Here is a 144179-nt window from a genome sequence, read left to right on the forward strand (position 1 = left end):
ACATTGTAATATGAGTCCATTCATCATCCTCTGTCCACTCACACCCATTGATCTCGTTCTTCTGCACTGATGGGTGTAATATAGGACCCTGCATCCTGTAGCACAGGAGTAACACTTCCGCACACCCTGTCCCTGACGAGGGGAACACTCCCAGCTGTGCAGTGACGTAATCAGTGACGTCACACTCTCAGGATTCTTCGGTCAAGCGCGTGCTGCGGTGTGTAGCTCTGGATGATCCCAAATGTGAAACTTGAGCCTCCCTCGCATTCCCGCTCACAAACTCTTTCTGTGTTGCACAGGAGAAGGCCGTCACAATTTTATCAATGAAAAATGCATGGCATATTGCAGAGCAGTCCGAAGCTGTCATAAGAAAATCGAAATGAATATTATATTATTTATGAGTGGAAAATAACTGCAGTTAATTCCTGATCTTGTGCACATTGAAGAATACGTGACAGAATCAGCAAAGAGTGCGGAATACACGGTGAAGGACGCAATTCAGAACTGTTGAGAGAAATGCCGCTCAAACATGAAACTCGCTGCCTCTGTGCGTTTTATTTTGATAAATTTATTAATTTAGTTGTCCTGTTATTTAATTAAATTAACTAACATATTTATTTTCCTTATTTTAATTCAACATTTCAGAGATTGTTTTGCCAAAGCATAGAAATTTACGAATCAGGTGCTGTTCGATTGGCTCTATTTGTTTTAGCAACGAACCTCATGCAGAATGATGCCGGGCCGAATGGTCTGTTTGGCATATGACTCTATTACACAGGATGTACTGCTCCGTACAACCGTCATCATTCATCGGTGCACTGTCACTGTCACAATTTTAACACAAACCAACTGCAGGAGACTCTTGTTCTAAAAATAGCTCAGGGAATACAGAATCTATTTTAGGAGTTTTTACTGAATTTGAGGAACAGCGGGAAAGAAGGAGGAAAATAGACCCGCTCACACTGAATCAGAGGCTCAAAGGTACAGGACCGAGACGACACACGTAATGCTCGAGCAGAAACTGACAGATACAGAATGAACTCCAAAATCTCACAGTGTAACAGAGATTGATAGATACAGACAGAAACCCACACTCTCACACTGTAGCAGAGACTGACATATAGAGAATGAAATACCTGCTCTCAGGCTGAACCAGAGAGTGACACATACAGAAGCCCACACTCTCAATCTGAACCAGGGACTGATGTCTACAACATGAACCCGGCACTCTCACATTGCACCAGAGACAGGTGGCTACAAACGGAACCGTCCTTCAACATTTTACCGGCGACAATCTATAGAAATTTAAACCAGCAGTCTCATATTATCCGACTGAATGTCTCCCGTTGGTTGATTGTCTCTACACTGCTGTCGTTCTCTCTCTGGTTCTTCATTTCATGTGAAATGCAAATAAACTCTCCCTTCATTTTCAGCTTGAAGCCTGCTGCGTAATAAATACTTTGTTCTCCTGCAGACTGAGCAATTACACTATATTCTCCCAACTCACGATTCATTTTCTTCCTCTAGTTTCTGCAACATGGTACTGCGGCTGTTTAAATATCTCTTCTGCTTCTTCTGTCACTTTATCGATGGTCCGATCAGTCGTAAACTACCCTGTTTAACGGGTTCAGTGAGGGAAGAGGAAGGAACGGTCAGGGAAATAATTTAATACATGCATTGGCATTTATTTGCCTGTGTGTGTGTGTGTGTGTGTGTGTGTGTGTGTGTGTGTGTGTGTGTGTGTTTGTGTGTGTGTGAGTGTGTGTGTGTGAGAGAGAGAGAGAGAGACTCTGTGTGTGCGCTCTATTTGTGGCGTCGTACCTCATTTACACTTGGGACAACCGTGATCATGAATTGTCAATGTGAAAGAACCCAGCTGACTGTGCCCATGACAGTTAAATACCAATTTCAAGAGAACTTCTACTTAGCAAAAAGTATTTCCAATCAGCAAGTTCACCTGCTTTCTTGTTGTGAAGAAAACTGTCCTCTCTATTGAAAATAGTATTTATTACGTTCAGCCTGCTGTGAACTCACTGCTAAACATTATGTAATTAATAGGTTGTGAATTGAATTGTTTTATCAAGAAAATGACAAGAATATTAACGGAATACTCAGTCTACTTGTATTTAGGCCACAAAGTGCATTTTTATTGACAAGTACTTTATCGGGAGAAGGCTGGAGAATGAAGCTGAGAAGGAAATGGATCTGCCATGATGAAATGCGCAATGGGCTGAAAGGCCTGATTCTCCTATGTCTTCAAAGTAGAAATATTCAAACGTTAATGCATGATGTTTGATCTTTAAAGCATCATTTGTCTGGCAGAATACTATTTTAACAGTGGAGTTAATGTGATCTCAGACTCGTTTGTGACTACTAGGTGAATGCGCCACTTATTGAAACTAAATTCCACAGTTTAGCAATCTGTCTCAAATGTTTGGGAATGGCCTTTTGTTCTCATTTAGAGGCAAATGTTGTCCATTATTGGCGACCATTTGATGTAAGGCTGTTTCGTCTAAGAATAAGTTAGAGCTGGTTAGGTCTTATTTCTTTGGAGCGTAGAAGGTTGAGGGGGGACTTGATAGAGGTGCTTAAAATTATGAGTGGTATAGATAGAGTTGACGTGGATAGGCTTTTTCCATTGAGAGTGGGGGAGATTCAAACAAGAGGACATGAGTTGAGAGTTAAAGGGCAAAAGTTTAGGGGTAACAGGAGGGGGAACTTCTTTACTCAGAGAGTGCTAGCTGTGTGGAACGAGCTTCCAGCAGAAGTGGTTGAGGCAGGTTCGATGCAGTCATTTAAATTAAAATTGGATAGCTATATGGACAGGAAAGGACTGGAGGGTTATGGGCCGAGTGCAGCTCGATGGTACTAGATGAGAGTAAGCGTTCGGCACGGACTAGAAGGGCCGAGATGGCCTTTTCCGTGCTGTAATTGTTATATTGTGTGTGTGTGTGTGTGTGTGTGTGTGTGTGTGTGTGTGTGTGTGTGTGTGTGTGTGTGTGTGTATGTGTGTGTGTGTGTGTGTGTGTGTGAGAGAGAGAGAGAGAGAGCTGCCTTTGGGAGACTTCGGCGTAGAGTCTTTCAGAACAGGAGCCTTCGTCCCTCCACAAAGGTCGCCATATACCAAGCGGTCTGTGTCACCACCCTCCTTTATAGCCGTGAAGCTTGGGTAACCTACAGCCGTCACATCAAGTCCTTGGAGCGCTTCCACATAAGCTGCCTCCAGCACATTCTGGGAATTACCTGGCGTGTGCGGGTACCTCACACTGAAATACTTGTAAAGACCAACTGCAGGAGAATCGAGGCCATGATCACCCAGCGTCAGCTGCAGTGGCTGGGGCACGTGATAAGGATGCCCCCATGTCGGCCACACCACAGAGTGTTACACGGCCAGCTACATCATGGTCGACTCTCAGCTGGAGGGCTGAAGAAGCACTGTAAGGATGAGATGAAGAATGCTTTAAGGAAGTGCAAGATCAGACCCGAGGACCTGGAGGATGTTGCTGCTGACCGTAACACGTGGCGACAGCTGTTATGGGACGGGGTTGGTATTCTAGAGATGGAAAGAGCAACCAGAAGACAGCAGAAGACAGCCAGGAGAAATACAACCATGGTTGCCACCCGTACCACATATACATATCCCACCTACAATAGAGCTTGTGGGTCCAGGATAGGACTGTATAGTCATCAAAGATCTCACCGTTAATGGAGTGAACGTTGTCATCGGATTTCGATAGACAACAGAAGAAGAAGTGTATGTGTCTGTGTGTGTCTATGTGATTATAATGGTTTCTAATATGACCTTAGTTGATGATGTGACCTCACTTGGCGGCCCTGCATTTATATCTACAAGGGCACCTCGTAGGGATGTCACGGGCTCGGGTATTGTTATGTTAAAGCAGCAGATGAAGACCTCAGTGTACCGAGTGGAATCTATACTTGGCAGAAAATATTCTGTTAAATCATGCCGGTATTTACACCAGAGAGAAACGTGTTGATAGTTGCGCTCGTAACCCACAGGGCACTGAATAGTCTTATCAGCCCATTATATTCCTACAGCTAATTGAACGCCACAGTATTTCAGCATCCAACTGTTCCGCTGGTAGATTCAACAGAGAAGACAGCTTAAGAGATGGGGGCGGTGGGCTGGGGGGTGGGGGGACCATGGAGAGCTCTGGACTTGAAAATATCGGAAATAAACATCATCATGGAAAAGCTGATCAAAATGACGTAAACCTCGTTGTCGTCCAGGTCTGATAGTGTCTGTGTCTGTGTCTGTGTACACAGCGGGTATGCTTCATATCTGAGAGCACATAGTGGGACAGGATGGGGTGGGTTTGGTGCCTGAGCGGCCAAAGTGGAGCTGCTGAGGAAAAATAAAATGAAAGTCTGCAGGAGGAGACTGGGAGGGGTTTTCATGTGTCCCCGGATCCAGAGCACCAGATCTATTTGTAGATGAAACAGGGGTGACAGTGAGAAGTGCAGAAAATGCTGGAAACATCGATTCCGGAATGCTTGTGGAACGAAGACCACAGTGGAAGTTTCAGGTGGGAAGATGGGAACAGTCGTGACCGCTACCAATACAACTGTGGGATGTTGTAAATAGAGATCCTCATTGCTCACTTACTGTTCCCATTGCACATTCTGGTCGAATTACACAGAGAGATCTGAATGTGGTAATGCCAATGATATTGAAGTGATCGTGTTACATCCCCACAGTATTTACACCTGAGACACTGCAGGTGATGTAAAGAGGTGGGACCTTGTCACTGGAGATTGATCCCCGGTATAAATCAGAGCCTGTTGCAGTAGGTCAGCCCAGAGTGTCTTGCCGAGCTGTGGAATTCAGAGCAACAGCGTTCACTGCCTCACTCAAATGGGATATCCAGTAATCTGGCGGATTGAAGACATTTACTATAACGGCAGAAACCTAGAGTCAATTCTGATTTCCTGAAGTGTTTCTCTCGCTACTTGTTTCCACAGACACCTGTCCAGACGCCGCATTTCAGTCATGGGCGGAAGGCGCTGACAATATTAATCCCATTGTTTTCGTAGCAGGCAGCGCTCCATATTGGAGCCGAGATGCTTCCTGTGACTGAAATCCTCTCCGCTGTCTCGATGTCATGGAATAATTGTAAATTGCACAGGAGGACACCGGGCTACACTGCATCCGCGGGAGCCGGCCGACCTTCTGTTCTGTCCGTCAGTGAATTGCGTGACTGGGTGATGGAACAACCCGAATGGTTTATTTATTTTAGAAATGTGATCAGAGGGAACTGCCGGTATGGATTTCATTTCATTCCTGTGCTGCTCAGAGCCAGTGATGCTGGTATTTAATGCCCATCCCTTACTGCGGCCGAGGGGGCATTTAGACAGCTGTCATCTCGGCGGTGTGGGACTTCACCCAGATGCAACCCATTTACAAAACTCGCAACAAGTTCTCTGTCAGCCCGATATTGCACATGTCAGTGGCTTCATATGTTCTTGGTCCGGTTTCCATCATTTGTAGCAGGAAAAAAAACACAATATCAAGTCTAATACTTTCATAATTTTGCTCTATTGCCCTGACAGGTCAGTAATTTCTCTGCTTCTTTCCCTCTCTCTTGCAGTTAACCTGGTGGCGATTGTGATCCTGTCCCGAGGAAAGTGCGGTCTCTCCAAATGTATCACTCGCTACCTTCTGGGAATGGCAACGGCCGATCTCCTGGTCGTTATCTCTGACCCTCTGCTGAACTGGACTGTTTACATATACTTTAGGTCTTCCTTCCTCTATTGGACTCCCGTTTGTAGGGTTGTTCGTTGTCTGCTTTTAGCAAGCACCGGGGTCTCTGTCTGGCTGACAGTCGCGTTCACCTGTGACAGATTTGTGGCCATTTGTTGTGAAAAGCTGAAAACAAAATATTGCACCGAAGGAACGGCGGCTGTGGTTATCGGGACAGTGAGTGTGCTGGGCTGTTCAGAAAGTATCCCTTTCTACTTTACATTTGAGCCTTCGATGATAATTAATGGAGTTTCCTATGGCTGTTTCACCAAAGCGAGCTTCTATACGTCCCCCTCGTGGGCCACACTTCAGATTATTCATCGCATTTTAATGCCTTGTCTCCCGTTTATTCTGATTTTATTGTTCAATGCTCTGACAGTTAGACGGATTGTTTCCGCCAGTAAAGTCCGGAGGGGGCTCCGGGGCCGCAGCAACGGAAAGAAAGACAAGGACCCGGAGATGGAGAACCGCAGGAAATCGGTCGTTTTACTATTCAGTATAACCAGTAGTTTTATATTCCTATGGTTAACACGGCTGGTTTTTGATATCTACGTACTGATTGCAAACATCCCTCGCTACTCGGCCGCGGATCCGATTTATATCGCAGAGTCCGCGGCGACGATGCTGCAGATCCTCAGCTCCTGCAGCAACACGTGTATTTACGCCGTGACTCAGAGCAAGTTCAGAGAGGAGCTGAAGAACGCGGTGAAATACCCACTGAAACTGTTAACTAAATTCCTAAAGTTATAGAGCGACTTGCTGGTTTCTGCAGGAGATTTAAGTCTAACACCATGTTTCCTCCATAAGTTGTCCACTTGCCGATATGTAGGACCATGGGTAACAACTGAGCGCTCTGAAATACGCCTGCATTTTGTGGTGATATATGTCACTCGCTGTTTACCCTGTACACGTGAAATGTGTCCTTCATCAGATATGAAATAAGTAAGGATCACCTCAGCTGTAATTCACCCCGATGGAAGGTCTATCGTCAGGTCCCGCCAGTTTTATTTTAATCATCTCCATTATATCTGACAGCGTCTATTTAGGAAGAATCCTCTCCCTTTTGTCCATTCTCTCCGTTGTTTCTGATTCATCCTGTTTAGTGATGTTGGCGGTGTTTTGCTCCCAATATCTCTCACGTTGTCATCGCTTACTCCTTCTCCAACGCCGGTGAGGGAAACGTTATCAGACTGCAACATAGCGGAGTCATGTGTGCGCGCGTGTGTGTGTGTGTGTTTCCTTTTCCGACTCCGTTTCCATCTCCGGACTGCTCCGCTTTGTCCTTTCATTTCTGCCACTTTATCTCCGTTCACATCCTAAACTCCCGTGAAAATTTCCTCTGTTCTCTGTTTCCCTCTGTCCACACGTCCGGTCACGCTCTGAACAAAATATAATCTTATTGCAGACTAGTGAGTTTCACCGTGAGGGAAACATGATCGCCCTGAAGCATAGCGTGTGTTTTTTTTTAATTCATTTTTCAATCCATCTCCATCCCGACCTGCTCCCATGTTGTCCCTGCAGGTCTCCGGCTCGATCTCTGTTCACATCCCGAAGCCCCCTCACAGTCTGTTTCTTTCCTTTTCCGTCCGTTCTCTGTTTCTCTCTGACCACGCCTTCTGTCCGGTACTGAACAAAATAAATCTCATTGCAGGAACATATATTTATATTGATAATAAACGTACACTGAAATTTAATGAACTTCGAGAGCAAAAGGAAAAAGTTATTTGTTTTTTTTTTCTCCCTCTCTCGAGCTAACTGGAAGGTTTATCGATGTTTGAAAAATAAAAGAGTGATACTGAAAATCCGAATTAAAATTGCTTTAAAAGATGTTGTACCGCTTTCTGACGGAACGTTACTCACTCTGTTGTATTTCCAGTTCCGTCTCGCTGATGTCTTCCCTGCCACCGATCAGCGTTATACAACACCGGTGATCCTCCTCGCCCGGGGCTGACGGAAGTAAGAGTTGACACGACCAATATCTTTTCGAGCGCACGATAGATCAATGCACTTCGCGTCAGTTATTACCAACTCAAAGCTTATCATAAATAATATTTCCAATGATACGTAAGGATTATGTCCCATCTCCGGCTTCATTCTAGCCTCGGCCAATTTAACTCCCAATCAGATTGAGTGGCTTAAAGACTACAACATAATTGCCTGGCCAGATTAAATGATAAAACGAGAGCATTCCGGAGCTGGTAATGAACTGGGGTCAGTTTTGTCTCTTGTCTGCAGCGCAGGTTCTTATGTTGTTGACCGTTGTCCGAGTCTAATCGCAAATATGAGAACATGTGCAGAAGCTGGAAAGCAAAATAATACCCACACAATCCTAAGGAGCTCAGCAAGCCAAGTAGAATTTATACGAAAGAGTAAACAGTCAATGTTTCGGGCCTGCACACTTCAGCAGGGAGATCCAATTTAATAGGATTGGACGTTTCTACCATGATTATATGTATAAGATGATGAGGGGAGTTGATCGTGTGGATAACCAGAGGCTTCTTTCCCGGGGATGAAATGGTTAATCCGTGAGGTGTACTTCAAATGTGCTTGGAAATAGGTACCGACGGAATGTCAGAGTTAAGTTTTCACACGGAGAGTGTTGGGTGCGTGGAATGCACTGCCGGCGGCGGTGATGGAAGCGAATACATTAGCCTCTCAGATAGGTACATGGAACTCGGAAAACTAAAGGTCTATGCGCCAGGGAAATACAAGGCAGTTTCTGGAGTAGGTCATATGGTGCGCACAACATTGTGGGCCGAAGGGCCTGTAATGTGCTGTAGTTTTCTATGTTGTATGTTATCTAATTGTCGTGTCGGTGACCGGTGTTAGACAGTCAATCATGTCTCTTACAGCTGCTGGTAATTGTGCAGAACACCATGCAGTGGGTTGTCTGCGGCCCCGAGTCGTTCTGTTAAATTGCCATTAGTAAACCCTTGACGTGCTATCTTGATAATCGCCCTTAAGTATTGCAAAAAACAGTCATTCATTATCATGACCTGGTGATATAAGAGAATTACAGGGACTACAGGTTGGTAGTAACACTTCCTGATCGAAAAGTGCTTTTATGACAGGTTTCATACTTTCCATTGCCTCGAGTCACAAATCATACTGAAGTATAGAGGGTAGAATAGCATAAATCTTTGAGTGGTGGGGCGGAATGTACAAGTTCCTCGTGATTTATGGGAATCGCCCACAAGGAGGGAGGTACCTGCGAAAGCAACACGTGTACGACATATTCAGTCAAAGCAGGGGGAACAAACGGGTCAAACTTTGTTTTAACGATGAAGAGGGAAATATTATACATCCAACCTGAGCGGAATGAAGTTGTAGAGAAGCATTAGTACTGAACAGATTTATGCGCTGTGTTCAATTTAACTCCTGTAAAGTCTGCAGCACGGGTTCCAGCGGTTCAGAAGTTGCAGGGGTTTTGATGGCTCTAGTGACATGAGGAATTGAGTTCAGCAATTTAAATCGCTCATTCTGTTCTGCATTCAAAAACACTTCTGCCACTACGCCCTCTGGGTCATTATAGATGCGTCCGGTTAAGGAAAGAGTTTCTGCTCTGTTACACACGGAAAGGGGCTTTTGGTGATTGCTCGGCTGAGATGTTTCAGTGTATCGGGCGGTGCGGTGTAAATGTATCAGGGGTTGGCATGTCAGGATAAGCTGCCGTTGATAATAAGCATCGTCAGGCAGTTTAAGAGGGTGCTTACATCTGTATGGTAGCGCTGCGCAGAGTTGTCCTGTAAGACTATTCCAGCAGAAGATTGCCATCTGTCAGGGAAACGGGAAATACATAGACACATCGAAAACCTACAGCACGATACAGGCCCTTCGGCCCATAATTCTGTGCCGAACATCTCCTTACTTTAGAAATTACCTAGCGTTACCCTTAGCCCTCTATTTGTGTGAGCTCGTGTACCTTTCCAGGAGTCTCTTAAGATACCCTATTGTATCTGCCTTCACCACCATCGCCGGCGGCCCATTCCACGCACTTACCTCTCTCTGCATAAAAAAAACTTACCCCTGACAACTCCTCTGTACCTACTTCCAAGCACCTTAAAACTGTGCCCTCTCGTGCTAGCAATGTTAGCCCTGGGAAAAAGCCTCTGACTATCCACACGAACAAGGCCTCTTATCATCTTATATACCTCTGTCAGGTCATCTCTCATCCTCCGTCGCTTCAAGGAGAAAAGGCCGGGTTCACTCAACCTATTCTCATAAGGCATGCTCCCTGATCCAGGCAATCCTAGCAAACTCCTCTGCATCCTTTCTATGGTTTCCACATCCTTCCTGTAGTGAGGCAACCAGAACTGAGCACAGTGCTCCAAGTGGGGTCAGACCAGGGTCCTCTATAGCTGCAACATTACCACCCGGCTTTTAAACTCAGTCCCACGATTGATGAAGGCCAATGCACTGTATGCTTTCTTAACCACAGAGTCATCCTGCACAGCAGCTTTGAGTGTCCCATGGACTCGGACCCCAGGATCCCTCTGATCCTCCACACTGCCAACAGTCTTATCATTAATACAGTCAGAAACGGGAAATACAGTCAGTTATGTTTCCTCTTAGTTTTTGCCTGCACCTGGTAACCTCGCGGAAATAACTATGCTGCCGTGATGCCGCACAATTGCAGCCTTACAGGGTCCCCTTTCACCCCGATCCATTGATAACGTTATCTCCGTCGTTATCGTTTTCCCCTTTACATATCCCTAAGAAGGTTTGGAGTGAGGGAGATCGTGGATGCGGGTTGGAAGGAGTGGGCTCAGTGGGAGGAGTCACCAAGACGGAAAGGTTTGGGTGATTTGGGAACACATTACAATGGAGGATCTGCAATCTGCGTGTTTGAAAGCCTCTAGCCCCTCACGGTACATTTTTTTTTCTGGATTTTGACTCTACTTCCCCACACACAATCATCACAGAATTTTTCCCGCGCCCACAGTTTCTCTCTTCCGTCTCTCTGCCAAACCCCGGTCTCTTTCTCATCGCAGTCTCTCTTTACACCCCCATCTCGCTCTCCCCAGACTCGTTCTCCCCCTTCCCGCCGTACACAGTGCCCTGTCTCTCCTCACTCTGTCTCTTTCCAGTCTCGCTCTCTCCCTGTCTCTACTCCTTCCAGTCTGTCTTCCCCACCCACCCGTCTCTCCCCAGCACTCTCTTAGCCCTCCCCCAACTCCGGCCTCTCTACACATCCGAAATCTCTCATCACCCCGTCCTCTCTCTCTCCACCCAAGATCCTTCTATCCCGATCACTCTGTCCCCGTTGCTCTCTCCTACCTCACTGGCCTCTCTCCCGTCTCGCTTCTCCACTCTCCCCTCTAGTCTCTATCTCTGAGATTCTTCCTCTACCCATTCTTTCTATCCCCAAATCTGCCTCTCGCTTTTACCCAGTCTCTCTCTTCCTCCCCCAGCCTCCCTTCCCGACCACTCTCTCACCTGTCTCTCGCTCTCTCCCTGGTTTCTTTCTCCCATAGTACGGCTCCATGGCATGCCTTTCCTCCTATCTTTCTCTCCCCTCCGTCTCTCTCTCTGTCTTCTCTCGCCCTCTCCCTTTCCCGTCATCTTCTCGCCTGTCTCGCTCCCTTCCCATCTCCTTTCCTGTCTCTTTCGTCCCTTATCATTATCCCTAGCCCAGTCTCTCTTAACACTGTCACGGACCCCGTGACGGGGATAAAGAACCAGCAGAGATGGAAAACACTTTGGAGTCTCGTATTGCTAAAAACTACTAATATTTATTAGTAACTACGCAATACAGTAATATCAATGTAGATAAATCAAACGGGTTAGCAATGATTATATATAAAAGTAAGTGTGGAATATTTGTGTATGAAAACCAAGCTTCTTTAAGTCTAGGGGTAAAAAGATACAGTCTTACGACGTTGGGTAAAGTTCAGTTCAGTTCGTGGTATTTAGTTGAGTAGTGATGGAGAGAGAGACAGAGAGAGAGAGAGTCAGAGAGAGAGAGAGTGACAGAGAGAGAGAGAGACAGAGAGAGAGAGAGAGAGAGAGAGACAGAGAGAAAGAGAGAGACAGAGAGAGAGAGAGACAGAGAGATAGACAGAGAGAGAGAGAGACAGGGAGAGAGAGAGAGAGAGTGAGTTGAGTCTTCAGGTGAGCTGATGCCGTCGATCTTCTCGTCGTCCTCCGAAATCCTTCACAAGTCACCGACTGTGACTTTAACAGGGGCACTGGTTTTCTGTGGTGGGGCTATCACCCAGGCGAGGGTGGCCACATAGACAACTCCCCACCAGTCAACCCCTTCTTCACCGATGGAATAGCAATTTGGATCGATCCGCTTGATCGATCCTCCAAAACCCACTTTCTCTGCGGCCAACAATGCTCACTCAGTGTCCAGATCATCTGTCCTGAGGTCTGTATTATCTGACCTCTCATTTATTTCACCAGGCTGAGCATCACCTGTCATTCAAAGAGTCCCTCCCGCCTTTGTAAAGGAGTGCAAGCAGGCAGCATGTCCTTGAAAGTAACATCAACAACCAGCCTTCGGTCACCATAGCAACCTTCGAGCTGCTCGGTGCTGTCTCCAACTCCAAACTCAGTAAAAATCCAAAGTTACTTCCAATGCCTTAAAGTGACAGTCCAACCGTTAATCTTCGTCTCTCTGTCTCTTTTCAAAAGCAACATATTGGTGGTGAATAACTCTGTCTCTCGCTCCTTTCCAAACAAACCATGAATGATAAATGTCTCTCTCCAAACAGTTAATAGGGCAGCCTTGGATCCCCTCCTGCTCCCCTTCCTCAAGGGAAAAAAATGTCGAAGACGATTTTTTTGTTTAAATGTCCATCACAGGGTTTTAAACAATACAGGGAAAAAAAAACATCAGATGACAAAGCAAAAATGTGTACAGTTTTCAACTTAACATCGGGATAAGCAATCAGCTATGATGTTATCAGTACCTTTTACATGTTTTATTACCAAATCAAATTCCTGCAATACTAGATTCCAATTTAACAACCTCCTATTTTATCTTTCATTTTATTTAAAAATATCAGCGGATTGTGATCTGTGTAAATCAAAAGAGGTCTTTTGGCAGGGCAAGTATAAACTTCAAAATGTTGTAAGGCCAGAATAAGTGCCAATAACTCCTTTTCAACAGTTGAATAATTTTTCTGGTGTACATTAAATTTCTTTGAGAAATAAGCTATTGGGTGTTCAATATCATCCGCACCCTTCTGTAACAGTACTGCCCCAGCAGCTTCGTCACTAACATCTGTGGCGATTGAGAATGGCTTCGAGAAATCCGGCGCTTTGAGCACAGGTTGATAACACAGGATGGTTTGCAAATGTTCAAACGCCTCCTGGCAAAGATCACTCCATGAAAACCTTTCACTCTTCCCTAAGAGCTTTGTTACGGGGAGAGCAATGCCAGCAAAGTTCTTACAGAATTTTCGATAATACCCAACCATCCCTAAAAACCTTCTCAAAGCTTTCCTGCTAGTTGGAACAGAAACTTCAGCAATGGGTTGAAGCTTGGCCTGTACGGGAGCCAGCTGGCCTTGGCCCACCGGATACCCCAGATATGTGACCATGGCATGGCCAAACTCACTTTTAGCCAGGCTCACCGTAAGATTGGCCTTGGAAAGTCTATCAAACAGTTGCTCTACTGCTGCATTATGTTCTTCCCATGTGTCACTCCAGACCACCAGGTCATCAATACCGGCCTCTGTGTTTTCTAACCCTTTAATCACCGAATTGGTCATTCTCCGAAATGTCCCTGGTGCATTTTTCATCTCGAAGGGCAAAACATTGTATTCATACAGCCCTGAGGGTGTAACAAACGCTGAGATCTCTCTGGCCCTGTCGGTCAATGGAACACACCAGTATCCCTTCAACAGATCAATCTTCGTGAGGTACTTAGCCTTTCCCACTTTATCAACACAGTCATCCACTCTGGGGATAGGATAAGCATCCGTCTTGGTTATGGCATTAATTTTCTGGTAGTCAGTACAGAATCTCATGGTACCGTCCGGCTTAGGTACAAGGACGCATGGTGACGCCCAGTCTGAGGTAGATGGCCTAATAATACCGATTGCTAGCATGTACCCGATCTCTTTTTCAACTTCTCTATTTTTTCCTGAAGTTCATTCTGTAAGGATGCTGTTTAATGGGCTGAGCTGAATTCAGAATGACATCATGCACTGCCCCGGTGGATCGTCTTGCTTTGTCAGGAAATAAATCTTTATGTTTCTTAATGAGCTCCTGCAATTGCTCTCTTTGTGCAGGCCCCAAATGTCCAACGAAGGGTCTCAGCCTGAAATATCAACTGTACCTCTTTCTAGAGATGCTGCCTGGCCTGCTGCGTTCTCCAGCAACTTTGATATGTGTTGCTTGAATTTCCAGCATCTGCAGAATTCCTGTAGGTTGTGTGTGACCAACCTTATCAGTAAGGTTTTTTTAAGATAAGGGAATTTGTAAGTCTCGTGGACACGATACTCAGTTTAGTGAAATGATTTTTCTCCTCTTTATCAAATTCCTCAGCCCCCCCTTGTTTTCGTGGTCATACCTACTGGTACCACCTCAGACTCATGATACGGTTTCAACATATTAACATGAACAAACTGCGTGGCCTTCCTCCTGTCAGGAATTTCAATATCGTAATTCAAAGAATCAATTTTCTTCACTATGCAGTATGGCCCATGGAATTTTGCTTGGAGGGGGTTGGTCACAAGAAGCAGTAGTACTTTGTTACTGACTCTTACTCACTCTTCCTTCAGTTAGTCCTGACGAAGGGTCTCGGCCTGAAACGTCGACTGCACCTCTGCCTAGAGATGCTGCCTGGCCCGCTGCATTCACCAGCAACTTTGATGTGTGTTGCCAGTACTTTGTTTCCCACTTCAAACACTTGCTCCCTCGCTCTCTTATCAAACCACTGATTCATTTTAATTTGGGAGTGCTGCAGATTCTTCCTGGCAAGGTCGCAGGCCTTGTTAAGCCTTTTTTCGGAATTTTAAAACATAGTCTAACACGCCGACACACACGTCTGGGTTAGACCATTGCTCTCTGAGCAGGGGCAAAGGTCCTTTGGGCCTATGGCCGAAAATGAGTTCAAACGGGCTGAACCCCAGGGACTCTTGAATAGTGTCCCTCACAGCAAAAAGTAGTAAGTGTATCCCCTCATCCCAGCCCTTCTCATTCTCATGGCAGTAGGTCTTAATCATAGTTTTTAAAGTGGAATGAAACCTCTCCAGAGCCCCTTGAGACTCCGGGTGATAGGCAGATGACACAATCTGTTGAGCTCCCAGCTCAGGCACTACTTGCTGGAACATTTTTGAATTGAAGTTGCTGCCCTGGTCGGATTGAATTTCTTTGGGTAAACCTACCAGTGCAAAAAACTTGCTGAGTGCTTTTACCACAGTCTTGACCAGGATGTTTCTGAGAGGCACAGCTTTCGGAAACCTAGATGCAGCACACATTATTGCTAACAAATACTGGTGACCAGCTGCAGTCTTTGGCAAAGGGCCTGCACAATCCACTATGACCCGGGAAAAGGTTCACCAAAAGCAGGGATTGGCCGAAGTGGGGCTTTTGAAATGGCCTGGTTAGGTTTTCCCACCACCTGACACGTATGACACCCTCTACAGTAATTGACAATATCCTTCCTCACGTTAGGCCAATAAAACTCCCTCATGATCCTGTGCACCGTCTTCTTTACTCCAAAATGTCTCCCTGAAGGCATCTTATGGGCCAGGTTTAAAAATTCAACCCTGCAAACCTTTGGAACCACCACCTGGTGCACAATAGCCCAATCCTCAATGGCAGGCACAGTGGCTGGTCTCCACGTCCTCATCAACACCCCATCCTTAAGATAATACCCCATTGTTTCTTTCTGAATTTCCTCCTCAGGGAGAGCTGTCTCTTTTAAATCCACAATTTCTAGATCTCTATTTTGCTCCTCTATGAACTCCTTCCTTGACAAGGACAGGTCTTTTCTCTCCTCCTTGCTTTCCTCAGCCTTACTACCCCTAAATCCTGTTGGTATAAGGACGGTAGGAAAGTCTCGGATAAATCAATATTAGCAGCAGCAGCCTTTCTGTGCCACTGCGCATGCGGGATACACATCAGCGTCTCTGGGCGGGTCCTCAGCAGCAGCAGGCTTACTTGTGAGCTGAACTGCTGGATAAATATCCCCACCTGCAAAGTCATTACCGAGTAAGATATCAACATGGTCTATCCGTAGTTCAGATTGGACCCCTTTTCTGACTGGTTTCGTTACCAAGTCACATTTCAAGATTATCTTATGCAAAGGCACGACCTCTGTTCCTTTTCCAAGGCCCTTAAAGATGTTTACTTTCCCAGTGTCTGTCTCAGCACCGAATTCCAAAACATTATTTTATATCAGTGACTGGAAAGCTCCAGTACCTCTCCATATTCTAACCGGGACTGGGTTTGACCCCTCCTTCACAGACACAAACCCTTCTTAAATAAATCTCTCGAGTCCCTCTTATATTTTAACCGTCTGAACGCCGGCAGTTGGGGTTTTCTCTTTCTCCTTTCCTTTTCCCCTTTTCGTAGCAAAACAATTTGACGCCACATGGCCAGGTTTTCCACAAGAGTAACACTTAAAACTGGGAAATTTTCTCCCCGACTGCTTCCCTTCCTCCTTAGTTTTATCACTAATCCCCGGTTTACTCTCTGGTTTAGCCTGTGGATTATCTCTACTCCCTTGTGGGTTAATCTCAGTGGGGAAAAACTTAACTTTATGAGTTAGAGCATATTCGGCTGCTAACTTAGCATTTTCTGACAGTGTCGCTGCCCCTTTTCCATCTAAGTGCGTTCTTATCTCCGCCGAGACGCAGTTTTTAAACTCTTCAATCAATATTAAATTCTTCAAGTTACCAGTATTCTCATTTTCCTCTTTTGAAGCACACCACCGATGAAAGTATACGCGTTTCTCATGGGCAAACTCCAGATACGTTTGGTTCCAGGATTTTCTCAAACCTCGAATCCTTTGGCTGTAGGCCTCCGGGGCTAACTCATAAGCCTTAAACACAGCATCCTTCACTTTATCATAATCTTTTGCGTCTTCAAGAGACAGGGCTGCATATGCTTGCTGGGCCTTTCCCTTTACCACACTGTGTAGTAACACCGCCCACTGCTCCCGCGGCCACTCCCGATTACGGGTCACCTTCTCGAAATGTAGGAAATACCTATCAATTTCTGCTTCATCAAATGGAGGCACTAACCTAACTTCCCGACTGACACTAAACTTCTCCTCACGGTTCACCACCTGAGCGTTCTGTTGCCATCCCTCCCTTTCAAACGCTCTCTGTTTCTCTGCCTCTCTCATCTACAATTTCAACCTCTCTAACTTTAACTGTTCCAGGTGTACCTCCACCTCCTCATTCACTACAGGAAACCTCCTTAACTTCCCCTCTTCAAGTGTCTGTACAGAGACATAATATTCAGCTATTTTCCTTTGAATTTCTGCTTTCATCATACCTCTCTTTACATTCACTTCTTTAGCAAGGTCCCGCAACTCATATTTTCTAGCCTTCTTCACGGACACGGGGTCTGGCGGTTCCAGAAATCCCGAAACTTCCATTTCTGCTGTTTTTCCACACAACCAAATCAAAATTCCAAATCAAAAGGGATTTTTCCCAATCAATTCAAACCAGCCTCCCGACCGATTTGTTCATATCGCGGACATAGGCCCCAATTTTGTCACGTACCCCATGACAGGAATAAAGTACCAGCAGAAATAGAAACCACTTTGGAGTCTAGTATTGCTAGAAACTAATAATATTTATTAATAACTACACAATACAGAAAACTAAGTGAACATAAATCAAACAGGGTAGCAATAAGTAGATGTAAGTAAGTGTGGAATATATATACGTGTGAAAAACCAAGCTTCTTTAGGTCTAGGGGTAAAAAGATACAGTCTTACGATATTGAGTAAAGTTCAGTTCAGTTCGTGGAATTTAGTTGAATGGCGATGGAGATGGCGATGGAGAGAGAGAGAGAGAGAGAGAGAGAGAGAGAGAGAGAGAGAGAGAGAGAGAGTTGAGTCTTGAGGTGAGCTGTTGCCGTCGATTTTCTTGCTGTCCTCCGAAATCCTTCACAAGTCACTGACTGTGAACTAACAACAAAGAGGACCGTACTTCGGTGTGGTTGAGCTGTCTACCCAGGCCAGGGTCGGATACATAGACAACTCCCCACCGGTCTTGCCTTTGAATCTTCACTGGCAGAGCACTTGGATCGATCTGCCTGATCGGTCCTCCAAAAACCCACTTTCTCTGTGGGCACCACAAAGCTCATTTAGTGTCCCGATCATGTGTCTGAGGTTTGTATTATCTGACCTCCTATTTATTTCCCTGTGCTAAGCATCACCTGTCATTCAAAGAGTCCCTCCTACCTTTGTCTGTGAGGACATGTAAGCAAGCAACAAGTCCTTGGAATTAACATCAATAATGTCCTGTCGAGCACCTTCGAGCTGTTCAGTATTATCTCCAAAGTTAGCTCCCGTGACAGTCCAACCATCACTCTTTGTCTCTCTCTCTCTCTCTCTTCAAAACAAACCATCAATGATAAATGACTCTCCTGTAACTCTTCAAACAGTTAATGTGGACACTCCTGGATCCCTTCACACCATAAACCTCCCTCACCTCCTACCATCTTCAGGAAGGTGTGCAGAAGTTCCTGAAGTCCGATAATATCCACCTCCTCCGCCAGGAGAAGGAACATAGTCCGTTTTGCAAAGTCGTCAACATCCACACGACCCTCGACTTTCCTTGTAACTAATAAACCCATCGGCGTCCATGTCAAATTCCGTAAACGCCGCCCTGAGTTCTGTCAAACACGGAATTCGGGCGTCCCCGCCAGTTTCCAGGTTCACAGACCCGTTGAAAATGAACTGGAAGGAGCCCCATTGGGAGGCAGATAGTGGGCGTGAATAGGAAGGGGTGGGTCCCATTGGGTGTGAACGGGAAGGGGTGGGTCCCATTGGGAGTGAACGGCAAGGACTGGGTCCATTGGGTGTGCGGAAGATGGGAAGGAATGAGAAGGGGTGGGGTCCATTTGGAGTTCAGGCGATGGGGATGAATAGGCAAGGGTGGAGTTTGATTGGGAGCGTGCCCCGTGTGAGCGGACTGGAAGGGACCGCGTCCTCCTAGGAGTGCGGATGGTGGGAGAGGACGGGAAGGGGTGGGGTCCCGGTTTTGCAAAATTTTCCTCATCTTCAATTTCATCCTCAGCTACTTCTGGACCCTAGAAATCAAATGTGATTGTTAACTGCAGGGGTTCTAATATCGACCTGTACTCCCCTGCCCGTGTGTGCCCCCTCACACCTTTGCCCACTCCGTGCACCCCTTCGTTACACTACTTCTCTTCCTGCCCCTCTGACCTTCTCTACAGAGATTCCTCTGGTGTGTGTGTGGGGGGGGGGGGGAGGGGGCCGTGGTCCCTGTGCTACGAGCTGAGAGTGTCCTCACTAATCCGTTTCAACTTGAGAATTTAGCTGATATATTTCACTCTACAGAGACCTTTTCTCCATGTCTGGGCAGGAGATGGCAAGATTGGACAGTGCAGAGGGAGCTTCACTCTGTGCCAGACCCCGGGAGTGTGTGATGGGACGTGAAGAGGGAGATTCACTCTGTGTCTGACCCCGGGAGTGTGTGATGGGACGGTGTGGAGGGAGATTCACTCTGTGTCTGACCCCGGGAGTGTGTGATGGGACGGTGTGGGGGGAGATTCACTCTGTGTCTGACCCCGGGAGTGTGTGATGGGACAGTGTGGGGGGAGATTCACTCTGTGTCTGACCCCGGGAGTGTGTGATGGGACGGTGGGGAGGGAGATTCACTCTGTGTCTGACCCCGGGAGTGTGTGATGGGACGGTGCGGAGGGAGATTCACTCTGTGTCTGACCCCGGGAGTGTGTGATGGGACGGTGGGGAGGGAGATTCACTCTGTGTCTGACCCCGGGAGTGTGTGACGGGACGGTGCGGGGGGAGATTCACTCTGTGTCTGACCCCGGGAGTGTGTGATGGGACGGTGGGGAGGGAGATTCACTCTGTGTCTGACCCCGGGAGTGTGTGACGGGACGGTGTGGAGGGAGCTTCACTCCCTGTCTGACCCCGAGAGTGTGTGATGGGACGGTGCGGAGGGAGATTCACTCTGTGTCTGACCCCGAGAGGGCGAGACTGGACGGTGTGGAGGAAGATTCACTCTGTGTCTGACCCCGGGGGTGTGTGATGGGACGGTGTGGAGGGAGCTTCACTCTGTGTCTGACCCCGGGAGTCTGTGATGGGACGGTGTGGAGGCAGATTCACTCTGTGTTTGACCCCGGGAGTGTGTGATGGGACGGTGTGGAGGCAGATTCACTCTGTGTTTGACCCCGGGAGTGTGTGATGGGACGGTGCGGAGGGAGATTCACTCTGTGTCTGACCCCGGGAGTTTGTGATGGGATGGAGTGGAGGGAGATTCATTTTGTGTCCGACCCCGGGAGTGTGTGATGGGACAGTCAGGGCCACAGACAGTCCTTGCAGGTGAGGCGACATTTCACCTGTGAGTCGACTGGGGTGATATACTGCGTCCGGTGCTCCCGATGCGGCCTTCTATATATCGGCGAGACCCGACGCAGCCTGGGAAACCGTTTCGCTGAACACCCACACTCTGTCGCCAGAGAAAGCAGGATCTCCCAGTGGCCACACATTTTAATTCCACGTCCCCTTCCCATTCTTGTATGTCTGTCCACGGCCTCCTCTCCTGTCAAGATGAAGCCATACTCAGGTTGGAAGAACATCTTATGTTCTGAGTGGGTAGCCTCCAAACTGATGGCATGAACATTGACTTCTCAAACCCGTTAATGCCCCACCACCCCTTTCTACACCATCCCTTGTTTATTTATTTATTTATAATCTTTTATGTTTTTTTCTTTTGTTTCCCCTCTCTTTTTTCTCCCTCTGTCCCTCTCACTATAACTCCTTGCCTCTCCTCTCCCCCTTTCTTTCTCGCTTGGCCTCCCATCCCACGATCCTCTCCCTTCTCCAGCCTTGTATCCATTTTGACAAACATCTTTCCGGCTCTCAGCTCCATCCCTCCCCCTCCTGTCTTCTCCAATCATTTTGAATCTCCCCCTCCCCCTCTCAAATCTCTTCATTCAGTTAGTCCTGACGAAGGGTCTCGGCCCGAAACGTCAACCGTACCTTTTCCTATAGGTGCTGCCGGACCTGCTGAGTTCCACCAGCATTTTGTGTGTGTGGCTTGAATTTCCAGCATCTGCAGATTTCCCCGTGTTTGCATTTTCTGATCTCCTTTGTCGTTTTTTTTTCTGCGAGAGCAAGGAGAGTGCGCAGGGAGGTGGAGGTCAGGGTAGTGTAAGTATCTGGGGAATGAGGAAGCAGTGGTCAGCCTGGATGGGGATGGGGAGTGAAGAGATCCTGGGGACCAGACACTATTTTACTGACATCCCTGAGCTTGGAGCTGAGAGGCTGCTGTACCAGTGTGAGGAGCTCAGACCCATTCTTGCAGTACACCGGGTGCGGGGGGCAGCAGGAACCCCAGGTCACTGTTTCTCCTCTAGTGAGACTCGAGTCCAACACCAAGACAGGCAGTTACAGCGGTTTATTGATTTCATCAGGACAAATGTAAATTAAACAATGTGTGAGCTGCTGACGTGCGAAAATAAATAAGCTGCTCCCGATTCACTCACAGTCACACACAGTTAACTGTCCGGTGACAATGAGAGACTGGTTGAATAATCAGTCCCGTTTCTCACCGTCACTCTGCATCGGGGAACCGATGATTACAAAATCACACTTTAGGGTCGTGTCCGAGATCGCTGCAGATCCAGGGTCACTGCCGAGGTATTTGTCAATTTAACATCATTATATCAGCCAGACAGCCGAATGCACCGTCCTCAGCAAAGGGAGCAAAAGGATTCTCTCCCGGGATAATCCCACCCCGGGACACCGGTGTCCCAGACTGAGCCCCGGCCACCGGTCTCTTCCTGTCTGTGTAATTCCCCGGGGTCTCACGTGGGGGAGTCTCGAACACGCACATCCGGCGGAAGCTGTGCCGTTGGACAACAGGCGGAAATACGTCACTGAGGGACCGCTTCCGAAGTCACAGAGCGCTGAACGGGAGTCAGCTCCGTCAGAAACGTTGGGAATTAAAGCCGGCGCGCGGCCATTAAAGGTAAGGGCAGGAGTTAAAGGGGAGGGCAGGAAATCGGCCAAAATGACCCCATCCCGCGGGCGGGGATGTTCACACATTCAGATGTTCCAACAGTCACGGTCAGTCCGGGTCTGGGTTCCTGCAGAGATCTCAGTTCCTTCTCCCCAGTCTCACTGAACTCATTGTTCCCCAGCCTGAAACAGCAGGGAAATAAAGACGAAATAAACAGATTATATAACAGTGTCGGTAACAGGGGACTGGGGTTAATGTTTCAACAGCACTCGCAGACAAATATCACCAGAAAACCCGCGGATTCGCTGATATTTTATCACATTGAACATTAACACAAATACTCACCAGATCCACTCCAGACTCGGGAGGGTCAGTATGAGGCGGCGGAGAGCGGGGACAGATCGGTCTGTCAGCGAATTTAATCCCAGCTCCAGCTCCGTCAGTGATGAGTTTGTACTGAGAGCGGAGACGAGATCCTCGGCACCAGAATCTGTGAGACCGACACTGTCCAGCCTGGAGATGAGAGAGAGTGAGGGTGAAGTACACAGAGAGACAGGAGACGGTACAAATCCCCAGTGTTTATCAGTAACTCAATTACTGATCACATTATGTTCAGTGTCAGACACCCAGTGACTGTAAACACAATCTCCCACAGTCTGGTACTTACCACAGTTTCTGTATTTTACACTCCGGGTTCCTCAGAGCCGCAGACACCAGTTTCACTCCTGAATCTCCCAGTTTATTAAAACCCAGGTCCAGTTCCGTCAGTGATGGGTTTGTACTGAGAGCGGAGACGAGATCCTCGGCACCAGAGTCTTTAAGGCAAACACCGCCCAGCCTGGAGATGAGAGAGAGTGAGGGTGAAGGACACAGAGAGACAGGAGACGGTACAAATCCCCAGTGTTTATCAGTAACACAATTACTGATCACATTAATGTTCAGTGTCAGACATCCAGTGACTGTAAACACAATCTCCCACAGTCTGGTACTTACCACAGTTTCTGTATTTTACACTCCGGGTTCCTTAGAGCCGCAGACACCAGTTTCACTCCTGAATCTCCAAGTTTATTAAAACCCAGGTTCAGCTCCGTCAGTGATGGGTTTGTACTGAGAGCGCAGGCGAGATCCTCGGCACCAGAATCTGTGAGACCGACTTTGTCCAGACTGTAGGTGAGAGAGAGTGAGGGTGAGGGACACAGAGAGACAGGAGATGGTACAAATCCCCAGTATTTATAAGTAACACATTTAATGATCACAATAATGTTCAGTGTCAGACACCCAGTGACTGTAAACACAATCTCCCACAGTCTGGTACTTACCCCAGTGTCTGTATTTTACAGTCCAGGTTCCTCAGAGCCGCAGACACCATTTTCACTCCTGAATCTCCCAGTTTATTCTCCCCAAGTCTAAGCACAAACAGACAAATTGATGAACAAAGTGATTCAAACGGCGGATATTTCCACAGATTGTACGGGAGGGGTGTGTCTGAACTGAGGCCCACAATCGGGAGTGGAGATGCGCCCATGGGTTCTGGGTATCTGGTAGTCAGCACAGTCACACAGGTGGACTGATGGTGATAGTCACACACGGGGAAGGGCAGGGGAGGACAATCTCACAATGGTATTTATTTCCTTCTCACTGGGACAGTCTGCTGACGGTCTCTTGTCCCTCACTGGGAAGGGGGTGTGAATCTCTGACCCACCTGCTGCAGTCAGTGTTGGTAACAGTGAGAAGGAACATTGTCAATGGACGTGTCACAGGCAGCGAGAAACACGGCCATTCCTGTGATTTACTACCATTAAACCAATGGCCGTTGTTCACTGATCTGATGAAGTCTCCAACATCCCTTCACAAGGAACCACAGAACCCTCCTGTCCTTGGGGAATTACTGACTGATCCCCGGGCATTTGTCACAATTCATCACAATCTGATTTTGCTAGTTTTAACCAAATCCCTTAACATTGAAGCAACACAATGGAACATTTTCACAGCTCACAGTGAAAGATAAATCAAGTTACCTCAACTCCTGGCACTTGTGCAGCCCGGGTCCCAGCCGCTGGATTCCTTCACACTGAATGTGGCAGTTCTCCAGGTCGAGCTGTTTTATTGTATCACAGAGTCCGATGGCATGAGACAGGACCGCGCAGTCAATCGGGGTCAGTGTCATTCCACTGAATGAAAGTGTTTCCACAGATCCCAGTGCGGCCTGAGCCAGTCCACGATTCTGAGACTCAAACAGGTAGTGCAATGTGTTCAGGAGGCTCCTTTTACCAGCTTCACTCCTTGTGTTTCCACTCTGGCGTTTAACCTCCTCCTTCACCCAGTCAATCACCCGGCAGGTTGTTTGATGAGGAAATGGACCCAGAAACTCCTCCAGGCCACGAGTTGTAATTGGAGAGGAGAGACCAGCAACAAAATGGAGAAATACCCCAAATCGCCCATCTGTCGTGTTGTGGGCTTCAGTGAGGAATTTCAGGATATCCCCGGGATGTGGATTCAGGAATTGTGCGACTGCAGCTACAAACTCTTGGATGGTGAGGTGTGGGAATGTGTACACCACGCTCTGGGCAGAATCCTCTCTCTCCAAAAGCTCCATCAGGAACCCGGACAGGAACTGGGAAGGCTGCAGATTGTAGTTGATTAAATCTCCATCTGTAAACACAATCTTCTTCGCGGACACTCCTCTGAAGGCCATCTGACCAACCCTGAGTAACACATCACGGGGGTTCCCAATCTCACGGCCGTGGTTTTTCAGGATGTTGTAAATATAGTAGGAGTACAGTTGGGTGATGGTCTTGGGAACTCGCTGCGGGTCCCTGACTCTTTGTGTGAAGAAGGGGCCCAGTGCCAGAGCGAGGATCCAGCAGTAGGAGGGGTTGTAGCTCATGGTGTACAGGATCTCGTTCTCCTTCACGTGTTTGAAAACAGCTTCTGCCACCGTCTGATCTTCAAAATGCCTGAAGAAATATTCCTTCCGTTCCTCACCAACAAATCCCAGGATTTCAGCCCGGACACCGATGTCTGCCTTTTCCAATAAATGTAACGCAGTGGGGCGAGTGGTCACCAGCACTGAACACCCTGGGAGCAGCTTGCCCTGGATTAAACTGTACACAATGTCAGACACCTCACACCACCACTCGGGATCTGGGCACTGGTGCTTGGGTTCTGTATCTCTCTGACCGTCAGCAAAGTCGACGTTGTGTTTGAATTCATCCAATCCATCGAATATAAACAGTAATCCCTCCCGGTTCTTCCAGACCTCTCTCAGGGAATTCCCAAAGTAAGGATACTGATCCAGAATCAGTTCCTTCAGGTTTATTCTGCAGTTAATGGAGTTTAAATCTCGGAATTTGAAACTGAAGACAAACTGGAATTGTTGGTATATTTTCCCCGTGGCCCAGTCATAAACAATCTTTTGTACCATTGTTGTTTTCCCGATTCCCGGGACTCCGGCCACTGCTGCGGACATGCCTGTTTTGTTTCCAAAGACAGATCTTTTAAATTTTTGCAGAAAACTCCTCGTAAATAATTGATCAGTGCGGATTTTTTCCAGCTGTCCGCGGAGATGTTTTTCTCTCCACTCCTCGTGGTCTCTGCCTCTTGCCAGCAGCTCATGTTCCACCAGTCTCCGATCTCGAACAGTAGAAATGACCGTGAGCTCAGCGTATCGATCAACCAGCTGGAAAACCTTCACCTTCTCCCTCATCAGGATCGTGTTCACTCTCAGTGTTTCAGTTTGTGCCCGCAGAGTCTCCTTGTGTTTCTGCTGAACATCTTTGGATGGACAGAAATAGGTTGTCAATGCCCAATCTGATGAACATGGAGCACACAACAGTTTTTCTTCAATAAAAATAAAAAAAACTTGTTAAAGGCATTGTTTGGGTAAAATTGGGAGGTCAGAGCTAAGAGTGTCTGAGAATGAACGATGGCCCAGAAACATTTCTGATCTGATTCAGTTTCACTGTGAAAGGCTCCCCTCTCCCCTCTGTTCGTAGTTTGCAGATTCCCCGGTGTTCCAGCGAGCACCAAGTGCACACATGATTCTGGAGAGGAGAGTGTTGTGTGGAGCGGCTGGTTTCACCGCTTTCACTGCTCAGCTTCTGCTGAACTGGGCAACACTGCAGACGGTAACAGTGGGGGGAGGGGGGCATCTACTTGCTCTACTGACCTTTACCTTTCTCACAATGGACCCCATGTTCTTGACAGTCCTTTAGGATTACGCTGTCAGTACTGAGCCACAGAAAAGGAACACTATTTCTGTTTCCTTCTCCAGGCTGTACCAGTCTCAATGTAACACACCCCGCACTAGTCTACTGTCTCTTATTCTCTGAGGAGCTGGTACATGACCTCAGGCAATTCCCCGATGATGTGCGGAAGAGCAGGAAGCTGAAGAGGATGGCAGCGATAATAGGGAACTCTATAGTCAGGGGGACAGGGAGGCGATTCTGTGGACAGAAAATGGAAACACCGATGGTCTTCGCCTCTCAGGTGCCTTTGTCCGAAATGTTTCTGGACGCGTCCACAATATCCTGAGAAAGGATGTTGAGCAGCCAGAGGTCGGGGCAAACGTTCATACCGACGACATAGGAAGAGAAAAGGGAGGAGGTCTGGAAAACAGAACATAGGGAGTTAGGTAAAAAGCTGAGAAGCAGGACCTCAAATGTAGTCATCTCAGGATTGCTGCCTGTGCCACCTGACAGTGGAAATAAGAGTAGAATGAGGTGGCAGAGAAATTGTGGTTGAAGATTTGGAGCAGGGGGCAGTGATTCAGATTTCTGGATAATTGGGACCACTTCTGGGGCAGGTAAGACCTGTAGAAAAGGGATGGGCTGCACGTGAATCCGATGAGGACCAATATTCTTACGGGCAGATTTACTGGAGCTGTTGGGAGTGTTTTAAGCTAAAATGTCAGGGGGATTGGAACTCGGACGATAGAGTTGTGGATGAACCAGCAGGTTTACAAGTAGACGATGGGTGTAACATGAATGTAAGGAAGGACAAGCCAATGACTGGGTTCAAATCTGGACAGAGCAAAGTGTTCAATTGGACCACATAGACTAAATTCAAAAGGACGCAGATGCAGGACTGAACGCATTGTATTTAAATGCGCACAGCGTTCGGAATAGGCTGGACGAACGCTTGGCGCAATTAGAGATTGGTCGGTATGATGTTGCGGGCATCACTGAGTCGTGGCTGAAAGGAGACCACAGTTGGGAGCTTAACGGTACAGGATGTACGTCTTGTCGAAAGGACAGGCAGGAAGGCATAGGCGGTGGTATTGTAGCTGTGTTGGTTCGAGATAGAATCACATCTTTAGAAAAGTGATGGCATAGGGTCAGAGAATGTTGAATCTTTGTGGGTGGACATAAGAATCCGCAACGGTTAAAAAAAAAAGATTTATGGGAATCCTTTATTGCCCTGCAAATAGTAGCGAAGGTGTGGGGTTGAGATTGCAAAGGGAGCTGGAAAAGGCATGTAATAAATGTGATGACGCAATTGTAATGGGGGACTTCAATATGCTCGCGGAATAAGAAAATCAAACAAACTTCAGGAGTTGGATCGCAAGAGAGGGACTTTACTGAATTCCGATGAGTTAGCGTTTTAGAGCAGTTTGTGCTTAGCAATACTCAGGGAAGGGCTATCTTTGATTGGGTGTTGTGCAATAACCCTGATCCTATGAGGGAGCTTAATGTAAAAGAACCCTTAAGAGGTAGTGATCATCATTTGAATGAATGAATGAATTGATTCTGCAGTTTGAGAGGGAGAAGCATAACTTACAGTATCAGTATCGCAATGGAATAAAGGGAATTACAGAGGCACGAGAGAGAAGCTTACCCAGGTAGATTGGAGAAGGATACCAGTGGAGATGACGGCAGAGCTGAGATGGCTGAAGCTTCCGGGAACAGGTCACAAGTTGCAGGATAGATATGGGCTACGGAGGCAGAAGTTCTCAAGTGGCACGTATAGGCCACCATAGTTGACAAAGGAATTTAAAGACTACATAAAAGCCAAGGAAAGGGCATACAAGACAACAAACGTGAGGGAAAGTTGGATGAATAGAAAACTTTTAAAATCCAACAAAAGGCAACTAAAAAAGCTATAAGAAGGGGAAAGATGAAATATGAGGGCAGAAAAGCCAATAATATAAAGCAGGATAATAAACACTAAACACTTTTTTCAGTTATATAAACAGTAAGAAGGAAGTGAGAGTTGATACTGGAACACTGGAAAATGATGTTGGTGACATAGTAATGGTGGACAAACAAATGGCAGAATAACTTAATGTGTACTTTACATATATCTTCACTGTGCAAGACGCTAGCAGCGTGAAGTGGTCTGCGAGTGACAGGCAGTAGGAGTGAGTGCCATTCTATTACAAATTAAAAAGTTCTCGCATACTGAAAGCTCTTAAGGTGCAAAGTCACCTGTGCCAGATGGACTACATCCTACAGTCATGAGAGAGGATGCTGAAGAGTTGACGGATGCATTGGTCATGAACTTTGAAGAATCACTTGATTCGGGCATGGTCCTGGAGGACTGGAAGATTGCAATTGTACCTCTACTCTTTAAGAAGGGAAGAGGGCAAAAGAAAGAAAATTATAGGCCAGTTAGCCAAACCTCGGTGATTGGGAAAGAGTTGGAGTCTCCTATTAAGGTTGAGATTTCAAGGTACTTGGAGACTAATGACAAAGTAAGTTAGCGTGGGTTTTGTTAGAATTCATTGAGGAAGTCAGAAGTAGGGTGGACAAAGGAGTCAGTGGATGGCATTTACTTGGATTTTCAGAAGGCATTTGATAGGGTGCCGCACATGAGTCTGCTTAACCGGATAAAAATCTATGGTGTCACAGGAAAGATACTGGCATGTGTCGCGGAATTACTGACAGGCAGCGAGTGGGAATAAAAGGGGCCTTTTCTGGTCGGCTGCCAGTGACTGGTGCTGTTCCGCAGGGATCAGTATTGGGACCACTGGCTTTCAGATTGTTTGTCAATGATGTAGACGATGGAATGAAAGTTTGAGGATGATACAGAGATAGGTGCAGGGGTAGGTAGTGCGATTGCAACAGGACTGAGACAAATTGGAAGAATGGGCAAAAAGTGGCAGATGGAATAGAGTGTTGTAAATGTTCGATGATGCATCTAATATAAATGCTGAGCCTTTACAAGACGGTATTCAGGCCGCAGTTGGAGTATTGTCAACAGTTTCGTGCCTCATACCTCTGAAAAGATGTGTTGTCATTAGAGAGGGTCCAGAGGAGATTCAAGAGGATGATTCTGGGAATGAAGGGGTTAACATATGAGGTGTGTTTTGGCAACTTTGGGCCTATACTCACTGGAATTTTGAGGAATACGAGGGAATGTGTTTGAAACCTACCAAATGTTGAAAGGACCAGACAGGGTGGATATCCAGAACTAGAGGGCACAGCCTCAAAATTGAGGGGCGATGCTTTAAAACAGGTAAGGAGGATTTCGTTTTAGCTAGAGAGTACTGAATCTGTGGAATGCTCTGTCACAGACTGCAGTGGAGGCCGAGTCCATGGGTATATTTAAGGCAGAAGTTCCTGATCGGTCAGGGCATCAAAGGATATGGCGAGAGGGCAGGTGTATGGGGCTGACTGGGATCTGGGATTAGCCATGATGGAATGGCGGAGCAGACTGATGGGCTGAATGGCCTAATTCTGCTGCTACGTCTTGTGGGCTTTGGAGGAATAACAACAACTCTCGGCTCCGCTTTGGATCGGAGGTATGAGATTTCCCTTGTTGAAGTTGGATGTTCCAATGGGAATGGTTTGCCTTCAGTTTTGTCAGATCCCAGGATACTCGGCCCTACAGAAAGGGGAACGCCGTGGTTTCATCTCTGACTGACTGGAATGTCTGTTTATCAAACTCGTAGAGGCCTCTGGGTGCACAGCCTGAGACCCGGAAGGTGTCGGGTGTTGTGACAAATGAAAATCGCTTTCTGTCCTTCAGCCACAGCAACAAAAACCTGTCTTCCCGACTCTGGCAGTCTCTAAACCGGCCTCTAAATACAGGTATTCAGACTGTCAGAGTGAAATAAAGACTTTGAGATTTCCGTTCCATCTCTTACCCTTCAGATGCACCGGCACTTCAGATACACCCCGCTCAGTGTCCATGTAGGCGAACTGGCTGTCACCTGTTCAACAGATTAACCTGCATGAAGTCTGTTCTGTGTAATACTGTAAATTCATCAGCATTTACATCTGTAACACACAGTGTATTGTTCACCATACCACGTTCCCGTATTTCATTCAATATTCTGCTCAGCTTCGGTAAATGGTGGTGTAGTTTCACAAAGGATTCCCACATCACCCTCCGGGCCCTTGAGCCCTTCTCCATCACCAGGTCCAGAAGGAGTTTGGAAGCGCCCGCTCGGTTTCCCTTCTCCGCCAACTCAGTCACGCTCTGTAATGAACAATGGGGAATATATTGAGGAGCGGAGGGATGGGTACAAATCTGCCCTGAACATGGACTGACCCAGCACATTCTGCTCGCCACAGATCAGTAACAGCCACTGAAGTGTTCATAGTGGGGGAAAGAATTTAAAAGAAGTGAGCGGGGTCAGTCATGTCCTTCTCAACGCCACAGATTGTCGGGAAACATCCGCTTGGCAAGTTTTAAGTGGAGTAGACACAGTGTGAGTGAGCCAGGGATAGAGTGGGGAGTTGAGGCTTTGTGTCAGAGAAGGTTCAGTGAGGCGAGGTGGAGGCTTTAGGTAGATTTTGGATAGTATTTTCCCTTCCTTTTCATGGTTAGAACAGTGAGAATACCAGGCAGGATAGTGGAATGCTCTTCATACTGCATGTAGCAAGGCAGGGAGACCGCCAGTGTCCCAGATAACTACACCTTCAGGAATTGCATCCAGCTGCAGCTTCTTACAGACTGTGATCAGGAATTGGAACTGGAGCTGGTTGAACCCAGGATCATTCAAGAGGATGAGAGGTTGACTGACAGGCTATACAGGGATGGAGCTATACCTAAGGCGCAGGACACAGGTAACTGAGAGGCAGCCACTGCAGGAAACTCCTCTGTAACAGGTATACAGGTTTCTGTTTCGGGGTATGACCTAGCAGAGGAAAGCCACGGTCATTAAGCCTCTGATACCGAGTTTGGTTTTGTGACTCAGAACGAGTGAGAAGCGTGAGCTGCACTAACAGGGGGAATTCCGCGGTTAGGAAAACAGATTGGAGATTCTGTTGACGAGAACAATATTCCTGGATGGTGTGTCAGGGATATCTCGGTTCGAGTCTGAAACTTTCTTAAGGGCAGTGTGAGCAGCCAGAGGTCATGGTCCACGTTGGTACCAATGACAAGAGTAGTAAGTGTGATGAGGTCCTGCAAAGTGAGTTCATGGAGTTAGATGCTAAACTGAAGTGCAGGAACTCCAGGGTTGTGTTCTTAAGATTGCTACCCGTGCCCCATGCTGGGGAGGACTGAAATAGGACGATAATATAGTTTAACGTCTGGCTGATGAGATGGTGCATGACCGAGGGCTTCAGATGTTTGGATGTTTGGGCTCTCTTCCAAGGAAGTTGTGGCCTGGACACCCGTGATCGTTTTACACCCGAACTGGAGGCAGACTGATACCCCTGTGGGAAGGGTTGTTAGCGCTGCATGGGGAGAGGGGAGGTGTCAAACTTGAGTTGCAGGGGGTGAGGAACCAGCATGGATGGTGGAGTGGTTGTGTGGGAAAGATGTTGTTAAGCCAACATACAAAGTCAGGAAACTAAAGGATGAGAATCATTTTTCCCAAAATACGTATTATTTCAATGCAAGGAGTACTGTATGAAAGACAGATCAGCCTAGCATGAGGATCAGCACATTGAATTACAGCATTGTAACCATTATTGTGATTTGGTTGGAGGAGGTGCAGGATTAACAGCTCAGCATTCCAGTGTTCCGTTGCATTAGACATGATTCGATAGAGTGGGAGGGATTACAGAGGGAGGGGTGGCATAACTAGTCAGAGAAAATGTCACTGCATTGCTCAGACAGGACAAACTGGATAGTTGGTCCAATGAGACTACATAGGTGAAACTACGGATTAAGAAAGGGATGACCATGTTAGTTGGATTATATTATAGAGCACCCAATAATCAATGGGATTTAGAAGAACAAACGTGCAGGGAGTTCACAGAAACAAGTAACATAAGATTCTGATGGTAGACAATTGACTTTCCATTTATTGACTGACTCACTGGGTTAAAGGGCTGGATGGGATAGTGTAGGTCAAATGTGTCCAGGGAAGTTTCTGTAATCGATATATTCAGGTCACAACTGGAGAGAGTGCATTCTGGAATCCCTATTAGGGAACAAAACAGGGCAAGCAACAGAGGAGTGTGCAGGAGAACACTTTGGATCTGGTGATCATAATAACATCAGTTTAACAATCATTATGGAAAAGGATGGGTCTGGTCTTTGGGTTAAGACTTTAAATTGGAGAAAAGCCAATTTTAATGGTACCAGAAAGGATCTGATGAAAGTGGATTGGGACTGGTTGATTTCTGGTACAGATGTGCTTGGTAAGTGTAGGGCCTCCAAAACCTATATTTTGAGAGTACCGAGTTCAAATACATAAATGACCACAAATGAAGAGTTTGAATGTTCCCGACAGAATAAAAGACAAGGGTACCTTCGTTTAGGGAATGTTGTTTTCTTCTTCTTCTTTTTTTTTTTTAAAAGAGATATCAAGGCCCTGAGCATATCACAAGTATAGGCTCAAAGGATCAAATGAGGCATTTGATGAGTACAGGAAATGCAAGAGTTACTACAGGAGGAAATCAAGAGGGCGAAAGTACAGCCTGAGTTTGCTACAGCAGACAAGGGAAAAGAGAACCCCAAATCCTTCATCAAATGTATTTAGAACAAAAATATTCCAACGGTCAGAGTGGTCCTCTTGAAGCTCAGAGTGGGCATTTGTGCTTGAAGCTCAGAGAGGGCATTTGTGCTTGAAGCTCAGAGTGGGCATTTGTGCTTGAAGCTCAGAGAGGGCATTTGTGCTTGAAGCTCAGAGAGGGCATTTGTGCTTGAAGCTCAGAGTGGGCATTTGTGCTTGAAGCTCAGAGAGGGCATTTGTGCTTGAAGCTCAGAGAGGGCATTTGTGCTTGAAGCTCAGAGAGGGCATTTGTGCTTGAAGCTCAGAGAGGGCATTTGTGCTTGAAGCTCAGAGTGGGCATTTGTGCTTGAAGCTCAGACTGGGCAATTGTGCTTGAAGCTCAGAGTGGGCATTTGTGCTTGAAGCTCAGAGTGGGCATTTGTGCTTGAAGCTCAGAGTGGGCATTTGTGCTTGAAGCTCAGACTGGACATTTGTGCTTGAAGCTCAGAGAGGGCATTTGTGCTTGAAGCTCAGAGTGGGCATTTGTGCTTGAAGCTCAGAGTGGGCATTTGTGCTTGAAGCTCAGAGTGGGCATTTGTGCTTGAAGCTCAGACTGGGCATTTGTGCTTGAAGCTCAGAGAGGGCATTTGTGCTTGAAGCTCAGAGAGGGCATTTGTGCTTGAAGCTCAGAGTGGGCATTTGTGCTTGAAGCTCAGAGAGGGCATTTGTGCTTGAAGCTCAGAGTGGGCATTTGTGCTTGAAGCTCAGAGAGGGCATTTGTGCTTGAAGCTCAGAGAGGGCATTTGTGCTTAAAGCTCAGAGTGGGCATTTGTGCTTCAAGCTCAGAGTGGGCATTTGTGCTTGAAGCCCAGAGTGGGCATTTGTGCTTCAAGCTCAGAGTGGGCATTTGTGCTTCAAGCTCAGAGTGGGCATTTGTGCTTGAAGCCCAGAGAGGGCATTTGTGCTTGAAGCCCAGAGTGGGCATTTGTGCTTGAAGCCCAGAGTGGGCATTTGTGCTTGAAGCTCAGAGTGGGCATTTGTGCTTGAAGCTCAGACTGGGCATTTGTGCTTGAAGCTCAGAGTGGGCATTTGTGCTTGAAGCTCAGACTGGGCATTTGTGCTTGAAGCTCAGACTGGGCATTTGTGCTTGAAGCTCAGACTGGGCATTTGTGCTTGAAGCTCAGAGAGGGCATTTGTGCTTGAAGCTCAGAGAGGGCATTTGTGCTTGAAGCTCAGAGTGGGCATTTGTGCTTGAAGCTCAGAGTGGGCATTTGTGCTTGAAGCTCAGAGAGGGCATTTGTGCTTGAAGCTCAGAGTGGGCATTTGTGCTTGAAGCTCAGAGAGGGCATTTGTGCTTGAAGCTCAGAGTGGGCATTTGTGCTTGAAGCTCAGAGTGGGCATTTGTGCTTGAAGCTCAGAGAGGGCATTTGTGCTTGAAGCTCAGAGAGGGCATTTGTGCTTGAAGCTCAGAGAGGGCATTTGTGCTTGAAGTTCAGAGTGGGCATTTGTGCTTGAAGCTCAGAGAGGGCATTTGTGCTTGAAGCTCAGAGTGGGCATTGGTGCTTGAAGCTCAGAGTGGGCATTTGTGCTTGAAGCTCAGAGAGGGCATTTGTGCTTGAAGCTCAGAGTGGGCATTTGTGCTTGAAGCTCAGAGAGGGCATTTGTGCTTGAAGCTCAGAGTGGGCATTTGTGCTTGAAGCTCAGAGAGGGCATTTGTGCTTGAAGCTCAGAGAGGGCATTTGTGCTTCAAGCTCAGAGTGGGCATTTGTGCTTCAAGCTCAGAGTGGGCATTTGTGCTTGAAGCCCAGAGTGGGCATTTGTGCTTCAAGCTCAGAGTGGGCATTTGTGCTTCAAGCTCAGAGTGGGCATTTGTGCTTGAAGCCCAGAGAGGGCATTTGTGCTTGAAGCCCAGAGTGGGCATTTGTGCTTGAAGCCCAGAGTGGGCATTTGTGCTTGAAGCTCAGAGTGGGCATTTGTGCTTGAAGCTCAGACTGGGCATTTGTGCTTGAAGCTCAGAGTGGGCATTTGTGCTTGAAGCTCAGACTGGGCATTTGTGCTTGAAGCTCAGACTGGGCATTTGTGCTTGAAGCTCAGACTGGGCATTTGTGCTTGAAGCTCAGAGAGGGCATTTGTGCTTGAAGCTCAGAGAGGGCATTTGTGCTTGAAGCTCAGAGTGGGCATTTGTGCTTGAAGCTCAGAGTGGGCATTTGTGCTTGAAGCTCAGAGAGGGCATTTGTGCTTGAAGCTCAGAGTGGGCATTTGTGCTTGAAGCTCAGAGAGGGCATTTGTGCTTGAAGCTCAGAGTGGGCATTTGTGCTTGAAGCTCAGAGTGGGCATTTGTGCTTGAAGCTCAGAGAGGGCATTTGTGCTTGAAGCTCAGAGAGGGCATTTGTGCTTGAAGCTCAGAGAGGGCATTTGTGCTTGAAGTTCAGAGTGGGCATTTGTGCTTGAAGCTCAGAGAGGGCATTTGTGCTTGAAGCTCAGAGTGGGCATTGGTGCTTGAAGCTCAGAGTGGGCATTTGTGCTTGAAGCTCAGAGAGGGCATTTGTGCTTGAAGCTCAGACTGGGCATTTGTGCTTGAAGCTCAGACTGGGCATTTGTGCTTGAAGCTCAGACTGGGCATTTGTGCTTGAAGCTCAGAGAGGGCATTTGTGCTTGAAGCTCAGAGAGGGCATTTGTGCTTGAAGCTCAGAGTGGGCATTTGTGCTTGAAGCTCAGAGTGGGCATTTGTGCTTGAAGCTCAGAGAGGGCATTTGTGCTTGAAGCTCAGAGAGGGCATTTGTGCTTGAAGCTCAGAGTGGGCATTTGTGCTTGAAGCTCAGAGAGGGCATTTGTGCTTGAAGCTCAGAGAGGGTATTTGTGCTTGATGCTCAGAGTGGGCATTTATGCTTGAAGCTCAGAGTGGGCATTTATGCTTGAAGCTCAGAGAGGGCATTTATGCTTGCTGAAGTAGGTGGGGGAGACTTAAAATGGATTTTTTACAGTTATATTTACTCAGGAGACATATAGCATCTTTAGAGTGAGGCGAAACTGCAGTGAGATCATGGACTCTATACAGAGGAGGAGGTGGTTGCTGTCTTGAGGCAGATTAGGGAGGGTAAATCCCCAGGGTTTTCCTTCGTAATTTGTCTGAGGCGAGTGCAGAGATTGCAGGTGCTCCAGTAAAGATATTTGAAATGTCAGATGTGGAAGTATTGGAGGGTAGATAATGTTGTTCTGCTGTTTGAAAAGGCTGTGAGGAAAAGCCAGGGAATTACAGGTTGGTGAGCCTGACACCAGTGATGGTAAAGTTATTGGTAGGTATTCTGAGGGACTGGATATGAGTATTTGGATGGACAAGGATTGATTAGGTACCAGGTACAAACACTGATATGTACCTGGTATATCCTGTATAACTAACCTTATGGTTTCTCGAGGATGTTACCAAGCGAGTAATGAAGGCAAGTGAGTGGATGTTGTCTACGTGGACTTCAGCAAGGCCTTTGACAAGGTAAATCATAGGAGCCTGGTCAATAAGATTAAGTCGCTTGGCATATATGACATGGTAGTGAGTTAGTTTAGATATCGGATTTGCGAGAGAAGCTAAGAGGTAGTAGAGATTTGTTTCTCTGACTGGAAGTCTATGACTAGTGGTGTGCTTTAGGGATCTGTACTGGGTCTGGTGTTTGTTGTATGTCATATATATATATATATATATATATATATATATATATATATATATATATATATATATATATATATAAAAACATATAAATGCTCTGGATGACAATGTGGTAAACAGGGTCAGTAAATCTGTGGATGACATCAAGGTAGTAATGGTGAGAAATTTTATCAGAGCTTGCAGCGGGACCTGGAACAGCTGGAAAAAGGTGAAATGGAGATCGGCAGATAGGATTCAATGAAGACAAGTGTGAGGTGTTACACTATTTGAAGACAAACCACGATAGCATTAAGATATTCACTGGTTGGGCATTGAGCGGTGTGGTAACAAGGTATCAGGGATTACAGATTAGATTATGAGAACACTCAGTCCTCTTTTATTGTCATTTAGAAATGCATACATGCATTAAGAAATGATACAATGTTTCTCCAGAGTGATATCACAGAAAACAGGACAGACCAAAGACTAACACTGACAGAACCACATTACTATAACATATAGTTACAGCAGTGCAAAGCAATACCATAATTTGATAAAGAACAGACCATGGGCACAGTAAAAAATAGTCTCAAAGTCCCGAGTTGATCGACTCCCGAATCCCCGATAGCAGGCGGCAAAAGGCAGAAACTCCCTGCCATAAACCTCCAGGCACTATCAACTTGCCAATACCTTACAGATCCAAAATTGCTTAAAAGTGTTGTCAAAGGTAGATGTCCTGCTAAAACTTTTAGGATATTGGCCTTCATAAATTAAAGTATTGAATACAGAAGTTGGGATATTATGTCGAAATTGATGTTGCAGAGGCTAATTGGGAGAATGTGTGCATCTACCTCTTGGAAGTATATCAGTAAGATTGAACGAGCAGAGAAAAAATTACAGGGTGTTGTCAGGACTTGAGGGCCTGAGATATAGAGAAAGTTTGAATAGGTTAGGACTGCCATAGAGTGTAGGACGACTAGGAGAGTTGTGATAGCGGTATAAAAGTTTATAAAAGGTATAGAGAAGGTAGATGCAAACAGGCATCTATTACTCAGTTTGGGTGAGACTGGGACTAGAGGTCATGGATTAAGGATGAAAGATGAAAGAAAATTTAAGGGAGAACTTCACTCAGAGGCTGGTGAGAGTATGGAACGAGCTGCCATCGGAAGTGATGTATGTGCATTTGATTTGAACATTTGAAAACAATTTGGATAAGTACATGAATGAGAATGGTATGGATGTTTCTAGTTGGTGTGCAGATCAATGCAACTAAGTATGTAATAGGTCAGTGTGACCTTGATGGGCCGAAGAGCCTGTTGCTGTACTGTAGAGTTCGATGACTGTGACTAAGTCAAACTATGACAGGGTCACTGGGGTAAACTCTGGTGACCGCAGCAGGTTCACAATTAGCTGCCAGGCTCCATGATGGGTCCACTGTCAGCCTACAGCTGGGAACTGGCAGTGAGGAGCAGACAGCAATTGCAGGACTTTTGTGCATGTTAGAGACACCAAAGTCAAATGGTAGTAATGCAGAGAAGGAAGTTCGGATTGAAATTGTCAGCTGTTCCGTGTGGAACGTTAGGGTGAGCGATAATGTGTGGCTCTTCACTAAAATTCAGTCTGATGAGCAATAGATGAATGTGTCCCAGTAACAAGAGGACTATTAGAAAGGCATTTCTTGGTAATCCTGTGTTAGCTGCAGATGCTTGACCTATTTTCAATTGTATGATTTTGCAGTTCCCAGTGTTAACAGTATATGCTGTGGTAATTACAGGCTCCAAATGGAACTGTCACAAGGAATAGAAGGTAACTGAACCATGAGGCATGTTGGGATATTTGATCAAATGCAAGAGGGTCAGTAGTTGAAAAGAGAGACAATATTCAGTACTGCCTGTTCAATTGATGATGGGGTCGAATCTAGACTCGAGAAATGAGCTGAGAATTAAGTCACTATCAAGAGAGACTGGTGAATGCCCATTAAGGTCGAGCATTGGGAACATGATGTGATGTCAGACTGAGCGCTGTGAAGTTGTCCTCTGTCTACTTGCAATGTCTGTCAAGTGCCACGCCACTAAATTCACCCATCAATCATTGTCTGTATCCTAGCCTGTCTAAATGTGAATGTATTCTGAAAAATGGTCAGAGGCTTCTACTGGTGAATAAACGTTCAGGGTTTCTGCAAACAAAAACACTTTTCTTGATGTTAACCAGAAGCATTGTAGGATTTTCATAGCCCAGAGGTGCTGTTACACCGGTTCTGTCGATCTGTGATAGATTCAGTAGAATCTACAATCAGTCTATGTTCCTACCACTTACGTGATACTCTTGCCCAGTGAAGTGATCCTCGCCCATTAACATGAAGCCGACTCCCTCCACTCCCTCCTCAATCGCCTGCTCCAGTCGCTCCATGTAGAATCTCGTCAACTGGAACAGTTGGTGATCCTCACAATTTGACAGGAAGACGGAGATTGCAGAGTTCAGATCTGTAGTCAATCATAGAACATAAAACAGTAGACTGTACCATGCGTATGCGGACACGATGCCAATTTAAACCAATCCCATCTTCAGGAACATGGTCAATATCCCTCCGTTCCCGGCCTACTCATGAGTTCAAATGCCTCTCAGATGCTCCTGAGTATCTGTTTCCAGTCCCTCCCTTGGCAGCTCATTCCAGACACTGATATCTCTCTGTGCAAAAACCTGCATCCTAAATCCCCCTTAAACTGTACCCTCTAACCTTAAAGCTATTCACTGCCATGCTTGATGTTCGCACCGAGTCACAGACTATCGAACTCTACTGTGCTTCTCGTAAATTTATGAATTCCCTGAGATAAGGCCTCAGTCTCCGACATTCCAAGGAAAGAAATCCAAGCTTGATTGACCTCTCCTGGCAGCCAATATTCTGTAATCTGGGTACAGTAACTGATTATATTCTGTAATCATGGTGAAACTCATCTGCACCCTCTCCAGAACTTCCAAATCATTCTCATGATGTGGCTACCAGATTTGTGCACAATACTGAAATTGTCTCTTAACCAACGTTCATCCAGTTACAGCACAACTTTAAAAAATACTGACTCACACATCAACCCGTCATTAGCATGCTACCAATTGTGTTGCCATTTTCAGGGAGCTATGCACATCCATCACAAGACCAGTCCGTACATCAGCCTTCCTAAATGTCCCAGCATTCACTGCATAAATCGCTCACGCACTTGACCTCCCAAATTGCAACTCCTCACATTTGCCCGAATTAACTCTACCTGGTGTCTCTCTGTTCATATTTCTAATTGGATGATGAACACTTTGACAACAGTCCCAAATTTACTCAACTCTGCAAACTCTGTAACTCGATGGATCAGTCCACCTATGTGCTTTTACAAAGTATATATACGGATTCATGCGGGCACTACTGGTCACAGACCTTCACCCAGAAGAATGCTCCTCCAGTCCTGACTCTACTTTGTGTGACCAGGACAAATTTGAAATCAATGTACAAAGTCCCAGCTTAACATTCCTCAAACCAAAATGTCGATTGTTAATTTCCCTCTATAGATGCTGCCTGACCTGCTGTTCCTCCAGCATTGTGTGCATTGCCCTCTCTACTAACTCTCTTGTTTTACTTTAATCTTATTCACCAAGGACATTCATTGCCTCAGTAGCCCACTCAGATTCCCTGTTTAAAATTTCTCCTGTTCATTGTCTCCCGCACCCAGCCCATTCTCCCACAATAAAATGTTCCTTAACTCAGCCACAGAAAACAGACACCGGGAACTCCCTTCACCTCCATTGAGCAACAACCTGATAATCCGGGGGGAATTCACCACTTGCCTTCCAAAAGAGAAAACAACATCTGTTTCTCTCAATGGCTGTTGGAGGCGTTTCCCACATCAGGATGTACCAAATACTGACAGAAATTCTATTTGTTCCCTGGACAGATACATTGCCCGCTGTCTGAGTGTCACCCATACCCACCTTATTCAGGAGCTCCTTCCCCTTTCACTCAGGTGAAGATTTGCACGGTGAGCAGAGTGATTCGACCATTCCCGTTGTTAGGTCCCTGCGCTGGACCTGGTGAATTGTTCCAGTGCTGAAGGTCGCTTTACCAGTAGGATCAATAATGGCAGTTTTGCTGTGCCCCTTTAGCGCCCAGGTTTATTCCTCTGAACTATTGATGAGCTGACTACACGTGTACCACAGGACAGAGTTTTAATGAGAAAGAGCCCAGTGAACATACCTGTGTCCATTCTGACTCTGACTGACGTTGGTTGATTGTCGGCTGCTTGTGTGCTGTCTGGGTGGAAGAAAGCACCTCCTGCTGGCGATAATCTTAATTACACAAATAAAAAAAATTGAGTCAGTTACTCTGCCCTTCATAATTTAAAACACTTTTGTCAGGTTGCTGCTCAGTCTCCTACATTCCAGGGAGCAAAGATATAGAGTCGCCATCCTCTCCCCAGCACTGAGGCCTTCTCGCCCTGACAACACATTCGCAAGTCTTCTCTGCACTCTTTCAACTTTAACCAAGCCTTTTCAAACATATAGAGGGTAGAACTATACTTTGTACTGCAAACACAGTCTCACCAACGACTTACACAATGGCACCATAGTGGTTAACACAACTCTTTACAGTTCGAATGACCCGGCTGCAATTTCCACCGATGACTGTCAGAGTTTGCAGGTTCTCACTGTGATCACACGGGTTTCCTCCAGCTGCTCCGGTTTCACCCCACAGTCTGAAGAGGTACTGCTGGGAAGGTTAATTCTTCATAGTAAATTGTCCTTTGACAAGACTAGGATCAAATCGGGGGAATTAACGGGCAGCGCGGCTCACTGTATTTCAATTAAAAAAAACATTATGTCCCAACTCCTGCTCTCAATACTCTGACTGTTGAAGTATGGTGTGGTAAACACCTCTTCACCACCGTGTTGCCGTATTGAGTGAACTATGGACTTAAACTCTTCGGTCCCTCTGTTCTATGACAATCTCAGACCATGAGCAATATTCAGAATGAAACTGAAGAACGCCAGGAAAAGCAACGTACCAGAAGTTTGATGTTGATAGTATCCCTCAAGAATATGCCGTGGAGGTGAAGAACAGATTCATGGATTAAAGCTGGTAGAGAAAAAGCCAAAAGAACTGTGGAAAGAAGTCAGGAGCATTATACAAGAGGTGCCAAAAAATATTGCAAACACAAAGAAAACCAGGAAAGCAAACTGGCTTTCTGCGTAGGCTGAGCAGTGAAGAGAAGTGAAGAAGAGAAGGCCAATGGAGATCGGAACAAATACCTCCAACTGAACACAAAGTCCAAGAAGATAGCAAGGAAAGATACGGAAACTTACTTAAAGGAGCGAAGCAAAGAAGCTGAAGAAGCCAAAAGAATTGGATAAAAACAAGAAATCTATTCAAGAAGATTAGAGAAATCAAAGGAACATTTCATGCAAAAATGAGTACAGGAAAAGATAAAAAAGGGAAGCACCATACAGAAGCAGAAGACATCAAAAAGAGATGGCAGGAATGCACAGAAGAATTGTGCAGGAAATATCCCAACAGCAAAGACACCTGCAGTGACTCCCTCGTTGATCTAGAGCTGGACATTCTGGAAAGTGAAGTTGGATGGGCGATAGTGAGGCTGCAGGATGTGACAGCAGTCCAGTTCAATCGTTTAAAACTTTAAAAGGTGACGCTGTAAAAGTGTTGCATGCAATTTGACAGCAGATCTGGTAAACCTAACAATGGCCTGTAGTCTGGGGAAAAAAAACAGTTTATATCCCAATTCCCAAGAAGGGAAATGTAAAGGAATTTTCAAATTACCGAACAGTTTCACTAATCTCACATGCCAGCAAGGTAATGCTAAAGATCATGCAAGCAAGACTCCAGCAATCTACGTAATGAGAACTGCCAGATGTACAAGCTGGTTTTAGAAGAGGCAGAGGCACCAGAGACAAAATTGCTAACTTACACTAGATAATAGAGAAATCGAGAGAATTCCAGAAAAGTATTTATCTGTGTTTTATTGACTACTCTAAAGCCTTCGACAGTGTGGACCATAATAAACTGTGGCAAATCCTTAAAGAAATAGGGATACCTGGACATCTGATCTGCCTTATGAGAAACCTGTACGAAGATCAAGAAGCAACAGTTTGAACTGGACGCGGAACAACAAACTGGTTCAACATTGGGAAAGGAGAGCGACAAGGCTACATGCTGTCACCCTACTTATTTAATCTATGAGCTGAACACATCATGAGGAATGCTGGTCTCGAGGACTGTAAGTGTTGGAATAAAAATTGCCGGATCAACAACCTCAGATATGCTGGTGATACTACTCTAATGGCTGAAAGTGAGGAGGATTAATGAAAGTGAAGGAAGTAAGTGGAAAAGTTCACTGGTTGTTCAATATCAAAACTATTGGCCAACCCTATCAACTGAATGGTAATAAGTGGAAAGGAAGTGGAATCAGTACAAATTTTGTCAGTTCCAAGTTTTCGATAGATGATAAAAGCAGCCACGAAATTAAATAGTTCTTACTTCTGGGACGGGAAGCAATGGAAATTTCTGAAGATCGGAGATATAACATTCAGTATAAAATACTGAAGATCGGAGATATAACATTGTCTCCGAAGTCCATATAGTCAAGGAAGTTATTTCCAGTTGTGATGTGTGGCTGTGAGAGCTGGACTATTAGTGAGGCTGAACACAAAAGAATCGACGCCTTTGAACTTGGATGCTGGAGGAAAGTGCTATGAGTTCATTTGACAGCAAGAAGATCCAACAAGTCAACACTTGAAGAAGTACAGCCCGACTGCTGATAAGGAGGCTTGAACAGCTCAAGTACTTTGGCCACATGTAGTGGGACGGTGGGAGGTGCGTGCGGTAGATGAGGAGACCATAGAGTCAGGAACAGGGAACGGGGAGCACGTTCTGCTGTCCCGTACCATACTGGCCAGCTGACCGAATAAGTCAAAAGTTCGACACCCTAACGCAGCTGGGGCACACATTTAACGCACAAAGTTAAATGCAAATCATTAAATCAAGCAAACTGCTTGTGTTCAGTTCAACTATATAAATAAAATCATATCTCCCTTCACATACTAGTAAGCTTACATTAATTAAATTGTCAGAGTTTTTCCAGTCAACACAACAAAACACATAACTGGACCGGCCACTCAAAACTGTTGCTGCAGATAATGAGATCAGAACTGATCTGATCTAAAATTTCATTCCGTATTCCCCCATGTGCATCCCTGTAACACTTCGAACCCGTTGTTTATCAAAAATCTTGGCCTTCAACAGAATCAGTCTTTGCTTCAACTGGCCATTGAGGAGTGGAGTTCAAAACACCCACAATCGACGCAGGAACAACAGATGCATTCGTCTGAAATAGGAAATTCTGGAAACGGAATAGGTGTTCGCTGCACAGATCTCACACTCTTGCTTTGAAACTGGTGGCCATTGTTCTTAATCTTTACCTAACCTGTGGAAAATGTCAGTCGTGCAAACAGGAAACAGTAGGAACACAAAAAGCATCACAGCCAGAAGTGGCTTAAAAACCCAACAATCTCCTTGTCCGCTGATCCAATGCACAGATAACTGGTTGTTTGGAAATAAAGATCCAAAATAAATATCAGAAGCTGAATTATTCTCACCTTAACTCCCCAAGAATGTTCTGAGACTGTGGATACGGTGTATCGTTTTTTCATAAATAGCCCCACCTGCTGCCCCACACGGATCTTTCGTAACCATGGCAACACACACAGTGCTGGAGGAACTCAGCAGGTCAGGCAGCTCTATGGATGGGTGTAAACAGTCTGCGTTGCGGACCGAGTCCCCTCATCAGGACTGGAATGGAAAGGGGAAGCGGGCAGATGATTGACTGATTTCGAAGGTGCAGCTTGTTGTTGTTCTGTGAGACTCGGTGCTCAAGGTCTGTGTGCAGGCAGCTGCCTGTCCTGCCCGGCACATTCCTCAGAACAGGAAGCGGCCGTTCCGCTGAAATCAAATCCAAACCAGTTCGGCAAAACACTGTCATTCAAGCGTGAAGAAAGTTTAACCCTTTCCGCTACAGGGAACAGCGATAGAACCACTGACGCAATGTAAAGAACATTACCTCTAGCCTCCAAGCTGACTGTTCTTTTTTCCATAGATGCTGCCCGGCCTGTAGACTTCCTCCAGCATTTTGTTTGTGTTGCTCGGATTTCCAGCATCTGCTGATTTTCTCTTGTTTGAGAGAGATCAGTGACGGATCACTGCTCCATGGGACATTTCATGTCACTACCGGAATGAAAGACGCCTTCTGCTCGCACTCAGTAGAAACCACCCTGGAGAGTATTTCTGGTTGACGGGAATGACGTTGTTTCTCTTAATCCATTTGGACAGTAATTGACTTGTTAACATGATCACCTCAGGACTCCCTTCTGCCACTAAATTCACTCCCGATCCCGACCAAAGCTGACCCTCGCTGTAAACGCTAAATAGTTGTGCAGAATCATACAAAACACCTAACTCTGATGTTGTAACCGGACGGCGTTCAGTGTTGTCCCAGGAAATCAGTCTGACATCCCGGGTGACCGACAATGTTCCTGCACCGGTGTTCTCGCCCTGTACGGAGAGTTGAGTCTGATCTGCTGCTCCCGAGGCCACTCGGCTGTGATGTGTCCGTCGCTCATTACAGATGGACAGGGCCGGGTGAGCCGGGGTAGAAAGGGACTGCCGCAGTCCGGGTCACACTAACTCTCACCGGCCCAGGACGGGTCTGACAGCGGGAGGAGGCCAGAGTGGGATCAATGTAACAACCCTAAAGAGGAAAACAAACAGGCTGCGTTAACCTTTCTGTCCGCATTTCCGTGTCGATCTCTCATTTTTCTTTCATCGCAACCAGTGGGGCGGAGTTTCTCTGTTTGGCTCAGTGAGTCCCAGGCTGCGAATTTGATCCAGTCTGGGTTCTGGGAGGGTCTGATCTCCGTCCCATGTGTAAACAGGACTGTCTGGGGTAGGTAGAGTTTCAGCTCGAACGTCAGGTACAGGAACCCGCCTCTTTTTGCTGAAATTAAACCAAACACGTTCGGCTAGATATATATACACTGAACTGGAATGCATCTAGTCAGAGATTTCTCAGCACTTCTCGATTCAGGGGAATTTACTAACATTCATGTACTAAATCTATCATTAATAGATTATTGTATTTCTATCCGGACGACTGTTGTCACAAGAATCCCCCTCGCCCACAGTTAACAGTAGGTATCATTTCACAAGCAGTGGATGTTGATCCACACCCCGTCGGAAATACTTGTTCAATTTGTTTCTCTTAAAAGTCATCTGTTCCAAATGGCCAGAAGATCTACTGGGGGGGGGGGTGGAGTGCTGGGCTGATTGAAAATGGGTGTTACTCAGGGACTGATGCAAGAAATTAAGTAAGAACTGTTGTCAGAATGGCCGCCTGGGAGGGAGTGACATACTGATCAAAAATGAGCCAGGGAGGGAATTGTGTGCTGATTAAAAATAGGAGACTCACTCCCCACTATCCCCTGACCTAACCCTCATTCTCCCCAACACTCTACTCCATCTATACTCGTCATGGTATACTTGTAATCCAAATCTGCGTTCCAAGGAACAAAGTCATAATCTATTCAAGCTTCCCTTATAACTCAGGTCCACCAATAACGGCAACATCCATATAAATTTTCGCTGTACTCTGTCAACCTCACTTACATCTTTACTGTAGATAGGTGACATAAACTGCATACAGTACTCCAAATTAGGCCTCACAAACATCTTACACACCTTCTACATAGCATGCAATCTCCTCTACTGAATACTTTAATTTATTAACACCAATGTGCCAAAGATTTCCTTACTACCTTATCTAGGTGTGCAGCCACTTTCAATGACTTATGAACCTGCGTTCCCAGACGCCTTTGTTCTACCGCACTCCTCAGTGCCCTACCGTGCACTTTGTAAGATCTACCTTGCCTGATCCTACCGAAGTGCAACAGCTCGCAGGCCTGCAACAAATTCCTTCTGCCATTTTTAGCTCATTTTTCCACCTGATGCAGATCCTACTGCAAGCTCTGATAGTATTCTTTGCTGTCAAATACACCCCAAATCTTGGTGTAGTCAGCAAATTTGACAAACAACGGATATCAGCACCGATCCCTGCGATATTCCACCAGTCACAGGCTTTCAATCAGAGAGGCAACCATCTGTTGTGACTGTCTGCCTTCCCCCACAACATCAATGTCTACTACAATGTACTACGTCACCTTGAATGCCAGGCGAATGAACTTTATTAACCAATATCCCAAAAGGGACCCTGTCAGCTGCCTTGCTAAAGTCGATGTAAATAACATCTAGTTCCTTGCCTTTATTCACTTTCCTGGTAACATTCATAGAAACATAGAAAACCAACAGCACAATACCGGACCTTCGGCCCACAAAGTTGTGCCAAACATGTCCCTACTGTAGAAATTACTAGGTTTACCTATAGCCCTCTAATTTTCTAAGCCCCATATACTTATCCAAAAGTCTCATAAAAGACCCTATCGTATCCGCCTCCACCACCATTGCCGGCAGCCCATTCCACGCACTCAGCACTCTCTGAGTAAAAAACTTACCCCTGACATCTCCTCTGTACCTACTCCCCAGCACCTTAAACCTGTGTCCTCTTGTGGCAACCATTTCAGCCCTGGGAAAGAGCCTCTGACTATTGAGTGAGGTCCTCAATGAATACTTCTCTTTGGTATTCACCAATGAGAGGGAATTTGATGACAGTGAGGTTGATGTTCTGGAGCATGTTGATATTAAGGGAGAGGAGGTATTGCAGTTGTTATTACATTAGGACAGATAGGTCCCCGGGGCCTGATGGAATATTCCCCAGGCTGCTCCACAAGGCGAGGGAAGAGATTGCCGAGCCTCTGGCTAGGATCTTTAAGTCCTCGTTGTCAACAGGAATGGTACCGGAGGATTGGAGGGAGGCGAATGTTGTCCCCTTGTTCAAAAAAGGTAGTAAGGATAGTCTGAGTAATTATAGACCAGTGAGCCTTACGTCTGTGGTGGGAAAGCTGTTGGAAAATATTCTTAGAGATAGGATCTCTGGGCATTTAGAGAATCATGGTCTGATCAGGGACAGTCAGCATGGCTTTGTGAAGGGCAGATCGTGTCTAACAAGCCTGATAGAGTTCTTTGAGGAGGTGACCAGGCACATAGATGAGGGTAGTGCTGTGGATGTGATCTACATGGATTTTATTAAGGCATTTGACAAGGTTCCACACAGTAGGCTTATTCAGAAAGTCTGAAGGCATGGGATCCAGGGAAGTTTGGCCAAGTGGATTCAGAATTGGCTTGCCTGCAGAAGGCAGAGGGTCGTAGTGGAGGGAGTACATTCAGATTGGTGGGTTGTGACTAGTGGTGTCCCACAAGGATCGGTTCTGGGACCTCTACTTCTTGTGATTTTTATTAACGACCTGGATGTGGGGGTAGAAGGGTGGGTTGGTAAGTTTGCAGATGACACAAAGGTTGGTGGTGTTGTAGATAGTGTAGAGGATTGTCAAAGATTGCAGAGAGACATTGATAAGATGCAGAAATGGGCTGAGAACTGGCAGATGGAGTTCAACCCGGAGAAGTGTGAGGTGGTACACTTTGGAAGGACAAACTCCAAGGCAGAGTACAAAGTAAATGGCAGGATACTTGGTAGTGTGGAGGAGCAGAGGGATCTGGGGGTACATATCCACAGATCCCTGAAAGTTGCCTCACAGGTAGATAGGGTAGTTAAGAAAGCTTATGGGGTGTTAGCTTTCATAAATCAAGGAATTGAGTTTAAGAGTCACGATGTAATGATGCAGCTCTATAATACTCTGGTTAGGCCACACTTGGAGTATTGTGTCCAGTTATGATCGCCTCACTATAGGAAGGATGTGGAAGCATTGGAAAGGGTACGGAGGAGATTTACCAGGATGCTGCCTGGTTTAGAGAGTATGGATTATGATCATAGATTAAGGGAGCTAGGGCTTTACTCTTTGGAGAGAAGGAGGATGAGAGGAGACATGATAGAGGTGTACAAGATAATAAGAGGAACAGATAGAGCGGATAGCCAGTGCCTCTTCCCCAGGGCACCACTGCTCAATACAAGAGGACATGGCTTTAAGGTAAGGGGTGGGAAGTTCAAGGAGGATATTAGAGGAAGGTTTTTTACTCAGAGAGTTGTTGGTGCATGGAGTGCTGGAGGCAGATACACTAGTGAAATTTAAGAGACTAATAGACAGGTATATGGAGGAATTTCAGTTGCGGGGGGTTTATATGGGATGCAGGGTTTGAGGGTCGGCACAGCACTGTGGGCCGAAGGGCCTGTATAGTGCTGTACTATTCTATGTTCTATCCACACGATCAATGCCTCTCATCATCTGAAATACGTCTATCGGGTCACCTCTCATCCTCTGTCACTCCAAGGAGAAAAGGACGAGTTCACTCAACTTATTCTCATAAGGCACACTCCTCAATCCAGGCAACATCCTTATAAATCTCCTCTGCACCCTTTCGATGGCTTCCACATCCTTCCTGTAGTGTGACGACCAGAACTGAGCACAGTACTCCAAGTGGAGTCTGACCAGGGACTTATATAGCTGCAACATTACCTCTCAGCTCCTAAATACAATTCCACGATTGATAAAGGCCAATGTACCGTACGTCTTTCTTAAGCACAGAGTCAACCTGCACAGCTGCTTTAGGCGTCCTATGGACTCGAACCCCAAGATCCCTCTGATCCTCCACACTGCCAAGAGTCTTACCGTTAATTCTATATTTTGCCACCATATTTAACCTATCAAAATGAACCACTTCACATGTAACTGGTTTGAACTCCATCTGCCACTTCTCAGAACAGTTTTGCATTCTATCAATATCCAGCTGTAACCTCTAACTGCCCACCACACTATTGACAACACCCCCAACCTTTGTGTCATCAGCATCAGAAGATACATCGAATCTTCTTTGAAAAAACTCTATAAGATTACTTACAGAAAGATAAAATTTTCTTAGGACACACAATTCATGTGGAATAGCCCTAGTATCCCAAGTCAGCCCTGTTTATGCAAATATTCATTATCCCGGTCCTTCCATGACTTTGCACTATTTTGTCAGCGCACCGGTCTGTAATTTCCTGGTTTAATTTTAGAGCCTTTCGTAAACAGCAGAACAAAATTAGCAATCCCCCAATCCTATGGTAGCTCTCCTATTGCGAAGTATAATTTGAAAATATTGGTTTCATCCCTGCAATTCCTGCACTTGCCTCCCTCGGTATCTGAGGCGCTGGTCAGGCGCTGGGGCTTTATCCACTCTAATTTGCCTAAAGTCAGCAAACACCTCCATGTCCGTAAACTGTATAATATCCATGGTCTCACTTCTACAGCTTACATGCCCCTTTTTCCCGAGTGAACACAGATGCAAAAATCCACATTAGAACTCCTCTATCGCTTTTGGCTCCACACAAAGATTACCAATCTGATAATCCAGAGGATCAATTGTGTCCCCTGCAATCCTTCTGCTTTTAAAATATCCGTAAAATGCCTTAGGATTCTTCTTCACCTTGTCTGCTAGGACAACCTACTGCCACCCTATAATGTTCCTGGTTTATTTCATAAGTGTTATCCTGCATTTCCCTGACTCCATAAGTATGTCATTTTTCCGACTTCCCTACACCTGCTATACATCTCGTATAGATGCTGCCTGGCCTGCTGCGTTCACCAGCAACTTTGATGTGTGTTGCTTGAATTTCCAGCATCTGCAGAATTCCTGTTGTTTTTATACACCTCGTATGTTATTTTGCTTTACCAGAGTCTCAATACCTCTTTAAAATCAAAGTTCCCCAAAACTTGTATATGTACCTTTTATTCCGACAGGCACATAAATACTTAGAACTCTACAAATTTTATCTTTCTAGGTCTCCCACTTACCAAATATACATTTGCCAGAATATAGCCTATCCCAATCCACACTTGTGAGATCCTTTCTGATACCGTCAAAATTGGATTTTCTGCAATTTAAAATCTCAACCCATGGAGCAGAGCTGTCGTTTTCCACACTTCCTTTGAATCTAATGGTATTGTGATCACCAGATGCAAAGGGTTCCCTCACACAGACTTCTGTCAGATGTGTCCTGTCTCATTCCCTCATGGGAGATTAAGCACACTACCTCTTTTGGGACATCAACGTACTGATGAAGGAACACATTTCTCAAATAGATCAGTACATCTACTCACTTTACAGTATGGGAGCTCCTGTACTTATGTGGAATAGTTAAAATCAAATTATAACAAATTATATTTCTTGCAATAGCCGTCACCTCTACTAATTTGCTCCTCTTAATCCCGCGGACTCTTGGATGGTCTATAATAGACCTATTAACATGTTCAAACACAGAACATAGAAATTTAATGCACATTTGTGGCCCTTCGGCCCACAATGTTGTGCTGACCATGTAACCTACTCTAGACACCGCGTAGAATTTCCCCTGCGCATAGCTCTCTATCTTTCTAAGGTCCATGTACATATCTAAGAGGCTCTTAAAAAACGCTATTGTATCTGCTTCCACCACAGCTGCAGGCAGTGTATTCCACGAACCCACCACTCTCTGTGTGGAAAAGCTAACCCCTGATATCCCCTCATTACCTATTTCCAAGCACCTTAAACCATACGCCTTCATGTTAGTCATTTCAGCCCTGGGAAAAAACCACTGGCTATCCACACGATCAATGCACTTCTATCAGGTCACCTCTCATCCTTCATCGCCCCATGGAGAAAAGGGCAAGTACACTCAACCTATTCTCATAAAGTACGCCCACCAATCCAAGTAACCTCCTTGTAAACCCCCTCTGCACTCTCTCTCGAGTAAAAACAATCTTCCTGTTGTGAGGTGATCAGAATTGAAAACAGGAGTCCAAGTGGCATCTGACCAATGTCTTATATAGCTGTAATATTACCTTATGCCTCTTGAACTCAATTCCCCTGGTTGATGAATGGCAACATATCATACACCTTCGTAACAAAACTGTCAACCTGTGCAGTAACTTTGTGTGTCCTATCGACACCGACCCAAGATATCTCAGATCCTCCACAATGCCAAGCGTCTTACCATTTATATTATAGTCTGTCTTTGGATTTTGAACTGCCAAAATGAACCACTTCACATTTTTTTGGGTTGAGGTTCATCTGCCACTTCTCAGAACTGGGCACAGTATTCCAAGTGGGGTCTGATCAGGGTCCTATATAGCTGCAACATTACCTCTCAGCTCCTAAATTAAATTCCAAGATTGATGAAGGCCAATATGATGTATGCCTTCTTAACCACAGACTCAACCTACGCAGCTGCTTTGAGACTCCTGTGGACTCGGACCCCAAGATCCCTCTGATCCTCCACACTGTCTTACCGTTAATACTATATTCTGCCATCATATTTGACCAACCAAAATGAACCACTTCACACTTATCTAGGTAGAACTCCATCTGCCCAGTTTTGGCATCTTATCAATGTCCTGTTGTAAACTCTGACAGCCCTCCACACTATCCACAACACCCCCAACCTTTGTGTCATCAACAAACTTACTAACACACCATTCTTCTTCTTCAGGTATGGTTACTTCAAGTGCCAGGTTTTAGATGTTTCAGAAAAGACAGGGAGGGAGGCAAAAGAGGTGAGGGCGTGGCACCGTTGATCAGAGATATTGCCACTGCTGCAGAAAAGGTGGACATCATGGAAGGATTGTCTACGGAGACTCTGTGGGTGGAAGTTAGGAACAAGAAGGGGTCAGTAATTTTACTAGGTGCTTTTTATAGGCTGCTGAGTAGAAAAACAGGGATATCAAGGAGCAGATAGGGTAACAGATCCTGGAAATTTGTAATAATAACAGAGTTGTCGTGATGGGAGATTTTAATTTCCCAAATATTGATTGGCATCTCCCTAGAGCAAGGGGTTTAGATGGGGTGGTGTTTGTTAGGTGTGTTCAGGAAGGTTTCTTGACACAATATGTAGATAAGCCTACAAGAGGAGAGACTGTACTTGACTTGGTATTGGGAAATGAACCTGGTCAGGTGTCAGATCTCTCAGTGGGAGAGCATTTTGGAGACAGTGATCATAACTCTATCTCCTTTACAATTGGAGAGAGATAGGAACAGACAAGTTAGAAAGCGCTTAATTGGAATAAGGGGAATTATGAGGCTATCAGGCAGGAAATTGGAGGCTTAAATTGGAAACAAATGTTCTCAGGGAAAAGTATGGAAGATGTGGCAAATGTTCAGAGGATATTTGTGTGGAGTTCTGCATAGGTACGTTCCAATGAGACAGGGAAGTCATGGTAGGGTACAGAAATCGTGGTGTACAAAGGCTGTAATAAATCAAGTCAAGACGAAAAAAAAGCTTACAAAAGGTTCAGAGAGCTAGGTATTGTTAGAGATCTAGAAGATTATAAGGCTAACAGGAAGGAGCTTAAGAATGAAATTAAGAGAGCCAGAAAGGGCCATGAGAAGGCCTAGGTGGGCAGGATTAAGGAAAACCCCAAGTTATTCCACAAGTAAGTGAAGAGCAAGAGGATAAAACATGAAAGAATAGGACCTATCAAATCTGACAGTGGGAAAGTGTGTATGGAACCGGAGGAAATAGCAAAGGTACTTAATGAATACTTTACTTCAGTATTCACTATGGAAAAGGGTCTTGGCAATTGTAGTGATGACTTGAAGCAGACTGGAAAGCTTGAGCATGTAGATATTAAGAAAGAGGATGTGCTTAAGCTTTCGGAAAGCATCAAGTTGGATAAGTCGCCAGGACGGGATGAGATGTACCCCAGGCTACTGTGGGAGGTGAGAGAGGAGATTGCTGAGCCTCTGGCAATGATCTTTGAATCATCAATGGGGATGGGAAAGGTTCCGGAGGATTGGGTGGTTGCGGATGTTGTTCCTTTATTCAAGAAAGGGAGTAGAGATAGCTCAGGAAATTATAGACCAATGAGTCTTACTTCAGTGGTTGGTAAGTTGGTGGAGAAGATCCTCAGAGTCAGGATTTATGAACATTTGGAGAGGTATAATATCATTAGGAATAGTCAGCATGGCTTTGTCAAGGGAAGATCGTGCCTTATGAGCCAGATCGAATTTTTTGAGGATCTGACTAAACACATTGATGAAGGAAGAGCAGTAGATGTAGTGTATATGGATTTCAGCAAGGCATTTGATAATGTACCCCATGCAAGGCTTATTGAAAAAGTAAGGAGGCATGGGATCCAAGGGGACATTGCTTTGTGGATCCAGAAATGGCTTGCCCACAGAAGGCAAAGAGTGGTTGTAGACGGGTTATATTCTGCATGGAGGTTGGTGATCAGTGGTATGCCTCAGGGATCTGTTCTGGGACCCTTACTCTTCATAAGTTTTAAAAATAACCTAGATGAGGAAGTGGAGGGATGGGTTTGTAAGTTTGCTGATGATACAAAGGTTGAAGGTGTTGTGGATAGTGTGGAGGACTGTCAGAGGTTACAGCGAGACATTGATAAGATGCAAAACTGGGCTGAGAAGTGTCAGATGGAGTTCTATGTAGATAAGTGTGAAGAGGTTCATTTTGGGAGGTCATATATGATGGCAGAATTTATTATTAATGGTAAGACTCTTGGCAGTGTGGAGGATCAGAGGGATCTTGGGGTCTGAGTCCATAGGACACTCAAAGCGGCTGTGCAGGTTGACTCTGTGGTTAAGAATGCATATGGTTTATTGGCCTTCAATTGTGGAATTGAATTTAGGTGCTGAGAGGTAATGTTGCAGCTATATAGGACCCTGGTCAGACACCACTTGGTGTACTGTGCTCAGTTCTGGTCGCCTCACTACAGGAAGGATGTGGAAGACATAGAAAGCGTACAGAGGAGATTTACAAGGATGTTGCCTGGATTGGGGAGCATGCCTTATGAAAACAGGTTAAATGAACTCGGCCTTTTCTCCTTGGAGCGGCGGAGGATGAGAGTTGACCTGATAGAGGTGTATAAAATGATGAGAGGCATTGATCATGTGGATAGTCAGTGGCTTTTTCCCAGGGTTGAAATGGTTGCCAGAAGAGGACACAGGTTTAAGGTGCTGGGGAGTAGGTACAGAGGAGATGTCAGGGTTAAGTTTGTTTGTTTGTTTGTTTGTTTTTTTTTTAAACGCAGAGAGTGGTGAGTGCGTGGAATGGGTTGCCGGCAATGGTGGTGGAGGCAGATACGATAGGGTCATTTAAGAGACTTTTGGATAGTTACATGGAGCTTAGAAAAACAGAGGGCTATGGGTAAGCCTAATAATTTCTAAGGTAGGGACTAAGGTTTGGCAAAGCTTTGTGGGTCGAAGGGCCTTTATTTTGCTATAGGTTTTCTATGTTTCTATGTTTCATCTTGGTCATTTATCACAATCAGAAAGGTGAGGGTTCCTAGAACAGATCCCTCCGGAGCACCACCGGCCCAGAACTCCATGCAGAATACGAGACATCTACAACCCCCCGCCTCCCCCCCCCCCCCAACCACCCCGGTGCCTTCTGTGGGCAAGCCAATTTTGGATCCAAACAGCAAGCTCTCCTTGGATCCTATGCCTCCTTATTTTCTGGAGGAGTCCTGCATGGGGAAACTCATTATATGCCTTACTGAAATCCATATAGACAACATCCACTGCTTTACCTTCAGCAATGTGTTTTGTTATTTCCTCAAAGAATTCAATCAGGCTCGTAAGGCACGAGCTGTCCTTGACAAAGCCATGCTAGCTGTCCCTACTCAGATTATGTCTCTCCAAATGCTCTTAAATCCTGCCTCTCAGGATCTTCTCCAACAACTTGCCTACCACTGAAGTCAGACTCATGGGTCTATAATTTCCTGGGTTATCTCGACACCATTTCTTGAACAAGGGAACAACAATTTACTAACCTCCAATTCCCCAGTACTTCTTCGATCCCCATTGATGATAAAAAGATCATCGCTAGCGGCTCACAGTAGCCTGGGCTATATCGCATCAGGTCCCGGTGACTTATCTAACTTAATGTTTTCCAGAATCTCCAGCACAGCCTCTTTCTTAATCTCTATATGCCCATGCGCTTCAGTCCACTGTAAGTCATCCCCACAATTGCCTTGGTCTTTCTCCCTGGTGAATTCAGAAGCAAAGTATTCATTAAGTACCTCTGCTATCTCTCCCACTCCATGCACACATTTCCACTTTCGCACCTGATTGGTCGTATTCTCCCATGGTTCCATACCATAGGGTAATGTTATTCATATTAAAGAATGTCGCATTTTGGAATGGCACGGACTGATTTATTTAAAGGAGTCATGAACAAAAAAAAAACAATAAAACAACTGCAGGTGATGAGAGCTGAGGTAAAAAACAAAATATTATAAACTCACAGCAAACCGGGCAGCAAATGTAACTCATAATGTTACGGGTTTGAGACCGGAGGCATGTTCTTTATATCACATTAAAGGTTCTATCGCTCCATCCTGCAGCAGAATTGTTAATTGCAATATTAAAGTTACTTTGTTCACACCCGAATGAGAGTAATTTGTCAAAGTGGTTTCATTTCATTTCAGCAGAAATGCTGCTCACGGTTGTGAGGAAAATAAGCATGGCCGTTTGAAATGACGTCAAAATGCTGTTGTGCTATTCTTGGGGAATTGCTGTGTGGATAATACAAATTTTGATATTTTTCAAAAGTTCCTGTTAAGCAAAAGAACAGGGATTGAAAGACTAGAAAATGTTAGGTGGCCAGGGAGGTGATAAATTTGGTCAGAAGGAAAAGGAAATGTATGTAAAGCTTCAGAAGTTAGGATAAAAAAAACACATGAGGAGTATGAAGATGCCAGAAAAGAACTGAGAAAAGGAACTATGAAAGCCAAGAGGCTCATGAAAAATTCTTGGAAAGCTGGATTAAGGGGAATCCTAAGGCATTCTTTACATTCATCAAGAGCAGGAGGATAACTAGGAAGAGAACCGTAATGTGTTCTCTTCAGTAATCAGCTCAAATCACATCAGGCAGGCACCAACCCCAACATTCACAAAACCTCATGTTTTCTTATGTCAAAGAACACCTCACAAATAACTTCTTTGGAAAGGAACTCTAGTTTACTAGGTGACCTGAAACATCATTGCACCTATTTTAAAACACAGAAAGCAAAGCAACTTCATCTCAGAAAATGGAGGAAATAAAACAGTTTCACAAAATGGCAACTTACATCTCCAAGTACATGGCAGGAGCAAAGCCAACTAATCTGTCTGCCTCCACTGTGCTTTACCCATTCAAGCTCAACATTTTCTTCCAGATTTTAAATCCACCAAAGGGACAAAAATGAGTTGAATTGTTCAACTTAAAAGTTCAATGGTTAAAATGATACGTCCCAAGTATCATCGACAATCTGAACACAGTACCTAGAAAGCTACAGCACATCACAGGTACTTTGGCCTACAATGTTGTGCTGACTATGTAGACTACCCCAGAAACAGCCTAGAATTTCCCCAGCATATAGCCCTCTATTTTTGTAAGCTCCATGTACCTACCTAAGAGGCCAAGGTCTGGCAGATGGAATACAACGTTGGTAAATGCAAGGTCATCCACTTTGGAAGGAATAATAGAAGAGCAGATTATTATTTAAATGGTGAAAGATTGCAGCATGCTGTTGTGCAGAGGGACTTGGGAGTGCTTGTTCATGAATCATAAAAAATTGGCTTGCACGTACAACAAGTTATTAAGAAGACAAACAAAATGTTGGCCTTCATTGCTAGAGGGATTGAATTCAAGAGCAGGGAGGTCATGCTGCACTGGTCCCTATACTTGAGGAAGGATATACTGGCTTTGGAAGCAGTGCAGAAGAGGTTCACCAGGTTAATTCCAGAGATTAAGGGGTTAACCTATGAGGAGAGATTGAGTCGCCCGGGACTATACTCTCTGGAAATTAGAAGAATGAGATGGGATCCTATAGAAATATACAAGATTTTGAAAGGGATAGATAAGATAAAAGTTGTTTCCATTGGTCGGTGAGACTAGAACAAGGGGACATTGCCTCAAGATTCAGGGGAGAAGATTTAGGGTGCAGATGAGGAGAAACTGTTTTTTTCCCCAGAGAGTGGTGAATCTGTGGAATTCACTGCCCAGGGAAGCAGTTTACGCTTCTTCACTAAATATATTTAACACACAGTTAGATAGGTTTTTGCATAGTAAGGGATATGAGGAAAAGGCAGGTGGATGGAGCTGAGCTTATGGACAGATCAGCCATGATCTTATTGAATGGCGGGGCAGGCTCAATGGGCCGGATGGCCTACTCCTGCTGGTGTCCCAATCTGATGGATTTACTAGTGTCCCTTACTGAGACTAATCCTGGGGCACTATTGAGATAGTGGGAAAACGTATGTGTTTCCATCGATTTCAGGAGACTGAGAGAGCCCTGGGTGCTGTCGTCACACAGTGGTGCAGGGGATTTAATTTGCCCCTGAGTAACAGGAGTCGTGTTCTATGACTGTTTTAGATTAGATTAGATTATGAGAACACTCAGTTCTCTTTTATTGTCATTTAGAAATGCATACATGCATTAGGAAATGATATAATGTTTCTCCGGAGTGATATCACAGAAAACAGGACAAACCAAAGACTAACACTGACAGAACCACATAATTATAACATATAGTTACAGCAGTGCAAAGCAACACCATAATTTGATAAAGAACAGACCATTGGCACAGTAAGAAAAAAGTCTTAAAGTCCCAAGTCGATCGACGCCCGACTCCCCGATAGCAGGCGGCAAAAGGGAGAAACTCCCTGCCATAAACCTCCAGGCGCCGTCAACTTGCCAATACCTTGAAAGCAGCCGACCACAGCCGACCCAGTCCATCCGTCCGAAAATTCCGAGCTTCCGAACAGCCTCCCGAGCGCCTTAGACCTTGCCCCAGCCACTGAAACAAGCAAAGCCGAGGATTCCGGTTACCATGCAGTAGCAGCGGCAGCGAAGTGGCATTTCAGGAGTTTTCCAGATGCTCCACTGTGCTCTCACGTTTGGCTCCATCAAATCAGAATTGTGCACGGTCCCCTACTTGATAGATAACAGACATCAACACCGAAGTGGCTGCGCACGTTGCCATCGCACCGCCATCTTCTCCCCCCTTTGTTTCAGAGTCGTTTTAACGCGTGTCCAGTGTAAATTTCCTGAGCCAGTATGTATTTGCTCCCACCATATCAAGGTGGTGTCTGACCTGGTGTTGGTGATGTCTCAGGGCAGACATATGAAGTCTCAGTGAACACACACAAAAATTGAGAGGAGGCCGTGGATAGACATATCAGAATGGGAATGGGATGTGGAAGTAAAACGTGTGGCCACTGGGAGATCCTGCTTTCTCTGGCGGACAGAGCGTAGGTGTTCAGCGAAATGGTCTCCCAGCCTGTGTCGGGTTTCACCAATATATAGAAGGCCGCATTGGGAGCGCCGGACGCAGTATATCACCCCAGCCGATTCACAGGTGAAGTGCCTCCTCTACTGTCAAGATGAAGCCACACTCAGGTTGGAGGAACAACACCTTATATTCCGTCTGGGCAGCCTCCAACCTGATGGCATGAACATTGACTTCTCTAACTTCTGTTAATGCCCCACCTCCCCCTCGTACCCCGTCCGTTATTTATTTATTATATATTTTCTCTCTCTCCTTTTTCTCCCTCTATCCCTCTCACTGTACTCCTTGCCCATCCCCCCTCCCCCTTCCTTTCTCCTTAGGTCTCTTGTCCCATGATCCCCTCATATCCTTTTTGCCAATCAACTTTCCAGCTTGAGGCTTCATCCCTCCCCCTCCTGTCTTCTCCTATCATTTCGGATCTCCTCCTCCCCCTCCAACTTTCAAATCTCTTACTATCTCTTCTTTCAGTTAGTCCTGATGAAGGGTCTCGGCCCAAAACGTCGACTGTACCTCTTCCTACAGATGCTGCCTGGCCTGCTGCATTCACCAGCAATTTTTGTGCGTGTTGCTTGAAATTCCAGCATCTGCAGATTTCCTCCTGTTTGATGTCTCAGTGGACAGCTTTTTGATGCAGTGGTGATAACGCCAAGTTTCAATTGAGTTGTGGAATTGATTCAGGATTTAAGTAATTAACAGCCTCAATTGCAAAGAGGGTGATTGCAACTCTCTTATAAACTGGGCTAATGTGGAACAACATTCACGCAGGTGTTTACCCAACAGGTGGGAAGCATTCAAACGTTACACAATGAGTTCAGGCCTAGTATGTTCCCATATTACTGAAGAGGATATCAAACGTTTGTTCATGAAACTAGAAGCCCGCATGGAGCAGGTTCACAGAGTGGAAAGCAGAGGAGACCCTGCTGGAGTGCAGAAAGGTACAGTAGTTACAAGGGCAGACTGGGAAACAGAATGTTTTATTTCTGAAAAGTTTTTGGAAAAATCATTAAGCATATTAACAGCAAGAAGTGTTCCTTGCATCTGACAGTGTACAGATGGTCAGTGTGCTTGATGTAAGGTGAAGCTTTTCAGTCCCTTAAGTTTTTCAAGCTGATGGCGGATAGGACGGTGCACGGTGTGTTGGCCTTGTTAGTTGGGGATTTGGTTCATGAGCCGCCAGGTAATTTTGCATCTCTAATGTCCATTGGGATATTGCATTGAGTTCTGCTCGCTTCAGTATAGGAAGGATGTAGAAGCTTTAGAAAGAGTGCAGAGGAGATTTATCAGGATGCTACACGGTGTCGAGAAAATATGTTAGGAGGAAAGTTTGAGCGAGCTACAACTTTTGCCTTTGGATCGAATGAAGACAAGAGGAGACATGATAGAAGTGCAGAAAATAACAAGAAGGTTAGATAGGGTGGATAGCGAGTTTCTTTTTTCTGAGAGAGCTATTATGCTATTATGAGAGAGCATGCATTTAAATTGATTGGGAGGAAGAATACGGACAATATCAGGGGTAGGTTTTCCCCACAAAGTGGCATAACTGCATAGAAAGTAGATACATCAAACACATTTACGAAACTCCTAAATAGACACACGGATGAAGGATAATTGGAGGGCCATGTGGGACAGATGAGTTAGATTGACACTAGAGAATGAGTTCGGCACAATACCATGGGTCAACGGGCCTGTACTCTGCTACGTTCCATGCAGAGGTAGTTGGAACAAACCTCAGCCTCAAAATGTAGCTGAAAGTCAGAAAAGACATAGGGGAGAAAACAACGAAATCTGAATTGAAACCGTGTTTGAGGGGTAGGACACACGCCAATTTTCAATGAAACATTAAAGAGTACGAATATAATCTAAAATAATGGACCTTACTGGATCCAGTGAATTGTAACACACAGGGGAGGTGGAGTTTCCACTCATCACATATAGAGGTGTCTGAGGAACACTCTCGGGAGTGAAGGGATAACCCGAGACCTAAGAAACACATATTAACTGAGCTGATATGGTTGAAATGCGCATTCAGGCAGATCTGGGTTTCCACCATGCGTGCTTATCAGTTACAGATTACAGATCAACAACCTTTACAGAATGTGTTAGCACAAGGCACTACAAAGAAACAAAGGATAGGGTGAGGCTTATCATGTAGGGAAAGAATAATAGACTCACTTCACAGATTTCTGGTATATCTTTGCCGTTCTTCTGTTCACAAGCTGAGTTTCTCTCAAGTGTTGATAATTCAGATCCGCAGTTCATATTGAATTTGCAGTTTGCCACTCAATGGTTAAATCTCTGTATCGAGCGGGTCAATTATCCGCACTTGCTTTCCTCAGTCCCAGACAAAAAGAATTCTTCCAGAGATAACTGCCCCATGTTTTATAATAATAAGTTTCACCAGGCTTTCTCATCTTATTTTTCATTGGGGAAAGTTGTACTTGGAAGCAGCAGAAAATAAGCCTGATCTTCAATGGCCACAAAGTCAAAATTATCCTATCGATCAAGTGCACATCCTTATGAAAAGAGCAAAGAGCCTGATGGGAAGTTTGATAACAAATTTTTGAAGGAATTACAATTATCACTAAATGTGATATAAATATAACTGCAGTTAAAAAGAGACCATGATTCCTTCTCTTGAAATCACCAATACTAAAAAGTGATTAAGGACAAGGGACCAATTAATTAAGCAAAAGCAGTCTCCTATTGCTTCAAGTAGGAAATCAGTCGAAAGAGTGATGGTGTGGGAGGGTGGAAGGGAACAACACTGTGGGTGGGGAGAGCGGACAGTGTGGGAGTGGGAGGAGTTGCATTGTTGCCTCACATGGAAGGACTGTTTGCGGCCTAGAGTGGAGGTGAGGGGGCGGTGAATGGGCAGCTGTAGCACTTAGGGTGCCAGCAGAAATAAATGCCGGGAGGGAGATTAGTCTGGAGGGAAAGAATGGACAAGGGGATCACAGAGGCGTGTATGATAAATAAACTCATCTCGGGCCTCAAGCGGGTACAGCTTCGATTATAACTGACGTTTCGATGACAAGAAGACAGCAGAGTTTGTCATGTAAACATCCATTGTAATTGATGTCTGTACCTGGCTTGAAGTCCGAGAAGAGTTTATTCACAATAGAAGTAGTTGAACAAGGGAACCAGAGGTTGATGGGATCGGAGCGAACCACTTCCTCGATGGCGGTTAAGAATATTTTTACATATCAAGGTCCCTGTAACTAGAAGTATTACAATAAGTGGTTTTCAGAAAACAATCAAAATATTTTTCCCCGTTCAGAGGTCGAGGGTCATTTTGATCCTAGAAACATTTAAGATGACTTCTTGCATCTCCTGGCAATAACAGGGAGGAGCTGACAGACCAATGTTGATATCAATTTCTTAGATTACGATTCATTAGGATAAGAATTTTGTTCCGAGTTCAGAGGACAAGGATCCTTTTGTTCTGTGAAAGGTTTTACAGTGTAATTTCTTCTTCGCTTTACGACATTCCGACTTACAAACCGTTTCATAGGAACGCTCTACCTTCTGACGGCGGGGGAAGCCTGTATCGGATTTCATTCTATCAACAAGCAGTATCGGGGCGGAGCTCACAAAGTAGTGCTGAGATCAAATTCACAGCTAGAAATTTGTTAAACAAAGAACATCTTTCCATGGGTCATAATAGGATATCACGGAAGTAACTTGCAAAATCTGCAAAGGCATAGAGCCGCGAAATGCCTTCAACCAGACAAAACGAGGTTGAGACAGCCTCTGCCATTCCTTTCAGTATTTCCCCCACGTCCCCCACTCTGCACATGCCCACTCGCTGACTAGTTCCAGGCTTGATTCAGGTCTGTCTGTCTGTATCTTGTTTTACGGCGGTTGGCATCCAGCTTAATGGTGCATTACCGCCGCCCACTGCTCCAGAATATGCACTAGACATACATTCTAAATCCCTTCACCCAATCACACACACACATATTTTATATATATATATACACACACACACAAACCTACACTTCACCCTCCCATCTTTGACCATCCTAGTATCCTATTCCTGTTTATTCGTCATATTCTATAAAAAAAACCCTGTACCCCTTAAAAACGCTAAAAATACCCGGACTTGTGCTCTCTCACCCATGCCCAGCAACCCTTTTAATGTGAATTCCTGCATCCCCAACTCCCTTAATTTACTTCTCATCATCTCTCTCTGTATCCCATACTTCCTGCAACTCAGAACTACATGTTCTACTGACTCCTCTTCCTGACATTCCTCACACAATCCTGTCTGGTGTTTCCCTATCATTTTCAATGTTTTGTTTCATGCACAATGCCCCAGCCTTAACCTAGTCCACACAATTTCCTCTCTTCTGTTTCTATTACCTACCCTAGTAACTGCAACACTCTTTTGTATTTGATATAAATGCCTCCTTTTCCCCTCCCTGTCCCATTTTTCTTGCCACATTCTGTTGACTTTTTCCCAGATTACACACTTAACCTCTGCTTTACTGATACTAATGTGCATTACCACATTTTCTTTCTTTAACGCCCTCTTTGCCAACTCATCCACCCTCTCATTCCCCTTCACCCCTACATGTGCTGGAACCCATAGAAATTTTACCTGACCTCCCTGATTTGCAATTCTTGTAACTAACTGAAGGACTTCATAAAGTACATCTTGCCGACTGTTTGTGTGAAAAGACCTTAAAACTTGCTAGAACTGAGGATGAATCTGAACATATCAATGCTTTGGCTTGTCTGGCTTTCTGCACCCATTGCAACGCAGCCAACACTGCCAGCATCTCCACTGTAAACACCCTTGATTCAGGTATTTCTTGTGTGTGGCTTGATACCAGTCACGGCGTACAAATCATGACCCAGAATTAGGATTATTTCACGTAGCCTAGTTCAGAAGTGGGACACTGTCCAGTTACAGCATCAGAACACTGGGTAAGAGAAAAGCACACAGCGATGGTCAGCTTTAATTTGCCTTGAAATGAAAGCATAATGGGCCATCAACATATTCCTGTCGCTGAAGCAGATCCTCAACTACATTTTCCCCTTCACTTGAATAAGAAGCGCACTTCAGCGATGTTTATTCAGCTTCATGCTGAAAATCTCCATCAAATCTGACAGGACACTCTGCTACATTTTAAGATAAATGAAATCTGGAGTGATCGTCCCATCAGCAAAATTAATGCTTTAATGAAGATCATTAAAAGCGAACAGAAAGACAGCGGGGTTTGAAACTAACAACCTCGCCGTTCCTAATGCTGCTGGTTATTTTGACCGCTGTTTGACATGAAATGGAGGGTGACTAATATCTTAACGGGATGGTTTGCTATTGTTGCACGGTGTGGTTTAAACTAGAGTTGCAGAGTATTGTGAACCGTGCACAAGAACAAGTACTGGAGCAGCTGTGGAGAAAGATGTTGTAAAGCCTGCAGACAAAATCAGCCATCAAGCAGCTGAGCATGGTGTGATTACTGTTCGGGGCTGCCCATATTTCAATGCAGGGAGTATTGTAGGAAGGGTGGATGAGCCTACGACCTGAATCAGTACTGGAAATCATGACAATGTAAAAATTAGTGAGCCTTGTTTGCAGGACGGGCAGGACTGGAAGCTCAAGGTTCCGGTCTTCCGTAGTTTTTGAGGTGATAGAGCAGAAGTGATTGGGGGCACAGGGGGTAGCGTTACTAGTTAGGGAAATGTCACGCAGTGCTCAGTCAGGACAGACTGGAGAGTTTGTTTAGTGAGGCTTCATGAGTAGAAATGAGGAATAGGAAAATATGGGAATATATTATATACCACCAAACAGTCCACAGGATTTAGAGGGACTGTTACAAGAATCATAAGTTTGTGGTAGCAGGTAATTTTAACTTACCACAAATTCACTGGGACCTGTATATCATTACAGGGATGGATGAGGAAAAACATGTCAAAAGCAAAGGGAAAACCTGAAAATACTGGAAATACAAATCAACACGGTCAAAATGTAGGAGGAGCTCAGCAGGCCAGGCAGCACCTGTGGAAAAGAGTAAACAATCAACTCGTCAGTTTCGATGAAAGGTCTTGGCCCGAATCATCAGCTGTCTACTCTTTTCCATAGATGCAGCCTCGCCTACTGAGTTCCTCCGGCACTTTGTGTGCGTTGCTAAAAATTTGTCATATGGGTTTAGGAAAGTTTCCTTCATCAGCACACAGAATCCCATCTAGTGAGTGTGAGAAACATAGAAAATAGGTGCAGGAGTAGGCCATTCGGCCCTTCGAGCTTGCACCGCCATTCAGTATGATCATGGTTGATCATCCAATTCAGAACCCTGTACCCGCCTTCTCTCCATACCCCCCTGATCCCTTTGGCCACAAGGGCCACATCTAACTCCCTCTTAAATCTAGCCAATGAACTGGACTCAATAGAGAGTCCATAGAGCGACTATACCTGCCATTATAGAATGATCCTGGGCAAGTGCAGAAGTTTGGGTTTCAAAACTTTGCATCTTGTGATTGTGGTGCCATTTATTTCAAGGTAATTAAGGAAAAGGATAGGTCTGGTCTTCCGGTTGAGAAACTAAATTGGAAAATGTCTAATTTTGATAGGACCTGGTTATTTTCATGCAAACGTAAATTTGGTAAGTGGGAGTCCTACAAAAGTGAAAGCTTGAGAATACAGAATTTACAGTGGCATGCAAAAGTTTGGGCACCCCTGGTCAAAATTTCTGATACTGTGAATAGCTACGCGAGTAAACGATGACCTGACTTCCAAAGAGCATGAAGTTAAAGATGACACATTCCTTTAATATTTTAAGCAAGAAAACTTTTTAAAATTTCCTTCTTTTACAGTTTCAAAATAACGAAAAAGGAAAAGAGGCCGAAGCAAAAGTTTGGGCACCCTGCATAGTCAGTGCTTAGTAAAACCTTCTTTGGCAAATATCACAGCTTGTAAACACTTTATGTAGCCAGCTAAGAGTCGTTCAATTCTTGTTTGGGGGATTTTTGCCCATTCTTCCTTGCAAAAGGTTTCTAGCTCTGTGACATTCTTGGGCCGTCTTGCATGCACTGCTCTTTTGAGGTCTATCCATAGACTTTCGATGATGTTTAGGTCGGGGGACTGTGAGGGCCATGGCAAAACCTTCAGCTTGCGCCTCCTGAGGTAGTCCATTGTGGGTTTTGAGGTGTGTTTAGGATCATCATCCTGTTGTAGAAGCCATCTTCAACTTTATTACAAACGGTGTGATGTTTGCTTCCAGAATTTGCTGGTATTTAATTGAGTTCATTCTTCCCTCTACCAGTGAAATGTTCTCCATGCTACTGGCTGCAGCACAAGCCCAAAGCATGACCAATACACACCCATGCTTAACAGTTGGAGAGATGTTCTTTTCATGCAATTCTGCACCCTTTTTTCTCCAAACATGCCTTTGCTCATTGCGGCCAGAAAGTTCTATTTTAACTTCATCAGTCCACAGGACTTGTTTCCAAAATGCATCAGGCTTGTTTAGATATTCCTTCACAAACTTCTGATGCTGAATTTTGTGGTGATGACTCTTCCATGAAGGTTATATTTGTGCAGGTGTTGCTGCACAGTAGAACAGTGCACCACCACTCCAGAGTCTGCTAAATCTTCCTGAAAGTCTTTTGCAGTTAAACTGGGGTTTTGATTTCCCTTTCTAGCAATCCTACGAGCAGTTCTCTTGGAAGGTTTTCTTGGTCTTCCAGACCTCAACTTGACCTCCACCATTCCTGTTAACTGCCATTTCTTAATTACATTATGAACTGAGGAAACGGCTACCTGAAAATGCTTTGCTATCTTTTTATAGCGTTCTCCTGCCTTGTGGGCATCTTTTGTTTGAATTTTCAGAGTGCTAGGCAGCTACTGCTTAGAAGAGCCCATAGCTGCTGATTGTTTGGACAAGGCTTCATGTGCCAAGTTACTTATAAAGCTTTGAAATTTGCATCACCTGGCCAAATGTCTGTGAACTAGCCATAGCCCTAACAAGCTAATTAAGGTCTGAGACCATGGTAAAAGTTATGACAGCTAACATCTCTTGGGGTGCCCAGACATTTGCATGGTGCTCCTTTCCTTTTTCCCCCCACTATAAAATTGTACAAAACAAAAATAATACACTAATCTTGCTTTAAATGGTGAAAAGAATGTTTCATTTTTAACTTTATGACTTTTGGAGATCAGTTCATCTCCTACTCACTTAACTATTCACAGCAACAGAAATTTTGACCAGAGTGCCCAAACTTTTGGATGCCACTGTATCATTGAAGTTGTGGGATACAGACTGGACAGAAGTTGAATAAGATGGTTGATATATATCATTGAGGTGGTGGGATGGAAACTGGACAGAGGTTGAACAAGATGGTTGATATATATCATTGAGGTGGTGGGATACAGGCTGGTCAGAGATTGAACAAGATGGTTGATGTATATCATTGAGGTAGTGGGATGGAGACTGTACAGAGGTTGAACAAGACGGCTGATATTTATCATTGAGGTGGTGAGGTACAGGCTAGACAAAGGTTGAACAAGATGGGCAGGGGAATGAGGAGATGGAACTAGGTGGGAGTAGGGATCAAGACCATCACTGTTGGTCCTCCAGCAATACACAGGTACTGAATTAATAGCAGATACTACTGTATAAAAGATCAAGATAGAACAACATGAAATTTGGCATATACACTTCTCCCCTAACCAAATGTTATAAACGCACCATGGAAAGTATCCCATCCAGATACTTCACACCTTCGTCTGGCTACTGCTCTGCCCATGACTGAGCACATCATAGAGACCAACCTCCCCTCCATGAACTCAATCTACACTTCCCACTGACTCAGTTAATCAAGCTGTGTACTCAAAGATCCCCACAACCTGGGACATTCTCACTTCTCACCCATTCCTCATCAGGGAGAAGCTCTAAAAAACCTGAAGCCATGTACCACCAGGCTCAACAACGGTTTCCATTCACTGTTATAAGCAAACTGAATGTCCCTGGTGTGATAAGATGGACACCTGACTTCACCATGTAACTCGAGGTGACCTTACACTTTCTCTGGAACCATAATGCTTTGTAACACTGTTATTGTTTTACCTTCTATCGCCTCAAAGTACCATTTAATGAATTGATGTATGTGGATGGCACACAAGACAAAATTTTCACTGAACCTCTATACATGACAATAACTAACAGATTCCCCATTTTAATGGTGTGGAAATTATTAGACAGCCTGGGTTGCCGGGTTGGATCTTCTGCAGGGAGAGTTAAGTGAAGAGTAGAAATTCTTTTCAGAACCCAGATACATGGAAACGATTATCGAACCCAGGTATCAATCCAGGTGAAGTTTGGATCCGCTACCGGGCCAGGTGATGGAGATAAAGTTCCCAGGATACATCTCAATGGATGGGTTCAGTCCCGGCCTCACCACCTCATCCTGCTCCTAGGACCACAGCACCAGGAGCTGAGCGGCATTCAGGTTCAACAACGCGGACTCACCCGGCAGGTTCCGTCCAGGAATTGTGGGGGTGGAAGCGAAGGCCAACTGTTCAGGGAAATAATGGGAATCACTGCCGGACATCGCTCGGGACTGAACTTGATTCTCACCAATGGGACCTCATTGGTCTCACCCCGCAGAGAATGATCTCTCTCCCGGCTCCCCGCCCCAGGGGGGCGATGTCGCTCTCCTGATCCCAACCCCACAAACGATCCGCTGCATCCATCCACACAAAAAAATCACTGCCCATCCAGGGACTGAGCATGTGCAATGTGATTGTACGTCATAGAGCGGGGTCAGGGCCTCAGAAACAATCCTGCGGATGCTGCTGATCTGTAGTAAAAATGGAGCGGGGAACAGGGTCATGTGATGGGTGCAGGGTTTCTCATTTAAACCAGTGACTCTGCTCCTCGCTCCTCACACGCTGCCCGATCCACCCGCCACAATTTCCACATTTCAAATTTACACCAGCTACATTTGTAATTTTTCTCTCTGCATCTACCCTGTCCCATCCCTGCACCTCCTGGGTCACAGAGATAGGGTTTCGATTCCCATTACTGGGCAACAGACAATTCAGACCCAAAAAGGAACTGTGCATTCAAACCACTTCTATCTTTACAAACACTAATATCTATTCACATTCCCCCGGGCTCACTGGACAGGAACACTGAAACATCAAGTGAGAAACAGCAGGAGGTGGCCATTCAGCCCCTCCAACCATTAACAAGATGACTGCTGCTCCATGTTCCGTCCCAATCTTCATTTCTTCGATCCCTTAGGTCTGCAAACATCTGTTGACCTCTGCCACTATTTCCACCTTCCCGCCTCCCCCTCACCTGGATCCACCTCTCACTCCCCAGTTCTTGCCCCATCCCCACCCCTCACCTCTTTTCTCTGACTATTTCCCGTCCACTCTCAGTCCAGAGGGAGGGTCTCGGCCCGAAATGTTGACGGTCCATTTCCCTCCACAGATGCTGCCCGACCCACTGAGTTCCTCCGGCAGTTTGTTCTTTGGTCTGTGTGACCCGTGTTCGTGTGGGGGCGGGGGGGGGGAGAGCAGGATTTTACTCCATATTCCAGGTGCAATCTCAACAAAGCTCAGATCATTGTTAAAGTCATTTTCAACCTTATACCAATGAGTACTTCTGACTTCCTTCCCCACCCACCCACTGTACCTCAGTCTCTCACCATTTTTACACCCTCGGTGTTTCTGTTTCTCCTGCAGAAGTGGGTGATCTCACTATTCCCACATCGGGCTCCAGCTGACATGTTGTTCCCACTCACTCCTTTTGCCTCCATCACGCTGAAACCTCTCGACAAGAGACATAGAACATCAACCAGTACAGCACAGGAACAGGCCTTTGGCCCTCAATGTTGTGCTCAACCAATTAAATTTGCTATCAAAATGTTAAAGAATCAAATCCCCTTCTGCTTACAAAATGTCCATATTCTTCGATTTTCCTCACGTTCATGTGCCTATCAAAATGTCTGTAGAAAGTCCCCAATGTGTCTGCCTCTACCACCACCCCACGCAGCACATTCCAGCGACCCAGCACTCTGTGTTAGAAACACCTGACCAACACATCTCTTTTAAAATTTCCCCTCTCACCTTAAACGCATGGCCTCTGGTGTTAAACATTTCTACCATTGTAAAAAAAATTCTCTGTCGACTCTATCTATGACCCTCATAATCTTTATAATCTCACACCAGCCTGCGCCGCTCTGGAGAAAACAACTCAAGTTTGTCCAACCTCTCATCACAGCTCATGCCCTCTAACCCAGGTAAACCTCTTCTGCACCCTCTCCAAAGCCCCGTCATCCTTCCTCGAATGGAGCGACCAGAACTGTATGAAATATGCCAGATGTGGTCTAACTAGTTTAATAAAGCTGCAACACAACTTCCCGACTTTTGAACTCAATCCCTTGAATAATAAAGTTAAGCACGCCGTTTGCCTTCTTAACCACCCAATCAATCTGTGCAGTCGCTTTCAGAAAGCGATGAACTTGGACTCTAAGATCCCTCCGATCATCAACACTGCTAAGGGTCTTGCATTTACATTCGACCTACCGAGGTGCCAAGATGATCATTACTACTGAAATCTCACTGAGTTGTCTCAGGTCCTGTTGAATTTATTGCCAAGTGCACAAGTACGGGAAGGTACAGGGACAGAGAAACACTGACTTGTAGCAGCATCACAGGCAAGTACATTCAGATAACACACAGAACATAAATTACACAATTCTGTGTCAGTAACAATAAAAATATCGGTTTTACGTCATTAACAACATATAAATATACACTTTGTGCTGATAACAGACTTGGAAATGTTGAATTTCCTCTCTCAGCCAAATTGTCGACAGTTTAGGAACAACTGGGCTCCAAGCACCGGTCCCTACAATACCCACTGGGAAATCCTGAAGGCCCACAAAGGGTTTTGTTATTCATTCCTTTTAAACACATAGACAACAGGAACAGCAGCAGGCCACTTGGCCCTTCTTGTCAGCCCTGTTATTCAGTAAGACCTTGGGCTGGTCCATCCTTGCTCCCCAACACCAATCCGTTTTCCACTTTCCCCAGGCAATTGGCCCCACTTGCAAATCAACAATCTGCCGGTGTTTGCCCCCCAATGTGGTGAATCCCTCTGCTCGCCACCACCGTGGGCTCAGACATTTCCACAGATGAGTCCCTCCTGTCCCCACCGGGACAAAATCCTGTCCGCCCCCTCTCTCACCATCTTCATCCTTTCAATAAAATCCCCCTCTCCCTCCCCGGGGAACCGGCATCAAACCGACGGGCCGAGCGGTCTCCTCCTACCTCTCAGCGATACATCAGACTCCGGCCGCAGGAGATGCTTCACAAACGCCCCAACTTCCCTCGGAGGGAATTGGAAATACAGGTTTCCCCCACCATCCGAAGGTAGAGCGTTCCTATGAAACGGTTCGTAAGCCGGAATGTCGTAAAGCGAAGAAGCAATTACCATTTATTTATATGGGAAAAATTTGTGAGCGTTCGTAGACCCAAAAATAACCTACCAAATCATGCCAAATAACACATAAAACCTAAAATAACAGTAACATATAGTAAGAGCAGGAATGATACAATAAATACACAGCCTATATAAAGTAGAAATACTTTTCCACAATCATTGCCGGCACTGTTCTCCGTAGTGAAAATCTGATGCAAGCGCTATTGGCAAAAACACTCTCTCCAGTAACCTTTAAACTAGGAAGCTGCCAAATCATACCAAATAACACGTAAAAATATACAGCCTATATAAAGTAGAAATAATGTATGTACAGTGTAGTATCACTTACGGGAATCAGGAAGACAGCGCAGAGCACACTGATGATGGTGTGTTAGACTGAGTCGTCAGAGTTTGGGTGGTGCAGTTGCCCCCACCCTCCGGGCTGCCAACCGATACCGATCCGTGAAGAATGCAGCGGTCCAGCGGTGGCCGGGAGGCACACAGCACATCTTTAAGAAAAAAGGCGAAAAAAACAAGCTAATTAATTACGTGCCGGGCCGCACCTAATTAATTTGCTTGTTTATTTCAGCTTTTTTCTTACAGATGTGCTGTGTGCCTCCCGGCTACCGCTGCATTCTCCGTGAATCGGTATCTGTCCACGGCCTGGGGGTTGGGGTGGTGGGACACTGGGGTGTCATCTCATCGTCGTCTGTTTCCATTAGGGCAGGCAGCTCATCTTCTCCGATGACTGCCCGCCTCGATGTCGAAGGTCGAGGTTCATCATCTGCTGTGGAAGGCTTGCTTGACTGCTGAGCCTCGCGCATTTTTCTATCATACAGTTCTTTGTAAGCACTCAAACCATCTTGCAAATACTGTATGCCCTAAACCGACGTACCCTTTCAAAATTAAAGTTGTACTTTATCATTGCAGCGAAAATCTCACGCAGTTGCTTCACATTCAGTTCCTGGACGACTTCACTTTCGCTACTGAATTTGGTTTCGATTGTTATCCTTTCCTCTTCCAATTGCATCAGCTCTTCATCTATCAGTTCTTGGTCATGGGATGCGAAAACCTCTTCAACATCATCTTCATCAGCTTCCACAAGCCAAACTCACTTTGTCCTCACTTCATTCACCACGATTGAAACACTTAATTATGTCTAGTTTTACGCTAAGTGTAACACCCTTATGAGCTCTTTTAGGCTTTTGCGATACCTTAGAACTCATCTTGCAAACTGCTGCTCACAGGCACATGTTTAAGCAATGCTGGCGAGAATGCAGTTCCGAATCCGGGGGGAGAGCAGCTGCTCGGGGCATGCACTGCCTTTTTATTGCACGCTGCCTTTCTTTGTAACAGTGAAAACACCTTCTGTTAGCGAAATCAGGTAACTAATGTAGATCTTCCATAATAGTGAGGTTTCATAAAGCGAACGTTCAAAAAGCGGGGGACACCTGTGAATCAAAAAGCGGGACATTTACTTTGAGGTTTTTTCTGCTTTGACCAGCAGATCGGGGAGGGGTTAACACCCCCTCGGCTGGTCCGCCTCCGCTATTGGGTGTCATCAGTGATTCACATCTCTTCCCATCAATAGGAATAACACAGCTTGTAAGTACTCTGTTGAGAGTGCCAGTGGGTGTAGGGTGACGCGATTAGTACTTCAGTTGTTAACCTGTCTCAGCGTGAGCTGGGCAGCGTGTGTACGACGTAAGGTACCGCACACGTGACATCAGGTCCTGGTGTAGGGGGACACTAAATGGACATTTATTTTGATTTCAGAGGGACAACAAAATTAATCATGGGATTCGCCTGGTTGTGCCATGTTACTGGTTGAGTAGGTAGTGTGCTGTTTGTCTCGAGTTGGGTCACAAAAACCTAAGTTTTTTGTGGAGAATTTTCTAGGCTGATCTGGTTTCACTAGTTTAATCAGTGCAGGTGTCTCACTATTCAGTATTTTGGAAGAAGAACAACTGTTTTATTAATGTAACCTAGAATTTCCAGCCGGGTCTACACATGGTGTATTAGACAACAGAAGACCTCTCGTCCCTGCAGTCTCTGTATCCTGGTAAACTCAACACCCTGACAATGTGGATCATAGATACCCCTTCCTCGCAGAGTCAGGGGATCACTCAGACAGCTGATCACTGAGTGGATTTATATTTGTTGATTGTTAAAGTTTGTCAGAGTCGGATGGATGGAGTTGATGTAGAGGTCGGGAGTGTCACAGAATGCCCACGCCTTGCCCCTCCGGCTTCCAGCCACTGGGGGCTCCGCGGGGCTCTCTTCTTAATTCTCCAGAAATATTCTGACAGTGTGGAAATGATTTCAATATTCATGGCTGTATGAACATCCAGCAAATCGTTCCTTTCAACTAACTCCGCCCACACGCGGGCTCTCGCTGATTTTTCGTAGTGATGGCAATGCATAAATTGCAAGAAGAACTCAGCAGTCCTGGCAGCATCCGTGGAGGGAAATAAACAGTCGACGTAAAACGCAAACACGAGGAAATCTGCAGATGCTGGATATTCAAGCAACACACATCAAAGTTGCTGGTGAACGCAGCAGGCCAGGCAGCATCTCTAGGAAGAGGTACAGTCGACGTTTCGGGCCGAGACCCTTCGTCAGGACTAACTGAAAGAAGAGCTAGTAAGAGATTTGAAACTTCAACATTTCTGGAAAGGAAGGGCGAAGGAGCCAGATGACTGATTGATTAGAAAGGTGCGGACTGTTATCCTGTGAGACTCAGTGGGTGTCCGTGTGTCAGCAGCTGCCTGTCCGCGCACATTCCTCACACGGGAGTGGCCTTTCTTCTGAAATTAAATCCAATTTATCTGACAATTCACTATCATTAGAGAATGAGCAAAGTCACTTTAACCGTTTTTCCTGCAGGGAAACCGATAAAACCTATACCCTGCTACAGGAGACACCACTTGCATCTGATGCTGTAACCGGATGGCGTTCGGTGCGGTGCCGGGTAATCACAGTCTGACTTCCCGAGTGAGCAGCAATGGAAGTGGACTAGTGTGCTTAACCTGCGCGGCTAGATCAGCCTGAGATGCCGTATTAATTGACATTTTTGGGCACCAATGGAGCTAAGTAACTCGCACGTCAGTTGTCTGACAGATGACGGGCGCATAAAGTTTCCCAAATGGTCTCATCGTGAGTCCGGAACCGCGAGGGTAACGAGCTCCGCGAGAGCGCGCCTGTCGGGCAGCGGGCGGGGCGGGGCCAGAAACTGGAGCACGAGAGCCCCAGGGAGTCTGCACCGGGATTAACAGGGAACGGGGAGCGTGTCTGATACCCACCGCACGTCCAGCTCAGCGAGTTAGTCATAAATTCGATCCCTTAACAGAGCTGGGGTGCATAAATAACGCACAAAGCTGGACGTAAATAATTAATGCTTGCTTTCAGTTCAACTGCATAAATAAAATCCTATCTCCCTTCGTGTGGTAAACCATGTATATATGTTGTAACTCGGTTACCTGTCTGGACACACTCCTCTGCTGACTGTCCCTGTGGCTCCTCCCACAGAGTCCTGTATAAAGGTGTTCACCTTGCCCCTCCCCCTCAGTCCGGGGGCAGACACTCACTGTGGAGGTCGTATTGTACAGCGAATAAAAGCCTTTCAGTATTTTACCAAACCTCAGTCTTTTGGAGTAATTGAAGGTGCTTCACTTCGCATGCAGTCATTATACTAAATTACACTAATTAAATTGTCAGAGCTTTTCTATTCAACATAGCAACACGCATAACTGGACCACACCGCCCCTCGAAACTGCTGCTGCAGATCATGAAATCATGTCTGATCAGATCTAAAATTTCATTGCGTATTTCCCCATGTCTATTCCGGTAATACATCAAACCCGACGTTTATCAAGAATCTCGGCCTTCGACAGAATCAAAGACTTTGCTTCCACTGGCAATTGACGAGAAGAGTTCAGATTGATCACAATCGACACAGGAACAATAAATGTATTCGTCTGAAATAAGAAACTCTGAAAACGGAACAGGTGTTTGCTGTACAGCTCTCGCACCCTTGCTTTGAAACAGGAGGCGATTGTTCTGGAGCTGATGTTAATCTTTACTTAACCTGTGGAAAATGTAAATCATGCAAGCAGGAAACAATTGGAACACAAAAGGCACCACAGCCAGAAGTGGCTTAAAGAGAACAAAAGTCTCCTTGATCGTTGATCCAATGCACAGACAACTGGTTGTTTGGAAATAAAGATCGGAAATAAATATCAGAAGCTGAATTATTCTCACCTTAATTCCCGAAGAATACGCCGACAGTGTGGATACTGTGTATCTTTTCTTACAAATAGCCCCGCCCACCGCCCCACACGGATCTCTCGTAACCATGGTAACACACACAACACTGGAGGAACTCAGCAGGTCAGGCAGCTCTATGGATGGGTGTAAACAGTCGACGTTGCGGACCGAGTCCCTTCATCAGAACTGGAATGGAAAGGGGAAGAGGGCAGATGATTGACTGATTTGGAAGGTGAGGCTTGTTGTTCTGTGAGACTCGGTGCTCAGGGTCTGCGTGCAGGCAGCTGCCTGTCCGTGTACTTTCCTCAGAACAGGGAGCGGCCGTTCTGCTGAAATCAAATCCAAACCGGTTCGACAAAACACTGTCATTCAAGCGTGAAGAAAGTTTAATATTGTATTTAACCCTTCCTGCTACAGGAAAAAGCCATATAACCAGTGACTCGATGTAAAGGACATTACCTAGGATCTCGAAGGTCGACTGAGGTGCTCCCGGTGCGGCCTCCTCTACATCAGTGAAACCCGACGCAGCTTTGCCGAGCACCTCCGCTCCATCCACCACAACAGACAGGATCTCCCAGTAGCCACCCACTTCACCTCTGCTTCCCACCCCATTCAGATATGTCCACACATGGCCTCCTCTACTAAACTCAGGTTGGAGGAGCAACACATCATATACCGTCTAGGTAGTCTCTAGCCCCTTGGTATGAACATAGAATTCTCCAACTTCCAGTAATTCCCTCCCCCTCCCTTCCTCTATCCCAGTTTCACTCTGCCCCCTCCCCCAGCTGCCTATCACCTCCCTCTTGGTTCCCCCTCCTTCTACTACCCATTGTCTTCTCCCCTATTCCTGCCTGTCACCTCCCTGCCTCCCCTCTGCCACCCCTTTATCTTTCCCCTTACTGGTTTTTCACCTGGAACCTACTAACCTTCTCCTTCCCACCCTCCCCGCACAATGCTTCAAATTAGGCCTCATAACCCTCTTAAATCATGCAATCTCCTGTACTGAATACTTTAATTTATGACCAATGTGCCAAAGATTTCTTTACTACCTTATCTAGGTGTGCAGCCACTTTCAATGAATTGTGGACCTGTGTTCCTGGACGTTTTTGTTCTATCCCAATCCTCAGGTCCCTACTGTCACTGTGTGAGACCCATCCTGGTTGATCTCAACCGAAGTGCAACAGCTCGCAGGCCTGCATTCAATCCCATCTGCCATTATCAGCCCATTTCCCACCTGATGCAGATTCCTCTGCAAGCTCTGATAGTCTTTCTCGCACCCAAACCTTGGTGTCATCTGCAAATTTGCTGATCCGGTTAATCTAATTATCATCGAGGTCATTGATATAGATGACAAACAACGGATATCAGCACCGATCCCTGCGGAATTCCACCAGTCACAGGTCTCCAGTCAGAGCGGCAACCATCTGCTACCACTATTTGCCTTCCTCCTCCATGCCAACGTCTACTCCCATTTACTACCTCACCCTGAACACCAAGAGAATGAAATTTATTGGTCAACACCCTATGCAGGACCTTGTCAAATGCCCATTTAGAAAATATCCAGTGCCTTTCCTTCATCAACTTTCCTGGTAACGTTCCTCGTGCCTTCTTCAAAAAACTCAGTAAGATTGTCTAGAACCGAAAAAGTCATGTTGGATACAGTATCCCTAATCAGTCCTGTTTATTTAAATATTCCTATATCCCATCCTTCCAATGCCTTCACACGGCTGATATCAGGCGCACCAGCCTATCATTTCCTGGTTTAATTTTGGAGCCTTTTTTAAACAGCGGATCAAAATTAGTTATCCTCCAATCCTCTGGTACCTCTCCTGTCTTTGAGCATAACATAAACATATCGGCTATGTCCCTGCAATTTCTGCATTCGCCTCCATCGGGATCCGACGGCTGAACTTCTCAGTCACTGGGGATATATCCACTCGAATTTGCCCAATATGCCAAACACTTACTCATCCATAATCCGGATAATATCCATGGTCTCAGTTCTCCTTTGCCTCACTTCTATAGATTCCTTTCCCGAGTGAACACAGAAGCAAAAATCCACTTAAGAACTGCTCTGTCTTTTTTGGCTCCATGCATACATTACCATTCTGATAATCCAAATGATCAATTGCGTCCCCTGCAATCCTTTTGCTTTTAAAAGATCGGTATAATCCCTCACCTTGTCTGCTAGGACAACCTGATGCCACCCGATAGCCATTCTTTCCTCAGTATTATCCTGCATTTCCTCGACTCCATAAGTGCCTCAATTTTTTCTTACCTGCCTACACCTGTTATGCGCCTATTTTTTTTTTCTATACCAAGGCCTCAATTTCTCTTCAAAAACTTTTATATTTACCTTTTATTTGGACATGCACATTGAAGTCTACAAATTTTATCTTTCAAGGTCTCCCACTTACCAAGTACCCATTTGTCAGAATATAGCCAATTCACACTAGTCAGAATCTTTCTGATAACATCAGAATTGTTCTTTCTCCAATTTAGAATCTCAACCCCTGGAGCAGAGCTATCATTGTCCACAATTCCTTTGAATCTGATGACATTATGATCACCGATACAAAGAATTTCCCTACACAGACTTCTGTTACATGTGTCCTGTCTCAGTCCCTAATGGGAGATCAAGTATCACACTTGTGTCTTTTGGACTTCAATGTACTGACTAACGTAATTTTCCTGAAGACATTTGTCAAATACATGAGTACATCTACTCAATATACAGCATGAGAGTTCCCGTCTATATTTGGAAGGTTAAATTCAAATTATAACAAATTATGTTTCTTGCAATTTTCTGCAATGTCTACTAATTTGTTCCTCTAAATCCCACAGACTCTTGGGTGGTCTATAAGACAGACCCATTAACATGTTTAAACAATTTTACTTTCTCCAATCTATCCATAAAACCTCACTGGATGAGTTCTCCGATCTGTCCTTACTGCACACTGCCGTGACATTTTCCCTGAGTAGTGAAGCCACCCTGCCCCTTTAATCCCTCATGCTCTGTCATGTCTAAAACAACATAACCCCAGAAAATCAAGCTGCCAGTGCTCGGCAAGCTATTGTCAGTAATGGTGACAATATCATAATTCCACGTGTTTATCCATGACCTAAGCTCATCCGTCTTTCCTTCAATACTTGCTGCATTGAAATATACACAGCTCAGAACATGAGTCACAACATGGTTAACCTTCGATTCCTGACTCTGTCTGAGGTCTTAACAAAATCTATTTGAGAAACTTAGATAGGTACAAGGATGGGAGGGAATGGAGGGCAGGTCAATGGAACTCGACAGATTAACAGTTCGACAGGGAGACTGGGAACTGTGCACAGTAGAAATCCCGGTGTGGGAAAGGGAGAGTAGGAATCATTCGCCGTAAAGCAGCCACTGTGGGATATGGAGACCAAGAATGATGCGTGATAATATCCAAAGACTGAGAATTGTTTGTGGAAAAATCCCCATGTGGGATTGGAGACCGGGAAATGCGCGTGGTAAAAAACGCCACTGTGGAATACCAAGACCGGGAACCACAATCTCAGGGTGGATTTGTTCAGTGACTTGTGATCAGCCATGACGAACATCCTTGCAGTTGTGGATGAATAAATATTTAATCCAATAATTCTGGCCTCCCTCACTCGTCTCTGCCTCCTCACCACCGCTCTTCACCCTGCTCTCTTCTCCATGCCTCTGCCTCACCCTCCACACTCGCCCCACTCTACTCACCACCCAACAACCTCGCCGTCCTTTCTCATTATCCCCTGGTGCTCACCCTCATACCCCTCCGCACGCCACACTTTAACTCCTTCTACCTCAATCCAGTCTCCCTGACTGCTCAGTCATTGATGTCATTCTCACTCGCCCGTCTTTCCTCGTCGCCCAACTCGGTCACACATCCTCCACAATGCACAGCCCACCGCCCCTCCCTACTCACTACTGATATCACTCACCCCTCCCTCCTTGCCAGCCTAGTCACACCCCTCCTTACTTGCTGCCCCTCTCGCTTACCCATTCCTCCTTCGATTTTGCACTCACTCACCCTCCCTTGGACACCACTTATTCCACCTTCCTCTCCTACACTTCCTAACCCTATCTCCTACTATGTCACTCCCTCACTCTCCCCACTATTTACTCCTTCCGCACTCTAACTCCTCTCTCTGTCTGCTTCTTTCCTTCATCCTCTCTCCTATTCCACTCCCCTCTCTCTACGCCTCCCATTACCTTCTCACCATCTATCCATCCCTCTCACTCTCTATCTCTCAGTCACTCTCCCCACACTTCCCCCCCTCTTTGTTCCTCCCTCTCTCTGGCCCTTCTTTTCCTCTCTGTCCCTCTCTCCAATCTCTATCCCCCTTTTTCCTCCTTCTAGACCTCTCTGACCCTGCTTCCCTTCTCCCAACCTCTCTCCCCCATTCTCTGTCTCCCACTTCTTTCCCCCCTACGTCTCACTCTCTCACTCCCCCCTCTCCGTCCCTCCTGTTCCCTCCCCTCTCTCTCGCCCTCTACCCTCACTGCCCATCTCTCACTCCCCCTCTCTCTCCACTCACTCTCTACAGCCCCCGCACAAATTTATCTTCCCTCTGTTCACCTTCCACACACTCATCCTACCCTTCCCCTTACCCTCACAGTCTCCCCCTTGCACTCACCCTTACATCAACAGCACTTAAATGTTTAGTGGGAACTGTGACTGCAAAGGCTGCAGGTTCCATACACATGGTAACGTCCCTTAATTTAAACAATGTCTCAGTTCGGAATGGCACGGACTGGTTTATTGCTCCATTTCTCTGTCCTTTCTTTCCCTCTCCGACCCTCTCCCCTCTCTGTCCCTCTCTCCCCTCTTTCTAGACCTCTCACCCTGCTTTCCTTCTCCCCACCGCACTCCCCGTCTTTGCACCTCTCCCCTTCGTTCCCTCCCCACGTCTCACTCTGTTACCCCACCTCTCTCTTGCCCTCTCCCTTCATTCCCCATCTCTCACTCCTACTCTCTCTACTTAGAAAACATAGAAACATAGAAAATAGGTGCAGGAGTAGGCCATTCGGCTCTTCCAGCCTGCACTGCCATTTATTATGATAATGGCTGATCATCCAACTCAGAACCCTGCACCAGCCTTCCCTCCATACCCCCTGATCCCCGTAGCCACAAGGGCCATATCTAACTCCCTCTTAAATATAGCCAATGAACTGGCCTCAACTGTTTCCTGTGGCAGAGAATTCCACAGATTCACCACTCTCTGTGTGAAGAAGTTTTTCCTAGTCTCAGTCCTAAAAGGCTTCCCCTTTATCCTCAAACTGTGACCCCTCGTTCTGGACTTCCCCAACATCGGGAACAATCTTCCTGCATCTAGCTTGTCCAATCCCTTTAGGATTTTATACGTTTCAATCAGATCCCCCCTCAAGCTTCTAAATTCCAACAAGTACAAGCCTAGTTCATTCAGTCTTTCTTCATATGAAAGTCCTGCCATCCCAGGAATCAATATGGTGAACCTTCTTTGTACTCCCTGTATGGCAAGCCTGTCTTTCCTCAGATTAGGGGACCAAAACTGCACACAATACTCCAGGTGTGGTCTCACCAAGGCCTTGTACAACTGCAGTAGTACCTCCCTGCTCCTGTATTCAAATCCTCTCGCTGTAAACGCCAGCATACCATTCGCCTTTTTCACCGCCTGCTGTACCTGCATGCCCACTTTCAATGACTGGTGTATAATGACACCCAGGTCTCGTTGCACCTCCCTTTTTCCTAATCGGCCACCATTCAGATAATAATCTGTTTTCCTATTTTTTGCCACCAAAGTGAATAACCTCACATGTATCCACATTAAATTGCATCTGCCATGAATTTGCCCACTCACCCAACCCATCCAAGTCACCCTGCACCCTCTTAGCATCCTCCTCACAGCTAACACTGCCGCCCAGCTTCGTGTCATCCGCAAACTTGGAGATGCTGCATTTAATTCCCTCATCCAAGTCATTAATATATATTGTAAACAACTGGGGTCCCAGCACTGAGCCTTGCGGTACCCCACTAGTCACTGCCTGCCATTCTGAAAAGGTCCTGTTTATTCCCACTCTTTGCTTCCTGTCTGCTAACCAATTCTCCATCCACATCAATACCTTACCCCCAATACCGTGTGCTTTAAGTTTGCACACTAATCTCCTGTGTGGGACCTTGGCAAAAGCCTTTTGAAAATCCAAATATACCACATCCACTTGTTCTCCCTATCCACTTTACTAGTTACATCCTCAAAAAATTCTATGAGATTCGTCAGACATGATTTTCCTTTCACAAATCCATGCTGACTTTGTCTGATGATTTCACTGCTTTCCAAATGTGCTGTTATCACATCTTTGATAACCGACTCCAGCAGTTTCCCCACCACCGACGTTAGGCTAACCGGTCTATAACTCCCCGGTTTATCTCTCCCTCCTTTTTTTAAAAAGCGGGGTTACATCAGCCACCCTCCAATCCTCAGGAACTTGTCCAGAATCTAATGAGTTTTGAAAAGTTATCGCTAATGCATCCACTATTTCTTGGGTTACTTCCTTAAGCACTCTGGGATGCAGACCATCTGGCCCTGGGGATTCATCTGCCTTCAATCCCTTCAATTTACCTAACACCACTTCCCTACTAACATGTATTTCGCTCAGTTCCTCCATCTCACTGGACTCTCTGTCCCCTACTATTTCTGGAAGATTATTTATGTCCTCCTTAGTGAAGACAGAACCAAAGTAATTATTCAATTGGTCTGCCATGTTCTTGCTCCCCATAATCAATTCACCTGTTTCTGTCTGTAGGGGACCTACATTTGTCTTTACCAGTCTTTTCCTTTTTACATATCTATAAAAGCTTTTACAGTCAGTTTTTATGTTCCCTGCCAGTTTTCTCTCATAATCTTTTTCCCCTTCCTAATTAAGCCCTTTGTCCTCCTCTGCTGAATTCTGAATTTCTCCCAGTCCTCAGGTGAGCCACTTTTTATGGCTAATTTGTATGCTTCTTCTTTGGAATTGATACTATTCCTAATTTCTCTTGTCAGCCACGGGTGCACTACCTTCCTTGATGTATTCTTCCCCCACATAATTTTCGCTTCCCCCTCTCCAGCTTCCAACTTGCACACACTCACCCTGCCCTTCCTCTTCTTGTAAAATTTGTAAAATTTTGTAAACTCACAGAAAACAGGGCAGCAAATTTAACTGGTAACGTTACAGGTTCGAGACCCTAGTTCATGTTCTTTATATCACATTAAAGGCTCTAACATTCTACACTTCAGCAGAAATGGTTACATACAATATTAAAGTGACTTTGTTCACACCCCAGTGAGAGTGATTTGTCGAACAGGTTACATTTGATTTCAGCAGTTGTGAGGAAAGTGTGTGTGGCAGTTTGCAATGACGTCAAAACGCTGTTGCACTATTCTTGGGGAATTATTCAACTTTTGACATTTATCAAAAGTTCCTGTTAAAAGAAAGGACGGGGATGAAAAGACAGGAGGACATTAGATGGCCAGGGATGTGATACATTTGGTCAAGAAGGAAAATGAAACGTATATAAAGCTTCAGTTAGGATCAAACAAAACAGACGAGGAGTATAAAGACACCAGAACATAACTGAAAAAGGGAATTACGAAAGACAGGAGGGGTCACGAAAAATTCTTGGTAAGTTCGATTAAGGTGAATCCTAAGGCATTCTATACATTCATCAAGATCAGGAGGATAACTAGGGATAGAACCCTAATGCATTCTCTTCAGCAGCCAGCTCTAATCACGTCAGGCAGGGACCAACCGCATCATTCACAAAGCTACATGTTATATTATATCAAAGAACACCTCACAAATAACTTCTTTGGAAAGGATCTCCAGTTTAGCAGATGACCTGAAGCATCGTTGTGTCGATTTTAAAACACAGAGCGAAGCAACTTTATCTCACAAAATGGAGGATGTAAAACAGTTCCAGAAAATGGCAGCTTCCATCTCCAAGCACGTGGCAGGAGCAAAGACAATTCACCTGTCTGCTTCCACTGTCCTTGACCCATTCGAGTTCGACATTTTCTTCCAGATTTTAAATCCGCCATGGCCAACAAATTGACAAGAATGAGTTGAATTGTTCAACTTCCAGGTTAAATGGTTAAAATAGTATGGTCCAATTATCACCGTCATTCTGCATTTATTAAAAAAATTACAGCACAGCAACGTGTGCCAACATCTCTTCAGACCCAGAGTCAACTGTTGAGATATTAGTCAAATTAACTTTATACAGACAGACTGTAATAGGGGCAGCAGTAGATAGTCCAGATACACATAACTCATGACCTGGCCAAACGGTTCTCGCCCCAGATAACCACGCTCTTGCGATACTGAATCCGATCACTGTTGCCCCATTCTACGCCCCATCCTGGGACACTGATGGCATTACTAATGTCTCAGACCGAGCCCCACCCTGTTCTCTGATTGCCATTACTGGTGTTCCATTCTACATCCCAACCTGGGACAGTGATGGCATTACTAGTGTCTCAGACCGAGCCCCACCCGGTTCTCTGATTGCCATTACTGGTGTTCCATTCTACACCCCATCCTGCGACACTGATGGCATTACAAGTGTCCAAGACCGAGCCCCACCTGGTTCTCTGATTGCCATTACTGGTGTTCCATTCTACATCCCAACCTGGGACAGTGATGGCATTACTAGTGTACCTTACTGAGACTAATCCTGGGGCACGAATGACATCGTGGGGAAATGTTTTTTTTTCCATCGATTTTGGGAGAGAGAGGATGTGGTGGGTGCAGTCGTCGCATGGAGTTAAAAGGGATTTCAGCCACCCCAGAACAACAGGAGTTGTGTTCTATGACTTTTTCGGAGATGCAGTCATTTTTGCTGCAGTTGGAAGATTGCACATCCCTTAAAAGGGGGACAATCATACCAGTGCCCAAGAAGAGCAGCATGAGCTGTATTAAGGACTATCATCCATTGTACTCACACTACTCTGAGAGGTTTGCGATGGCTACAATTAGCTCTTCCCTTAGCAAGGACCTTGGCCCACTGTCATTTACCTGTATCCACAATAGGCCACAATGCAATTTCATCGGCTCATCATGCGGCTTTGTATTACTTTGACAATACGAATACTTATATCAGAATGCTGTTTCTCGACCAGAGGTCAGCCTGTAATGCAATTATTCCTAAGATCTGATCAAAAGGCTCAAACCGCTGGGCCTTTCTACCTCCCTCTGCAACTGGATCCTTGACTTCCTCACCGGGCAACCACAATGTGTGCCGATCTCCACCTCGCTGTCAATCGATACATAGGGAGTTGTGTACAGGCCACCTAACGGTAGTAGTGAGGTTGGGGATGGCATCAAACAGGAAATTAGAAATGCGTGCAATAAAGGAGCAGCTGTTATAATGGGTCACTTCAGTCTACAGATAGATTGGGTGAACCACATTGGTAAGGGTACCGAGGAAGAGGATTTCTTGGAATGTATGCGGGATAGTGTCGAGGAACCAACTAGAGAGCAGGCTATTCTGGACTGGATATTGGGCAATGAGGAAGGGTTAGTTAGCAATCTTGTCGTGCGATGCCCTTTGGGTAAGAGTGACTATAATATGGTGGAATTCTTCATTGAGATGGAGAGTGGCATAGTTAATTCAGAAACAAAGGTTCTGAACTTAAAGAAGGGTAACTTTGAAGGTATGAGACGTGAATTAGCTAAGACAGACTGGCAAATGATACTTAAAGGGTTGACGGTGGATATGCAATGGCAAACATTTAAAGATCGCATGGATGAACTGCAACAATTGTTCAGCCCAGTCTAGAAAAAGAATAAATCAAGGAAGGTAGTGCACCCGTGGCTGACAAGGGAAATTAAGGTTAGTATCAATTCCAAAGAAGAAACATACAAATTAGCCAGAAAAAGCGGCACACCTGAGGACTGGGAGAAAATCAGAGTCCAGCAGAGGAGGACAAAGGGCTTAATTAGGAAAGGGAAAAAAAGATTATGAGAGAAAGCTGGCAGGGAACATAAAAACTGACTGTAAAAGCTTTTATAGATATGTGAAACGAAAAAGATTGGTTTTAAGACAAATGTAGGTCCCTTACAGTCAGAAACAGGTGAATTGATCATGGGGAATAAAGACATGGCAGACAAATTAAGTTTAGCACACGTGGGAGTGGGGTGGGACTGCACCCGGTCATGATATGAGGCGTTCTGATCCCACTCAGGAGCGCAAGGCACACAGAGAGGGACTGAATTTTCGCGGTGCTGACTCCCCGGCAGGAGTAGCGGCTTGGGAAAGCAACGTGACAGGAGGAGCGGGGCTAAGGTGTTACTGGGAGAGAGATACAGTGAATACAGATGGACGAACAGAAGGTTAGAAAAATCCTTGAGCCAAGTCACACATTTCCCATTCTTCCAGGTCACGGGATTAATCATCTAATCCCGCACTAGTCTAGTATTAAAGCCCATGTCGCGATTGTCGGAAAAGTCGGACCACAGCATCACCACAAATCCTACTTACAAATGTACTGTGTTTCCAATGTTACCTAATGTCATGACCGGGCTACAGATAACCGGAGGCCCATTGACTCAGCCCCATTTAGCGGAGCCTGATCCCGCGTCCAACAGCATGGAGCCACTCACAATGTTTCTTATGAATCCGTATTTGTTGCACAAAAGGAGCGAACCCAAAATAATCTTTTCCCGCATAGGTTTATAGCATACACTCTAAAACAACATTGTGACAGATTGCGACAGCCTTGGCAATTGACTTGCCTGTCAATATGCAGCTGCAAATCTTCAAAAGCTACTTACCTTCACCCAACCGACAGATCTTATTTTGGGGTCTATGACAACTACAAAATGCTGGATGAAATCATAGGTCAGGCAGCATCTAGGGAGAGGAATAGACAGACAACGTTTCGGGTCGAGGAATTTCTCTCCATAGATGTTGCCAGGCCTGGGGACTTCCTCCAGCATTTCAATAGACAATAGACAATAGGTGCAGGAGCAGGCCATTCGGCCTTTCGAGCCAGCACCGCTATTCACTCTGATCATGGCTGATCATCCACAAGCAGTACCCTGTTCCTGCTTTCTCGCCATATCCATTGACTCCGCTATCTTTAAGACCTCTATCTAACACTTTCTTGAAAGAATCCAGAGAATTGGCCTCCACTGCCTTCTGAGGCAGAGCATTCGACACATCCACAACCCTCTGTGTAAAGAAGTGCTTCCTCAGCTCCGTTCTAAATGGTCTACCGCTTATTTTTAAACTGTGGCCTCTGGTTCTGGACTCCCCCAACATCGGGAACATGTGTCCTGCCTCTAGCGTGTCCAATCCCTTAATAATCTTATATGTTTCAATCAGATCCCCTCTCATCCTTCTAAATTCCAGTGTATACAAGTCCAGTCCCTCCAATCTTTCAATATATGACATTCCCGCCGTCCCTGGAATTAACCCAGCGAATCTACGCCGCACTGCCTCCATAGCAAGAATGTCCTTCCTCAAATTTGGAGACTAAAACTGCATATTATACTCCAGGTGGGGTCTCACCAGGGCCCTGTACAACTGCAGAAGGACCTCTTTGCTCCTATACTCAACTCCCCTTGTTATGAAGGCCAATATGCCATTAGCTTTCTTCACTGCCTGCTGTACCTGTATGCTTACTTTTCGGGTGCGAATCTCTTTTTTTCCGCATCCGCAGAATCTCTGGTGTTTACTCTCCCCGCAGCCTCTTTTTCCCTGCTATTAAGTATTTAAAATCACACTTATTCTGCATTACTACTACCTCTATATCTCGATTAAAGAACATTCGGAATCCTTAGTTAACACCTACACCGAGTTTTCCCCTTTGAGCTGCTGTCCTTTCACAGCACCGTGTAATAACGAGCATCTAGACCCGGTCATCTTACAGTCACATCTCCTAGCGCTACTAGGCCGGCCTCAGATGTGATGCTTTCGGAGTAGTAAAGAAAACAATATTATGGGTTTCTTAGGGATGCCAGAAGGGCTTAGACAATGGATATCACTTACCTGAATTTTCAGAAGGCGTTTGATAAGGTGCCACACCTGAGGCAGGTTAACAAGATAACATCTGATGGCGTTACAGACATGATACTGGCATGGAGACTGGAATGCCTGACAGGCAAGAGACAACATGAGGGAATAAAAGGGGCCTTTTCTGGTTGGCTGCCGGTGATTAGTGGTGGTTCTCAGGGGTCAGTATTGGGACAGCTACTTTTCACATTGTTTGTCAATGATTTAAATAATAGAATTGATGGCTTTGTGGCAAAGTTCGTGGATGATACGAATATAGCTGGAGGGGGTATGTGGGGCTGAGGAAGCAATGCGATTGCAACAGGATTTAGGCAAATTGGAAGAATGGGCAAAAAATTGGCAGATGGATTAATTGTTGGGAAATGTATGGTAATGCTTTTTGGTAAAAAGAGCAATAGTGCAGACTATTATCTAAATGGGGAGAAGTTTCAAACATCGGAGATGCAGAGGGACTTAGAAGTCCTCGTGCAAGACTCCCAGAAGGTTAATTTACGGGTTGCGTCTTTGGGAAAAGGCAAATGTAATGTTGGCATTTATTTGAAGTGGAATAGAGTATAAAAGCAAGGAGATTATGCTGAACCTTTATAAGACACTGGTTAGGCCGCGCTCGGAGTATAGCTAACAGTTTTGGACTCCATTTTTCAGAATGGATGTGTTGTCATTGGAAAGTCCAGAGGAAGTTCACGAGCAAGATTCCGGGAATGAAGGGGTTAACATATGAGAAGCGTATGGCAGCTTTGAGCCTGTACTCAGTGGAATTTAGAAGAATGTGTGTGGATCTGATTTAAACCTACTGAATGTTGAAAGGACTAGACAAGATGGACGTAGAGGGGATGTTACCGATGGTGACGGTATCCTGAACTAGAGGGCAGAGCCTCAAAACTGAGGGGCGGCCATTTAGAACAGAGGTAAGGAAGATTGTTTGTTTGTCCAGAGAGGAATGAATCTGTGGAATACTCTGCCACGGACTGCGGTGGAGGCCAAGCCCAGGTGTATATTTAAGGTGGAAGTTGATAGTTTCCTGATCGGTCAGGGCATTAAAGGATATGGCGAGAGGGCAGGTGTATGGGGTTGAGTGGGATCCGGGATTAACCATGATAGAACGGTGGAGCAGACTCGATGGGCTGAATGGCCTAATGCTGCTCCTCTGTCTTATGGTCTGAGGTTCAGGGACTTGGAAATTCTGGATGTGGTGATAAATTGGCTTCGCCATCGGCTGTGCGGGAGAAACCAGCAAATTCTGAAAGATGGTTTAACCCTCTGACTGGTGACCAGTGGCTGCTGGGATATCCCAGGGATCGGCGCTGGGCCCATTGTTGTTTATCACCTATGTCAGCGGCCTGGATGATGTAATTTTAGATTAGATTCTTTTTAGATTTTCCTGTTCTCTTCCCTTCCAAACATCACGGCAATGTTTGGCTTTGGTTCAGCGACAGGTAATTTACATGTGCTATGCTCCGTTCGCATTAAATTGATTTACGGTAACTGTCGTCAGAGCTTCTCTTGTGAACATGCCACGCAGAATTGACCATCCAGCCCATCGAGCTTTCTGTCCCACACCGTGAAATCATGATTTTCGCTTTGCAATACCACGTGCTGCTTTCTGAAACTGTTTCCCCATCCCCACCCCCACCTGTTTGCAATGTATCGAAGCCTTAAGCAAAATCAAGGTCTTTGCTGCTACATGACGTTGAGGAGATCAGCTCGAAACACCCACAATAAACACAGTCAGAAAGAGGAAAGCACATGCATTCATCTGAAATGACAAGTTTGGATACGGAACCCGTGTTGGCTAAACAGCTTTTCGCACACTGGCTTTGAAATCGTAACCCCTGGTTCGAGAAATGTTTTTATCTTTGACATAAATTGTGGAAGCTCTCACACGTGTAGACGGAAAACTACAGGATCACTGACACCACCACCGCCCGAGGAGGATTACAATAGAAATGATGACTTCTTGATCACTGATCCAAAACACAGGTAACGTGCTGATTGGAAATAAAGATCCGAAATAAATAACAGAATTTGAATTAGTCTCACCTCAATTGACCAAGAATGTTCTGTCTCCGTGTCGATATATTTTCGAGTGGTTTTCTGCTAACTTCATTCCAACCAGTCCAGCGACAGATATTTATTATCTACGGGGGAGGGCCCGGTATTGCTGTTCTGTGAGACTCACAGCGCGATTTTCTGTGTGTAAGCGGCTGCCTGTCCACAGGGCGGATTCCAAACAAACCAGTTCAACTCCACTGCAGCTGTGCACAAAGCAAGCTTAATATTGTATTTAATTATTTCTGCTACAGAAAAATAACAATAGACAGCCGTTGATATAGAAAAGAAAGATCCCCAGTGTCTGCAGTCTGAATGATTACTTGTTCCGATTGCGACCAGACTTTGTGAGATTCCAGCATTTAATTTTACCACAAACTGCCATTATTTGTAGTTCTGATATCATACTTTGCGATTTAATTAAACAAATTGCTCTGTGGCATTCTCCACCGTCACGTCCCGAACAGTAAAACAGTAAAATCTTACGGTCGCCCTGTTTTTCTGGGTAGTTAGTTTTAACTGTGTGTGCGTGTCTCTGTGTCTCTGTGTGTGACTGTGTGAGAGAGAGAGAAATCGGAGAAGGGACCCGGCCCTGCCCCGCGGGACATTTTGGATATTATTATCGTGAACAAGCTTCATCTGTACTGACTCAGTAGAAACCGCCCTAAAAAAATGTGTATGACTGAAGGTAACAATGTCGTTTCTTTTCATTCATTTGGTAAATAATTACTTCGTTGAACGTGTTAGAGCTGCCTTCGCCCCTTGTATTCCCTCCCGATCCCGACAAAAGACCAGCCCCGCTGTAAACGCTCACTGATTTGCTGAATCGGAGACAACATTTACCTCTGATGTTGATACCGGACGGTGTGCAGTGCGGTCCCGGATAACAAATGTGCCGACCGTGCACCGAGAATTCAGTCTGTGCTGCCGCTCCCGACCCTATTCGGTTATGAAGTGTTAGTCGCTGATTACAGAGAGACAGGTCCGGATGAGCCGGAGTTAATGGGGCAGTCGGCGGTTCTGGTCCCACACCTCCTCACCAGCCTGGTACAGGTCGGTCAGCGGGAGGTGAGGGGACTAGGGCAAATCCAGCAAACACAGACAGAATTACAGAAGCTGTGTGAACCTTCCCCCGTGTTCGCAGATAGTTTCTGTCTGGATTTCCGGGTCGATCTCTCTTTTCCACCTTATTCCTCTGACGCAATCAGTGGGGCGGAGCTTATCCGTTTTATTCAGCCAGTTCCAGCTGTGAATTTGATCCAGCCGGGTTGAGGCTCCACCCACGTGTGAACGGGGCTGTCCGGCGCAGGGCGAGTTTCAGCACAAACACTCCACGCCCGTCACGGCTATTTCGGGGAACTGTTCTTTAAGGCGCTTCAGAGCGGGGAGGATTAATGAAGAAGGGGTGGCGTTACTAGTCAGAGAAAATGTCACGGCAGTGCTCCGTCAGGACAAATTGTAGAGCCCGACTAGTGAAGCGTTTTGTGTGGATATGAGAAATAAGTAAGGTATGGCCACGTTAATGGGGCTATATTAAAGACAACCCAACAGTCCTCGGGATTTAGAGGAACACATTTGTAAGATCCCAGATTATTGCAAGCACCTTGTAGTTGTTAGAGTGGGTTATTTTAATTTTCCACATAATGGCTGGGAATCCCATATTGTAAATGAACTAGTTGGGATAGAGATTGTCAAGCGTTTTCGTCATCGGTAAGCAGAAATCCCAACGAGCGAGAGTGAAATACTGAATCTGCAATTAAGCAATGGGGCAGGGCAGGGGGCAGAAGTTTGTGTATGAGGACACTTTTCATCCACTGACCAAGATGCCATAATGTCCACGTAAACATGTAAAATGTTAGATCTGACCTGTCGGTTGAGATTCTATATTGGAGAAAGCACCATTTTGATGTTATCAGAAAGGATTTGGAAAGTGTGGATTGGGACAGGCTGCCTTCTGGCAAAAGTGTACTTGGATGGTGTGAGGCCTTTAAAAAATAAATGTTGGGACGACAAAGCCTGCAAGTGGCTGTCAGATGAAAGGGAAGAATAACACGTGTAGGAATATTGATAGCCAGGAGATATTGAGGCGCCGGTTAAAAGAGGAGAGGAGATGCACAGCAGAGAATGGCAAGTAGGATCACATGAGGTCCGTATGGAGTATAACAAGTGCAGGAGAACGCTCAAGAAAGAAACCCGGGAGGCTCAAAGAAGGCATGATGTTCCTCTAGCAGACAAGGTGAAGGAAAATCTTTGGGAATTCCACAAACATGTTCAGAGCAAAAAGATTGCAAGGGTTAAATTGGACCTTTGGAAGACCAGACTGATAATCGGATATAATCCGATGTTGCAGTATTTATGTGGAGTCAGGAAAATTACATTGGAATGAGAGAGTAGCCGGTCAAAGTAAATTGGATGGAGCTGCAGGCAGGAATGTCAGCAGAGCAGCAATGCAGTGCATTTCTGGGGGGGGGGGGGGAAGAGGAATCTGCAGGACATGTGTATTCCAAAAATGAAGAAATACTCAAATTGCAAAATAGTACAACTGTGGCTGACAAGGAAAGTCAAAGCCATTGCAAAAGCAAAAGAAAGGGCACACAACAAAGCAAAAATTAGTCGGAAGATAGAGGACTAGGAAGTTTGTTTTAAAAAACCTACAGGTAGCAACTAAAAATCACTAGAAGGAATCGAATGAAATATGAAAGTAAGCTAGAAAATAATATCAAAGTAGATAGTAAAAGTTTTTCAAGTATGTTAAAAATAAAAGAGAAATGATAGTGTAGTTGGTGACACAGGACAAGATAATCTTGCCTGACGGACCCGTTGGAATTCTTTGAGGAAATAACAAGTAGGATAGATAAAGGGGATGCTGCGGATGTTGTATATCTGGACTTTCAGAAGCCTTTAACAAGGTGCCACACATGAGGCTGCTTACCAAGTTAAGAGCCTATGGTATTGCAGGAAAGTTAATAAGGTGGTTGGAGCCTTGGCTGATTGGTAGGAGGCAGCAAGTGGGAATAAAAGGGTCATTTTTCTAGTTGGCAGCCAGTGACTAGTGGTGTTCCGCAGTGGTAGGTGTTGGAAGCATTTCTTTTCCCGGTGTATATTAAAAATTTAGATGGCAGAACAGATGGGTTTGTCGCCGAGTTTGCAGATGATACGAAGGTTGGTAGAGAGGCAAGTAGAGTTCAGGAAACAGGTAAGATGCAGAAGGACTTAGACAGATTAGGAGAATGGGCAAGAAAGTGGCAAATGTTCGAACATGCATGGTCATGTACTTTGGTAGTAGAAATAAATGTGCGGACTATTTTTATAACGGGGAGAAAATCCAGGAATCTGAAATGCAGATGGACTTGGGAGTCCTTGTGCAGAACACCCAGAAGTTTAACTTGCAGGTTGAGTCGGTGGTGAAAAGGCAAATGTCATGTTAGCATTCATGTCAAGAGTTCTAGAGTACAAGAGCAACGATGAGACATAACAAGGCCCGGGTGAGGCCTAACCTTGAGTATTGTGAACGGTTTCGGTCCCTCGGCTTAGAAAGGATGTGCTGGAATTGGAGAAGCTTCACAAGGACGATTCCAGGAATGAAAGGGTTATCACACGAGGAACGTTTGATGACTCTGGGTCAGCACGCGCTGGAATCCAGAAGGATGGAGGGGGGCGGGCGGTGGGGGGAATCTCATTGAATCCTTTCTAATGTTGAAAGGCCGAGACAGAGTAGACGTGAAAAGGGCGTGGGGGAGTCCAGGACAAGAGGACGCAGCCTCAGGATAGACAGCTGCAGGGATCGGTGCTTTGTCGTTTGTTGTTTCCCATCTCTATCAATGATCTGGAGGATAATGTGAGCAGATTTGCGGATAGCAGCAAGTATGGGACTGTAGTGGACAGTGAGGACGGCATCACGGTTTGCAGAAGGATCTGCATCAGCTGTAAAGATGGGCTGAAAAATGGCTGATGTAAATTAATACAGAAAACAGCAAGGTTTCGCACCTCTGTCGGACCAGCCAGGCTAGGTCTTACACAGTGAACGGTGGGGCACTGAGGACTGTGATTAAAGAAAGGGATCTGCAGACATAGATCCATAATCCATTAAAAGTTGTGCCACAGGTAGATAGGGTGGTAAAGAAAGCTTTTGGCACGTTGCCATTCCTACGTCAGTGTATTGAGTACAGGAGATAAAAAGTTATGTTGAAGTTGTATAATACGGTGGTGAAGTCTAACTTGGAGAATAGTGTGCAGTTTTGGTCACCTACCTGCAGGAAAGGTGTAAGCAAGTTTGAAGGAGTACAGAAAAAATACAAAAATGTTGCAGTGTCTGGGGGATTTCAGTTATAAGGAAATGTTGAGCAGGGTAAGACTGGATTCCTTAGAAAGTGGAAGGGGGATTTGATAGAGGTGTGCACAATTACAAGGGGCATAGATGTGGTAAATGCAAGCAGGCTTTGTCTGTTTAGGTTGGGTTGGGCTACAATCAGGGTGAAATGTGAGAAGTTTATGGGGAACGTGAGAGGAAACAGAAACATAGATAACCTATAGCACAATACAGGCCCTTCGGCCCACAAAGCTGTACCTAACATGTACTTACTTTAGCAATTACCCAGGGTTACCTCCAGGTAATTGTTCTTCACTGAGAGGGTGGTGACAGGATGGAATGAACCTGCAGCACAAGTGGTGCAGGCGAGCTTGATTTCAACGTTCAGGCGAAGTTTGTATCGATACATGGATAGTGGGGATATGGAGGGTTATGATCCCGATGTAGGTCGGTGCGGGTAGGCAGTTTAACTGGTTTCGGTATTGACTAGATGGGCTGAAGGGCCTGTTTCTGTGCTGTCGTTTTATATGACTCTATGTTCCGGGACACGTAATTTCATCCTTTCTTCTAGAAACAAACCAAACCCGTTCGCCCGTGTACGAGTCAGGAATGTTTATGTCTATTCATTTATTGATATCAGTATTAACTGATTATTGTATTTCAATCAGGGCAATTCTTGTCAAAAGAAACACCTTCGCCCTCGGTTAACCAGTGAGTTGTTGATTCACACTGCGCCAGAAAGATTTGAGAAATTTATCTTTCTTGAAAGACGCCCATTCCAAATGGTCAGAAACTGGACCCATGTAGGGAGTGACAGGTTGTTTGGGAATGAGCGCTGTTGAAGGTGCGATGGTAGTTGGATGTGGATTTGATTTCCAATAAGGAGACACATCTATTCTGTGAAAAAACCGCCTATTCGCATCGACCTGCCCCGACCCACAGCCGTCCATGTCCCTAACATCCATGTACCTATCCAACCTTCTCTGAAATGTTGTAAACGAGCATGCATGCAGCAACTGCGGTAGCAGCTCGTTCCACATTCTCACGATCCAGTGAGTGAAAAAAAATCCCCTCATTTTCCTCTTCAGCTTTTCAACTTTCGTCCTTCTGCCATGACCACAGACTGTAGTCTCGCCCAACCTCAGTGGAAAAAGAAACACGATAAAATCTGCAGATGCTGGAAGTCAAAGCCACACGCACACAATGCCACTGGAGCTCAACAGACCAGGCCGCATCTATCGAAAAGAGTAAACATTTCAGGCTCAGTCCTGATGAAGGGTCTCGGCCCGAAACATCGACAGTTTACACTTGTCTACAGATGCTGCCTGGCCTGCTGAGTTCCTCCAGCATTGTGTGTGTGCGTTGCTCAGTGGTAAAATCCTGCTTGCATTTACCCTATATGCTCCCTTTAGTATTTATTATGCCTCTGTCAAATCCCCCTCTATCTTCTGCACTTCAAGAAATAAAGTGCGAACCTGTCCAATCTTTCCTTATAACTCAGGTCCTCCAGATCCGACAAGATCCTTGTAAATTTCCTCTGAACCGCTTCAAGCTGATTTATAGCTTTCTTGTTAGTAGATGACCAAACCTGCGCACAATACTCCCAGTCAGGCCTCAATGGCGTCTCATACAACTTCAACATTACATCCTGTCTCCTGTAATCAGCACTTTGATTTATGAAAGGCAGCGGGCCAAAAGCTTTCATTTCGACCCCTATATACCTCTACAGCCACATAAATGAATTATGGACCAGTACTGCCAGATCCTCTTGTTCCACCGCACACCCCAGTGCACCGTTCACTGGGTAAATCTCACCCTGGATGGTCCGACTGAAGTGCAGCACCTCACACTTGTCAGCATTAAAATCCATCCACCGGTTGTCCAGCTGGTCCAGATCCCGCTGGAATCCAATAGTCTTCCTTGTTGTCCACTGCACCCCCAATACTGGAGTCATCCGCAAATGTGCGGATCCAGTTAGCTGCATTATCATCTGGATCAATGATATAGATGTCAAACAACAGCGGAACCGGTATCCATCCCTTTGGCACTCCACAGGCCTCCAGTCAGAGAGGCAATCACAATCTCACTTCTCCCGCAAAGCCAATACTTCATACAATTTACTACCTCTCATTGAATGCCAAGCAACTGAATTTCATTGACCAGCATCCCATGCGGAACCTTGTCAAATATCTTGATAAAGTCCATGCACATAACATCCACTTCCTTGCCTTCATCAACATTCCTAGTAAATTCCCCTTAAAACGCTACCATGTTCATTAGACACGACTTGCAGGGCACTAAACTGTGCTAACTATCCCTAATCAGTCCCTGTCCGCCCAAATGGTCATAGACCCGACCCCTTAGAATACCGTCCAATATCTTTCCCACGTCTGACATGACTCACATCAGGAGAGAGCCTTTCTTAAACAGCAGAACAATATTTCACATTACCGATCAACACGATGGGCAAGTGACCTAATGCTGATCGTTTATCTCAAGGTCGTGTAGATTGAGTCAGAGAGGGTACCTAGATCAGCCAGGATGAAATGGCAGTGCCGACTCGATGGGCCAAATTCCCCAATCTGCCCCTTTACCTTATCGTCTTATTCATTATTCTCTAATTTTTTGTTGTCTTACTTGCTGCTGAGGGTGGTTTAATTATCTCTGCTGGATCCCGAGCAGATTCTGCACTTGCCATCCACAAGTTCGGAAGGAACCCTTTGGCAGGACCTGGAAATTCGTCAACCGATTTTGCCTCAAGGCAGCAGCATGTCCGCCTCTGTAATAAGTATATGTTCCATGAGCTGCTTCACCTGACTTCTATATATTCTGTGTAGATTCTGCCTCCGACTCCCGAATAAAACCGATAATAACCACCCCACCCAATAACTATTGGCTTCATGCGTTGATTACCATTCCGGTCTTCCAGAGGACCAATTTTGTCCCTTGCAATTATTTTGTTCTTTACATTTCTGTAGAATCCCCTTTGGATTCTGGTTCACTTTGTCTCCTTGGGCAATGTCATGTATTCTTTAACCTTCCTCATCTTTTCTTAAGTGTTCTCTTTCATCTCCCATACCCCAGAAGTAGCTCAGTTGTCCCTACCTGACGATACCTGCTAAGGAACTGCATTTATTTCTTCAATATCTGCCTCAATATATCTTGAAAACCAAAGTTCTCTAAACTTGTTATATTTACTTTTTTTATTCTGACAGCCACATTCACGCTTGGCACTCTCAAAATGTCGCTTTTGAAGGTCTCCCGTTCACCAAGTACACCATTGCCTGATAACAGCGAGTCCCAATGCACAATTCTCAAAACCTTTTTAGATACCATCAAAATTGGTCTTTCCCCAATTTATAATCTCAGCCCGCAGGCCAGACCGTTCCTTATCTATATTTACTTCTAAAATAATGGCATTATGATCGCTAGATGTAAATATTTCGCATACAGAATCTTCAATCACAAGCCGTGTCTAATGGGGAATCAAATTTCGCAGACTCTCTCGTTGGGACTTCCATGTACTGATGAAGGAAACTTTTTCTGATCACATTTAACAAACACGATCCAGTCTAGGGGTTTTGAGCATGGTGGGAGACCCAGTCAATGCGTGGAAAGTTAAAATCACCTACTTTCACAAACTTATGTTTCTTTGAACAGTCTGTGATCTCTCTAATGTGTTCCTCAAAATCCCTCGGACTGCAGGGTGGTCTGTAATATAGCCCCAGTAACATGGTCCTACCTTTTTTGTTACTCAGTTTCAACCATAACGCCTCACTAGAGGAATTCTCCAGTCTGTCAATAGACAATAAACAGTAGACAATAGGTGCAGAAGTAGGCCATTCGGCCCCTCGAGCCAGCACCGCCATTCACTGTGATCATGGCTGATCATCCACAATCAGTACCCCGTTCCTGCCTTATCCCCATAACCTTTGATTCTGCTGTCTTTAAGAGCTCTATCCATCTCTTTTTTGAAAGCATCCTGAGACTTAGCCTCCATAGCCTTCTGGGGCAGAGCATTCCATATATTCACCACTCTCTGGGTGAAAAAGTGTTTCCTCAACTCCGTTCTAAATGGCCTACCCCTAAATCTTAAACTGTGGCCTCTGGCCTCTGGTTCTGGACTCACCCATCAGCGGGAACATATCAGTGTCCTGACGGGGCACTACCATCACGTTTTCCCCTGACTGATAAAGCCACCGCTCCTCCTTTAATCTGCCCCACTCTGTGGCGTCTAAAACAACGGAACCCTGGAATATAGATCTGTCAATCCTGCCCGTGTCATAGCCAAGTCTCACGAAGGACTATAATATTGTAAATCGTGTCGATTCATGCCCTGATTCTCATCTGTCTTTTCTTCAATAATTCTTGCATTCAAACATACGCAGCTCAGAACATTAGTCGCAACATGCTTTACCGTTTGATTCCTGACTTTGTCTGAGGGTTTAGCATCTGTTTGAGAAACTTAGATAAGTATATGGATGGGAGGGCTATAGAGAGCAGGTCAGTGGAAATCGGCAGGTTAATAATTTTGCACGCAGACGGGGAACAGTGAACAATAAAGCTCCCGGTGCGGAATATAGAGACGGAGAATCGTGTGCTGTAAAACTCCGCGCTATCAGATATGGAGACCAGAACCGTTCGCGATAAAACTCCCGACGTGGAACCGTAATCCCACGGTGGATATGTTCGGTGACTTGTGAACATATATGATTAACGACCCTGCAACTGGAGACTGAATGAATAGTTCGTTGAACAATTCTAATCAGGCACACCATCTCCTCGCATTTCTCCCTTACCCCTGGCTACTTACCCCGTCTCCCTCCTCACAGTCTTTCTTCATTATCCGGCCCTCTACTCCAGCCTTCCCTTCTTACTCCCTGTCTTCCTCATCGTGTCGTCTCCCCCTTATCCCTTCCTTATCATCGCCTCTCTCAATCATCTTTGCTTCCTCACCGTCCCTCTCCCTCCCTTTCCCTCGTCTCTATCCCTCTCAGGTACACCACTACCTCGACCAGTCTCCCACTGTCTTTCATCCTTTTCCTCCCTCTCTCCTCTGTTACCCCTCTCTCTACTATTCTATCAACAAATCGTACTCCTCTCTCCTGTCTTTCTTCACTCCCTCACTCTCTCATGTTCTCTCTTCATTTCTCTCACACTCTCTCTCTCCCCTTCACCCTTTCTATCCCCTCTGATTCTCTTACTCTTCCATTCTCATTCCCATTCCACAATCCCTGTCCCTACCCCATCACCCACCATCTCACTCAGTCTCAGTCACCCTCTGTCTCCCCCTCTCCATCTCTCACTCTCTTCTCCCTCTAACTCTTCTCTCTCACTCCCTCACCTCTGTCTCTCTGTAACCTCCTCCATCTCCAGCTCTCTCCCTCTCTATATCTCTCCCTATGTCCCACCCTCACCTCCTCGCTCTTCCAAACACGCTCCCTGCTGGCTCCCGTATCCCACACTGTCCTACCCTCTCTCTCACCCTCTAAATGCACCGCTCACCCCACGCGTTCTCCCTCTTTGCTCTCTCTCTCTTACTGTCTCTCAACTCCCCTCTCTCTCAATCTCTCTTTCACGCTCTCCCTTCTCTCTTATTCTCTCTCTCCCTCTCTCTCTGTCTCCTCTATCCCTCATTCCCTCCCTCCCGTCATACCCCACGCTCTCCACCTCATCCCATACATATATCAACAATATTTAAATATCAAGTTTCATTTATAATAATGCTCTTTGTATGTTCCGGATCTTCAGTAATGGTCTTTATATATGAGGATCAGAGGGATCTTGGGGTCGGAGTCCATATGACACTCAAAGTTTCATCGCAGGTTAACTCTGTGGTTAGGAAGACATACGGTGCATTGGCCTTTGTCAATCATGGGACTGAGTTTAAGAGCCGAGAGGTAATGTTGCAGCTTTATAGGACCCTGGTCAGACACGACTTGGGGTACTGTTTTTAATTCTGATCGCCTCACTACAGGAAGGACGTGGAAACCATAGAAATGTTGCAGAGGAGATTTACAAGGATGTTGCCTGGATTGGAGAGTATGCCTTATGAGAATTGGTTGAGTGTCCTCGGCCTTTTATCTTTATAGCGACGGAGGATGAGAGGTGATCTGATAGAGGTGTACAAGATAATGAGAGGCATTGATCGTGTGGATAGTCAGAGGCTTTTCCCCAGAGCTGAAATGGCTAGCACGAGAGGGCATAGTTTTAAGGTGCTTGGAAGTAGGTACAGAGGAGATGTCAGGATTAAATTTTTTTTTACGTAGAGAGTGGTGTGCGTGGAATGGGCTTCCAGCGGCGGTGGTGGAGGCGGAAACGATAGTGTCTTTTAAGAGACTCCTGGATGGCTACATGGAGCTTAGAAAAATAGAGGACGATGGGTAAAGCTTAGGTAGTTTTAAGTTAAGGACATGTTCGGTACTGCTTTGTGGGCCAAAGGGCCTGTATTGTGCTTTAGGTTTCTATGTTTCTATATTATGGAATGCGGCAGTTGGGAATAACGTTGTCTCATTTATTTAAATCAATCGTGAAAAATATTTTTAAAACAACTGCAGAAAATTGTAATCTGAGTTAAAAATGAAAAGAAGGCTCTAATAGATATAGATTCTGTTGCTCTTCCCTCCTGCAAAAAGGGTTAAATACAATATTAAAGCGACTTTGCACACACCCTAATGAGATTAATTTGCGGAACCGGTTCGATTTCATTTCAGCCCAAAGGCCGCACCCTGTTCTCAGAAATGGGAGCGGACAGGCAGCTGCTTACACACAGACTCTGGACTGCGAGTTTCACAGAATAACAACCCGGACCTTCCAAATCAATCAATGATTTGACACCTTCTCCTTCCATTCCAGTCCTGATGAAAGGTCTTGGATCGGAACGTCGAGCTATTATTCCCAGCCATAGATGCTGCCTCGCCTGCAGCGTTTCTCCGGTATTTTCAGCGTTGCCCTGGTTACGAATGATCCGCGAGAGGGAGCGTGTGGGGGGGAGGGAGCAGTGGGCGGGGCTAGCTGAAAGAATCGACTTCAAAGCACCCATCCTCTTAGGATATTCCTGAGGAGTTAAGATGAGAATAATTCATCTTCTTATATGTATTTTGTATCTTTATTTACAAACAACCCGTTGTCTGTGTTTCGGATCAGTGATCAATATGTCATCACCTCTCTTCTAAATCTCGCTTAGTGGAGATTGTGTTTGTGTTCCGCTTGTTTCCTCTTTGTACGGTTGAGATTTTCCAGAACTTATGTCAAGATTAATATCAGTTCTAAAAGATGGGGGAACAGTTTAAAAGCAAGAGTTGTATTAACGACAGCTGATCCGGTTTGAAAGAGTTGCATGTTAAGTACGTTTTTAATCTCTTTTTCTTTTCTTGTCTTTTTTGTTATGTTTGAAAATCCTCTCAATGGTCAATAGAACCAAGGTTTTCGATTATATTCAAGACCCAGACGCTTAATATAAGGTTTGGGAATGCAGACTGAAAGTTCAGATGTGTTCAGCTATGTTTTTTAAGACCATAAGACGGCGGAGCAGAATTAGGCCATTTGGCCCATCGAGACTGTTCCGACATTTCCCCATGGCTCATCGATTTTGCATCTCAGCCCCAAACGCCCACCTTTTCCCCGTATCACTTCATGCCCTGACCAATCAAGAATCTATAAACCTCTGCCTTAAAAATACATTCAGACTTGACTGCACGGTTACCAATCACTGGCTAAAGACATTTCTCCGCATCTTCGTTCTTAAAGGACGGCCCTCTATTGTGAGACTGGGTCATCTGGTCTTAGACTCTCCCACCACAGGAAACATTCTCCCCGCATCTACCCTATCAGGACATTTCACCATTCGATACGTTTCAATTAGGTCACCCCTTATTCTTCTGAATTCTGGTGAATACAGGCCCAGGGCACGAAACGCTTTTCATATGACGAGCCTTTCAAACCTTGAATAATTTTTCTGAACCTCCTTTGAACCCTGTCCAGTTTCAGCACAACCTTTCTACGATAAGGGAGACGAAACTGCTCACAATGCCCCAAGTGAGGCCTCGCTGTCGCCTGCCAAATCATTCCGTCAGGTCGCATAGGCAGCAATTCAGAGATTACTACCTGGAAGTCCTGTTTCTCAGGCTTTTAAACATCTCCCTAAATCTCTCTTCAGGATCTTATCACCTTGTCTACCAATGCCGTTAGTGTCAATATTCACCAGACCTCGGGCTGCTCACGCTCGCCCTTGAGAGTACCATAGACCCGACCCGAGACACCCCTGATCCCGGAACCAGGGAGGCAACATCCATGTCGATTTCTCTATCACTCCTACAGAACATCGTCTCTGTCCCTCCGACTAAGGAATCTCCTATCAACACTGCAATTGCCTTCATCTCTCTGCTCTTCTGAGCCGCAGCACCAGACTCAGTGCCGGAGAGCCGGTCACCGTGACTCCTTCCGGGTAGGTCGTCGCCCTCAATAGTATCTAGTTGTGTACTATTAATGAGGGGGACTGCCACACTGGCTGTGTATTTCCCCTCATTCTCCTGACAGCCGCCCAGTTACCCATCTCCTGCAACCTAGAGGTCACTACTTCCCTTTAGCTCCCGTCTATCACCCGCTCATTATCCCGTATCAGTCGAAGGCCATCGAGCTGCAGCTCCAGTTCCTTAACACCTTCTGTCAGGGGGCGCTACTCGGCGTACCTGGCGCAGATGTGTTTATCTGGGGGACTGGAGGTCTCCCAGACTTCCCACATCCCACACAGAGTAGAAAACACTGCCCAGGAGCCACTCGCTCTAATCTGTTCTGCCAAAACAAATGGGGAATGAACAAGTGAGCGCACAAAGCGAGTAACTTACAGGACAATGTACCTCACCCTAAGCCCGATGAGATAAAGCCATTCTTATCAGTGACAGAATGAAAAAGGATGGCCGCTCCGCTCGCGCTTGGAGTATTCGTATTGGCCCTCGGGTTCAAATCAGATTTCTGCCTGAAGTAGCCGATTTGAGGGGCTGGCTGGCCTACAAATGCACATTGCGCTGTTCACAAGAGAATCGGTGACAACTGATTTGGAGTAAACCAATCGAACGAGTACTTGCGAATGCACATGCAAATTTTTAGTTGGCAGAACGTAAATTTAATATTGCACTAATTATGTATTTATAGTACATTTTCAGTGTGAATTCCGGACCCCAGCAGGGGTTGGGGAATTGAACGGCTGCTGGGCAACACGGTCTGGGAAGAGAAGACGAGCTTCCCGTTCGCTTTCACTCATCCTGCAGATCCCCCATCGCTCTCGTGCGTCATTACACGGCCCCGCCTACTGCACCACGCGCGCCCTGTCACGGAGCTTCGTCAGCCTCGCGCTAACAATCCGTGCTCCTGTCATCTCCCAGGCAACGTGCCACTTCTCGTCAAATGACTACCGCGATATTTTGCTTCCATTGGTATCAGATAATGTCAATCTAAGGTACCAACCAATAGGAATACGAGATTCGTCAAGAGGGCGTTCCACCCTGTGGAAGAAAAATAGTCAGACATTGTGGCGAACGTTAAGGGGTTAATGACCTTCTTGTAGTGTGTGAATTCAAAGTCTGTAATCACTTATCTGCGGCTAATGTACACGGTGTGACTGAAATGTGCTTTGTAGACGGGATGGGAAAATAACTATGTCTGTGCTTCCTTGTTCTAAGAATCATCACATGCCTGCGCTTGGGAAAGCCTGATTTACTGTCCTGATATACCGAGCTACAAGTAACTGACTCGCATGCTGGCTGTACTTTGAGAAAGAAGTTTCTCTCTGGAATCATTGTTCCGTAATCTGCCCTAACACAGCAGGCAGAGTAATTTTTAGGCTGATTGGTGTTTCGGGTTATCAACTAGATTTAAACCGTTACTCATCGTTTTAGAACTGATATTAATCTTGACATAAATTCTGGAAAAACTCAACCGTGCAAACGGGAAACAAGAGGGACGGAAACACAAACCCCGTCAGGCGACATTTAGAAGAGAGGTGATGACATAAGACCATAACATATAGGAGCAGAAGTAGGCCATTCGGCCCATCGAGTCCGCTCCGCCATCCAATCATGTGCTGATCCAATTTTTCCAGTCATCCCCACTCCCCTGCCTTCTCCCCATACGCTGTGATGCCCTGGCTAATCAGGAACCTATCAATCGTTGCCTTAAATGCACCCAATGACTTGGCCTCTACAGCCGTTCATGGCAACAAATTCCACAGATTTATCACCCTCTGACTACAGTAATTTCTCCGCATCTCAGTTCTAAAAGGACGTCCTACGATCCTGAAGCCGTGCCCTATTGTCCTAGAATCCCCTACCATGGGAAATAACTTTGCCATATCTAATCTGTTCAGGCCTTTTAACATTCGGAATGTTTCTATGAGATCCCCCCTCATTCTCCTGAACTCCAGCAAATGCCTCCCAAGAGCTGCCGGACGTTCCTCATACGGTAACATATTAATCACTGATCCAAAACACAGACAACTGGTTGGTTTTAAATAAAGATACAAAATACATATCAGAAAATGAATCTTTCCCCAGGAATATTCTGGAAGGACGGGTTTTCTGAAGTCGCTTCTTCCCCGCCCTCTCGCACCCTCGCGCTGATCTCCCGTAACCATGGCAACACACACACTGCGGGAGAAACGCTGCAGGCCAGGCAGCATCTACGGATGGGTATAACCAGTCGATGTTCTGATCCAAGACCCTTCAGCAGAACTGGAATGGAAGGAGAGGAGGCCAGATCATTAATTGATTTGGAAGGTACAGTTGTTGTTCTGTGAAACTCGCAGTCCAGGCTCTGTGTGTAAGCAACTTCCTGTCCAGGCACATTCCTGAGAATAGGGAGCCGCCTTTCGGCTGAAATCAAATCGAACTAGTTCGGCAAAACCCTCTCATTTGGGTGTGAACAATGTCACTTTAATATTTTATTTAACCCTTTCTGCGGCAGGGAACAGCGGAAGAATCTATATCTATCCGAACCTTCTTTTGCACGTTTAACTCAGATTACAACCTTCTGCAGTTGTTTGAAAAATATTTTTCACAATTCATTTTAAGATATGATTCAACGTCATTCCAAGCTGCGTCATTCCGTAATATAAACACCATTACCGAGGATCTGGAATCTGCAAATATCCCAGATACAAATGCAATTGACATTTAAATATTGTTGATGTATGTATGGGATGAGGTGGAGAGCGTGTAACGTAAGTACAGAGAGAGGGAGAGAGGGAGAGAGGGAGGGAGGGAGAGATATAGGGAGAGAAAGAGAGAGAGAGAGAACGAAGAGGAAGAGAGCGTGGAGTGAGAGGTGGATTAAGAGGGCGAGACAGAGGGGAAGACAGTGTGAGATACGGAAGCCAGCAGGGAGAGAGTGTGGGAGAGCGAGTGGGATAGGGTGGGACAGAGGGAGAGAAGTAGAGTGGGAGATGGATGAGGTTAGAGAGAGGCGGTGAGGGTGTGAGAGTGGAGAGTAAGAAAGAGGAGATGGGGAAAGAGTGAAGAGAAGGGAGAGCAAGAGATAGGGAGGGGAAGACGGTGACAGATTGCGAGTGAGATGGCGGGTGATAGGGGCGGGGACAGGGGGAGTGGGATGTGAGAGAGAATGGGAGAGTAGGTTGAATAGAGGGGGTAGAAGGAGAGAAGGGAAGAGAGGGTGGGAGAGATAAAGAGAGACAGGGCAGAGGGTGAGAGAGGTGAAGAGGGAGACAGGAGAGAGGAGTAGGGAGAAAGTGGAGGGAGAGCGGGTAGGGACTGTGGGGTATGGAGAGTCTGAAGGATAGAAGAGAGACGGAGAGGGAAGCAGTTCGGGAGATGAAGGAGGTGTGTGTGTCTTGGCGACAGGCGGGTGGGTAGGTGGCTGAGTGAGTGAGAGGCGTAGCGAGGAGGAAAGTGCGATTGAACAAGTAGGTGAGGAGAGAGGGCTGAGGGAGACGCATTTGAGGCAAAGGGACTGAACGAATCTGGAGGGAACGGTGAGCATGTGGGGCCGGTGAGAAAGGAAAGTGAGGGCGATGGGAGGCAAAGAAAGTGGGGAGGGGGGAGAGAGGGAGAGACTGGGCGAGTTAGGGGTGTAACTGAGGAACAGAGGACAGGGAAAGGTGAGGGAGAGAGGCGGTGAGGAAGCAGGGATGATTGAGAGGGAAGATGGTAAGGAAGGGGTGAGGGAGTGGAGAGACGATAAGGGAGAGAGGGAGCAAGAAGGGAGGGTTGGAATAGAGTGCCGGATGAGGAGGAGGTGTTGTGAGGAGGGACTGCTGAGGGAAAAGGGCTGAGGCAGAAAGGCGAGGAGATGGAGATGTATCTGGTTAGAATTGTTAGACTAACTATTTATCCAGTCACCAGTGGCAGCGTCTTAATCAAGTATGTTCACAAGTCACGGAACAAACCTCCGGTTCCACACGGGGAGTTTTACCGCGTATGGTTCCGGTCTCCATATACGACAACCGGGTGTTTTACCGCACACAATTCTCAGTCTCTGTATTCCACACCGGGACTGTTATAGTCATAGTCACAGTCATACTTTATTGATTCCGGGGGAAATTGGTTTTCGTTACAGTTGCACCATAAATAGTAAATAGTAATAGAACCATAAATAGTTAAATAGTAGTATGTAAATTATGCCAGTAAATTATGAAATAAGTCCAGGATACTGCTCCCCGTCTCCGTGCCAAATTACTTACCTGCCGATTCGCACTGACATGCTTTCCATACCCCTCCCATCCCCGTACTTATCCAAGTTCCTCAAACAGATGTTAAGCCCTCAGGCAAAGTCAGGAATCAAAAGGTAAAGCATGTTGCGACTAATGTTCTGAGCTGAGTATATTTCAATGCAAGAATTATTGAAGGAAAGGCGGATGAGCTCAGAGCTTGGGTCGAAACAAGGTTTTGTGATATTGTAGCCATTAGTGAGAGTTAGCTGCGACAGGAGCAGGACTGACAGATCAGTATTCTGGGATTGCGTTGTTTTAGACGCCATGGAGTGGGACGGATTACAGGAGGAGCGGTGGCGTTGCCAGTCAGGGAACATGTCAGGGCAGTGCTCCGTCAGGACAGACTGGAGAATTCCTCTAGTGAGGCGCTAAGGGTGAAACTGAGTAATAACCAAAGTAGGACCACATTACTGGGGCTATATTACAGACCGCCCGACAGTCCTAGGGATTTCGAGGAACAAATTTGTAGAGAGATCCCAGATTGTTTAAAGAAACATACGTTTGTGAAAGTAGGCGATTTTAACTTTGCACACACTGACTGGGTCTCCCATAGTCAAAAGGCCTAGATTTATAGAGTTTGTTAAATCTGATCAGAAAAGTTTCCTTAATCAGTACATGGAGGTCCCAACGAGAGAGTGTGCGAGACTTGATTCCCGATTAGATATTGAGACACGGCTGGTGACAGGTGATTGTGTAGGCAAATTCTTTACATCCAGCGATCACAATGCCATTAGTTTCGAAGTAAGTATAGATAAGGTACGGTCTGACCTGTGGGTTGAGATTCTAAATTGGGGAAAGGCCAATTTCGATGGAATCTGACAGGATTTGAGAATTGTGCATTGAGACACGCTGCTGTCAGGCAAAGGTGTAACTGGTGAATGGGAAACCTTCAAAAGTGAAATGTTGAGTGTACCAAGCTTGTATGTGCCTTTCAAAATAAAAGGTAAATATAACAGGTTTACAGAGTTTTGGCTTTCAGGAGATATTGAGGCCCTAGTTAAGAAAAATATGGAGTTGCTTAGCAGGTGTAGGCAGGTAGGGGCAACTGAGGTACTTCTGGGGTAAGAGAGATTCAAGAGAATACTGAAGAAAAATCAGGAAGTTGAGGTTGGCCAAGCACACAATGTGAACTGGAATCCTAAGGGGATTCTACAGAAATGCCAAGAGCAAAAGAATTGCAGGGGACAAAATTGATCCTCTGGAAGATCAGAACCGTAATCAATGCGTGTAGCCAATAGAGATGGGAGGGATCTTGCAGGTTTTATTCTGCATCTGTATTTATTAGGAAAACGGACTCAGAATCAAGACAAAACATATAAAAGTGGGGCAAAGCAGATGATGGACCATATACTTATTACAGAGGCGGACATGTTGCTGCCTTGAAGTAAATTCGGTGGAGAAACTCCCAGGCCTGCCAAGGTGTCCCTTCGGAACTTGTGGGAGGCAAGTGCAGAAATTGCTCGGACTCCAGCAGAGATACTTAAACCATTCGTAGCGACGGGTGAGGCACCGCAAAATCGGAGGATAGCGAGTAAGACCGGAAGGTATATGAGCAGAATTGGGGAAATAGGCCCCGCGTATGGGCTCCACCATTTCGTCATGGCTGATCTAATTTCCCTCTTTGAGCGAATCTACATGACCAGAAGATAAAAGATCAGAACTAGGTCACTGCCCCATCGAGTCGATGGGTAATATGAAATGTTGTCCCGCTGTTTAAGAAAAGGGTTTCTGCTGATGTGAGCTTGACATCAGTCGAGGGAAAGATATTGGACGGTATTCAGAGGGATTGGGTCTTTGAGTATTTGGATGGACAAGGACTGATTCGGGATAGTCAGCATAGTTTTGTCCCCTGCAGCTTGTGTCTAATGAATATGAGAGAGTTTTAAGGGAATTTAAGGAACGTTGATGAAGACAAGGAAGTGGATGTTGCGTGTACGGACTTTAAGAAGGTACTTGACAAGGTCCCGCTTGTGAAGAAAGTTCAGTTGCTTGACATTTAATGAGAGGGAGTAAATTGTAGTAAGTATTAGCTTTGCGGGAGAAGCGAGAGAGTGATTGCCTCCCTGACTGGAGGCCTGTGACTAGTGGAGTGCCAAAGGGATGTGTGCTGGGTCTGCTGTTGTTTGTCATCTCTATCATTGATCTAGATGGTAATGTGGTTAACTGGATCCGCACATTTGCGGATGACACTAAGATTGGGGGCGCAGTGGACAACGAGGAAGACTATTGGATTCCAGCGGGATCTGGACCAGCTGCAAAAATGGTGGATGGATTTTAGTGTAAGCAAGTGCGAGGTGCTGCGCTTCAGTCGGAATACAGGTCCATAATTTATTTAAAGTGGCGGTACAGGCATACAGGGTCCCAAACTTATCTTTGTCCTCCTAGCCTCCACCCTCTCACTTCCAGTTCCCAATCTCTCTCTCTCTCTCTGGCACTCTCTCTCTCTCTCTCTCTCTCTCTCTCTCTCTCCGCTCCCCCCCCAGCCTCCTTCAATCTCTTCATTCACAGCAGTCTCTTATTCTGTCTCATCCACTCACTCTCTGCCTCCCTCTCACGCTTCCACTCTCCAATATCACTATCCATCTGTTTCCCCTCCTCCATTTCAAATCTCTCCATTCTCCCTCTCTCCCTCTCTCTTTGTTCTCTCTCTCTCTCTCTCCTCCCTTTCTCTCTCCATTCACCGCAGTCTATGTCTCCTCCATTCACTCTCTCCGCGCTCTCTCTCTCTGCCGTAAACCGTGGCCTGTCAGTTTGCGAATGTGATCTGCGATCTGATCTACATTCCCGTGAACGTTTTGAAATTGGGAATCATTTCCTTCCTAGCTCGCATTTTTAATACTACACAACTGGATATAATTTCCAATCAATATTTCATTCCCTCCCTGACAGCCAAGTTAACCAAGGTGAACCACTAGTTTCTGCGTCTCTCCCTCCCCGACGGCCATTCCAATAACAGTGACGTCGTCTATCTCAGTTTGTGCGTCACTGCTTCAATATCGCCCATTTCCAAACCTATCACTCCGTACAATTCCTGGCCATTTGGAATGGGCGTCTTTTAATAACGACAAATTTCACAGATGTTTCGGGCTGGTCAACTGAGGGCGAAAGTGTTTTTTTGCGGCAATAACTGCCCGGATGGAAATACAATAATCAGTTAATGCTCGTGTTAATAAAGGAATAGTCATAAACATTCCTGAATCGTACACGGGCGAACGGGTTTGGTTTGTTTTCAGGATGAAATTACGCGTCCCGGAACATACAGTCATCTGAAACCACAGCCCAGAAACAGGCCCTTCAGCTCATCAACACCGAAACCAGTTTTAAACTGCCGACTCCCATCGACCTGCACCGGGATCATAACCCTCCATATCCCTACTATCCACGTACCTATTCAAACTTCGAATAAACGTTGAAATCGAGCTCGCCTGCACCACTTATGCTGGCAGCTCATTCCATCCTGTCACGACCTTCTGAGTGAAGAAGCTTCCCCGCACGGTCCCCATAAACTTCTCACATTTCACCCTTAACCCATGACCTCTGATTGTAATCCTACCCAACCTCAATAGAAAAAGTCTGCTTGCACTCGTCCCTCGTATGTCCCTCGTATTTTGAATACCTCCATGAAATCCCATCTCAATCGTCCACGTTCTAAAGAATACAGTCTTACCGAGCTCAATCTTTCCCGATAACTCAGGTCCCCCAGACCCTGCAACACCCTTTTATTATTTTCTGTACTCCGTCAACCTTGTTTACACCTTCCCTGTAGGTAGGTGACCAAAACTGTGCACAATTCTCCAAATTAGACTTCACCACCGTATTATATGACTTCAACATAACATCCCATGTCCTGTACTCAATACATCGAATTATGAATGGCAACGTGCCAACAGCTTTCGCTACGACCCTGTCTACCTGCGACACAACTTTCAATGGATATGGACCTGTTGTCCCAGATCCCCTTGTTTAATCACAGTCCTCATTGCCCTACCATTGACTGTGTAAGACCTATCCTGGTTGGCCCGGCAGAAGGGCAAAACCTTGCACATGTCTGCATTAAATTCGATCGGCCATTTTCAGCCCATGTTTTAGCTGATGCAGATCCATCTGCAAGCATGGTAGTCGTCCTCGCTGTCCACTACACCCGCAAACTTGGTGCTATCCGCAAATTTGCTGATCAGTTAACCACATTATCCTCCAGATCATTGGTATAGATGACAAACAACAAAGGACCAAGCACTGATCTCTGCCGCACAAAACTCGTCACAGCTTCCAGACTGAGAGTCAACACCCCATTACCACGTCTTGCAAGCCGCATCCTGAATGCCGAGTGACGTCACCTTCTTGACCAGCCTCCCATGCGGGACCTCGTCAATTCCTTTACTCGGGTCCATGTACACAACATCCACAGCATTGCCTTCATCCACTTTGCAGGTAATCTGCTCGAAAAACTCTATAAGCTTAGTTAGAAAGGACCTATGACTCACAAAGCCATATTGACTATCCGTGACAAGGGACAATCTGCAGATTCAAATTACACACACAAAATACCGGAGAAACTCAATAGATCGGGCAGCATCTGTGCAAAAGAGCACAGTCGACGTTTCGTGCCGAGACACTTCATCAGAACTGGTCAGTCGAAGCTTATAACATTCAATAACTTTCCCATCACTGATGTCAGACTCGCCGGCCTGTAATTTGTTTGGTTCGTGTTTACAGACTTTTTTAAACAGCGGACAATATTGATTATTCTCCAATCCCCTGGTACCTCACCTGTTTTTAATATTTTTGCTAAGGCCCCGTCAATTTCTGCACTTGCCTTCTGCAGGGTCGGAAGAAACATCTTGTCTGACCCTGGGGATTATCCACTCTGATTTGCCTCAGGGTAGCAAACACCCACTCCTCTGTAATCTGTACATGGTTCGTGAAATTGATGCCGCTTTGCATCAGTTCTACAAACTCTGTATCCGTGTGCTGATGAAATGCAGGTGCAATGAATTCATTTAAGGTCTTCGTCATCTGTTTTGGCTCCACAAATGGATGATCATTCTGGTCTGCCAGAGGACGAATTTTATTCTTTGCAATCCTTTTGCTCTGAACATGTCTGTGGAATCATCAAGGGTTCTCCTTCACCTTGTCTACTAGAGGAACTTCATGCCCTCTTTTCTCCTCCCTGATTTATTTCTTGACCATTTCTTGAACTTGCTAGACTCCATAAGGACCTCATTTCATCCTATTTGCCGTTCTTTGCTAAGCACCTCCTCTCTTCTTTTAACCAGCGCCCCAATATCTCTTGAAAATCAACGTTCCTGTACTCGTTATCCTTACCTTTTATTCTGATCTGCAATTGCAGGCTTAGTAGTCTCAAAATTTCGTTTTTGAAGGCCTCACACCTTCCAGGTATATTTTTGCCAGAAAACCGCCTATCCCAATCCACACTCGCCAGATCCTTTCCGATATCATCAGAATAGCGCTTAATCACGACAATATCATAATTCTGCGCCCTGAGCTCATCTGACTCTTTTAGTTGTCTTCTGTTGGTTTCCAAAAGCTTTCCAGTAGTTTTTGCTCTTTTGTTTGCCCTCTCTTTGGATTTTATACTGGCTTTGGCTTCTCATTTCAGCCATGGTCGTGTCCTTCTGCCTTTCCAATGCTTCCACTTCTTCGGGATGTATCGATCACTCAGCTCCCGAATTCCTCCCCAAAACTCCAGCCGTTGCTGCTCCGTTGTCAATCCTACCTTTTCCCTTCCAAACAATTTTGGCCAGCTTCTCTGTCATAGAAACATGGAGAAGTTCAGTTCGGAAACAGGCTATTTGGCCCATCAAGTCAATTCAGAATAAATATTTAAGCTGTCTAATGCAATTACCTGCACTGCGACCATCGCCCCTCCATACCCCTACCATCCAGGCTCCCATCCAAACTTCTTTTAAATGGTGAAACTGAGCTCATATTCACCACTTGTGCTGGCATCTCATTCCACACTCTCACGACCATTTCAGTAAAGAGCTTTTCCAAATGTTGCCGTTAAATTTTCACCTTCCCCACTTACCCATGACCTCTAGTTGTCATCCCACCCAACCTCAGTGGAAAAAGCTGCTTGCATTTACCCTATGTATACACTCATAATTTTGTATACTTCCAACAAATCCTCAAAGCAATGTATAATTTTCTTGTTTATATTTAGAACCTTTTTTTAGGTGTATAAAATGATGAGGGGCATTGATCGTGTGAAACATAGAAACATAGAAAATAGGTGCAGGAGTAGGCCATTCGGCCCTTCGAGCCTGCACCGCCATTCAGTATGATCATGGCTGATCATCCAACTCAGAACCCTGTACCAGCCTTCCCTCCATACCCCCTGATCCCTTTAGCCACAACGGCCATATCTAATTCCCTCTTAAATATAGCCAATGAACTGGCCTCAACTGTTTCCTGTGGCAGAGAATTCCACAGATTCACCACTCTCTGTGTGAAGAAGTTTTTCCTAATCTCGGTCCCAGAAGGCTTCCCCTTTATCCTCAAACTGTGACCCCTCGTTCTGGACTTCCCCAACATCGGGAACAATCTTCCTGCATCTAGCCTGTCCAATCCCTTTAGAATTTTATATGTTTCAATCAGATCCCCCCTCAGTCTTCTAAATTCCAACGAGTATAAGCCCAGTTCATCCAGTCTTTCATCATATGAAAGTCCTGCCATCCCAGGAATCAATCTGGTGGACCTTCCTTGTACTCCCTCTATGGCAAGGATGTCTTTCCTCAGATTAGGGGACCAAAACTGCACACAATACTCCAGGTGTGGTCTCACCAAGGCCTTGTACAACTGCAGTAGTACCTCCCTGCTCCTGTACTCGAATCTTCTTGCTATGAATGCCAGCATACCATTCGCCTTTTTCACCGCCTGCTGTACCTGCATGCCCACTTTCAATGACTGGTGTATAATGACACCCAGGTCTCGTTGCACCTCCCCTTTTCCTAATCGGCCACCATTCAGATAATGATCTGTTTTCCTGTTTTTGCCACCAAAGTGGATAACCTCACATTGATTCACATTAAATTGCATCTGCCATGAATTTGCCCACTCACCTAACCTATCCAAGTCACCCTGCATCTTCTTAGCATCCTCCTCACAGCTAACACTGCCGTCCAGCTTGGTGTCATCTGCAAACTTGGAGATGCTGCATTTAATTCCCTCGTCTAAGTCATTAATATATATTGTAAACAACTGGGGTCCCAGCACTGAGCCTTGCGGTACCCCACTAGTCACTGCCTGCCATTCTGAAAAGGTCCCGTTTATTCCCACTCTTTGCTTCCTGTCTGCTAACCAATTCTCTATCCACATCAATACCTTACCCCCAATACCGTGTGCTTTAAGTTTGCACACTAATCTCCTGTGTGGGACCTTGCCAAAAGCCTTTTGAAAATCCAAATATACCACATCCACTGGTTCTCCCCTATCCACTCTACTAGTTACATCCTCAAAAAATTCTATGAGATTCGTCAGACATGATTTTCCTTTCACAAATCCATGCTGACTTTGTCCGATGATTTCACCACTTTCCAAATGTGCTGTTATCACATATTTGATAACTGACTCTAGCATTTTCCCCACCACCGATGTTAGGCTAACTGGTCTATAATTCCCCGGTTTCTCTCTCCTTCCTTTTTTAAAAAGCGGGATTACATTAGCCACTCTCCAATCCTCAGGAACTAGTCCAGAATCTAAGAAGTTTTGAAAAATTACCACTAATGCATCCACTGTTTGTTGAGCTACTTCCTTAAGCACTCTGGGATGCAGACCATCTGGCCCTGGGGACGTATCTGCCTTTAATCCCTTCAATTTACCCAACACCACTTCCCTACTAACATGTATTTCCCTCAGTTCCTCCATCTCACTGGACCCTCTGTCCCCTACTATTTCTGGAAGATTATTTATGTCCTTCTTAGTGAAGACAGAACTAAAGTATTTATTCAATTTGTCTGCCATGTCCTTGCTCCACATAATCAATTCACCTGTTTCTGTCTGTAGGGGACCTACATTTGCCTTAACCAATCTTTTTTTCTTTTCACATATCTATAAAAGTTTTACAATCAGTTTTTATGTTCCTTGCCAGTTTTCTCTCATACTCTTTCTTCCCTTTCCTAATTAAGCCCTTTGTCCTCCTCTGCTGGACTCTGAATTTCTCCCAGCCCTCAGGTGAGACACTTTTTCTGGCTAATTTGTATGCTTCTTCTTTAGAATTGATACTATCCCTAATTTCCCTTGTCAGCCACGGGTGCACTACCTTCCCTGATTTATTCTTTTGCCAAACTGGGATGAACAATTGTTGTAGTTCATCCATGCAACCTTTAAATGCTTGCCATTGCATATCCACCGTCAACCCTTTAAGTATCATTTGCCAGTGTCATATGAAGGCCGATGTCTTGTACAATTTCACCATAACATCCCATCTTCTCTATTTAGCATTTGACTTACAAAGGGCGATGTCCTATAAAACTTCACCATAGCATCCAATCTCCTGTATTTAGTATTTGATTTATGAAGGCCGATGTCTTGTACAATTTCACCATAACATCCCATCTCTTGTGTTTAGTATTTGATTTATGAAGGCCGATGTGCCAAACGCCATTAATCTGTAACAGCGTTTTCCAGGTGGGCCAGATTCCGCTGCAAGACATGATAGTATTCCTCGCTGCCGACCGCAAATGTGCTAATCCAGCTAACCACACTGTCATTCAGATCGTTGATACAGATGAAAAGAGCGAAAGGCGATCCCTGCAACACTCCACTAGTCACAAGCCTACAGTCAGAGAGACAACCATCGGCTACCCCACTCTGGCTTCTCCCACGGAGCAAATGCCTTATCCAATTTACTACCTCGTTTTGAATTCCTTGTCCAACCTCCTATGCTGGAGATTGTCAAATACCTTTTTAAAATCCGTACCGACAATGCTTGCCTTCATCGAGCTTCCTGATAACTTGCTTGAAATACTCTATAACAGTGCTGAGACACGACTTACCACGTAATACGCCATGCTAACTAACTATCCCTAATCAGTCCATGTCTATCCAAATGCTCATAGATCCGGTCGCTTAGATTAATTTCCAGTAGCTTTCCCACTACTGATGTCAGCTCACGGCCCATAATTACATGGTTTATTTTAGAATCCTTCTTAAACAGTGGAACAACATTGGTTATGCTGCAATCCTCTGGCCTGAGGGTGATTTAAATATCTCTGCTGGAGTCCGAGCATTTTCTACACTTGCCTCCCGCAGGGTCTGAGGGTACACCTGGTCAAGTCCTGGTGATTTAATCCCAGCTTCAAGACTGCAAACAGCTTCTCTATAATATGTATAGAAACCATGGTTGATGCCTATTTGCATTACCTCTATATATTCTCTCTCCGTCTCTTGACTAAATACAGATGCGCATTGAATAATCTCTTTGGCTGCACGCACGGTTTACCATTCTGATCTCCCAGAGGACCAAGTCTGTCTCTTGTAGTCCCATTGCTCTTAACATATCTGCAGCCTCCCATACGATTCTCCTTCACGTTGTCCGCTAAGAAAACATCATGCTTTCCTTTGACTCTCCTGCTTGTTTATTCGTAAGTGTTCTCTTGCATTTCTTACAGTCCTGAAGCAGCTCTTTGCTCGAAGGGTTTCCTGTGGCTCTCCGTCTCCGAGCCTCTGGCACCCTGCCCCTTGTCAGCATACCGGAGTCTCCTGCGCCCAGCTGTTAATCCATTCGTCAGGAAAAACAGCAAAAATGGGATTTACAGAGGAGAGGGTGCAATTAAATAAGTCCATTGGCATCGCGAAAGATAAGGACAAATAATGTAGAGAAGTCAAACAAATAGATGGAGTAATTGTTGTTGTATAATACTGTGAGAACGGAAAGTACCAGTAAAGGTTCCTTAAACAGCTGATCACAGTCACTGTCCCCAGAATCATTGCCCTGATTTTCGTGGTGCAATATTTAGTTTTAATTTTTTTGACATCAATTGGCTACAAATGATCAAAAGTGAAGGGTGACTGTGGACCAGACCAAACAAAGAGGAACAGCGTGGATGTTAAACACCGGTATACACTTGGAGCGCAAGAAAATTTCGATTAACATGTAAATATTCGGAATCCTGCTCAGTATCTGGTCCAGGACAAAGATCAGCAGATTTGATGCTTCCATGACTACAAGATAGAGAGTGACAACCTCGGAGAGAATTCAAACTGCAGAGATGTAAAGGGACTTGGGAGTCCTTGTGCTGGATACCCTAAAGGTTAACCTCCAAGGTTGAGTCGGTGGTGAAGAGGGTGGATGCAACGTTGGCATTCTTTAATGGATATAGAAAATACATGCACGTCTTCCCCCTCTCTCACCCTCTCCATGTCTCCCATCTCTTTAACTCTCTCCCACTCCGCCCGCTCTCGACGCAACTTCATCTTCCCCCTCTCTAACTTCCACACACTCATCCTGCCCCTCCTCCGTCTGCTCACCCTTCAAACCGCACTCTCCTCCTTTCCATCAGCCCCTCCTCTCCCTCGCCCTCACCCTCACGGTTACAGCAAACATCTAAACATTACTGGCAACAGTAACTGGGAACATAGCCAAGTTAATGTTGCAGTTAGGAATGACACGGACTGATTACTTGCAGGAATCCTGAAAATACTTGTAGAATAATTGCAGCTGATGCGAGTCCGAGGGGAACATGAAATGCTGGAAACTCGCAGCTAACACTCGCAGCTCTGTAACGGGTAATGTTGTGGGTTCGAGACCCCAGGTAAATTTCTTAAAGACACATTAATGGTTCTATCGGTCTTCCCTGCAGCAAAAATGGATAAATACATTATAAAAGTAAATGATGTCACACCTGAATTACAGTGAATTGTCGAACCGGTCGGATTTGATTTCAGCAGAAAGGCCGTTCCCTGTTCCGAGGAATGTGCGGGTCCAGCAGATGCTTCCACACAGACCCTGAGCTCCAAGTTTCACAGAACAACCATCCTCATCTTCCAAATCAATCCATGATCTGAGCTATTCACTCTTCCTTTCCAGTTCCACTGAAGGGTTTGGCACGAAAGCTCGACTAATTTCTCCGTTCCATAGATGCTGCCGGTCCTGCTGAGTTCCTCCAGCATTTGTGTGTTACGATGGTTACGAAAGACCAGCGTGTGGGGCAGAGAGAAGGGACCGCTTGAAAAGTCTGCAGAACATGTTCTCCTTGTTAGAATATCCTTGGGCTGTGAAAAATTAAACTTCTGAAAATTATTTCTGATCTTTGTTGAATCAACCCGTTGTCTCTGTTATGAATCAGAGATCAAGGTGACATGGAAAAGTACAACACAAAAACAGGCCTTTGGGCTGAGCGATTTAAACTGCCTCATCCCTTCGAGCTGTACTGGGGCCAAAGCCTTCCGCACCCCTCCCATCCAAACTATCCCTTAATGGTTGAAATCGAACTGGCTTGTTACATGTGTAGCCAGAGGAACACCCACCCGGATCACCCGGATCAGTGTCAAGTAGAAAGCTCAGTCAAGGGTTTTCAAGTGACTTCAGTAGAGCGGGTAGATGCTTCAGTAGCTTGTATTCTACCACACATGAAAAACTTGAGAGATATGTTGGTCTGGAATAGAGGATCCAAACTCCTTTTGCAAAGCTTGGAAACGACTTTGCTTCCATTCCATACAAGAAGATCATAAGAAGATTAATGAAAGGGTAGATATTTTAGAAATACTGTGAAAAGTAAATGTGGGTGTGAAACCATAGCTGTCCAGTCTCACTGCTAACGAGGAGAAACTAAAGGCCAGTTTACCGACTGGAGTGGTTTTGTATGTGGAAGAGGTGGAAGCAGAACTGAAAGGTCTTAAAATGCAATCTGTGAGGAACATTGCCACCCCATTCATGGTGTCAAATCTGGAATAGACTCCAACTGCATGAACTGATCCTGAGCAAATACGAAAGTAAACGCAGATAAGTCTGCTTTAAGTAAACTAGTTAAAAGTATGAAGACAGGTTGAACTTTGCAATCAACTCCCCCCGAATTTCTACCACCCCTGTAGTTTAGCCACCAGCCTCAGATATCCCAGGTGACCTGCTGGTCAGTCAGAACCATATACATAAGTTCCGAATCAGCAAGGCCATTCATCCCCCATCCCCTGTGCTCTCTGAGGTTCTTCCTACTGACAATGTGGTACCCAAACCAAGATGTATAAGCACACACTACCAAGAGATAAAACACCTTTGGTGTCATCCCCCAGTCGTCAGTACCTCAAGTAGCCTCCAAACAGATGGAATCTGCAGTTTGGTGACTGAGCTGCAACTCATGGCACAGGATGATTCCCAGGGTTATGTCTGGAAATAGAGGCATGCTATTTCTTTTTTCCTTTGCTGAGAAAACATGTTATTTTGTTGTTGTTGAATTTGATGATTACAACGTCAAATATTAACTGTTCAGCAGCTGGTCTGTGTACGGGAAGTGGGACAAAGCATTAGAATGAGGAGAGGGGACGTGTTATGCATTCGTGTCTATTTTGTCCCTTACGGGTTTCTGTCAAGCTTTTCTGTGTGTTATGTACTGAATGTATTGTAAGAGGGCATGCTGGGTAGACGGCTTGTAAAATAAGCAGCGGTACATTTGTTCCTCACGTCTCCATCTCTCGTGTGTGTTACCCATGACCACCCAGCTTCCCAGTACCACCAACATAACATGTGATCTGACAAAACCCTTATAAGGTGTCAGCATTACATCCTTGCTCAATATTCTAGACTTTTCAAAATGAATGCAAACATTGACTTCCCTTCCTTACCACCAATTCAACCTGCAAGTTAACCTGTAGGGAATCCTGCACAAGGACTCCCAACATTCTTTTAAACTCTGATTTTTTAAATTTTCTCTTCATTGGAGGCTCAACCCAGAAAGTATTCTGGGGTTTGGTTTCACAAAACAGGTTTAGCCACTTCAACAGTGAGATGATGGGGATTTTCTTCTCTTTGTGGTTGTGGCTGTTTGGAATGCTCTGCCTCAGAGTACTGTGGGTGTTGAGTACATGTTAATTCTCTCAAGAATTGGAATTGGTAGATAAATAGAATGTAATAGATCAAAGGATATGATGATCCAGCAAAAAAGTGGAGTTGTGGTCGTCCAGCAGATCAACTAAATGTTTACTGAATGAAGAGGTCATCCTAAAGGCTGTGTCCAAACCTTCATTCATTTCTTACGTTCACATCATGAAAGTCTGTTACTGAAATGACAAAATTCCATCCAAAATGTTGTTTAAATAATAAATTCCACCCACCATATGCTAATAACATTCGGTTAAGTATTGTAGTATCATTACTCCATGTGAGATGTGTTCACTAGACATTGCTAAATCATTATTCTATACAATTTGAGGCAAATCACAAAATTATTTAAATTAAATATGAAAACAAAATGTTTTTAATGTATTTTCTTAAAATAATCAGTGCTTTATGTTTCTCAGAGAGCAGTAACATATTAGATACAATGAACCACAACATTGTATTTCTTTGCAACTCTGCTGACTCATCCACTGCTTCTGCTCAGTCACGCTAGTTATCTGATGTCTGGCAATGAATGAAGGAAATTTTGTTCCAAATGAGCTTTAGGAAGAATTCAAAATCATTTGCTTTGGCTGCATAATTCTGATATCAGAAGCCAACTTCATCACTCTCCCTTTCGCTGTTTGATCAGGTCTGTAACCTCAAACCTGACCTGAGTTTCCTTCTCTAAATGTGCTTGTAACATCAGCTCAGTTCTCCCATGTCTATGTAATTCCAGAACAATACTGCAAAGTTGCTCTGGCCATCCTCACGTTTTAGACCTTAAATAGACTAGGGCATAACCAAATCCTTCAGCTGTTTGCTAATACACATTATTTACGTGATTCTAGACCAACACACTTCCTGGTCCAATATGGTTACATTAACATTCATTTTGCCCAGTCAGTTTCTGTGCAGCGTACGCAGCAGGCATCTTGAGAATTTTGGAAAACCAAGTCTCCCTGCACACTGAGGTTAGACAGTTGTGAAATAAAAAAGACTAAAGGTGAGGAGGATGAAGTTGAATGGGTGAATTCAGTGTAATATCCAGGCAAAAATAACAATAAAACGAAATAAACTTATTATATCAGGGTTAGTTTGAAAACGCATATAGAGTAATGGATGTTTTTCTACATTTACTGATAACTTATACGGAAATATACTAAGTTTTTGCAAAAGCGCTTCAAATGAAATATATTAAGGTGGTGTTTATCTTTTAGGAAACAGGATATCCTTGCTAACGGTCGTATGTGAACCGGACAACTGGCTGCCGTTCCCATTGCCTCTTATCATTATATTACATAGACCATGAATCAGGACCCACAACCAATGGGAAAAGTGGGGCGGAGAGGGTGCGGCTCAGCGCGAATTGCAGTAAGTACGGACACATCAAGCCAGAGGCATCTCCTGGTTATTGAGAGATCTGAAAAGGCGAAAACTCTGCAACAATGGCATTCTCTGACAGCGAGAAACAGATTATGGAAGAAATTGGCAACCACATAAAGGCAAATGCTGAAGCTTGGGGTGCGGATGCTTTAGTCAGGTAATTTTCTTAGATTCATAGTATAATTAATGCATTTTCAGCTATTATTTGTAATCGGTAACATGTCTTTGCATTTCCCTATACAAAGACATTCTCTGTATAGAATTGAAGATTTTCCAAAGTAGTGCGATTGCTGGTCCGAAGAAAAATTAAATTTAATTCTAGGCGAGATGTAGTGTATATTGTGTCTGCAAATAATTTCTGCCTTCACTTTCCATTTTTCTGAAGGTTGTTTAAGGTCTATCCTCAAACTAAGAAAAATTTCAAGAAATTCACTGGCTTCGAAGACTGTGACCCATCGGTCAGAAATCACGGTCGCCTGGTAATGAACGCATTGGCGGATGCAGCCCATGATGTGGACCACATGGGTAAACACCTGGAAGGGCTTGCCATTGAATATCGTGAAGAACTGCAGATGGATCCTCATTACATTCACGTATGTAACAATTTTATAGAATCTTAGTAATTGTTATTACATAAACTATGATATTATAATTAGATCAGCAACTCTGAACTTTCAAATTTATTCAGTTGAAATCCCAGCAGTCTGGAAATGTCATCTTCGTCAGCTTAGCTGGGAATATTTTGTCCTGTTGCATTATACATAGGAAAGCATTCAAAGGACAAACAATCAACGCACTTTTAATGGGTAAATTCAACCGTTGAGAATATTAACACCAGCCTATGCTATTTACTTTTCACTTTTACAGCTGCTCACCAATTGTATCGTACTCACCCTGGCCATTCACTTGCCTACGTTCACCCCTGCATACCACTGTGCAGTTGGTAAATTTCTTAAGGTGGTCTCGGATGAATTGAGCTCCAAATACCAGTAAAGACGCAATCAACCAACCATGGTGAATGACAGCAAGATCATCACTTAAATCTCCTCCTGTGTGTTTTCTCACGCTGTCTGCTAATAAATCATTAGTCCTGTAAACACAAAATAATCTGCCGATGTTGTTGTCAAAGGAACACTCACAATGCGCTGGAGGAACTCAGCGGGTCAGTCAGCATCAGTTGAAAAGATTAGTCGACGTTTCGGGCCGAAACCCTTCGTCAGGACTGAAGGAAGAATTTTGGGGAGGGTTTGAAGAATGCTGGTAGTAGAAAAAAAAAACAGTAATTTGAAAGACAGAGGGGTGGGGGAGGGGAAGCAGGGAGGTGATTGGCGGGAGAACAATGCGCAGCAGTAGAAGGAGGTGGAACTATGAGGGAGGTGGTGTGAAATAGGGATAGAGGAAGGGAAGGGGTGGGAATTACTGGAAGTTGGAGAATTCTATATTCAAACCAAGGGGCTGGAGACTACCTAGATGGTATATGAGGTGTTGCTCCTCCAACCTGAGTTTAGCCTCATCATTGCAGTAGAGGAGGCCGTGTATGGACAGATCTGAATGGGAATGGGAAGCAGAGTTGAAGTGGGTGGCTACCGGGAGATCCTGTCTGTTGTGGCGGACGGAGCGGAGGTGCTCGACGAAGCGGTCCCCCAATCTGCGTCGGGTTTCACCGATGTAGAGGAGGCCGCACCAGGAGCACCGGATGCAATAGATGACCCCAACAGACTCGCAGGTGAAGTGTTGCCTCACCTGGAAGGACTGTTTGGGGCCCTGAATGGTGGCAAGAGAGGAGGTGTAGGGACAGGTGTAGAACTTACGCTTGCAGGGATAAGTGCCAGGTGGGAGATCCGTGGGGAGGGACGTCGCGGAGGTGCTCCCAGGATGAGGCTTTCCGTTCCAGGACATCTCAGATATTCTCTTTCTTTAAACATCGTGGGTTCCCTTCTGTCGTCATCAATGATGCCCTCACCCACATCTCCTCCATTTCCCACACTTCGGCTTTCACCCCATCCTCCCGCCACCACAACAGGGACAGAGTTCCCCTTGTCTTCACCTACCATCCCACCAGCCTCCGGATCCAGCACATTATCCTCCGCAACTTCCGCCACCTTCAACAGGACCCCACCACTAAGCACATCTTTCCCTCTCCACCCCTCTCTGCTTCCCGCAGGGATTGTTCCCTCCGCGACTCACTTATCCGCACGTCCATCCCCACGGATCTCCCACCTGGCACTTATCCCTGTAAGCGTAAGTGCTACACCTGTCCCTACACCTCCTCTCTTGCCACAAATCAGGGCCCCAAACAGTCCTTCCAGGTGAGGCAACACTTCACTTGCGAATCTGTTGGGGTCATCTATTGCATCTGGTGCTCCCGGTGCGGCCTCCTCTACATTGGTGAAACCCGACGCAGATTGGGGCACCGCTTCGTCGAGTACCTCCGCTCCGTCTGCCACAACAGATAGGATCTCCCGGTAGCAACCCACTTCAACTCTGCTTCCCATTCCCATTCAGATATGTCCATACATGGCCTCCTCTACTGCTATGATGAGGCTAAACTCAGGTTGGAGGAGCAACACCTCATATACCCTTTAGGTAGTCTCCAGCCCCTTGGTATGAACATAGAATTCTCCAACTTCCGGTAATTCCCTCCACCTCCCTTCCTCAATCCCTATTTCACATCACCTCCCTCATAGTTACACCTCCTTCTACTACTGCACATTGTTCTCTTGCCAATCACCTCCCTGCTTCCCCTCCCCCACCCATTTGTCTTTCAAATTGCTTGTTCTTTCAACTACCAGCATTCTTCAAACCCTCCCCAAAGTTCTTCCTTCAGTCCTGACGAAGGGTTTCGGTCCGAAACGTCGACTAATCTTTTCAACTGATGCTGACTGACCTGCTGAGTTCCTCCAGCACATTGTGAGTAGTCCTATAAACACACTTACTGTGTTTGCTTTTGCTCCCGTTCGTTAATTAATTCCACATTTTGGCATTGATTAATTGTCATGATTGGTAAACTGAACTGATTAAACATTCACTTTTATCAATGTTTTATCATTTGTTGTAGCTGATTTATTATTTATACACAATTTGAGAAAAATACCTGTCAGATTTGTCCATTAGTAAGAACACAAACAATACTGCAGGGTCTGTTTACCAGTATTACTAGATAACAATAAAGAGGAGAAAGACCTTGGACAAAAAATCATTTAGCCAACAAATATCTGCTTGCTTAATAGTTACATATACACCCACCCCCAATTTGTATGTGAATGAGGCTTTCTGCAGGAATTTTTAAAAAGCAAACATCTGCAATTGGACATTAAAATCTCTCCCTATAGCTTTTATACATTCAACAACATATCAAGGCTCTACTCGAGCCAAGTTTTGCAGATTAAAAATAAAGATTTTGTTTTAAAAAACACAGTTAACAATATAATTTGAAATACTTTATCACATTATAAAAAATAAATAAATAAATATCCAGTGGGAACTAAAAGATTCTGGAAATCCATTGCAAGATATAAGGTAGAAAGTTGCAAACAAAGTACTTGTGTTATATTGAGCTGCTCTGTTCACAGAAAAGAAAAAAAACTCACATTTTGTAGCGGACTTCCACAGAAAATATTATGGGAGACTTATTTAAGAGTCAATTAGTTTGCTCACCGTGAGTTAAAATAGAGTCCTAGAGCCATATTGTTCTTGAGAAATGGTATTCTGCCTGGATCATTGATGAGACTTTGCAGTTTGCAATTTACAGTATTGATTTTTAATTTTAGATTTGAAAATAAGAATTGTACATTTTTGAATGATATTTAATTGTGGATGATATCAATTATGAGAAAAAAAGATAGAGATGGGAGATAATACTTCTTGGGAGGAAGAATTTAGATGTTACTCAAAACGTGTAAAATAGAAGCATCAGTGACTGGAGCAGCAAACAGATGCACTTATCTACAAACAAGAGAATGTCCGCAGATGCAGGAAATCCGAGCAGCAGACACAAAATGCTGGAGAAGCTCAGCAGGCCAGGCAGCATCTATGGAAAAAAAAAGTACAGTCAGCGTGTCGGGACAAAATCCTTACACAGGGCTTATTATTTAAGTCGTTCCTCACATTAGCATGGCCATAAAAAGTAAACCAAATGCTGTATGGTTATTTGTTTAGTGAACTGCTGCAGTGCCTCCTGTAAATGGCAAAACCTGCTACATCTATGGTGGCAGTGAATGGTTATGGATGTGTGCCTATCAGGCGGGCTGCTGTGTTTTGCATGGTGTCAAGTTTCTTCACTGGTGGAAAGTACTGCGTCACAGTCCTCACATGATACTTGTGGAAGGTAGGCAGGTTTTGAGTGTGAAGAGGTGAGTTTACCATCCAATAAAAACTTACTAATCATCCCACCTACAGTCTTATGCAAATCATTAATATAGATGACAAACCACAAGAGATCAGGTTGAGATTTCTACAACACACCGCTGTCCACAGACATCTAATCTGAAAAAGCAACCTCTAACTACTGAGCTCTGCCTCTTGCTACCAAGCCGATATGGTATCTAAGTGGCTCACTCATCCTGGATGCTATGTGTCTCTAATCTTCTTGAGCAGCCTACCAAATGGACCTTTTGAAAGGCCTTGCTAAAATTCGTGTAGGCCAGGGTTTCCCAACCTCTTTCATGCCATGCGCCAATACAATTAAGCAACGGGTCTGTAGACTCCAGTTTGGGAACCCCCTGATATAGGCAATACTCAGCACAGTGCCCTTTTCTGTCTTCTTGCTTACCTACACAAAACAAAAAACAAACAAATTAGTGAGAACTGGTTTGCCATGCAAAAACTCTTGGTGATTATCCTTAATTCATCCTTTCCTTTCCAAATGTAAATAATCCTGTTTCTCAGAATCCCTCTAAGTTTCCCATTCTTCATTTAAGGTTCAATGCCCATAACATATTGGCTTATTCTACTGGCCCTCCTAAAGTAAAGGGACAGCATTAGCCATTCTCTAGTTTCCCAGTCACTCTGCTGTGTATTAAAGAAACAATGATCTCTGCCATGGTCCTAGCAATTCTGTCCGTTGCCTCTCACAACATACTAGGTTCAATGTTGAAAGATCAAAGTAAGTTTATTATCAAATTACGCATATGTCACCATATGCAACATTGAGATTCATTTTATTGCAGGCATTACAGTAGCACAAAAAATTACTGTATTGGACATTCAGTTTCCAAGGCCCAAGAGGCCTTTTGCTAACTTCAGCTATTTAGCATAGCAGCATAACCTTTCCTCAGGATCAGAATTGGCTGTGACAAAGTTAAACTTCTAACCATATTCCTTGTTCAGCTTCTTGTTGTAAACAAGAACCAGTCTTCAGCTCTTAATGTAAATTGCTTGAACTAATCAGTTTGAAATATAAAGCACAGCTTTGCAAATGTTGAGGAGGTTGGTTGCATCGTTTGCAAAGTGAAGCGACCATGAGCCTTCTCATCTGCATTTGCTAAAGGTGAGACAATGGGGTCATGTTAATTGGCCTACATAAAATAGGCAACTACAGCCTCTTCCCACACTGCCCCCTGTGGAAATGCCATTCGCTTTTCTCAGTTCCTTTATCTCCACTGCATCTATTCCCAGGGTGAGGCGTTCCTTTCCAAGAGATCAGGGATAACCTCCTTCTTTGTGGATCAGTGTTTCCCTTCCTCCACCATTGAATACCCTCATCTGTATCTGTTCCGTTTCCTGAATGTCCACCCTCACCCACATCTTCCTGTTGCCTTAGCAGGGATTGAGTTTCTCTGTCCCTGTCTGCCACTCGATGAGTCTCTGTATCAAAGCACATCAGTCTCCAGGACCCTTCCACCAAAAACATTGTTACCTCCCCTCCAGTCTGTAATTCACTTGTCCTTTCCACTCACCCCACTAGTCTCCCTCCTGGCACCCGTCCCTGCAGGCAGAAGCAGTGCTACATCTGCTCATTCACCCCCCTCCCTCACCTTCATTCAGAGACCCAGGCAGTGCTTCCAGGTGAAGCAACGCTTCACCCCGAGATCTTTTGGGGTCATCTGTTGTACCTAGTGCTCCCAATGCTGTCTGCTCTGCGTTGGGGGACGGCATTGTTGAGCACCCTCGGTCTCTCTGAAAGAACTGGGATTTCTGGTGGTGAACCATTTGAATTCCAGTTTCCATTTCCATTCCGACATGTTGGTCCACGGCCACCTTTACTGTCACGATGGGCCTACTCTCAGCTTGGAGGAGTAACACCTCATATTCCACCTGATAGCATGAACGTCTTTTTCTCCAGCTTCTAGTGGTTTGACTCTTCTCCTCACCTTGCTTGCCTTTCACCTGGCCCAGTGCTCCTCCTCCTCCTTATCTTCCCTGGTCCACTCTCCTCTGCTCTCAGGTTCCTTCTCCTCTAGCTTTTTGTCTTTCACATGTTGCCTCCAAGCTTCTTACTTCATACCCCCTTTCCCAGCATCCTGGTTTGCCCCCTTCCCCTCTGCTCATCTGTTCTGGTTTCTTCCCCTTCCTTTCCAGTCCCGATGAAGGGTTTTGGCCCAAAACATCAACTTCAAATTAATTTCCATAGATGCTGCTGACCGGCCGAGTCCGTTTATTCATTTACGGGATGGGGGCATCGCCAGTTAAGCCAGCATTTATTGCCCTTCTCTATTTGCCCTTGAAAAAGTGGTGACGAGCTGGTGCAGTCCCTGAGGTGTAGGTATACCCACAGTGATGTTAGGCAGAAAATTCCATGACTTTGTCCCTGTGACAATGAATGAACGGTGATATGTTTCCAAGTCGGGATGGTGAGTGATTTAGAGGTGGATTTCCAAGTGCTGGTGTTCCCAGGTATCTGCTGTTCTCATCCTTCTAGATGGTAGTGCTCGTGGGTCTGGAAGGTGCTGATTTAGGAACTTTGGTGTGTTGTTGCAGGGCATCTTGTCGATAGTACACACTGCTGCAAGTGTCCGTCGATGGTGGGGGGATTGGATGCTTGCGGAAAGGGTACCAACCAAGTGGGCTGCCTTGTATTGGATGGTGTCAAGCTTCTTGAGTGTTGATGGAGCTGCACACATCTAGGTGGTGGTGACTATTCCATTAAACTCCTGACCTGAGACTTTGAGATGGTGAACAGTCTTTGGGGAGTCAGAAGGTGAGTTAAACACAGCAGGATACCTAACTTTTTTACCTGCTCTGGATGCCACGGTGTTTAAATGTCTAAACCAATTCAGGTTCCTGTCAATCGTAACCCCCAGAATGTTGATAGCATGGGATTTGTGTGTGTTGCTCTGGATTTTGAGCATCTGAAGGATCTCTTGTGTTTTTGATTAACTGCAGATACATTATTTGCATCATTGTTATTGAATACAGAGAAGCTTGTAGACCAGATACTCTTTGTTACTGAGCACAACAAACAAGCTCACAGTTTGATCAATCAATAGCTGGAGTATCTCTGTACTCCCAGCATTAATGCGGAGTCTGGGATTACTGGCCCCAAGTGTTTTAGACCATAGAGTCACAGAAAAGTACAGCACAGAGACAAGCCCTTCAGCCCATCTAGTCCATGCCAAAACAATTTAAACTGTCAGCACCCATCGATCTATAATGGTACCATAGCCCTCTAAACTCCTTCCTATCCAAACTTCCGTTAAGTGTTGAAATCTAGTTTGCATGCACCACTTGCAGTGACAGGTCATTCCACACTCTCACGGCCCTCTGAGTGAAGACATTTCCTCTCATGTTTCTTAAACATTTCACCTGTTACCCTTAACCCATCACCTCTGACTGTGGTCCCACACAACCTCGGTGGAAAAAAAACCTGTTAGCATTTACCCTTATCTATAGACCTCATTCATATCTTTCCTGCAGGTAGGTGACCAAAACTGCACGCAATACTCCAAATTTGGCCGCACCAATACCTTTTACAACTTCAACACAGCATCTCAACTCCTTTACTCAATTCTTTGATTTATGAAGGCCAACGTGCCATAAATTTTCTTTATGACCCTATCTACCTGTGATGCCACTTTCAATGAGCTATGGGCCTGTATTCCCAGATCTCTTTGTTCTTCCACACTCCTCCGTGCACTGCCGTTCACTGTGTAAGACCTACCCTGGGTGGTCCTACCGAAATGTAACGCCTTACTCCTGTCTGCATTAAATTCTATCAGCCTATTTTTCCAGCTTATCCAGATCCCTCTACAAGTCGTGATAGCCACTAAACCCCAAGTCTTGGTGTTACCTGTAAATTTGCTGATCCAGTTAACCTCGTTATCATCCAGATTGTTGATACAGATGGCAGACAACAATGCACCCAGTAGCAATCCCTGCTGCACTCTACAAGCCACAGGCCTCCAGTCAGAGAGTCAACCATTCACTCCCACTCTCTGGCTTCTCCCACAAAGCCGATGTCAAATGCTGATGACACGATCTGAGATGTCGTGGACCAAGACCCCTGGGTGGCAACATACCATCCAGGAATCACGTTCTCATCCACAGAATCTCCTTTCTGTTCCCCTAACTGACGAACCACGTATCGATATAGCTCGCCTTTTCTCCTCCCTTCGCTTCTGAGTTGCAGAGTCATATTCAGCGCCAAAGACCAGCCTTTCTTCTGTTAGGTTATCCCTGCCAAGAGCATCCGCAGTGATATTCCTGTTGCTGAGAAGGAAAGCCACAAAGGTGCTCTGCGCTGGCCCCTTAACCTCTTTTCCCTTCCTGACTGTCACCCAGCTTCCTGCGTCCTGAACCTTAGGTGTAATTACTTCACTATATGACGTATCCATCACTCCTCAGCTTCCGGAATGATCCGGAGTTCATCCGGTTCCAGCTCCTTAATGTGGAGTGTTAGAAGCCGCAGCTGGATGCGCTTCTCGAAGATGCATTCGTCAGGGACGCTGGGGGTCTCACTTCCTCCCCACATGCTGCAACAAAGGCATTCCATTATCCTGCCTGGGATCTCTACTCTTCTAACTGAGCAAATGTAAAGTTCTGTGGGGGTGGTGCTGAAATGACACTCTCCATACAGCTTTCTTTTGTTCTCTCTGACCGAAGCCTTAAAGAGCTCAGGCCTCAAAATCTCCACTCCAACGATGGCCGCTCTGATTGCCCCTGACTTGCTTTAAATTGCTCTTGTCAATCCATCCCGAATGCTGATTGGCCACTGCTTAAAGCTCCAAAACTGCCACGTGTCGCTGTCTTTTCTACTTGTTCAGCGAGTCGCAGGCCTCTGATCCCTCTGACTGGCTGCTGCTCTGAATTACCTCGTCAAGGCAAAGGTATTTAAGAAACATCACAGGTCAACTAGTAGCAAAACAGTACAAATATTAGAAATTATTGGGGATTGTTAGGAATGATAAGGAGAATGGCAGGAAGACGGGCCGACAAAAAGAAGAACTGGAATTCATTCCTGTCTTTGATTTCTGTGACGAACGACCCGTTTTGTCAGCCATTTTTTGGTATATTCTTTTTGTTCGTAAAACTGTACCTGGGTTTGGAAATCTTATGTAGTTTGGAAATCTTTTCTAATTTGGAAATCTTTCATATACCAGAAATCTTATGAGAGTGTTAAAGTGCAGAGTAAATTTATTATCAAAGTACATACATGTCGACATATGCAACGTTGAGATTAATTTTCTTGCAGGCATGCAAGAAAAAGTCCATAATAGAATCATTGAAAGACCACACCAATTTTGGCATTCAACCAGGTGTAAAACACAACAAAGAGTGCAAATACAAAAAGAATAATAATAAATAAATAAGCAATTCTTGGCAGAAGAATCCCATCTTACTCAAAATTGAATCAACGAACAAAAGTTCTACGTCTATTTTTTTTCCCAAGCTAAGACATGATATTACTTGAGAAAACCATTGAATTAATGTAGGGGCAGAGGGGCTCTTTTGCCAAATGTTATCATTTAATTTGAATTAATTTATATTGTTTCCTTCCGATCTTATTTTATATAAATGTGAATTAGCGGTTGATGATTTTTCTCCTTTATTTATATAGATGATGGTAAGTCGTATTGCTCCGGGAGTTGGTTCCTAATGGGGATTTTCCCTCCTTTTTTCTTCTTTTTTGTTCCTTTTCTTTCTCTTGTAGCTACTGTTTTTTTTCTCTTTTAGTAGTTGGGGTTCTCTTTTTCCTTCTTTTCTTTATAAAAAAATACTTTTTTCATTATCATACTATTCTTCTTTGATAAGTTTTTCTTTCTTTAGCTTTATTAACTGTATATATATAAATTTGCTGTAATCTTGTACCATATAAAGCTGTAGAAGATTATGTATCAATAAAAATTTTTTTTTAATGAAATAAATAAGCAATAAATATCAAGAACTTGAGATGAAGAGTCCTTGAAAGTGAGTCCATAGGTGGTGCGAACATTTCAATGATGGAGTAAGTGAAGTTGAGTGAAGTTATCCCCCTGGTTCAAGAGCCTGATGGTTGAGGGGTAATAACTGTTCCTGAACCTGGTGTTGTGGGTCCTGAGGCTCCTGTACCTCCTTCCTGATGGTTGAAGGGTAATAACTGTTCCTGAACCCGGTGATGTGGGTCCTGAGGCTCCTGTACCTCCTTCCTGATGGTTGAGGGGTAATAACTGTTCCTGAACCTGGTGATGTGGGTCCTGAGGCTCCTGTTCGTTCTTCCTGATGGTAGCAGTGAGAAGAGAGCAGGTCCTGGGTGGAGATGGTTCCTGATGATGGATGCTGCTTTCTTGCAGCAACGGTTCATGTAGATCTGCTGAGAGGGGTGTGTGTGTGTGGGGGGGGGGGGGGAGTTGCTTTACCTGTGATAGTCTGGGCTGTATTGACAATTTTTTAATAGAACTTTCAGTTTAAGGGCCTTGGTATTTCCATACCGGGCTGTGATGCAATCAGTCAATACACTTTGCACTCTACATCTATAGACGTTTGTCAAGGTGTTAGTTGTCGTGCCAAATCTCGGCACGCTGCCATGTTTTCTTCATAATTTCACTTACATGCTGGGCCCAGGGCCGCTCCTCCAAAATAATAAAACCAAGGAATTTAAAGTTGCTGCAAGCCACATAAAAGTTGCTGGTGACCGCAGCAGGCCAGGCAGCATCTCTAGGAAGAGGTACAGTCGACGTTTAGAGCCGAGACCCTTCGTCAGGACTAACTGAAAGAAGAGCTGGTAAGAGATTTGAAAGTGGGAGGTGGAGGGGGAGATCCAAAATGATCGGAGAAGACAGGAGGGGGAGGGATGGAGCCAACAGCTAGACAGTTGATTGGCAAAGGGGATATGAGAGGATCATGGGACGGGAGGCCGAGAGAGAAAGAAAAGGGGGAGGGGGGGGAAGCCCAGAGAATAGGCAAGAGAGAGACAGAGGGAGAAAAAGGAGAGAGAGAAAAAAAAGGATATGTGTACATAAATAAATAAATAAATACCAGATGGGGTACGAGGGGGAGGTGGGGTATTAGCGGAAGTTTGAGAAGTCAATATTCATGACATCAGGTTGAAGGCTACCCAGACGGAATATAAGGTGTTGTTCCTCCAACCTGAATGTGGTTTCATCTTTACAATAGAGGAGGCCGTGGATTGACATGTCAGAATGGGAGTGGGACGTAGAATTAAAATGTGTGGCCACTGGGAGGTATTGCTTTCTCTGGCGGGCAGAGCGTAGGTGTTCAGCGAAACGATCTCCCAGTCTGCGTCTGGTCTTCTCAATATATAGAAGGCCGCATCAGGAGCACGGGACGCAGTATATCACCCCAGCCGACTCACAGGTGAAGTGTTGCCTCACCTGCAAGGACTGTCTGGGGCCCTGAATGGTGGTGAGGGAGGATTGGTTGTTCCGCTTCCAAGGATAAATGCCAGGAGGGAGATCGGTGGGAGGGGGGAATGGGGGCGGGGGAAGAATGGACAAGGGAGTCGCGTAGGGAGCGATCCTTGCGGAAAGCGGGGTCGGAGAGGTGGAGGGAAAGCTGTGCCTAGTGGTGGGATCCCTGAGGCACGCCATTAGTCAACGACCTCCAACCTGACAAGCAGTTATCCAACACTAGTCTCCGGCACCTCCCATCCAGCCACATATACACAAGTCTATATAGACAACATCCCCTGCTCTACCCTCGTCAACTTTTCACGCTGCTTCCCGAGCCTGATGGCTGACGGGTAATAACGGTCCTCAACCTAGTGGTGTGCGGCCTATTGCAAGTCTCTGGTATCTTCTTCACTGTGAAGAGAAAACATGGCCTGGATGGTGGGGTCCTTGATGATAGATGCTGCTTTCTCATGACAGCGCTCCTTGCTATTGTGCTCATTGGTGGGGAGGGCTTTCCCTGCGATGCACTGAGCCGCATCTACTCAACTTCTTAGTCTTTTTGATTCTTGGATGTTGGTGTTTCCATACGAGTCTGTCATGTAACCACTCAGCACACTCACCAGTTCGCATCTACAAAAGTTTGTCAACGTTTTACATGTCATGTAAACTTCTAAGAAATTAGCCTTGTCCTAGTTTAGGGCTTCAACTGTTGGCCTCATCCTATCTTTTTCCACAAATGTCTTCAAACCATAGAATTATGTTCTCTGTTCCCAAGGTGTTTCCTCACTGACACGTCAACTACTTGTCCGGCTTCATTTTCTAATTGTAGCTCCTTCTTTAGTAGGGCCATGTACATGTTGCTTCAGAAAACTCTCCAGGAAAAACTGAAATTACTTCGTCTCACTTCATCATTTGGCATTATGCAGTTCCAATCAATACCCGGGAAATTACAAATACCTGATATTTCTAAGTATAACTAAATGAGATTTAGCAGCATACGTGTTCCTCTAATTCCTATTGAGCATTGGGAACCCTGTAGTGTATCCCACCAAACTGAATACACCACTTTTATCTTTGAATTCTACTCACATAACATAACTGTACATTCTCTTCAGCACATCCTCTTCAGGTTCTTCTATGATATCTTCTGTAATGAATATCCTATCACCCCTCCTCCCTTAGTTTCACCTCTATCATGCTGGAAGCATCAGCCCTCTGGAACATTGAACTGCCAGTTCTGCCCATCTCGCCCCATTTTTAAAGGCAGTTTATCATAATCCCACGTGTCAGTCAATTTCAATTATACTTCCCATTCCCATTCTGACATATTAGTCCGTGGCCTCCTCTACTGCTGTGATGAGGCCACACTCAGGTAGGACGAGCAACACCTTATATTCCATCAGGACAGCCTCCAACCTAATGGCATGGACACCAGCTTCCTTTGCCAATGCCTTGCTGAAATCCATGCACACTCCATCTACTGCCCTACCTTCATCAATGTGTTTAGTCATATCATCAAATAATTCAATTGGGCTCGTAAGGCACTAACTGCATTTGACAAATCCATTTTGACTATTTCTAATCATATTATGCCTCTCCAAATGTCCATAAATTCACGCTCTCCGGATGTTTTCCATCAACTTACTAACCACTGCAGTAAAGCTCACTGGTCTATATTATTCCTGGGCTATCTCTACTCCATTTGTTGAATAAGGGAACGACATCCGGCACCCTCCCATCCTCCGGAAACTTTCTCATCCCCACTGATGATGTGAAGGTCATCCCCAGAGGCTCAGCAATCTCCTTCCTCGCATCCCACAGTAGCCTTGGTGCATCTCATCCAGTCCGGGTGTCTTAATCAACTTCATGCTCTCCAAAAGCTTCAGCACATCCTCTTTCTTAAGAGCTATATGCTCAAGATTTTCAGTCAGCTGTAAGTCATCCCTACAATCGCCAAGATCCTTTTCTGCAGTGAATACTGAAGGGGAGTATTCATTAAGCACCTCTGCTATCTCCTCCATTTCCAGACATATTTTTCCACTGTCACACTTGATTGTTCCTGCTCTCTCACGTCTTATGAGTTTACTTTTAACATACTTGTAGAATGCTTTAATCCTGCCCGCAAAGGCCTTCTCTTGGCCTCTTCTGGCTCTCCTACTTTCACTCTGCAGCTCTTTCCTTTCGCCTTCCAATCTTCTGGATCGCGATCATTATTAAATTTTTGATCCTTTCGTCAGCTTTTCTTTTCTTATCGACAAGATTTTAGAAAACATAAGAAAACATAGAAAACCTACAATACAGTACAGACCCTTCGACCCAGAAAGTTTTGCCGAACATGTCACTGCCTTAGAAATTACTAAGCTTACCGATAGCCCTCTATTTTTCTGAGCTCCATGTACCTATACAAAAGTCTCTTAAAAAGCCCTATGGTATCCGCCTCCACCAATTTTGCCGGCAGCCCCATTCCACGCAATGACCACTCCCTGAGTACAAAAAACTTTACCCTGATATCTCCTCTGTGCCTACTCCCCAGCACCTTAAACCTGTGTCCTCCTGTGGCAATCATTTCAGCACTGGGAAAAAACCTCTGATTATCCACGAGGTCAACGCCTCTCAACATCTTATAAACCTCCCATCCTCTGTCACTGCAATGAGAAAAGGCCGAGTTCACTCAACCTGTCCTCATAAGACATGCTCCCCAATCCAGGCAACATCCTTGTAAATCTCCTCTGCACCCTTTCTATGGCTTTCACATCCTTCTTGTAGCGAGGAGATCAAAACTGTGCACAGTACTCCAAGTGGGGTCTTACCAGGGTCCTATATAGCTGCAACATTACCTCCCGGCTCCTAAATTCAATTCCACGATTGATGAAGGCCAATACACCATACGTCTTCTTAATCACAGAGTCAACCTGCGCAGCTGCTTTGAGCTTCCTACGGACTCGGACCCTATGATCTCTCTGATCCTCCACACTGCCAAGAATCTTGCCATTAATACTATATTCTGCCATCATATTTGGCCAACCAAAAGGAACCACTGCACACTTATCTGTGTTGAACTCCATCTGCCACTTCTCAGCCCACTTTCGCATCCTATCAATGTCCGGCTGTAACTTCTGACAGCCCTACACAGTGTCCACAACACCCCAACCTTAGCGTCATCAACAAACTTACTAACCCATCCCTCCACTTCCTTATAGAGGTCATTTATAAAAATCACAAAGAGTAAGGGTCCCAGAACAGATCCCTGAGGCACCCCACTGGTGACCGTACTCCATGCAGAATATGACCTGTCTACAACCACTCTTTCTCTTCTGTGGGCAAGCCAGTTCTCGATTCACAAAGCAATGTCCCCTTGGATCTCATGCCTCCTCACAATCTCAATAAGCCTTTCATGGGGTACTTTATCAAATGCCTAGCTAAAATGCATATACACTACATCTACTGCTCTTCCTTCTTCAATATGTTTAGTCACATCCTCAAAAAATTTAATCAGGCTCGTAAGGAACGACCTGCCCTTGACAAAGCCATGCTGACTATTCCTAATCATATTATAACTCTGGAACCTTTTCCGTCCCTATTCCTGATGGAAAGTTCATCACCAGAGGCTCAACAATCTCCTCCCTCGCCTCCCATAGTAGACTACGGTACATCTCTTCCGGGACGGGCGACTAATCGAACTTGATGCTTGCAAATGCCCCAGCACGTTCCCTTTCTTAATATCTACATGATAAAGCTTTTCAATCTGCTGCAAGTCGTCACTATTATCACCAAGATCCTTTTCCATAGTGAATAATGAAGTATTCATTCAGTACCTCTGCTATTTCCTTTGGTTCCATGCACATTTTCCCACTGCCACACTTGATGGGTCATATTCCTTCACCTCTTATCCTCCTGATCTTCACATACTTGTATAATGCCTTGGGGTTTTCCTTTATCCTGCCCGCCAAGGCCTTCTCACGGCATCTTCCGGCTCTCCTAATTTCCTTCTTGAGCTCCTTCATGATAGCTTTCTAATCTTCTGGATCAGGAACATTCCCTAGATCTCTGAACCTTTTATAAGCTTTTCTTTTCTTCTTGACTAGATTTTCAACAGAATTTGTTCACCACGTTTCTTGTACTATACCATTCTTTCCCTGTCTCACTGGAACGTACGTATGCAGAACCCCATTCAGATAACCCCTCAACATTAGCAACATTTCTTCCGGACATTTCCCTGAGAACATCTGTTCCCAAGTTATGCTTCCAAATTTCCGCCTGACAGACTCATATTTCCCCTTACTTCAATTAAATGTTTTCCTAACTTGTCTCTTCCTATCTCTCTACAATGCTATGGTTAAGGAGATAGAATTATGATCGTTATCTCTAAAATGCTCTCACACTGAGAGATCCGACACCTGATCAGGTTGATTTCTCAATAGCAGATGAAGTACAGTCTCTCCACTTGTTGCCTCATCTACGTATTGTGTCAAGAAACCTTCCTTAACAAACTTAACAAGCTCCACCCCACCTTAACCCCTTGCTCTAGAGAGCTGCCAATCAATACTTGGGAAGTTAATATCTCCCACCACGACGACCCTGTTCTTATTACAACTTGCCAGAATCTGTCTCCCTATCTGCTCCTCGATGTCCCTGTTGCTATTAAGTGGTCTATAAAAACACACAGTAGAGATATTGATCCCATCCTGTTTCTAACTTCCACCCACAGAGACTCCATAGACAATCCCTCCAAGGATATACGGTGTCTCAGAAAGATAGGTTAGTCGGTAGAGGGGGTGGTGTGGCCCTCTGTATAAGAAATAATATTAAATCCTATGAGAAGTATGACATAGGATCGGAAGGTGTAAAGTCTTTATGGATTGTGTTATGAAATGACAAGGATAAAAGGACCCTAATGGCAGTTTTATACAGGCAGGAGATAAAAAAGGCGTGTCAGAAGGGCGATGTTATTATATTCGCTGGGGATTTTCACATGCAATCTATCAGAACATGGAAGGTAACCTCAGGGTATGAGAAACGCAATGTAAAGTTACAAAACAGAAAATGCTGGGAACGCAGGACACCAGGGCACGTCTGTGAAAGGAGAAATGGTGGAGCAACCAGCTTCAGAACTGGGACTGTGCAGATCTTCTGAATGTTTCCAGCATTCTCTCCTTTTTACTTTAATTTTCCTGTAACAGCAGTTCTTGTTTATGTTAATGCACATGTATTAACTGATTGGAGGGTTGCGGAAATGTTGTTCCCTATTTCAAGAAATCCAGTAGTGATAGCTCAGGATATTATAGACCAATAAGACTTAGATCAGTAGCTGGTAAATTTATGGAGAAGACCCTGAGAGGGAGGATTTATGAACATTTGGAGAGGCATAATATGATTAAGAATAGTCTGCATTGCTTTGTCAAAGGCAGGTCGAGCATTCTGAGCTGGACCAAATTTTTTGAGGATGTGACTAAACACACTGATGAAGATCGAGAAGTAGATGCGGTGTATATGGATTTCAACCAGGCATTTGAGAAGGTTCCCCATCCAAGGCTTATTGAGAAAGTAGGGAGGCATGGGATCCAAGAAAACCTTGATTTCTATATCGAGAATTGGATTTCCAACAGAAGGCAAACAGTGCTTGTAGACGGGTCATATTTTGCATGGAGAACAATTACCAACGGTGTGCCTCGGGGATCTGTTCTGGGACCCCTACTCCTCGCTCACTTTAGAAATGACCTGGATGAGGAAGTGGAGGGATGGGTTAGTAAGTTTACGGATGACACTAAGGTCGGAGGTGTTGTGGATTGTGTGGAGGGCTGTTAGAGGTTACAGCGGAACATCGATTGGATGTAAAACTAGGCTGAGAAGTGACAGATGGAGTTCAACCCAGGTAAGTGTGAGGTGGTTCACTTTGCCTGGTCAAATATGATGGTAGAATATAGTATTAATGGTCAGACTCTTGGCAGTGTGGAGGATCAGAGCGATCTTGGGGTCCGAGTCCATGGGACACTCAAACCTGTTTGGTTGGTTGACTGTGTGGTTCAGAAGGCATACTGTACACTGGCCTTCATCAACAATGGGATTGAGTTCAGGAGCCTAGAGGTAATGTTACAGCTATATTGAACCCTGGTCAGACCCAACTTGGAGGTCTGTGCTCAGTTCTGGTCAGCTCAGTATCTGACGGATGTGGAAACCATAGAAAGGGTGCAGAAGAGATTTCCAAGGATGTTTGGTGGTTTGGTGAGCATGCCTTCTAAGAATAGGTTGAGAGAACTTGCCCTTTTATCCTTGGAGACCTGGAGTCCGAGAGGTGACCTGATAGAGATATATAAGATGATGAGAGGGCTTGATCGTGTGGATAGTCAGAGGCTTTTTCTCAGGGCTGAAATGGCTAACACGAGAGGGCCCAGACTTAAGGTCCCTGGAAGTAGGTACAAAGACGATGTAAAGGGTGAGTTTTTCCTTTCACGCAGACAGTTGAGCGTACGTGGAATGGGGTCGGCGACGGTGGTGGAGGTGGATAGACTAGCGTCTTTTAAGAGGCTCTTGGATATTTACATGGAGCTTAGAAAAATAGAGGGCTATGGGTAAACCTGGGAAATTCCTGAAGTACGTGTTTCGGAGAGCACTGTTGGCCGATGGCCTTGTGTATTATGCTGCTGGTTTTCTATATTTCTATGTTGTCAGTTCATTCCATACTGCCAATGCTCACAGCATCCTTTCCTCCCACTATCATTCTGTTGCACTTGCTCCCAAGGCTACTGTCTCTAAATTTAGAGGGAAGTGAACACAGAGCGATAAATTTCAGCAACACTTCTTGAGATTATCGTTGGTTGTTACCGTGGAAACGGAGGAAGTGTCTTAACAGAGGTAACTGAATAAGGAAATAACAGACTGAACATCATCCGCTATGAGTTACATTGCGACAAAGGTTAACACTGCAGCCATTTTGAAATGTGAATCAAAAATTGTAAAAGCTGCTGTAGGCATGCCTCGTGCTGTGTTGAATTAACCATATAGTAGTTCTGACTAACAAAACGTGATTCCCACACTAGCCATCAATAATATATTGCCATAAATATACAAAATGGCAGCCTCAATCACCATCTGTTGCAATAAACTCCACATATTGACAACTCTTCGGCTGAAGAAGTTTCTCTCATCTCAGTTTTGAAGGGAAGGTTGTTTATTCCGAGGCTGTCCTCTCAGACCACAGACTCTCCGTCTGATGGAAACACCCTCACCATGTCCACCGTCTCCAGGCTGTTCAGCATTCGGTAGGTTTAAATAAGATCCCGTCCAGCTCTGTACATCTGAACTCCATAGAGTACAGACCCAGAGTCATCAAATGCTTGTCATACATAAGCCCTCCCATTCCTGAGATTACTCTTGTGAACCATGTGATCAACAATTATACTGAACACATTTCCAGGAATAACAGGGAAAGTGATACCAGTGATAGAGGGAAAAGTTGTGGTTTCTTTCCTGTTCCACTAATATCACAGAACAACCGCCTGTGCATTTCAAGAGGAACAAAGTTCGCGGTTTGTGTTCAGAACCGTACGTCAGAATGGCTTCAACTATTTTCACGTTTTTCGTGCAAATTTCCAGCATCTTGAGTTTCTGTCTGATTTCCACTGTCAGAGAGGCAGATGACAGTGAGGGGGGATTTTCAGACACCGTTTGAACACCATAAATCGCGGGTCTACTTCTACTGTTGTAAACAGGGAACAGACCATTTACTCATAGCCTTTCACTGTGAGGGGTGGGACGGTAACTCATCCTCTCCATATAACAATTACATGTTGACTTTTCCTAATCAGACCCTGTCTATCGAGATAATCATATATACCATCTCCAAGAATACTTTCCATTAATTTACCCACCACTGATGTCAAACTTACAAGCGTTAATTGCTAGGTTTACTCTTAGAACCCTTTTTAAACAAAGGAACAACATGAACAATACGTCAATTCTCCTGCACCATCCACGTTTCTGATCACATTTGAAATATTTCTCTCAGAGCCCCTGCTATTTCCACATTAACTTCCCTCAATGTCCGAGGGAATATCCTGTCAGGACACGGAGACTTATCGACTTTTATATTCCTTAAAAGCTCCAGTACTTCTTGTTCTTTAATCATCACAGTTGCCATAACTTCCCTTCTTGTTTCCCTTACCATACATAATTCAATATCCTTCTCCATAGTGAATACCAGAGAAAAGAAGTTGTTCAAAATCTCCCCCATCTCTTTTGGCTCCACACATAGCTGTCCACTCTGATTCTCTAAGGGGCCAATTTTATCCCTCACTATGCTTTCTCTATCAATATAGCTCTAGAAAACTTACTTGCCAAAGCAACCTCGTACCTTATTTTAGCTTTTTTAATTTCTTTCTTAAGATTCTTTTTACATTCTTTATATTGCTCAAGCACCTCATTTACTCCATGCTGCCTATATTTACATAGATAGCTCTCTTTTTCCGAGCCAACTTTCCAATATCCTTGAAAACTATGGCTCTCTCTATCTTTTAACCTTTCCTTTCAACATAACAGGAACATAAAGATTCTGTACCCTTAAAATTTGACCTTTAAATGACCACCATTTCTCTATTAGATTCTTCCCATAAAAGAAATTGTCCCAATCCACTCCTTCTAAGTCCTTTCGCATCTCCTCAAAGTTAGCCTTTCTCCAATCAAAAATCTCAACCCTGGGTCCAGACCTATCCTTCACCATAATTAAATTGAAACTCATAGCATTGTGATCACCGGAGCCGAAGTGCTCCCCAACACAAACCTCCGACACCTGACCTATCTCATTCCCTAACAGGAGATCCAACACTACCCCTTCTCTAGCTGGTACCTCTATATATTGCTATAAAAACCTATCCTGCACACATTTTACAATCTCCAAACCATCCAGACCTTTTACAGTATGGCAGTCATACGGAACTCTCCTCCGTATGACAGTCATTACTTCCAAAGGATCTACAGAAACAAACTTCTGAGTTCAGATAATAAGTACTGTTTCAACACCTCATAAACCTGCACAGCTTGATTCCCGGGTCCATTGTACTTGGATCACAAACAGTGAGATCCGAGGACTCTGTGATATCTCAAGCCAACAATTTTGTGCGCAAACCTCTACATATTTTAGAAATAACCTACGGTTACCCATCACCCTCTCTATTTTTAAGCTCCATGCCCCTATCCAAGAGTCTCTTCAAAGACTCTATCTTATCTGCCTTCCCCACCGTTGCCGGCAGTCCATTCCATGCATTCACCACTCTCTGAGTAAAAATATTACCCTTGACATCTCCTCTGTACTTACTTCCGAGCACCTTAAAACTGTGCCCCTTATATTAGCCATTTCAGCCCTGAAAAAGCGTCTGACTACCCACACGATCAATGCCACTCATCATCCTATACACCTCTATCTGGTCACCTCTCATCCTCCGGTGCTCCACGGATAACTGGCTGGCTTTACTTAACCAATTCCCATAAGGCATGCTCCCCAATCCAGGCTACATCCTTGTAAGTCTCTTCTGTACCCTTTCTATGGTTTCCACGTCCTTCCTTCAGAGAGGTGACCAGAACTGAGCACAGCACTCCAAGCGGAGTCTGACCAGGGACCTACGTAGCTGCAACGTTACTTCACAGCTCTGAATATCCATCCCACGGTTGTTGAAGGTCAGTGCACTGTATGCCTGCTTAACCACAGAGTCATGCTTCGAGCAGCTGTGTAGCAGCTTCAAATGTTCTAAGGACTCGAACGCCAAAATCTCTCTGATTCTCCAAACAGCCAAGAGTCTTATCATTAATTCTATATTCTGCTACCATACTTAACCTACCAAAATGAACCACCTCATATTTATCTGGGTTGAACTCCTTCTGCCACCTCTCAGCCCAGATTGGCATCCCATCGATGTCCCGCTGTAACGTCGACAGCCCTCCACACTATCCACAACACGCACAACATTTATGTCATCAGCAAATTTACTAACCCATCCCTCCACTTCCTCATCCCGGTCATTTATAAACGTCATGAAGACGAGGGTTCCAGACCAGATCCCCGAGACACACAACTGGTCTCCAACCTCCAGGCAGAATAAGACCCATTTACAACCACTCTTTGCCTTCTGTAGGCAAGCCAATTTTTCGATCTACAAAACTGTATGCCCTTGGATGCCATGCCTCCTTACTTTCTCAATAATCCTTGCATGCGCTACCTTGGCAAATGCTTGCTGAAATCCATGCACAAAACATCTACTGCTCTACTTGCATCAATGTGTTTAGTCATATCGTCAAACAATTCAACTGGGCTCGTAAGGCACTAACTGCCATTAACAAATCCATGTTGACTATTCCTAATCATATTATGCCTCTCCAAATGTCCATAAATTCACGCTCTCAGGATGTTTTCCATCAACTTACAAACCACTGAAGTAAAGCTCAATAGTCTATATTAATCCTGGGCTCTCTGTACTCCATTTGTTGAATAAGGGAACGACATCCGCAATCAACCCATCCTCCGGAAACTTTCCCGTCCCCACTGACGATGCGAAGATCATCGCCAGAGGCTCAGCAATCTCCTTCCTCGCATCCCACAGTAGCCTGTGGTACATCTCATCCAGTCTGGGTGTCTTATCCAACTTCATGCTTTCTTACAGCTCCAGCACATCCTCTTTCTTAAGAGCTATATGCTCAAGATTTTCAGTCAGTTGTAAGTCATGCCTACAATAGCCAAGATCCTTTTCTGCAGTGAATACTGAAGGACAGTATTCATTAAGCACCTCTGCTATCTCCTCCATTTCCAGACATATTTTTTCACTGTCACACTTGATTGTTCCTGCTCTCTCACGTCTTATGTATTTGCTTTTAACATACTTGTAGAATGCTTTAATCCTGCCCGCAAAGGCCTTCTCTTGGCCTCTTCTGGCTCTCCTACTTTCATTCTGCAGCTCTTTCCTTTCGCCTTCCAAACTTCTGGATCGTGATCAGTACTAAATTTTTGATCCTTTCGTAAGCTTTTCTTTTCTTATTGACAAGATTTTAGAAAACATAGGAAAACAGAAAACCTACAATACAGTACAGGCCCTTTGGCCCAGAAAGTTTTGCCGAACATGCCCCTGCCCTAGATATTACTAAGCTTACCGATAGCCCTCTATTTTTCTAAGCTCCGTGTACCTATCCAAAAGTCTCGTAAAAGGTCCTATCGTATCCGCCTCCCCCAACTTTGCCGGCAGCCCATTCCATGTAATGACCACTCCCTGAGTGAAAATAAACTTAACCCTGACATCTCCTCAGTGCCGACTCCCCAGCACCTTAAACCTGTGTCCTCCTGTGGCAACCATTTCAGCCTTGGGAAA

General features: G+C 45.2%; 2 protein-coding genes across 13 annotated transcripts; one reads left to right on the forward strand and one right to left on the reverse strand.

The window, feature by feature from the left end:
* Positions 1–17727: 17727 nt before the first annotated feature.
* Positions 17728–90759, reverse strand: LOC140208370 (NACHT, LRR and PYD domains-containing protein 3-like). 12 transcript variants are annotated; one of them, XR_011888747.1, is made up of 15 exons: positions 90440–90759; positions 89588–89802; positions 58204–58433; positions 44025–45172; positions 40612–40703; positions 38691–38857; positions 30153–30324; positions 29990–30055; positions 23922–25677; positions 23223–23309; positions 22897–23067; positions 22571–22741; positions 22249–22416; positions 20922–22085; positions 17728–18985 (listed from the first exon to the last, which is right to left on the reverse strand). XR_011888747.1 is itself a non-coding variant. In XM_072276991.1 (15 exons), the coding sequence occupies exons 6-15, from the start codon at positions 40619–40621 to the stop codon at positions 21926–21928; spliced, it is 2928 nt and encodes a 975-aa protein (XP_072133092.1). In that variant the 5' UTR covers positions 40622–40703; positions 44025–45172; positions 56911–56967; positions 58204–58433; positions 89588–89802; positions 90440–90759; the 3' UTR covers positions 17728–21925. The 12 variants fall into 12 exon arrangements, 10 of the variants coding, with proteins under 10 accessions (XP_072133092.1, XP_072133097.1, XP_072133096.1 ...); XR_011888746.1 differs by having other exon boundaries at positions 17728–20481; XM_072276991.1 differs by adding an exon at positions 56911–56967 and having other exon boundaries at positions 17728–22085.
* Positions 90760–121004: 30245 nt separating this feature from the next.
* On the forward strand, positions 121005–122263 carry LOC140207473 (hemoglobin subunit alpha-like). The gene is made up of 3 exons (XM_072275992.1): positions 121005–121223; positions 121452–121659; positions 121934–122263. Exons 1-3 carry the CDS (start codon positions 121129–121131, stop codon positions 122057–122059), a joined length of 429 nt encoding a protein of 142 aa, XP_072132093.1. The 5' UTR covers positions 121005–121128; the 3' UTR covers positions 122060–122263.
* Positions 122264–144179: the final 21916 nt, after the last annotated feature.

Source organism: Mobula birostris, chromosome 13 (genome assembly GCF_030028105.1).
Source record: "Mobula birostris isolate sMobBir1 chromosome 13, sMobBir1.hap1, whole genome shotgun sequence".
In the NCBI taxonomy this organism is placed as follows: domain Eukaryota; kingdom Metazoa; phylum Chordata; class Chondrichthyes; order Myliobatiformes; family Myliobatidae; genus Mobula; species Mobula birostris.

What these genes read in the sequence shown, in the direction of transcription:
- LOC140208370 (XM_072276992.1), bottom strand. An exon ending in AGTGCCGGTGCATCTGAAGG is followed by an intron (nt 25,678 to 29,989) that starts GTAAGAGATGGA and finishes GTCCATCCAAAG; the next exon opens with ATGTTCAGCAGAAACACAAG. An exon ending in TGTAAAATACAGACACTGGG is followed by an intron (nt 23,068 to 23,222) that starts GTAAGTACCAGA and finishes TCTCACCTACAG; the next exon opens with TCTGGACAAAGTCGGTCTCA.
- LOC140207473 (XM_072275992.1), top strand. Translation starts at nt 121,129, where the DNA reads ATGGCATTCTCTGACAGCGAGAAACAGATTATGGAAGAAATTGGCAAC. An exon ending in GGTGCGGATGCTTTAGTCAG is followed by an intron (nt 121,224 to 121,451) that starts GTAATTTTCTTA and finishes ATTTTTCTGAAG; the next exon opens with GTTGTTTAAGGTCTATCCTC. An exon ending in TGGATCCTCATTACATTCAC is followed by an intron (nt 121,660 to 121,933) that starts GTATGTAACAAT and finishes TCACTTTTACAG; the next exon opens with CTGCTCACCAATTGTATCGT.